At 32.7% G+C, this 101,879-nt stretch overlaps 13 protein-coding genes across 24 annotated transcripts; 6 read left to right on the top strand and 7 right to left on the bottom strand.

Moving 5' to 3' along the window:
* Nucleotides 1-214: 214 nt before the first annotated feature.
* On the bottom strand, nucleotides 215-5,452 carry LOC100786491 (pre-mRNA-splicing factor SF2-like). 8 transcript variants are annotated; one of them, XM_041014521.1, is made up of 14 exons: nucleotides 5,300-5,451; nucleotides 4,358-4,429; nucleotides 4,103-4,214; nucleotides 3,537-3,602; nucleotides 3,360-3,434; nucleotides 3,159-3,282; nucleotides 2,731-2,777; nucleotides 2,598-2,655; nucleotides 1,785-1,834; nucleotides 1,646-1,702; nucleotides 1,279-1,370; nucleotides 1,128-1,196; nucleotides 962-1,016; nucleotides 215-558 (listed from the first exon to the last, which is right to left on the bottom strand). In XM_041014521.1, exons 3-14 carry the CDS (start codon nucleotides 4,187-4,189, stop codon nucleotides 538-540), a joined length of 801 nt encoding a protein of 266 aa, XP_040870455.1. In that variant the 5' UTR covers nucleotides 4,190-4,214; nucleotides 4,358-4,429; nucleotides 5,300-5,451; the 3' UTR covers nucleotides 215-537. The 8 variants fall into 8 exon arrangements, with proteins under 8 accessions (XP_040870455.1, XP_006577812.1, XP_040870454.1 ...); XM_006577749.4 differs by having other exon boundaries at nucleotides 1,128-1,199; nucleotides 4,358-4,622; nucleotides 5,300-5,450; XM_041014520.1 differs by having other exon boundaries at nucleotides 4,358-4,622; nucleotides 5,300-5,450.
* A 1,054-nt stretch (nucleotides 5,453-6,506) lies between these two features.
* Nucleotides 6,507-15,414, bottom strand: LOC100802047 (protein EMBRYO SAC DEVELOPMENT ARREST 30). Of its 2 annotated transcripts, none has more exons than XM_003522482.5 (11): nucleotides 15,107-15,414; nucleotides 13,889-14,126; nucleotides 13,707-13,791; nucleotides 11,149-11,219; nucleotides 10,951-11,039; nucleotides 10,604-10,847; nucleotides 9,794-9,906; nucleotides 9,408-9,498; nucleotides 9,051-9,179; nucleotides 7,462-8,015; nucleotides 6,507-7,163 (listed from the first exon to the last, which is right to left on the bottom strand). In XM_003522482.5, exons 2-11 carry the CDS (start codon nucleotides 14,054-14,056, stop codon nucleotides 6,716-6,718), a joined length of 1,992 nt encoding a protein of 663 aa, XP_003522530.1. In that variant the 5' UTR covers nucleotides 14,057-14,126; nucleotides 15,107-15,414; the 3' UTR covers nucleotides 6,507-6,715. The 2 variants fall into 2 exon arrangements, with proteins under 2 accessions (XP_003522530.1, XP_006578873.1); XM_006578810.4 differs by having other exon boundaries at nucleotides 13,889-14,085.
* Nucleotides 15,415-19,500: 4,086 nt separating this feature from the next.
* LOC100785976 (60S acidic ribosomal protein P1) lies at nucleotides 19,501-21,449 on the bottom strand. The gene is made up of 3 exons (XM_003523272.5): nucleotides 20,829-21,449; nucleotides 20,517-20,726; nucleotides 19,501-19,667 (listed from the first exon to the last, which is right to left on the bottom strand). The coding sequence occupies exons 1-3, from the start codon at nucleotides 20,895-20,897 to the stop codon at nucleotides 19,614-19,616; spliced, it is 333 nt and encodes a 110-aa protein (XP_003523320.1). The 5' UTR covers nucleotides 20,898-21,449; the 3' UTR covers nucleotides 19,501-19,613.
* Nucleotides 21,450-27,655: 6,206 nt separating this feature from the next.
* On the top strand, nucleotides 27,656-28,129 carry LOC113001461 (uncharacterized). Its single transcript, XM_026128299.2, has one exon. It carries the CDS (start codon nucleotides 27,718-27,720, stop codon nucleotides 27,961-27,963), a length of 246 nt encoding a protein of 81 aa, XP_025984084.1. The 5' UTR covers nucleotides 27,656-27,717; the 3' UTR covers nucleotides 27,964-28,129.
* Nucleotides 28,130-30,355: 2,226 nt separating this feature from the next.
* Nucleotides 30,356-30,917, top strand: LOC113001460 (uncharacterized). The gene has a single exon (XM_026128298.2). It carries the CDS (start codon nucleotides 30,484-30,486, stop codon nucleotides 30,709-30,711), a length of 228 nt encoding a protein of 75 aa, XP_025984083.1. The 5' UTR covers nucleotides 30,356-30,483; the 3' UTR covers nucleotides 30,712-30,917.
* A 3,783-nt stretch (nucleotides 30,918-34,700) lies between these two features.
* On the bottom strand, nucleotides 34,701-37,548 carry LOC100785446 (uncharacterized). The gene is made up of 6 exons (XM_003523271.4): nucleotides 36,642-37,548; nucleotides 36,219-36,381; nucleotides 35,951-36,127; nucleotides 35,780-35,863; nucleotides 35,583-35,664; nucleotides 34,701-35,441 (listed from the first exon to the last, which is right to left on the bottom strand). The coding sequence occupies exons 1-6, from the start codon at nucleotides 37,025-37,027 to the stop codon at nucleotides 35,005-35,007; spliced, it is 1,329 nt and encodes a 442-aa protein (XP_003523319.1). The 5' UTR covers nucleotides 37,028-37,548; the 3' UTR covers nucleotides 34,701-35,004.
* Nucleotides 37,549-44,611: 7,063 nt separating this feature from the next.
* Nucleotides 44,612-48,467, top strand: LOC102663205 (uncharacterized). Of its 3 annotated transcripts, none has more exons than XR_005891210.1 (3): nucleotides 44,615-45,394; nucleotides 47,770-47,974; nucleotides 48,078-48,467. XR_005891210.1 is itself a non-coding variant. In XM_006578809.4 (3 exons), the coding sequence occupies exons 1-2, from the start codon at nucleotides 44,754-44,756 to the stop codon at nucleotides 47,825-47,827; spliced, it is 699 nt and encodes a 232-aa protein (XP_006578872.1). In that variant the 5' UTR covers nucleotides 44,620-44,753; the 3' UTR covers nucleotides 47,828-47,846; nucleotides 48,078-48,467. The 3 variants fall into 3 exon arrangements, 2 of the variants coding, with proteins under 2 accessions (XP_040870963.1, XP_006578872.1); XM_006578809.4 differs by having other exon boundaries at nucleotides 44,620-45,394; nucleotides 47,770-47,846; XM_041015029.1 differs by lacking the exon at nucleotides 48,078-48,467 and having other exon boundaries at nucleotides 44,612-45,402; nucleotides 47,770-47,848.
* A 2,149-nt stretch (nucleotides 48,468-50,616) lies between these two features.
* LOC100799904 (transcription termination factor MTERF8, chloroplastic) lies at nucleotides 50,617-53,825 on the top strand. Its single transcript, XM_003522478.4, has 2 exons — nucleotides 50,617-50,949; nucleotides 51,035-53,825. Exons 1-2 carry the CDS (start codon nucleotides 50,640-50,642, stop codon nucleotides 52,294-52,296), a joined length of 1,572 nt encoding a protein of 523 aa, XP_003522526.2. The 5' UTR covers nucleotides 50,617-50,639; the 3' UTR covers nucleotides 52,297-53,825.
* Nucleotides 53,826-54,563: 738 nt separating this feature from the next.
* On the bottom strand, nucleotides 54,564-56,565 carry LOC100784915 (30S ribosomal protein 1, chloroplastic-like). The gene is given in 5 exon segments (NM_001255024.2): nucleotides 54,564-55,045; nucleotides 55,154-55,262; nucleotides 55,687-55,935; nucleotides 56,051-56,197; nucleotides 56,308-56,565. Coding segments are annotated over 5 exon segments (876 nt in total). The 5' UTR covers nucleotides 56,548-56,565; the 3' UTR covers nucleotides 54,564-54,914.
* A 4,394-nt stretch (nucleotides 56,566-60,959) lies between these two features.
* Nucleotides 60,960-65,779, top strand: LOC100784383 (two-component response regulator-like APRR9). 2 transcript variants are annotated; one of them, XM_003523269.4, is made up of 9 exons: nucleotides 60,960-61,339; nucleotides 62,330-62,491; nucleotides 62,592-62,722; nucleotides 62,841-62,996; nucleotides 63,584-63,755; nucleotides 63,948-64,040; nucleotides 64,149-64,284; nucleotides 64,619-65,381; nucleotides 65,469-65,779. In XM_003523269.4, exons 1-9 carry the CDS (start codon nucleotides 61,117-61,119, stop codon nucleotides 65,598-65,600), a joined length of 1,968 nt encoding a protein of 655 aa, XP_003523317.1. In that variant the 5' UTR covers nucleotides 60,960-61,116; the 3' UTR covers nucleotides 65,601-65,779. The 2 variants fall into 2 exon arrangements, with proteins under 2 accessions (XP_003523317.1, XP_006578870.1); XM_006578807.4 differs by having other exon boundaries at nucleotides 60,962-61,339; nucleotides 63,948-64,284.
* Nucleotides 65,780-69,842: 4,063 nt separating this feature from the next.
* LOC100783857 (NDR1/HIN1-like protein 26) lies at nucleotides 69,843-70,797 on the top strand. The gene has a single exon (XM_003523268.5). The coding sequence runs from the start codon at nucleotides 69,916-69,918 to the stop codon at nucleotides 70,546-70,548; it is 633 nt and encodes a 210-aa protein (XP_003523316.1). The 5' UTR covers nucleotides 69,843-69,915; the 3' UTR covers nucleotides 70,549-70,797.
* A 4,995-nt stretch (nucleotides 70,798-75,792) lies between these two features.
* Nucleotides 75,793-77,052, bottom strand: LOC100783319 (uncharacterized). Its single transcript, XM_003523267.5, has one exon. It carries the CDS (start codon nucleotides 76,906-76,908, stop codon nucleotides 76,030-76,032), a length of 879 nt encoding a protein of 292 aa, XP_003523315.1. The 5' UTR covers nucleotides 76,909-77,052; the 3' UTR covers nucleotides 75,793-76,029.
* A 3,773-nt stretch (nucleotides 77,053-80,825) lies between these two features.
* Nucleotides 80,826-83,159, bottom strand: LOC100782785 (protein TRANSPARENT TESTA GLABRA 1). The gene has a single exon (XM_003523266.5). It carries the CDS (start codon nucleotides 82,218-82,220, stop codon nucleotides 81,213-81,215), a length of 1,008 nt encoding a protein of 335 aa, XP_003523314.1. The 5' UTR covers nucleotides 82,221-83,159; the 3' UTR covers nucleotides 80,826-81,212.
* Between the last annotated feature and the right edge of the window lie 18,720 nt (nucleotides 83,160-101,879).

Here is a 101,879-nt window from a genome sequence, read left to right as displayed (position 1 = left end):
TTTTGGAAGTGCAGAAAAAAAAAAAATCCCCAAGAAGTGCATATATTAAGCCCGTGCCAAATGGTTAAGAGCTCAACTGCTAAGACACAATGACAATTTGACAATTCAAATTCATTACTCAAGCACACAAAAGGTCCATCACAATTCACAACCCCTTTACACTACCACATAAAACAGTATTATGCTCCATGGAAAAAGCTCCATCAACATTTACTTTTATCCACCCCCCTGTCTGGTGGGGAAACCTGAATATTTTGATTGCGATATATGTAGATTTTTTTTTTATAAATCTGTTTAAAACCATTCAAATTGGATTCACAGTTTGCGAGGACTAAAGATATTCTTGTGTTTGCTAAGGTACAAAGGGCAAGGCCAATGTCCAACATTTTAATTTAAAAGAAATAAGACAATCACCAAACAGCCTAGGCACATCAATAATTTTCCCTTAAAACAATTTAGTCCAACTCCAATATAATTCCGATACTGCCCACCAGAATGGAACAATATCACCAGAGAACCACCAGCTTTGTCAGAAATTCAACCACTACCTGACAGGACCTGCAAAAAAGTTCATGCTTCAAATTAAGATCGATTACGCAATTTATAACAAACACAAATAAATAGGATGAACTAAAACTTATTTACTACTCCATCCTGGTCACAGAACACTGAATTTATCACCCCAGAAGATCCCTCATCATTTAAACTTCAAAGTCTGCCTTTTAATTTAAAGTGTTTTTCATAACATTCAAAAATTTAAGTTATTCTAACATTTTGAAATTTAGCTCTGAACAAAAGAGAAACATGGTGTAAAAAATTGTGAATCACATTTTATAAAACTAGTTGAACCCTCATACACACTGATTTATTGGCAGTGCTTTCAAAATCAAGTCACATTCCAACTTCACTACAAGAATCTTATCATGATTCTAAATCATGTTAATTTAAATGTTTTAAATACCTGATGAGGAGATCCAGATCCAGATCGTGATCGTGATCGGGATCGTGATCTTGGCCTGCATAATTCAATGAGCAATTCAGGTGCAATATAAAAGGTATTATAAACTGATTTATTCAACATAGCATCTTTCGTATCGTCAAAAAAAAAAATAGTATGTTTTGTATACCTAGAAGATTTGATTGGTGATGCTGATTGAGATCTAGATCGTGACCTAGACACAGAACGCTCCAGAGATCTACTGCAGAATGTAACAGGCTTTCCGTAAGTTAAAGTAATTAAAACCTATATGACAATGAACAATAACAAAGCAGCAGCACCTTCTAACTCTTTTTGGACTTCTGCTCCTGCTGGGGCTCCTGCTGGGGCTCCTGCTGCGGCTCCTAGAACGACTACTCTCATACTTCCTCACCTGTACAAACACCAGTCAAAATTTTTGTCCCCTACTTTTTGTTCAAGGGTAACTCTAGAACAATCCAGCACTCATGTTTTTAAAGTATGGGATACAAGATCATAATGGGGGGGAGGGGGTAAAGGAAAAGAAAGAAGGGTGCAAGACCTATCACTATGTAATAGTTGTTTGAAGCTTTGAAAGATCTAAAACATTGAGGAATTACTTAGGATACAACAGTAGAATCTTAATGGGGTTAAAAAATTATAAACGCCAGTGGAAAGATGAGAAATTACCCGAATATAAGCTCTCGCCCAGGGATTTCTAAACTCAGTGTCATCCAATTTCCGAATCTGCAAAAGTGTATGTTATAAAACAGATAAAAGAGGAGTCTGGCGGCTTTCTTGGTATCATTCAACAAAATGAAGAACTTACGGCATACTTCATGTCATCATAATTAGTGTAATCAACAATGCCAAAAGTCCCTAAATAGAGAACAAATAGTATGAGTGATATACATGAAAACTACATTTATTATGAAAATATGCCAGAATAAGTATACATTCTGTAGAATAGAAAGTTAGAACTAACCATCTGATGACGCAAGAGGCACTGACACGTCATTATTTCCAGAATACAGTTTTTCTACCTTTATAATAATTATATCAATATAAATAAATACACTCAATTATGTAGATTATTATTCACCTAAGTAGAGTTCATGGATAAATTTTTCGCTGAAATGGCATAGGTGGCTTTGTGCATTGAAACCTTAATAGATCACATTACCTAGGATGTTTGATGCCCATTACTGCACTGATGCATGGATTATTACAAAAGGATATTATGTCATGTGTTTAGCACCCTCAACTGCAAACCCTTAATTCTAAAAATTGTAATTTTCCAACTTAACACACTCCAACCTATACAAGTTAAATTATGCAAGGTAATTTGAAATTATACCGCCACATGTTTGATCATTCTCATTAAGATTCTATAAAATGCATAAAATTCATTCACAACAAGGCCAGCAATTAGGAAGACAGACAGACACCGCAAACAAGATAGAATCAGTCTCAGCTTGAGTAGAATAGATAGAATGCTGAGGGTTCAACTCTCATGTCCTCATATTAGACCCTAGTTTCTTTCTGTTTCAGATGTGCCAAAAAACATGAATCCTCATAACCTTATACCAATGTACACACAGTAAGTTATGGTAAGCAAGCACAAACCAAAATGAAGGTGTACCTTCACTATCACGGGAAACCTCAGCAAAACACACGTCCCCAGCTTTTCGCATATGATCCTGAAACCAAATATTCATAACATATAGAGGTGGTAACAATTTTAGTAAAGTGTATAAGTATGAACACTTTGATACCTTCAAATCTTGCCAAGATGCAGAAGATGGGAGTCCACGAACAATAACTGTAGATGAAAATAAAAACTAAGCTTTATGGTGTGTGCAAACTATGAAACAAAATACCTTCATCAACTATGGTAGATTCAATAAAACAGCTAAAAAAATATTAATTACGAATTATGAACCATATTAAAGCAAAGAGAATACATGCAAAACAAGTTTTTCAAAATGGAAAATCGAGTCAAACATTCTAAGGAAAAAGACTGAAAATGTTGGCATCACTTGTGCATCCAAAAAATTAAACTCTTTAAAAGTTAAAAAATACACATACATTATATAATTAAAGCAAAGCTAAATGGATGTTCAGTCTGAAGGGAAAAAATATGGTGTTTTAACCCTCTGTCCTTTTCTATATCAAATAAAAAAGATTTTCCTAATGGACCCACCTCGAAATTCAGAATGGCGTGAGATGCCAAAACGACCCCCGCCTGCTCCACCATTACCACCTCCTCCTCCATATCCACGTCGATCACTTGATGATGGCCCTCTACCACCATGAGCAAGCTCCACCTACAACAAGAACAGATGAGACATACCATTCAAAAGTATTTATACATTGCAAGTCAAAAGTTGGAACAGCTCCTTACTCTTAACCGACAACCATCAAAGTTGTATCCATCTCGACCCCGAATTGCATCTTCGGCATCTCGAGCATTATCAAACTAGCAAGCCAACAAACAACAAATTATCAAATTGCAAAAGAAAAGATAACAACACATACAGAATTGTCCATAAGAAGTACTAAAGAGAGTAAGGATAAATACCTCAACAAAGCAATAACATGGAGGGCGGGGAGGAACCTTCAATTCAATATCCATTATACGGCCATACTGTAGTGAGGATATAATTGCAACACAACTACATCAGTCCACAACTACCAACCCCACACATCAGACAAAAGAACTATATTGGAAAGAAAGAAACATCATGTGATTGCTACAGAATTAAGGATCCAAGTGTAGGAGACTTGGTAAATTGAAACCTATTCAAAGGTAAACAGGGTCCATAACAAGAAAATTCACAAGCATGCAGGTTGAAAAGTCCTAGCTCACAAGTCATAAGAATAGTATTAGATACTATTTACTCATCAATTGATATATTCTTTGAATTGATTATCAATTTTAAAAGAAAGAAGGGGTCACAAAAAAATGGTTCTAGTAAGGAAATTCACATTGCATAATTTACAAAAGCAGAGGTAGATTCCACATTACAGATAATAGGTTAAATTTAAATATAGAGAATTTTGGGAGGCCAAACCAACAGAACATGCACAAAATATAATGCACTGGATGCATCACAATATACCGTACAAGAAAATTACAAATCCAACCTTGTAGAATAGATCTTCAATTTCTGACTCTCTTATATCAGAGGGCAGGTTGCCGACATAAATTGTGCGAGAAAAGCGACCGCTCATGTTTGATAGGAGTTATACAGTTTGTCTACAAACAAAATTGGAAGCTTGTCAGTAAAGAAGATTTCTCTCACTTTTTTAAGCCATGCCTAAATCTAAAATGTCTAATTATCATCATCATTACTCTAATGATTACACAAAAATAAATAAAACCAAAACTATGAAGCAAACCAAGAGAGCAATCCTTGAGGTGAGCCGTGCTCCACAAGCTCCATTGCTCATTTGCTCCAAGATGCTCCAAAGCTATAACAATATTGAAATTAAATTTGATCTCCTCATCCATTCCAGTATATTAGCAGGCATACATCTTCTGAGAGTGAGCAAGAATCTCCAATAATTTTAAAAAAATAACCATAACTCCACCCCGATTCTCCCATTCCCTCTCTATATCCCTATGTTTGATTGCAAAGCTCATATTTGTCCAAGCGCTTGTCATCTATCATAAAGAAAGCATTGATGTCATGAGATCAAATTAAGATCGACATATACTTAAACCTTACTCAGCTCTCTTTTAACAGCATTGAAAAATCATCCCTGGCAAAAATTCGCAACATGACCCCTTATTGTATTGGTACACCCTAGTTAAATCAACTTAATTGTCCTGGATATGTAGTGGAACTACATTTCTCTACCCTCCCTATCCGAAACAGACGTGTATGTACACGAACCATTTATACGTACGAACTCTTTGTTTGAATTACTATAAAACCCTAAAATTCACAAGCTACAACTGAATACCCGGTAACCAGGTTCTTCAACCTCTTATAAAGATTTCCCCAGTGAATTACAACCTTAACAATCAAATCAGATAATTTGAAATAAGCCTTTCAATAACAACTCGGATAAACAACTACAAAACAAAAAAGGGAGAAAACATAGGAAAAATAAAATTCGAGATTAAAACGTAATTTATATATTGTGCAGAGTCTTCAGAATATGGAAACAACAATAAATGGCGAGGGAACATGGAGAAATTAAAAATTCCAATCTCATCGATGGAATTTAGGTCAAATTCCTAAAAACCCTAATTGTAAATGGGGTCACTCAAATCGAATAGAGACATGCGACAAATGCAAATTCAGAGAGAAAGGAAAAATTCGATGAATGTCATACCAGAAACAGAGAAGGAACAGCTTAAGGACCCAATCGACGCTTCTCGAAGCCGAAGCTGAAACTGAAGCAGGGAAACACGACCCTTCCGAAATCGCGAGAACAGAGAACAAAGAGCGTAAGTTGTAGGGTTGAGTAGCGAATTTATGGACCCAAAATGGGTTTGGACCTCCAGAACAATAGTACTGGCCCATTTCTCCTGTTAAGGTAACGGTAACTCTTGATTAAAATTTTGTAACTCATTTACAATTTTATTCTTGAAAAGTAAAATTTTATAAATTTAATTAACATTTAATTACTCATTTACTCCATATAATTTTCATATAATTTTCAAAATTATCTTTTTTAGTCCTTATAGTTAATAAATAAATTTTTTAATCCTAAAATTTATATTTTAATTCTTAAAAATTCAGGCTTAGAGTTAAAAAAAATTTAATGACAAGGATCTCTTAAAGATTAAGATCTTAGGGACTAAAAAATTAACTTATAACTATAGAAATTAAAAGGAATAAATTTAAAAACTGTAGGAACTAAACTAAAAAAAAATTAAATTATATCCAAAAGAATTAAATTATATTCATTTTCTTAAATTAGAAAATTAGGCATAATATTTTGCAATTTATAGACGGAATAACTTAATTAAATCAATTTTAAAAATTCAAAAAAGAAATTGAACTATTTAAAAATTAAAGGACCATGTCAAATTTCAAAAATAACTTAGAATACAAAACTAGTAATTTAGCCAAAATATATATGTAAAAAAAAAAAAAACCTCAGTTTTATTGTCAACATTTTTGTAGGAAATTTAATATTTTCTTGAACTATTTCTTTGTTTCCTTCTCAAGTAACAAGTAATCACCACAAGCTTTGTATCCATTGAACGTCGCTTTCTACTCATTGCCTGCTCAGTGCTCGGTAAATGTCCAAACCAACAACACACCAAGAGTTTGTTGAAGTGCAAGGAATGTCCCAGGTCTGCTGTTGAAGGGCAAAGAATGTCCCAGGTCAGCAGACCGCGACAATTTGTATCCACATAACTTAAAAATGGAGATATGTAGATATGTAGTTTTGTACAAAACAAACAATTGGCCTACAACCATGCATAAACTCTAGACACAATCTTCTTCGAAATTCCATCTGTTGTGCTCCAATTTACCCGACGGCTGATATTTTTTCTTTCTTTTTTTGTATGTGTATGTTACAACAAAAATTCCGCTGGAAGTGGTAAGTATAAAGTGAAAAAGAAAAATGTTCTCTTTGTCCTTGAAAAAATAACCCAAATTTAATGAAAGAATAGATTTGAATACCCATATAAGCTCAGCAAAGATAGGACTGTGTCACGTTTTTATAACCTATGCCTCTCAAAAGTTATGGAAAACTTGGATGATGTATAACTGTAGACTATATATGCACATCCCCTTAGTCATTTGGATCCATTTCCTCATCTTGATCCCAGAGTGGAGTCTGATTGGTTTTGCTACCATTTTTTTCAGATTCAGATTCATCAACAAAATCATTACTTTCATAGTCTGCCAGCCCTTCATCTTCGGATTTGCTACCTTCTTTCTCCAATGAACCTTCGTCATTAGCATGTTGCATCCATTTGGGGCATATATCTTCGCCTCCATATAGAACCTGGCCATTCTCACCTCGGAAACGATTGGTGGCCTTGGTTGAAGCAATTCTACAGGAGCATTCGGGAAGTGGATGTGAAAGGAACATTGCAGGTTTTGACAAAAGAGATTGCCTTATGAGGCCTTCTTCAGCCAAACTTCTGTTAAGATGTTCCTGTACTAAAACCGTCCAATTATGTTTAGGATGGTACAGATTTTCACGAGTCATGTTGAAAAGTTCCGCAACAACTTTCCTGTGAAAGACCAGATACAGTAGTGTTATAATAAAATGTGAAATTTTGGGAAATATAACTTCAAATTTCAAAATAGAAATTTCAACTACTGATTAAAAACACCCATACCCACGTCATTTTCAGACGAGTAGCATGCTAAGAAGTTTGAAATACGCATACAATTCAGGTAAAGGATTACAACGCCCAAAATGCAAATGTGAAAAGGAGGGCATCTCATGCAAACATTTAATTATTTGCCTCAAGGCAAGGAACAAAGAGTGGAAATCTACAAAAATTTAATGCAGGAAGTGTTTTTTACCTGTCCGGCCGGTATGTTCTAAAAGAAGCCGTCTCATACAGTCGATGCCCCATGACAAGGCTTGAAAAATCTGGCCATCCACTACCATCATTGTTAAATCCAGGAAAGAAGGCATCTGCTTCCAATGAAACAATGTAATCAAGCGCATCCCAAAGTAACCTGTGTGCTTTCATCCTCAGATCCATAGGGGAAGGATCAGGTTCTGTAGGGGTCTCAGTGATCCAAGCATACCAACCTTCTTTTTCATGCTGGTAAATTGGTCTACCTGGAGGTGGGGGAAGGGGCCGAGGCCGAGGACCAGCCTTCTTCCATTCTTCTTTGAGTTCATTCTCACTTTTTGCAGGAGGTGGTCGAAAACTATTTACAGGAAGAGGTGTTTCAGGTCCAACCAAGTCAGAAAACTCTTTCTCACTGCACAAGGAAGTGCGATCCATAGTATTGATGAACATGGATCGCAAAGGAATTAAAGCACGTTGACCACCAAATAATTCAGAGCCAGCCAGATAAATGATTGTTTTGGCAGGATAACCCATTACTCGAAGGAGAATGCCAACCTACAAAAGTTAAAACAAAAAATCAAACCTCTGCATAGTACCATTTTGAAATTCCAAAAGACAATCCATATTTATCCATAAAACTGGAAACAATGTTTCCAAAATTCTTGTACTACATAGCAATTGTAAAATTGGTTGCCCTCGGCAGAGGCTGAGATCCCACATAACAGCCAGGAGCCATTGACATCTTGAACGGTTGCTCTACAGCTAAATATAACTCAATCATATATAACTAGATTCTGTAATTGTGTAAAATATAATGGTCTATTCTTAATGTATTCATCATTCGTTATTAAAAAAAAACAATATTAAACAGGCTTTTGTTATTTAAATTAGGGAAAATAGCATACAAATATTCTAAACTTTGTCTTTTACAAATAGACACCTCAAACTTTCACCTTGTACCGGTTAATCTTTAAACTCTTACTAGTGTTATAAACTTATAATAGACCCTTCAGTTAACTTGGGATTAAGTTATTATAGGTAAACAAATATAACCAACAGTAAATAGAAGGGTTTATTATAACAATATTAGGAGCTTGAGGATCAATTAAAACAAAATAGATTTATGTACTTTTTAAAGACTGATCCACGACTTCCTCTTAAATGTATGTGATAACCGTAATGAAATGGACTCCACTCTCCCATTACTGCTGATATCTACTTTAAACAAATTGAATATCCTGTTTTTTGGAACTGTTCAAATGATGCTCATCTTTTACAATTGAAGCCAAATATTATATTATGAAATTAGTCCCAACCCAACAGTTTCAGGGGGAAAAATATATATTTTGAATATAACTAACAAACTAATAATTAACATTTGCCAATAAAAAAATCACTCTATACATATGCTAACACATGGCATCCATCCAGGATCAGTATAAAATGTAATCTAGATTACTTTGATTACTGTCCCCAAATGCAAAAGTCCATTTATAATAAAACTCTTAGAAGTAACAGAAATTATAATTTACAATAGCATCAAAACCACTTCATTACTACCAGGAAACCCTATAGTAAAATTTAGCATACCTCTTCAGGCATGATCGGACATAGACCTTTTTCTCTTCGCAAGTGTGAATCCACATTCAGTTCATCCTTAAGAACTCCTTCCTTTATCATACGAGATCTCCGATGTTGAATGAGTTCAGTGTGTACATCCTAACAAAACAAAACCTTTACAAAATAACCCAAGAAAGAAAAGATAAAATGAAGGAGGGGGAGAGAAAAGCTGAACATGGATGACCCAATTCATATATTACCAATTTCTGATGTACCCAATAATACTTAAAGAATTTAGAAGAAATGAACTTTATATACACTGTAGAAGTAGAATAATATGCTCCAATAACTCTAGGCAATGATACATAAGGGAAATACAGAGCAAACCTGAAAAAGTTCTGCACAACCATTGTATGCCAAGGTTTCTCTCAATAAGCCAGGATGGAATGCCAAGAATGGTTGGCCTAATGCTCTTAACCTTATAAAGAAAGCAGAAATCACTTATACATCAACTCCAGAAAACATTAGTGAGTTGTGACTTATGGGTAGAACATGACCACCATACAGAAAATCCATGTAAAACTGTACAGGCAAGTTAAACCCTATAATTTCTAAGAAACCACATTATCATCTTATTTTGGAAAACAGGAACATGCAGAATCACACATTTTAAAGGTCCACCAAAGTTGGCAGCGCCAAGAAAAACAAGGGAGTAATCTACATGGAAACAAAGCAAATGCAGATCAATTTGTTCAACCCAAAGGTATACATACTTGTGAACCATCCGACGACCAAGCATTTGAATTTCTGGACGAAATTGCAGGGCATGGAAAGCAACCCTGCATCTTAGCCTCTGAATCTCAGCCATGCTAGGTGGGAGTATTGACTGCAGACATGTATATTATTCTCAAGTTTAACTCTAGCAACTTGGTCAAAAATACACATGCTCAAACAAAAAGTGAAAGAACGGAAATACTGGTGTCTAAGAAGCTGAAAGCATCGCATACTAAAGAAGCAATGCCCTTGGGACAGCAAATACACAACTCAAAGAAGCATTTAAACAGAGGGATAAGCCATGGAAAGGTTAAGGTGATGGTAAAATGCTGAAGGAATTACAATCCTTTTAAAATAATAATTTCAAAGTGGAACAAGAAAAAAGAAAATTGACTAACAAGCGACATACAAAGTCCAAAATATATAATGAATTACCAGGAACCTAAATATTAAGCATGAAGCACTCGATAAAAATTGAAGTCCTTCACTTCTTATGTGGCATTTGTTAACTTGTTCAGACTTTCCTGGTTTGTTTGAGGATGAAGTTAAGCTGATAAAGTATATGCATGGAAGTCCAAAGTCCATGACAGGTAAAGTAACAAGCACACACAAAAAAAGGCTACCACAAAGCTTTGAAGTTCTAAAAACAAAGTACTTTTGATAACATTCAAAAATGACATAACTCACGAACTTTCATCTATATAGAGTATAGATAATATTTTGGTATCTGAAAATAACTGATGACAGATGTCTCAATGGCATCTACAAGGTTGCAACAATTGACAATTTAATTAATAATACTGAAATACCTGCAGAGCTCCACCATTGGCAATAATTAATCCGATAACCTTTGATTTCTTTAGCTTTGGTAAAATTTCTTTAATGTAAAAGTTTAGAGAAGCTGAACTTGTGGGCTTAAATGTAGGAAATTCATTTCTTCTTCTCCTTTCCATCAAACTTTCTGGCAGGCTCTTTGCAATGATTACATCATTTTTTAGAAATGCTATGAACTGCTCCTCGTTATAAAGATAGGAAAAACTCTTGAACTTTGAGCTGAATAAAATTTCAAAAACAAATAAAATTGTACATAGGCATCACAGCAAGAAAATATTAATAGTGTAATAAAAAATGGCAGCAGAAACCTTGCAGTACATACCTAATTCCTTTTGAGCGAGTACTTTCTTGAATTTCAGGAATGACAAGAGTAGCATTTAAAAGTCTAGAAATAGCAACAAGATCGGGGATCTATAAAAACAAGAATACTGTTGTCAAATTACAAACAATGATGGAAAATCATTTTTCACCCCCTCCCCAAAAAAAAAAAAAAAACTTATACACATTTGGTGGATCATACCGATGATCTTATCTTTGAAAACCCACCAAAAACTTTTGCATATAAGAAACCATTGCTCTGCTGCTTTGGAACTGCAAAGAAAAGAAACACAAACTTGATGTAGAAGATGGACAGGGTGAAAACAACATGTATGAAAAATGAAGAAATGTATTATTTCTGTTAAAATTTTGTCAAAATATCAAAATCACCAATTTAGTATTAGCTCATGCTCAATTATGTACATTATAGTCAACTCCAGGCTATGTCACAAATCTTTACTTCTCTACTGAATGGCAGTGAAATTTGTCAAAGAGAACTTTTTTATTGTCACCACTGGAGAATTTCCAACTAGTTTGTGGTGAAACTTTGTCAGATTGAGATTCTTACACTGACAAGATTTGTTTTGTGGCCTTGTGAGGTATAAGTTATACTAAGCCTTAGACATTGAAAAACCACATTTTGGACAGGAAGGTGAAGAAAACAAACCTTTTTGTCAAAAAAGTAGATTGATAAAACTAAAAAACTTAAATATATGATACGGAATGAAATTTAACATGAAACTCAAGCATAAAAAAATAAAGTGAAGGGAGTAAATGGACTTCAAAAGAGAAAGCAGTTAATTGATCAAAGTTAAATATGTCAATAAATGACTTACAAGGAGGGTGGTAAGGAATTTAGGGGGTGTTTGGTTTGGTTGTTTTCTGTTTTCATTTTCACTGGAAATAGAAAATGGTGATGGAAATGTGTTTGGTTGGATTTCTGTTTTCATTTTCAATGAAAATATTTTCCTAAACGAACCAAAAACTGAAAACAATAAAATCTCGTTTTCAGTTGAAACTAGGAACCTCATTTTGGGTAAAATGAAAACGCGGTGGCAAGGAATGTAATTTTAAGCAAATCTAAAAATACATTTCCTTTTGAAAACGCATTTTCAGTGTTTTTATTTCTTGAAAGCAGAAAACAAGAAGTCAAACCAAACATGTTTTCAGAATTCCAATCTTTTGAAAATGAAAACAGTTTTCAGAAAATGAAAACAGGAAATGAAAACAGAAAATGAAAATGCAAACCAAACACACCCTAATATTCTTTGAAATGAAAAAAAAAAAAAAAACTAAATGGTAAGAAATAGTAAATGTGCTAAAGAGTGAAGTGTTAGAAATAAAATGGACTGAGAAATTAAAAAGTGCCAAAATGATAAAGATGCCATAAATGTAAAGGAATTTAAATTGCATTGATGAAAACGTAAATTTAAAGGAAATGTAAAATGCAAGACAAGCTAACTCCTTGAAATCCTAGAGAGTATGAATCTGAGGGAGTGTTCCACAAAATGCCAGCCCCAAGTTGATCATCCTAAGTGCCATTTATAGACACAATAAATAACTACTTCGAGTCTTAACAATTATTTACAAATTTGAATTCATAATACAAAAATTTAAATAACTGGATTTTAGCAGGTATTAAATGAAGGACCATGATCTGCTGAAACCTTCTCTAGATTGAATTCTTTGGGTGCTGTGACCCACTACTTAAGATTTGATCTGGTAACCATCACCCAACTGTAACATCCTTGACACCTATCACTTTGATAGTCTTCTTGTTGGCACTACTCCACCAAAACCGCCATTCTACTTTCTTATCAATGGAAATATCAATCATCGATGGAGCCAACATTATCTGATTCTATTGGCTAGATCAATTTGCTCATGTACTTGCTACAATAACTACATCAAAATTACCCTTTTACACTGACATTTTCGGATTTTCCTCTATGATCGTCGGCTTATCAAATAATTGTATTAGCATTATACTTCACCATTGGCAGCAAATCTCCAATTGATAGATTTAGTTTGCAAAGTCACCCATGTACTTTCTCTTGTTGGAAAAATTGTCAAGAATTGACAAGCCCACCAAATATTGGCTCCATCGATTAGAAACCACACAAAGTATGGCTGTTAAATTATCCAATCAATCTCAAGTACTTGGTTGATCATTTACTGTCCACAGCAAATCTTCAATCGACAAATTATTGTTGATGACAAATCTTCAATCAACAAATTTATCTGACATAATTGGCAACTGAATTATTGTTGGCCTACTTTCACTTGTTGATCATGTTGGCTCATTCTATCAGAGCATCTGATAGTGAGTGACATTATGTCCAAAGACTACCTCTTCAAATTATGCATTCCCAACAAAAGTCTTTGTCGGAATTTAATTTTACTCCCAACACCAGTTCAATAACGCTCAAATGGAAAACGTTTCAAACTAGATTATAATCAAAATCTTTAAAGATCTTTTAATGTATGAAAGTAATATTTTTGAAAAAAGTAATTGCTTGTAATATCACATGGAGCAGAGATTCCCATAATCTATAATCTGTTTACTAGATAATACCTACGCAACCGATATATGAAAGTGGGAAAAAAAAAGTCATAATGATGTAAAATATTTACACATCAACAAAGTTTAAGTCATATGGTCATATCCACTTAGGACTTAACTACAAATCTAAATTGCACATTTCCATTCTTCTCATATCTACCACATAATAAGTTAAGAAATTTGAGCAAAATTGTTACCAGAATAATTGCTTCTAGTGTTGGCATTAGGCTGCAATGTTTCCAAAGACTCAATGGAACCCCATAGCTTCTTATTCTTTATAACCTGTAGGATTTCAAGCAAATAAAATCAAAATAACTTGGTGAAACACAAAACACATGACCACACACAAGCAGCAAATACATAAATATTAAAAACTAACCTGTCTACCCAACACAGATCCAAATTCTTCAGGAAGACTAGGTAGTGCTTTATACTGCACTATGTTAACAGTCCACAACTTTGTCAAAGATAGATGAATGATGATAGATGCCAGAGATAAAGTGACTACAGAAAGAACAACCCATTTTATCTTTGTTAAGAATGGCATCTTGGCTCAGTGAGTCTACATCACCAATCCTGCACCAGCCAACTTTGAACTAAATAGTTGCGACATCAATCTACAAGAAAGTGTACAAACAAATTGGTTCATCAAAGAAGTATGCAGCACAGTGCTCATAGAGTCATAGTTGACAAGTACAACAACCAAGAAGAATGCCTTCCATCCGTGTACACTGTACCTCAACTCAATCACCAATCTCCATACAAACTTTATTTAGGCCTGTTTGAATAAACTTCCTCATACACACTTTAAAGATAAGAGAGTAAGAGGGTAAAATAAATTGAATTTCTCCCATAAACTAAAATTAATTTATATATTAACTTACATAGAAGTTCTCTCATTTTACTTCTCCAAAAACCAAAATGCATAAGTTGATTACTTGACTATTTTACTTTGGGAGAGAAGCTCAACACATTTTGCCTTCTTATTTTCTTATCGTATAATTGTATCCTTGGAGATATAAGGTTGGTTGGATGGTTAAGAAAAAAGGGAAGGAAATGTAGCGGGTTCAATCCCTCCAACTAACAAACTAACAATTACCATCTACCGAAAAAAAAATGTATAATTGTATCCTTAAATAACAAACTTTTCATTGCAATAATCCTAATCCGACCGACATTAGGATCAATACCAGGAATTACTCATGTGGCGGCATCACATGCAAAAATTTTAACTGTGCAGCAAATAATAGCAATAAGGTAGTAACTTTTAACAGTTAACAACTTTTTTTTCCAAAAATAAAATAAAATTACGATGTTACTGAAAAGAAAGATGGTTAAACTAGTCAGATCATAACAAATGCACAACATCCAAGGCGAACGGCCATGGATTCCTCCAATGTAATCACCGACGACACAAAATGAGAACCGAAGCAGCATTTCCGAGGGCAGAGACAAGCATGCAAACGCAGTAAGTGCAGGAAAACAACAAATAAAGGCGTAAAAAAATGGATACAGAAATTTAATGTTGGATCAGAAGGTCAGCACATGCATTTGGCATCGAGCAATGGGATAATTGAATAGGGATTCGAAAGCGAACCTGCAATTCCGAATAAGAGAATTTGGAAGCGAGCGAAAGCACCCACACAGCCAGCAAGTAGTAGCGTGGCGTTGGGCGTCTCAGCTCAATCGATTCCGCGATTTGGTGGCGGCGAGATTCGGATTTCACAATTTCAGGCACAGTGAGGAAGGGGATAGCTTGTTGTTTGGGGTAAGGAAAAGGCCGAAAGGGTGGTTTGGATTTTGTTTGGGTAGCTGCTCTGGTGGGTGTGAATGCGGATCCAAAATCACTCACTATCACATGGATCTTTATTCATTCACCCATACTCTTCCCTCATCTTAAGTGCTAACTTGAACACTAATATTTAATTTCTATCTAAGCGCGTCAAAGGGGAAATAATAATAATAATAATAATAAAAAAAAGCACCATCCTTCTAATCTTCCATAAGATGTTTGGAAACAGATTATTATTAAACTAAAATATTTTTTATTTAAATAGGATTGTGTCTTAGACAGAGAAAAAAAATCTCCCACAAATTTTTTGATTATAAATTGCTTTAATATAAGGTTAAGTAATGTAATTAAACACGTTACTAATGATATATATATTTTTGTATAAAACTAATTATATTTTTTTATGAATACAAACTTTTTACATTTTAATTAAAAAAAATATAAAGAGAGAAGCGGTTAGTGAACTTTTTTACCATTCAATTTTTAATGTCATTTCATATATTTTAATGAATTAATAAAGAAAAACTATATGCATTTTATAGTATAATATTTCTTTACATGATCATCCGATCTAAATAACAATATATGATAAACTTTTTCACTTTGATATTAGTATTTATTATCTTAAAATGCAGTCCAAAAGTAATATATAATGGTTGACAGTGTTAATTTTTATACTTCTAAGTATTTATTAGATGTGAATTTACATGATCTAGTATTTAAGTGCATGTGTTGGTTTACGTTTAGGTAATAGTGACACACGTTACAAGACTCATCGAATGGAGAATGTAGAAGACATTTCAGTGATGTGTTTGCGAAATTCGATTTTGGAGACTTCTATCGGATATTCAAACATATTGTAAGTTTCTTAGTGTGTATGTTCGACATTAGAGCATGATTTATGAGAGAAGAAGCTTTGGCGTTGAATGACAACTTCTAAATTATTTAAAATGATTGGATTTGAGGACTAAATTTTCAAATAATTCAATCATGTTCTCTGGATTTTAAAATGCTCCAGGTCATCTACTAAATCATCGTCGCTTTCATCTCTTACTCTCAAAATTTTGCCGCCGTTGGAGCACCGGATCCACTGTCCCATTCAAAGAAGCTGAATCCAGAACCCGCCGTCATCAATAAAAAGAGGCAACTACGCCTCTCGAAGATGATGATGACGTAGAGGACTTCGATGACAACAGCAAAATCGTGGAGCTTAACGATGTGAAAATCCTTGCAGAGGCACATGCACTTCTGCAAGCTCTGCGGGAAAGACTTCGCCATCTGCATCATGGAGTTTGATTTTTTTAGTCTAAATCACAATGTATTTTCAGCACAAATAATATTATTTAAGTCAGATAAATTTATTGTGGATAATAAAGTTTTTCTTTCAAATATTCTAAAATAAAGAATCGATTTTTCAGAGTCCAATTAAATGTTTTGTTCACGACAGTGTTCCCCTAACGGCGCGTACCATTGCGCCGTGATCTCCGCCGTGCTCCTCCTCCACTCCTGCCACTCCCGCTTCCACCTCCCCCGCCCCTTCCTCAATTATTTCAGAGTCCAATTTAAAAAATGGTAATAATTGGTCTAAATTTTTCGCAAGTGATCAAAATAAAATAAAAAATAAAAAAGCTATTGTAAAGTTAAGTTAGCTTTCTTAGTTGGCGTTTATTTGTAATTTCCGATTAAATTTTAAGTTGCTGAGTGATCTATATCAATTCCAGTCAACTTTGTTAAAATAATAATGAATTGATGAGTTTGATGAATAATTCTAAAATAAAGGAATCAATATCATGATAATGAATCTAGAAACTTGATAAATTCAACAATACAACGCTTAAATCCAGGAGTCAAGTTCCATATCATTAATCATATTATACTGGCAACAAAATTCCAAAAAGAAAGTAGCTGAGCTGGTTCCCTTTTGTTTATTGTATATGAAAACACAATAGTTAAATTAAACAAAAGGTCAAATTTGGTTTGTAAAGCTATAGATGGCATAAGATCTTTTAAGATTAAAGGTATGGTATCTAAATGTGCATTTATCACATATGTACTCGATTCTATATCTAGTCATGTAGGGTTGATCATCATTTCCTTTTCCGTGGATATTTCGCGGGGTTTGAACATTTACAGGTGTGTTTAAAACTGGATTAGTAATGAACTACATGAGACAATTAATTGAATGTTTTTTTTAAATGACATTAATTCAATGTTTAATGATTCAATAGTAATATAATTCATGTATAATAATCACTTAATGTGTGTTTGAAATTGCTTATTTAAACCAAGCATCCATTTTAAAAAGTGCAAAGAACATTGTCTCTCCGAGGATCTATTGATTTTCTATCCCCTGCTAACCATTTCCTATGCTCCTTGAGGAAGTCCCTTCCTGGAAAAAGACTCAAACATATCCAATTCCTTTCAAAAACTATAGGACCCATATACCGATTTAGAAATGTAGCTATTTGCCATTTGCATACACTGGAATAGCTTTAATAACTACCTTGATCAGCACCTCTTTCCACATTTTATTTAGCAATTTCCCCTTCTACCCCTCCATCTTCAAGAATTTTCTCCTAAATCCATGATACAGCAGAACATTTAGATCTTCAAATAAGTAATAATTGGGGCTTCCTTTATTGGACTTAACCCAAACAACAAGCCAGCAGTTGAAATCAGCATGTGGAATAACCAAAGGGTTAATGCTTTTCCCTATACTATGAGCATTGGAAGCTATGCATGACAAAACGTGCTAATTTGTGCTTGCCCGGCCCATTTTGATCCATCCCACCACCAGTCTACCAAAAATGGGGACGGATTGGCCTCCTAAGACTTGGTAGGTTAAACATGTTAGTCCACTTGGAAAAGATGGCCTGACGGGTTAACCAGCTGATCCATCCTTAAAAGAAAAAAAAAATCTTAAAAAATAATTGATAATACAAAATATTTAAAATAAACTGGTCTTAGAATTTTAAATCACACAAAATACAATAATCTTCAATAATAACTAATAATAAAAAATTTATCAAATAACTAAATCACAACACAAAGTCATAAACTCTAAAACTAATCTTAAAATCCTAAACAATACAAAGTAATTAAACATTAATCAAACTAGAAGACTTTTTCTACTTTTTTTAATGGTCTCATTATTAATATAATTATTTATGCAACCAATCAACATTAGAGGGTCTACCCAACAGACAAGACCAGCCACGACAGATAAGTGGGTTAAGTGGATTAAGATCTTCACCTCAACCTACTAAATTGATAGCAAACTAGAGGGTCTACCTGCCTATCCCGTACGGATGGATAATATGTAATGACCCATAAGATTTTTAAAAAAATTTTAAAAAATATATTTTACAAATTAATTTAAAATTAATGATCCATACAGTAATTTAAGATTTGCCAATTGATGAGCCTTTTCCGAATTAACAGCTTTTCCTTTTAAGAATTAACAGCTTTTCGGAAAGGCAATATTGGAATTCCCCATCTTGTCATTCTTGTGCCACCACAAAGCAATTGCCCCCGTTTTATCATCCCTTTCGGAAGCCATTTTTCTTTACGGAGTAAGAAACTCATGATACAAGTTACTGGGCCCATTCCTCGTCAAAGTATGAAATCCCACTCCTACATTATAACAACCTGGTGAGCTAAACTATTTTCTCCTTCTCAAAGGATGAAAGACTTTCATGAGCATTAATAATATATCTTGATTCTAATACTGCCACAAAGGAACAATGACTAGGGATAATCAACTCGTTTATAGCTCTTGGTCTCGATCCCTACAAATCACCGGATTTCAGAAAACCAAATTGCCATCGCTGATTGGTTTTAGTCAAACCTCGATAACAATCATAATTATACAAAAAATGACCAGCGGGTATCACGAGCCAAAATCACGCCCTAGTTAAACTGAATTTCTACTAAACAAAATCGTCAAACGGGCCAACATCGGACCCGGGGCAAAAATTTAAGCTAGTATTCGGTTTGAAAAGATTAAAATGAAAGATGAAAATTGCACCTTCTCCCATTAACCTGTGGTAAATACTAAATAAAAATGTCATTGGCGTAATCTTTTAAACACGGATTCTTGTAGAGACATTACATCCCTATATTTTGTGACAAGTAGAATATGAAAATAAACAGGTAAATAAGAATTTAGTTGCCACAAATATATTAAAAAACCACCAAAATTCAACAATTATGATAGTAGATTGGCTAAGAATCCCTTCAATAAAAATTATATAGAACAAAACAAGATTTCAATTCAAAGACTCAAAATCTGGCTACAACTATATAAAAAGATCTAATCAAACAAGCCGAAACCCATGTCATCGTCACTTTCTTCCTTCACTTCTTCCTGTAAACACACATTGAAAGGAACAAAATACATAAACAGAAGCCTTGCATAAATAACAAATAGAAAAGAGGAACACAACACTAGAACCAAAAAAAGGTATAAAATGTCTGCGTAGTGCATGCTGCTAACACAAAGATAATTCAATCCTAGTCATTCTTACTATACAAACGGTAGAAAAACAATAGTTGAAGTCCACACAGCATCAAGTTACTTCAAATGTGCCTACTGTTTTTGACCATTCATTATTCAAAAGTCTCAATGAAAAAAACACATCCTATTAACTCAATATCAAATTAACTCTCATTCGCAATTATGGACAAAATCACAAGCATTTTTTCCCTATCACCTTGAGACATAAAACCCTACTTGCTAACTCGGGTACATATTTATTTACAAGTAAAAAATACCAAATTACAATCATGAAGAAATTCAATTTACTGCAATTGGGGCTACCTCAAACCCAGTCACAAAAATCAACAAGCTGACTATGACCCAACAATACACGATGCCTTTTTTAGGTTTTAATATATAATGATAATGCAGAAAACAATTATTTGAGCCCAATTGCATGCACGTCGATTAGTTTCAAGCTTGAATATATAATTTTTAAGATGCAACTATTTTTCTCCTAAACAATGGGAGGATCGAGGTATTCTCTTAAAGAAGCTGACTATGTCCGTGTGGTTGATTCTTATGATTATATCCATACATTTTACATCACATTCACACGTCAATAAAGTCTTGAAACATTTTCATCATTATTAGGTTCACCAAGACACCACAAAAAATTAATCATTCGCAAACATCAAACGGAAAACAGAACATCCGTAAACGGCATCAGAAAAATACCTTCTTTTCCTCGGCGGCGGGTGCGGCTGCAGCAGCGGCACCACCACCACCGCCGGCGGGAGCGGCAACTGCAACGGCGGCCCCACCACCGCCGGCGTTCAAAATGAGGTCTTCGATGTTCTTATTCTGGGCGAGCTTGGCGAAGAGGCTGGGCCAGTAAGACTCGGCGGAGACATTAGAAGCCTTCAACAGAGCGTTGATCTTCTCAGCCTGAAAAAACAAAAAAACAAAAAAAGGAACACAGAAATTGAGATCTACGATCGATTGATAAAGAATGAAAAATAAAGGGTTAGATTGAGAAAGTGGACTAACGGTGACTGGGATTTCCTCGTCGTGGAGAATTAAAGTGGCTAAGATGCAACCTTGGACACCGGAATCCATTGTAGCCCACGCAGAGATTACACGAGTAGAAGCTGATGCTGCTGCGTGCGTCGTAGAAGAGAGACCAGTCTAGGGTTTTCCTAAGGAGGACGACAAATATATAGTGTGTTTTGACGCTACTTAGGGTTTCTTCAATTTGGGTACCTTTTACATGATTTGGATTGGGTATTTTCTTCTTCTTGGAAAATTCTAAATACACTCCCTGCTTTGCTTTCTACACTCCTCTTCTTCCTTTTGATTTACCTTTATTCCAAGATTTCCCTTTATTTTCTTAACTCCTTATCTTATCAATCATCGCACACTCCTCTTTTCACACCAGTCATGCATACTCCCTCGCATACCTGTAAAAAAATTTCGTTTCTTTTTGCTCATCATACTTTTCCTTGGAATATCTCTTCTCGTTGGAACACAACCATGAAGAACTAGGTGCTCTCAACACATTTCTATTTCTTTCTTTCTTTTTACGATAGCATAACACAAATACATTTCTATTTCAGACTTTAGGTTTTTGAAAATAAAATTCACTTCTTTTGGTTCAGGAAATAAACTTCTGGTAGTTTAAAATTTTCGAACGCATATTTCACCTACGCATTTAATTCAAAAAATTAAAGGGGATTTCTTTTACTGTAAAACGAAAATTCAAGCATGGCAATAGAACCCAATCAATATGATTTTCAATAAATAACCTACGTTTTTCTTTAACACTCAGGTAAGAATAGTTAGTAACCAAATTACTCACACACGCTCACTAAGTAAGAAGATAAATGAGAGGAAACATAAATTGTAGTTTTTTATTGATTACTCAAGCATACATATTCACTTTTAAGAACATACAATACTCATACACAAGCGTCCTTTTATAACATAATAGACGTATATATTTAACTAACAAACTAATTACAACAAACGTTATTTGATTAGACGATACATAGTAAATACATAGTGAATAACACTCACTATACAAGTCCATGTCTTAGATTGGACGACTTAAGTCTTAGATTGGACAACACTCCTCTTGCCCCCACCAGATTAACTAACAACACTTCTCCTTAATTTGAATGACCTGAAGAGATAACTCCCAACATATCTCTTAGATCTTTGATCTTTTCTCCATTCAAGGCCTTAGTAAAAATTTATGCAACTTGCAGTTATGTCTTGCAGTACTCTAGTATCAGTTCAACTTTTGAAGTGTCACTCTCTTTAGGAAATAGAATTCTATAGTGAGTTCCTTTCACATGGCGCATTATTCTCTTGGTTACTAGTAAGTAAGGCACTCTTACTGTCTCTTTGAATCTACTTATTAATCCAACACTAAATCCTAAATCAGGTCTGGTGCTACATAAATATCTGAGTGATCCAATGATATGCCTGAAGTAGGTAGGATTTATAAGTTCCTCAGTCCCTTCCTTCTCAAGTACCAATCCAATTTCAGTTGGTGTGAGAATTGAATTACAATCGAACATGTTGAATTTCTTCAACAAGTCAATTGCATACTTGGCTTGGTGCATCATAGTACCATTCTCTATTGTTTTGAATTCAATCCCAAGAAGTACTAGGACAAGAGCCCTAGATCACTCATTTCAAACTCCTTCATCATTTTCTTCTTGAACCCTCCAATCTCCCTTTTATATCTTCCAAACACTAGTAAGCCATCTACATAGAGACACCCTATTAGCAAATTTGTACAATGACCACTTTCAAGACCTTTAGATACACTTCATGCTCAGATGTGCATTTAACAAAGTCTATTTGTCTTAGAAAGTTGTATGTTCTTTTGTTCCAAGCACATCCAACTTGCTTAAGGCCATACCAAATTTTCCGTAATCTAAGAACCTTTTCTTCTTGATCCAAAATCTTAAAACCTGGTGGTTGAACCACATAGACCTCCTTGTCTAGTGGTCTATTCAAGAAGACAGACTTCACATCTAATTAGTGTGTAGATAGCCTTTTATATTTTCTATAGCTATGATCAATCTTATTATTTCTATCTGTGAATGTATGAATACATGATTTTGATGATGTCAAAGAAGAATCAAACAAGGTTGCTTCAAAGGATAAGCATTGTTTCATGATTAATACAAGGTTGCTTCAACAAACAAAGCCTTGCTTCAAGATTAACTCAAGATCAAGCCTTGCCTCAAAACAAAGTGTTTCCAAGACATCTAAGGCTCTAGTAATCCATTACCAGGCAGTGTAATCAATTACCAGAAGACAAGTTTGAAAAATAGTTATTAAAAAAAGTTTTGAATTTAAATTTTGAACCTGTAATTGATTACCATATGTTTGTAATCGATTACCAGCAACGGAACTCTTGAAATTCAAATTCAAAAGTCATGACCCTTCAAAATATAACTGTGTAATCGATTACAAATTTCTGTAATCGATTACCAGAGAAAAATTTCAGAAAAAGTTTTTTCAAAAGACGCATCCCTTCAAACCATTTTGAAAATGCATGAAGGGCCTATATATATGTGTGTCTAATTTCAAAAAGCAACAAAGAGATATTCCAAGAAGACTTCATTGTCAAATGCTCTCTCAATAACTCTTGGGCAAACACTTGTAAATCTATTGAGAATTCATCTAGAAACTTCAAATTGTATTATCCACTCTAAATGAGAGAAATCTTTTTGTTCTTCTTAGAAAATCAATTGTAATCAAGAGACTGGTTGTCTCTTGAATTGTGAGTTTCCTGAACACAAGGGAAAGAGATTCCTTAGGTGTTCAGAAGTTGTAAAAAGAATTTTTACAAAGATAGTGGAAAATCTCAAGTGGGTTGCTTGAGGACTGGACGTAGGCACGAGAAGTGGTTGAACCATTATAAACCGAGTTTGCATTTCTCTCTTCCCGTATCTTATTTATTTTACTGCAATCGATTTTGTCTTGCATGTTTAAAGAATATTATTAAATTGATTGCTGCTTCTTCTTCTGTATTATGATCCTATCATTTAGAAGGGGGTTAAAAGTTTGTTAATGGGAAATTAATTCACCCCCCTATTAAGTTTATTGAGGCCACTTGTCCAACAAGTGGTATTAGAGCGGGATTCTTGTCTAAAGTTTAAAAACTTCAATAATAGATATGGCCTCATCTAACTTTCCATTTCCTGAGGAAAATTTTATTAATAGGTGATAACTTATTAGAGCGGGATTCTTGCACTCGAAGCATTCCTCACATACTTCACTTGGCACTTGAATGTGTGATAACCTATGCATCATATTATCCCTATTTAATAGGTTTAGATCCCTGAAAGTGAGATGCCTAAACCTATAGTGCCAAAGCCACTCACTTTTGCTCACTATTGTGGCTAGACATTTATGTTTTATAACATCAATTCCTACCTTAAGGGTTTTATTCTTGGACAAATAAGCCATTAGGACTAGTCCTTTCTTGCTATCATACACTTTTAGCACATTATCCTTCATTTTCATCACAAATCCTTTCTCTAGCAATTGACAAAGGCTTAGAAGATTACTCTTCATTCCTAGCATAAATAGCACATTAGAAATGAAAGATTGTTTACCATCATTTCTTTTGATCAACACTTTACCAACTTCTTCTACCTTTAGTGTGTTGTCATCAACAAATCTAACTTTGTTCTTTGTTGATTCATCAAGACTTATAAACCAGTCTCTTCTGACTGTCATGTGAGTGGAACAACCAGTGTCCAAGTACCAAGATGAAAAGGTATCAATCTTAGTACTTGTGGTGACCATCAACAACACCGGATCAAAATCTGACCAATCATCATAAGCAAGATTTGCTTCATCATTTAATTTTCTCTTTCCTTATTTGTCACTTCTACATTCATCTGCAAAATGCCCCTACTCACTACAGTTATAGCATTGAATCTTCCTCATATCGAACTTCTTTTTTTCATTTTTATTTCAAGATTGGGCACCATTTCCTTTATTTGAAGATTCACCTTAATCATGCCCAGTATGACACTAATATTTACCATTTGATGATTCATTACTTCTTCCCTCTTTCTACTTGCCTTTACCATTCTTGTTCTAGCCACTTACACCTTTATTTTTAAAATTGTGTTGAGATTACAAAGCTTGTTCTTGATCCTTTTCACCATTTTCTCCTCTCATTTATTTGTTGCTCGTGTGCTTCAAGAGAGTTTTGTAACTCTTCTACCTTCTTTGAATCAAGATCCTTCGATTCCTCGGTTTCTACAGCAACATGATCAAATCGAGGAGTCAAGGTTCTCAACACCTTGTCAATAATATGTTGATTAAACAACTCGTCTTTGCATGCCTTCATGGCGCTGACAAACATTAGAACTCAGTTGAAATAGTCAACAATAGACTCTTGATCAAACAGACAATAATTCATATTGCTTTTGAAGCGTTTGTAGCTTCACCTTCTTTGTCTTGTCAGCCCCTCCATACACTTTATTCAAAATATCCTAAACTTGTTTTGTTGTTGTAGCTTTGGAAAATTTTCCAAAGATTGCATCATCAACACATTGATGAATCACGAGGCATGCTTTAGAATAAAGCTTTTTGAATTCTTTATACTTTATCTTTTGTTCCTCTGTTGCATTTCTTCCTAATTCTTAAAACCCAATCTTGACGAATTCTTCCACCTCTTGGAAGCCAAAGATCGCATTATTTTTCACAAACCAGTTGTCAAAGTTCTTTCCATCAAACACTAGTAAATTTCTTGAGAAAACACCAGTTGAACCCATCATGATTCACTGCTTGGATTCTGTAGAATTTCACACCAAGGAAATGCGCAAGACACAAATTAACACACACTGGACAAGATTTATCACATAACAAAAAGCCTTACACTTTAGTGGTTAATACACACACACACACACGGGTCCATGATCGAACTTGCTCGAGATACCAATTTTTTGGGAACAAAACTACTCATACACACTAGTAAGACAAAAGATAGATGAAAGAAAACATAAATTTTAGTTTTCTTATTGAATATTCAAGTACACACATATTCACTTTTTAAGAATATACAATACTTGTACACAAGTTCCCTTTTATACACCACACATATATCTAACTAACTGATCATACAACAAACACTAATTGATTAGATGACATAATGCATGACACTCACTGTACATATACAGGCCTTAGTCTAAACAACCCACATTGGATGACTCAAGTCTTACATTGGACGACACTCCTCTTGCATCCACCAAATTAACTAACAACAAGAATCCCCAAAGTGCATCTCAAACTTAATCATTCAGTAAAAAACACAATAAGAATTGTCATCACTGAGGATCTTGAGTACTCTCCCCTTTTCTTGTCGTGCATGAAAGTTCTTACCCTTTTGTCCCTTTTCCACAAAGAATAGTTCCTTGTTGTAATTCCCTTATCATATGGTCCCTTTGCTTCTCCCTCCTCAACATGTCAAACTTCTCCACCCACCTGTTGTGTAGATGAACATGTTCTTCTTCCTAACAAATTCTTGGTTTATAACCTCTTTGGTTCCAAGTTGCCATCAAAGCTTTGGGTCTTTACTTTCAAATGCATGCTTTGTTGGTAAGTTAGAATTCTCTATGTTTATAAACCAATCTTATGTGCCAAGATTTTACTCAAACTTTTCATTACAAATATTATCTATATTTATGTATTCATCAATCTGTGTTTCATATTTGAGATTTGGATATGAGAAAATGAATCCAGAAAAGAGAATATATTTGTTAAAGTTATGAGGATTCAAAGTGGAGTATCAATTTCTTTGATAGATCGATATTGATAATTTTGAGTTTTTATTGTTTCTTGAAAAAATAAAGATATTACTATAAAAAAATTAGAGATATAAAAAAAGTTTTAATAAATAAAATTAGAGTTTAATACTTTAATGGCTATGTCAACTAATAAAAAATTATTGCTAATGTAAATTTTAAAATAATTATTGTAAAAATTAATTAACTTAGAGTTTAATGGTCATGTATTGATATTAAAAAATTGTTTTACACAATCAACCAATCACAAAGCATAATATGTATGACTTTTAAGTATTTTTTTATTTATAAAAGTTAACAAAATTATTATACACATCAATTTTTGATTAAATTATAATATAAAATACCTTTACGTTGTTAATGCATGTAAAAAATATTTAATTATATTTATTATATAGATAATATTCTAAATACATGTATTACTTATAAAATATTATTTACAATACCACAATTGATGTCACCAAAATAAATTAATTATAATTATAATTATTTGATGCTTATTTTATATCAATTATATTATAAGTTGCATTCAATAGAATAGTCACATTCTTTATTGAGAAATGTAAAAGACGCTTGAATATAAAATTTTAATAAACGAATTTACAGTTCAAAAAATAAAAATAGCAAGGTTAAAATTGATAAATCATATTAAACTAAACCACATAAATTCATCTAAGTTTGTTTTATTATACAATTAATCGAAGTCTGTTAGATGATCAATAACCAATATGCCTACAAATATCCTATAACAAGTTTACAACAACAACTTTTTTATTTATTAATGTGCTATAATAGTAATGTATAAAGATGACATAGTAGTTGATGGTCAAGCGTGTATGGAGATTGGAGAAGAGTCAACAAAGTTGTAGAAAATTCAATTGAATCAAAGTTGGCTTAGATTACGATTTACGAGTCAAAAGAGCGTGATGGGTTGAACGTGTAAACAATTCAACTGTGTGTGAATGCAGAGAAAGTTCTAGCAAAGTCCATGACCGTTTCTTTCCATTTCTAATTAAATATAAATACTCATCTTAGTGATTGTATCGTTGCAAACACAACAACCTGAACACAATAACAGACAACTCAACCACAACGACGCCATGATGTCTATCTTCAGCCACTTGGAGATCGCGCAAGCCCAGAATTGGAGGTTTTCCTTGGGCACGGGGCCCGTAAAAGGAGTTAATTCAAAGCCCAAAATGGAAGCCACTTCTTCCTCCGCCGCCAGAAAAGATCCGAATCCATCATCAACCGCTGGATCCAAACAAAACCCGCCCCGTTTGAGGCCCAGGTTTGCGCCGGAGTTGGATGGGTTACACTGCTTTGAATCCATCGTACCCTGTTAGCTCCAATTTCAATTCACGACTCATAAAAATCATAGGCAATTCAATTCAATTTATTTTTACTGAATAGTTTAATCAGTAGTTGAGAAAGCTATGTACTGTACGGACGCCAGAGATCAAATTGTGCTTCCCAATAACTTGAAAATTAATTGCAAGTTAAAATTTGAAATGGTATTCTTTTTATTGCTAATTATGATGATTGTAGTTCTACTTATACACTAGCAAGCAATCTTTTTTTTTTTTTTTTTTAATTCGTGAAACAAAAATGTGAAAGAGGATGAAAACTGGATAGAAAGCAAAAATGTTGAAGTCTGCAGGATAGAAATTAAAAAGCAGGAGCTAAATGACTGGTGCGATTTTAATCAATTACTTTTATGCATATTTTTAAAATAATATTTAAATTTATGATAATATTAATTAAAATTAATTAATTTAACTATATATATATATATATATATATATATATATATATATATATTAATATATTAGTATTGATGAATTAGGTTATTATTTCTTATGCATTGAACCAAATGTAATATTATTTAAACATTCTTACTTGTACAACAGAAATAAATAAATTCAGCACTTGCAAATCCTAACATGAGAAGCATGTATATGGCGTGATCTACATGGAGCAAAACTAGTGCATATGTCTTCTTATTCTAAACGATTTGTTCTATTCAAGGAAAAACTTGTATTAACAATATTACATATCTATTTATATCCAAGTCACTTATATCAAACAATATAACAAAAATTACCGAAGTAATCACTCTATCAAGTATTGCTAACGACTTATCTCTAAACACATAAAGTTAATATTCTGAATTACTCTACAACAATGACTTCATTTTGTCCATCTGTCATCCTTCTATCTTTATGTTATGCAAAGTTGGAATAGTATGCAACAATGGGTAACTTCACTAACTTGTAGTATAGATCAATAAAAAATGTAATGTTATTTAAATATTCCTATTTCTACAACAAAAATAAATAAATTCAACACTCGCAAATCCTAACATGAGAAGCATGTATGGCGTGATCTACATGGAACAGAATTATTACATATGTCTTCTTATTCTAAAGGATTTGTTCTATTCAAGGAAAAACTTGTATTCACAGTATTACACATATGTATTTATATACAGGTCACTTACATCAAATAACATAACAAAAATTACTGAATTAATCACTCTAATAAGTATTGTTAACAATAAGAAAATTTGAAATTAAAATTTCCCAGTTGAGAATAGGGTTTTTGAATTTCCTCGATTTGAATTTTTATAAATTAATTTTATCAAATGAGTTGATCAGATAATTTAATAATTTTCTTGAATTGTATAATTGTAAAATTTATTTTAATTTAAAAAAATATGAGTTTGACTCTTATTATCAATGTCAAGATTTTATTGATAAAAAAATTATAAGTATTTCTTTAAATATTTTTTAACTTTTGATCTGTTTGAAACTCAACTCATCTAAACTTTTTATGATAAAAAAAAATAAAATTAACCATAGTCAAGTTAAAAACATTTTATTGGTGTAGATCCTTAATTCCACACACTCATGCGTTTGTTCCATTAAAGTAAAGGTCATAATTAAAAGTACGTTATTCTTACTATAAGATGTCAATTGACAAAAGTATTTATAGAATGCACACAATTTACATTAAAATTGTTTTACAGGTCCATTTAATTTTAGGAGAGGAGCCCATGTATTTACTTTGCGGTTGTGTTAACAAAAATTCAGATGATATAACATGGGATAATGTAATTTCTTAACGACAAAAAAAGGTTAATTACAACAGAACTATAGAATGAAGGATGTGTTGTTCTGTTAAATATTCCCAATTCCCATGATCCTTTCATTTGAAGTTTACTTTTCACAACGTTCAAGATATTGCAAACTTAGTGGCTTTTTATCCATTTCCCTCTTTATACACTAGTGTTTGCTTCTTTTCAGAACTAAGGCATCTTCGAAAAATGCTTCATTATAAAATTTTGATAGATAAATTTACGATTAAAAAAGAAGAAGAAGAGAATTAATAAATCATAAATTTATCTAAGGCTTTTACTGTTTTACATGATAATCCTATTATAGTAACAGTTTTATTAATGTGTTATAAAAGTAATATATAAAGATGACATAGTTGGTGGTCAAGCATGTATGAAGAAGAGTCAACTAGAAAATTGTGGAAAATTCAATTGGAATCAAAGTTGGGTAACCATAACACGAGTCAAACGAAGGTGAAGAAAAAGGGTTGAACGAGTAAATGATTGAACTAGGCGTCAGTGCAAAGAAACTTCTAGCAACCCAACCACCGGATAAGAAGAAAGAAACTGGTGAAAAATCCAAAACAAGTTTCTCACGACTCTTCCTTTGCACAGATTCTGATTCGTCTAATCCTATATAAATACTCATCATCATCGTTATTGTATCGTCGCAGACACAACAACCTAAGCAGAAGAATAGCAGACAAATCAACAACCACTGCCTTCATCAGTTTTTACAAATCCTCACAACATGTTCATGTCTCTCTTCAGCCACTTCGAGATCGCACAGGCCCAGAAGTGGAGGTTTTCTTTGTCCCCCGTAAAAGGTACGAATTCCAAGCCCAACGCGGAAGCCACCTCTTCCTCCGCAGAGTCCAAAACCGCCGGAAAAGATAAGAATCCATCACAACCCGGTGGGCCCAGGTTTGCGCCGGAGTTGGATGGACTACACTGCTTCGAATCCATCGTACCCTGTTAGATGAGATGGATTCCTTACACCTCCAATCTAAATTCGTTTATAATAATCACATCATATCAAAGATCATAGGTTATTCAATTCAATTTATTTTTACTGTATAGTTTAATCAATTTGTTGGGGAAGCCATGTACTATACCCGAGAGATCAATTTGTGTTTCCCTGTAACTCGAAATTTGAAATAGTAATATTCTTCTTATTGCTGATTACCTTAATTGCAGTTCTTTATACTAGCAAAGTAGCCAGCAGTCTCGATCTATCACCGGGTTTAAAAGATCGTTTGGCTTAAGGTAAAAATCAATATTTAAAATTAACTACATATACTATGAAGGTCATAGCAACGGTACAGCAACCAATTATACAAACAAATTAAAGGGTTTCATTAAGCTGGCTTCAACTAAGATCAATTATTCCCCGTTCTCATGACTTAACGAGAACACTAACAAATTTTCCCTGGCCATCATGAATCATGATATTCCACACATCATTGCGCCATGGACGTACCCAGGGGTATGGTGCGTCGGTTGTTAAGGTGCAGGTGCGGACAAGCAAAGGTAGTTGAGAGAGCAGTAGTAAAAACTTAGAAACCAGAAAAAAGTAACAATGATTAAGGGGGTGATGGGTAGGAGAAAAATTTTGGTTTTTTCATAAATTATAAGTTAGAAAACTTAGTTTTTCATGTTTGTTATTTACTTTAAAAAAATAATATTTTTGAGAAAGAAAGTTTTTTGAAAATATTTTTTTAATTAATTTCTTATGAAAAATTTCTTGTAAGAGAGATGAAAATCTTTTTTTTTTAAGTTTAATTTTTTTATTACAATAAAAATATCATGTTATTTTTTATTAAAGTATATAATATGATAAATAATTAAAAATATGTGTAATTTTTTTATTCATAAAAAACTTATTAAGAGATTTTTAATGGTTCGAAGCTTCAACTTTCAAACAAATTTTATTCAATCCCAAAAAACATAATTATGATATATCATGATTCTTAGAAATCATGATCTTTGGACATAAAAAGCTTTTTTCCTACCAAATTTTTCCTAGAAGGATGAATATGAAATAAATGTTATCATTAACTCTTTTACAAATACATCAATTTGTTCAAGTAATATTTTAAGGTAATAAGATCAAAAGTCGAGTTCAGGCCTTTGACTATACTCATAATTTATGTATGTTCAATTTTTAGCAATTAATGAAACAAAATAGGAAGCATGTGAAGATTTTCTTTCAGTACCACGCTTGTAGTGCATGTTATTTCATTGCTGCCAAAATTGTGTCTTCCTGTTTTCCCATTACCGACCTTAGCCTGATTCAAATGGATAGCATTGATTTTAATGATCTTCACTCCACTCTCCTTCGAAATGCTAAAAACCGACCATAACTTCAACTTGAACAGGTGGATCTTCTCTCGTATATGATATAATTGTTCAAAAATACTAGATTAGAGTCAACAAAGGAAGGAAAAACATTTTTGTGTAAAAATGTTGGTCTGTGGGACGGTGGAGGATACAAAAGAGCAGGAGCTAGTGATTTGTGCGGTTCTCATACACCAATGACGTGGCCTTTCAGCAGAGCTTGCTGCAATGACTTCTTAATCCTTTAATCAAACTCTTGTTTTTATGTTGCGCAGGGTTGTTGGAATATGCAACTATGGGCCACTTATATTCGCCACAGACCATATACATTTCCTACGGAGGTTGATAAAATTAGCACGATGAAATGAAGAATAAGAAAAATAGAAATTACATTGTCTCCATGCTGAGAAAAAGGGTGTTTGAATCACCTAAATTTTGACTTTTATAGAGTGATTTAATTTGTTTTATAAAATGGGTTGGATAAATAATTTGACAATTTACTTGTATTATTGTGTAATCATGCAATCTATTTTGAGTTTTGAGAATTACCTAGCACGTATATATTTATTGAAATCGGAGTTAATAGATAAGAGTGCTAAGTTATAGCATCGGGTCAGCTAGTCGGTGGTGGTCTAAAGTATACAATGAATGATCAACACGCAGGTGTTCTTTCTCACCAAAATCTCACATTGAATAGGAACAGAGGTAAGATGGTTTATAACCATTCTTCTCCCTTAACTTGAAGTATTTTTTAAAGGACAAAACCATAAAAGACTCACAAGAACTAAACCAGACAACACCTCAAATGCAGTGAACCTAACAATATAACGGATTTTAGCGGATCATTGACCCCGGATGAAGGACCTAGGCCACACATGGAGTTCTTAGGCCTTTTTAACCCCTTAGCTTCAACTACGGGCTATTGTTTTATTCGTCAAGAACAGTTTATATATACTTTTCTCCTTTAACTTAGCAAAATATCTTTTAAAAGACAAAATTATGAAGACCTACAAGAACTAAAAGGTCAATATCTATGTAGTGAGTCTAACAATGTTACCCAAGCATAACAGTAGTTTATTAAAAGAGAGTAGATTTTTTCCACACGCTGATGCTGTTCCATTAAAGTAAAAGTCTTAATTAAAAGTACATGTATTTTCCTATCAGATATTAACTGATAAAATTATTTCAGAAAGTGCAAAATTTACATTAAATCTTAAATTTTTAAACTTCTTTTTACAGATCCAGTCAATTTTAGTAGAGGCAATGGATTTACTTTGCGGTTGGGTGACTAAAACACAGATGAAATAACAAGGGATAATGTAGTTTCTTAACGACTGGGAAAAAAAAAAGTTTATTACAACAGAAATACAGAATAAAAGAAGTCTTGTTGTGTTAAATATTCTCATGATCCTGTCATTTGAAGTTTACTTTTCACAAAGTTCAAGACACTGCAAACCTTACTGGCTTTTTATCCATTTCCCCTCTTTATAGGCCAGTGTTTGCTTCTCTTCATCACCAAGGTATCTTCTCTGCCTCATTGGGCCACCCTTGCCTTATATCATGCTGAAAAAAGCTAGTTGTTCAATCCAAGAATTAATCTTTCAAGGGGAACAATGGCCATGGGAAGGTTTTTTGCAGCTGTGCCTGCCGTTACTGCTGTTGTCGGATTTTATTTCAAAGACAGAAACTATATCAAGGTAAGAAAGATTGCATGTATTGTTTTATATCAAATATTAGGGCATCTCAAGGTAAGAAAGGCTATGTATTGTTTCATGTAGCTAAAGTTCAAGATGTCTTGTTTATAGGAAATCAAACAAGGGTCATCAGTATCCAATCTAAAAATGCTAGCAGAAGTGAAAGAACGAGCGAAGACCCTTCAAAAGCCAAAATTGGCACCACAGCTTGATGGTTTATATTGTTTCGAAACCTTGGTGATGAATTGAATTTTCTGGGGCACTATGTATCTTGTGCTGAACTGAACAAATGGTAGATTATATATATTTGTTATTTATGTTATATTTGCTTCCTATCACCTCGCATTATTATTTTTTTCATTTTACTTCAAATCATATCAATTCTTCTTCACAAGGCCAAAGTTTTGACTAACAGTGTAACCGGTGAAACATGCGTAATATCTTGACATGTCACGTGTAAAAACATAATGAAAAAGAAAACGAGGAACATAAAATTAATATGCGATAAAAGCATCCCTTAGTTTATTTTATTTTCTTCTCTTATTGTTAAAATTTTCTTAAAGTTTTAAAACTGAGGCAGTTTTTGTGTATCATTTATTGAAAACTTCAAATAACAAATCCCACCTTGTCAATTTGTAGTTGGATTTTTTTCAAATCTTAAATTAGCATAAACAGACATTAAACACACCGAAAATATGATGGGCCAGGCGAAAACATTATCCAACTAGTATCTCGGTGCTTTAGAAGATGGATGACGCCTGACAGAACCAAATACTCATTAGCTCCAAGCATTGCATATAGAATCCAAAAATCGAAACCGGTTTAAAAATTAATAGACTATTGCCGTTACAATAAGTGGGGTATTGATAATTCATAAACCCATAAAGCAATTACATAAGAGGAGTAGCTGAAAAATGTAGAAAAAAGGAAGAATAAGTAACTAAAATACTATTTGTTGTATTTCCTTTTTAATTGCTACTTAGTTTATACAACCATGCACAGCTTGAAATTCCATAGTCTTGACCAACAACTACTATGGTCCAAGAAAAAAAAATCGTCATCTACTACCTCCAGCAACCCGGGGTTTTCTCATTTCCCTTGGTTTATTGTTGAATTATAACTTATTTGGTCCACAATAGAGCCTCTAAATTTTCAGGTAATAATAACGTGACTACAAGGGTAATGTGGATCGTCCAAAAGAATGGCATCCAAGACAATGCTGTTTCCACCTCTATTTTTAACTATCTTTTACCTATATTAGCAAATCTTCTAGCAACACCAAATAGAAGATACTTTGTCACCAGTCCCCTATCAAGACTACAAGCAAGAGCAACAGCACCACCAATGACTAGCATCTTTGGTATGTTCATGCCCTGTGGTTTCTCAGAAGCAACCAAACTTTCATTCTCTGCTGAGTTATCATCACCACCAATGGATTGCAAGTACTCAGGACTTATTTTTGTGTTGACTTGGGCCATAAAGGCTGAATGAGAGAGTGCAGCACCAGAAGCTCTTGCTTCTTGATACGCTCGCAAACCAGGTTCAATCTTCTGAACAGTTCCCCACATCCCTTTCCTTACTCCAAGCTTTGCAATTTCCCATGGAATGCCCATTTCTTCATGATGGAAGAGCAAGACTTCACAGGCAGTTAACTGGCCATTACCTCTATTTGATTCCACTGTTAAAAAAATCCATCATATCAGTCATATATCTAGTAGTGAAGAACATCTAGTTTAAATAGTGGGTTTGACAAGTCCAAGCAACTGATCTAATGAACAAGTTACATGGATAATTCAATAACAAGGGTATCAAAATTCACCTGCTCTAATGCACCAACTAGAGTAGTACACATCAACACGTCTAGGTTTATCTTTTTTAGGGATTAAAGGACAATCTACTCCCTGAAAGAACAAATAAAACAAAAAGAAGGTAAGAACAACACAGTGGAAAAATAACCATTATCAATCAACATCTTTAAATATTCCAGAAGAAAAAAAGTGAACTTTATTCTCATACCTTAGTCACACAATAGTAATGCCTTCCAGATTCCCAGATTCTCCGACCAATTATGTATTCTCTATCTTTACAGAAAAAGGGAAACTGTTCCACAGATAATTAGCATCCATTAGCACACTGAACCAAGACAAAAATTCAACAAACTTAAATCAAGTTAAAAATGTTATTCACCTTCCGTATCCACTGCACTTTCATGGTACCAGTAGTGGGACACTCTTCAATGATTGAGGAGGATGCAAGCATGTCATCCCATCTCGGTCGGAACTCATCATCCCAAAACAAGTCCCTCACCATCTCAGGGGTAGCATCTTCAAAAATAGTGCTGCTTCGATATTGGGGAGGACCATCCTAACAAATCAACAAGAAAAAAATTAATAAACCCAAAAGATGTTATCAAGGAATAAAACTTTACAATATAGCAAATAATCAAATATCATACCTTTGGTTCTCTACGCCATGCTTTGTAACTCATGGTGGGGGTAGAACGATCCATCATCTGAATCCAAGGGAGACCTCCATCTTTCTCCTCCACAAGCTGCCATAGATGATGTAAATCCGCCATTGTCACAGCCTCAGAAGTTTCCTCGCAGGATTTGGGTGAACTGCATGGTAAAACAAAGTGATAATTAAAACAGCATGCTTATACCACATTCTAATTTGTCAATCACAAAAAAGTAGCTTGCAGCTGCAAGAACATGTTACAAATTGATAGCAACATGTCCGAATTCATTTTTTCACCATCCTATTTTCCCAATTTTATTGTAAGAAGAATAAAAAGAAATAGATGGATTTAAAGACCCTATAAACAACTATTTATGTTATATAATCCGAATAACAGAAAAATGGATAATTGCGAAAATACCTGACGGAACTTGCAAATTTCACGGGTGAGGATGATGAGGAAGCCTTTTTATCCACCCCTTTTTTGAGGAGCAAAGATTCAGGGTTTGGAGGTAGCATTTTAATGGAATTCAGGCAAGGAGAGGAAGAACAACTCTTCATAGGAGACACTGGAAACTTAGAAGGCGAAGAAGCCGAGGAGGGTGAGGCAAAATCTAAGGATTTGGCGAGGGTAGTCGCCAATTTTTTTTCCCCCAACCTCGCCCATTTCGGTTTCCACAACCATCCAACGATGACACCAAAGAAAAATGTTACCCACAGGGGACTAAAAAGCATTCCAATAACTGTGCACAGACCCAATATTGCAGGGTTCTCCAACATATCGTAGAAAGACTGTGACAAAACCATAACACCAAGAAGAAGAAAAAAACTAGGAGAGAATGAAAAATGAATAATAATAATAATAATAATAATAATAAGAAGAAGAAGAAGAAGAAGAAGAAGAAGAAAGGAACCCCCAGAATCTGTTCAGCTCCCCGAAAAGTTAAGGGGGGGAGAAGGAGCTGCAGAATATTATTTGAGGCGAACAAAAATCAGGGAGAGGGCAGAAAAAGAAGACAAATTTGGCGAAAAATCAGAGGGAGAGAAGGACAAAAACGATAAGGGGGGTGTGGATTGAGACACGAAGGGTGGGGAAGGAGGAGCGTTGGTTTGGTGCTAAACGACGGCGTCGCGTGATGTGGGCCAATGGCGGTGTTTGGTGTATGGAAAGGGATAAGTGTGTTTTGGAAGAGGCAATGTGCGTGAAGGGGAATGAGTAGCACCACATAAAAAAAGAATGGTGGCCAAGGAAGGAGTGATGCGTGTGAAATGGCACTGTGTCGTTGAAATGGATCGAAAATCAACTCTAACGTTGTTTGTCAATTTGACTGACAAAATACACTATATATATAGAAATGGAGGCAATTCAAATGTGCCAGGGTTTGCTTTTTTTAAGGCTACCGAGTCTTGACTAGGCCTTGTTTTTCACGTTGGGGAAACTCATTTTTCTTACATTTCTAATTATCTATTGCTTCTTCACATGGGAGGAACTCATCATCATTTCTGCATATATGGTTTTTTTGTTTGATCTTCACTTTTAGAGTTTTACCCATTACCACTAATAAAGAAAAATAAATTAATTATATTTTTAGTCTTTAAATTTTTATCCAAAACTTTTATTTAATCCATTTTGCTTCTTAAACTATTTTTTATTTTTATTTTGACCTTTGTCGTCAATTCTTAAGTAATGACAACAATTAATTTATGGTGATTATTTCTAATGATTTTAAATCACTAGAAATTGTTTGATAAAATTATTTAAAATGTAATTAACCATTTTCTTTGGCCAAATTATACATATGCTTGTGGTGGTAGCAAATGTTTGTCCCAGTATTAGCTAGCCATTTCATGTTACGTAGTTTAAAGGAGTACACATAGTACCAATCACAATTAAAAAAAAAAAAAAAAAAGAAAACCAAGCACAACTGGTCGGTGCCGCAAATCGAGCTTATATGTGTAAAAATATTTGGTAAAGGGTCACAAACGAAGAAGTCTAAGAGTGAAAATGTGTGAGAGGTGCACTTTATTTTATTTTTAAATGTAAGCGTAGTGAGAGAAAAAAAAACATATTCAAGAATTGTTGTAATATTGAGGGATCATTATATTTGTTTTCATAATTTAAAATTTTAATATATTTTTTAAAAAAACTAAAAAATAAATTATTCATTAACAATATAAAGAATCATTATTATAAATCTGTTAGACTTTTATAACAATTATTTTAAAAATCATATCAATAATAATTTTAATTTATTGATCGATTTAAAGTATAAACATGTTTATACTGATAATGCATCATCACTAAAATCTTTTAAAAAACTAATTTTAGCATATATATATATATAAGAAAATATTATTCCATTAAATTTTTTCATGTAATTTAGTTGATTATGATTTCATATATTAGAAAATTAATATTTACTTGGGAATCTATATTTTATTGAATTTTACTTAGAATATTGTATTTAATTATAACTTTTAATTAGAATCATTTATAAATTTTATTATATTAAGGTTATTCAACTTTATATTGAATAATTATATAATAATAAAATTTTATTTTCTTCAGAATATATGTTACTTTAGTTTAGTTAGTGATTTTAAATTTAAATTTTGAATATACAATTATGTTAAATATTCAAGCAAAGAATTTTATAACATAAAAATTTTGTTTGACATATAATCACTTTCTATGATGCATGAAGTTTTGTATATAAAGAAAATTTTCATATTATTTTACTTCTAACTTATCACATCTTGAATTTAATTTTAAAAAAATCATATGAATAAAAATAAATGTGTGTTCAAACACATGCACTTTCGGATATCAGGCTGAACAAATGGCAAAGAGAACCTTGTCCGGTTCTTCTTTATTTTCTGTTTTTCAGGACCCCTGAATTTATTTCCTCTCTGCTGCATGTTGATTCAGCTTTTTTGGTTGTTTCATAGTTCTGTTTTTTTTTTTGGCTGTTTCCCCTTTAATTTGGTCCAGAAAAAATAAAATAAAGCTGTTGATTTAAATATTTTGTTTTTATAATTTCTCCTTAGTTTTATAAGTGTTATTTCTTTAATTACTGATAATGAAATTATCTACTAATATATTTAATTTTTTTATTTAAACATAAAAACATTCTTATAATGCATAAGAAACTCCTTAATTTGCTAAAAACTATAGGCATGTTTGGCTAGATTTTCAAAAAGTACTTTTAGGTATTAAACATACTTTTGGAGAACAAATTTAATTTTCTGACATGTTTAATTACCTCTCAAAAATACACTTGCACATTAATTTTTTTTTCTTAAAAACAAAATTTAAATTGCCTTTACAAACTCAGTTTTCAAATTTAAATTTAACCTAAAATTAAATTTACAAATTTTAATTCAAAATAGGAACTATATCTTTCTCTTTCTAACATGATCATATCAACAAGACAACAACATTGAACAGACTCAAATCGATTAAAATATCTTAACTGTTTGTAAAAAAAAAAATATTATCTCATTCAATAAATGAATAATGATAGGGCTTTTAAAGATAGTTTCATTAACCATTACTCTAATTTTGATAATTAATAATTAGAAATAAAAATCAATTAACAATATAATACTTTTACTAATATATTTATACCGTAATTTTTAACAAAAAAAAGATTTTGTTTATTAATTCTTTAACCACTACCGTCAATAATTAACAAAGCAATTATATAAAAATAACTAAATAGAATTAAAGAAATAAAGAAAGCCTAGGAAAGGTAAATAAAACGGAAAGGAAAATAGAATGTTATGAATTTGTAAAAGTAGTATTTAGGAGAATTCGCGTTACTACAACGTCCAATTAATGTTTAATTAGTTCCCTGGTCAATACAGATATCTGTTGTACGTAGTTGTATGAAATTGGAGAGTCAAGTCTAATTTATGCTTTCTAAATAGGAGGCATGGTAAAACTATATGAGCAAGATAAAGTATAACTAAAAGTTTCATGAATTTAAAGTTTGAACGAGACCAAAGTGGAATGTTGACCCAGGTGAATTGATCCTTAAGAATGATATTAATGCATTGATGCTTGGGATTTGAATGTGAGAAATTTTAACAATTTTTTTAATATTAAGTAAATTTTATGTAAATTAATTTAATTAAACAAATAATTAATCAAATTATTTAATAACACACAAATATATAATTTAAACCTAATACTAATGTTCTACAATAATAAATCAAATAATATGTTAGCATCGTTCTTAATTATTTGACTACATATTTAGTCAACGTACTTAACTCGTGCTAATGCAATAATAAATTGGGTATAGCTTGGGCTTCCCAGTGAAAAAGTCATCAGAGACGGTTTTGAAGTACTAGTAATGCCTTTTTTTTTCCTGAATGGGAACACGCATTTAGACCAACAGGACACTAAATAAAGACTTGGGTTTCATAATGAGAAGGGAGAAAAATGTATCCACCACTCACAATGCTCCACATTATAGTGAATAGAGATTGATCAAGGGATCATATATTATCTGCAGCAACTAATAGATGTGGAAGCTGACACTAGTGCAAAGTGCAAAGTGCAAAAACATAGAGAATATTAGCAACAGCGGTTGTGTTTTCCATTATCGCCAAATATATATTGATTACTATTATTATCATTTTAAAGCATATTAAGAGTCCCATGCAATAGCTAGTGGTGTTTAATCTGTAACATCGAGTTATCGTAACAAACTGTTGCTAAATCTTTAAAATTCAGCGGAATCTTTACAAATAGCATGTTTGTGTCAGATTTCATAAGATCTCAATTTGTTGTTGAAGAGAGAAGCTAACGAATTTTTTGCATTAGTAGCTGAGGACGTTATTGCTTATTATCCTCATTATCCCTAAGAACATGAATTTCATCCTTGATATAGTTGCATTTAGATAAAGTTATATGGTAGTCCTCTTGTACACTTAATAGTCAGTACAGTTTTTACATTTATAGCGAAATTGACTATTTTTTTTAATTGTGGGCCATTGGGCCAACTAATCATCTTTCCTATTCCTAGATTAATTCGAAAAAACACACATGTATCGCCAACTAATCATCATTCATTAGTAGATATCATTAGTAAAATTAGTAGATATTAATATCATGATTAATTAAAAAAAAAAGTATAATACTGTTGGAGCAATTCGCTTTCTTCCTATAAAAAAGATAGGAAGAAACAATTTTGCAAATTAATTAAAAGTAACAAACGACGAAAGCAATGTCCACCATAACAGGGATACAAACAAAATGGTTTGCCAAATTGACAGGGACTGGACGCTGAAGGTGGCCTTTGCATTTTCTACATTCTTTTCACTAGGAACGAATCCATAAACCTTATAAAAAAATGGATTGGAAATTGTTCAAATGTGTAAATTTTAATAAAAAATAATTTTTAAAAAGATTTACAATTTTCACACATAATATTAAAACTAATTTTTATATTAAATGATGATAATTTTAATTATTATCATGATAACAGTAAACATAACTAGTTTTACATAATTTTACAGTAATTATTATTTTAATCTGCAATAAAATAATAAATACAATTAATTTTACATAATTTTATACTAATTAAAATTAATCATTATTATTATAATAATAATATATAAAATTAATTTTATTTTATATATATATATACACACGAAAAGTTTCAAAGGGGGACTCGATCCCCTTAGGGGTGTTTGGTTGTAAGGAGGGAAGAGAAAAAAAAAAAAAGATAAACAGAAAATGATAAAATTCAATTTAAACGCACAATTCAGATGAGATTAAAAAGAAGAACGGTTGTACAAACTAAAATTCACAGTCTCAAAATATACTTGTTAATTGGAACAATAAATTAATTAATACTGAATATACTAATTGCATTCTGTTAGTTCAATTACACGACTTTTAATCAATATAAAAAGTTTTACTTTCTTAAAATATATCGAGCATACAGACACAACTCATTCTTTCTTTTTGTAGTATAAGAGGTTGATAAAATCAAGACGGAACGCGCACTAGTGTTACTAACGAGTTATACAAGTCATTACTGTATCACTAAAAAAAATATAAGTTAATATTGACACATGTAACTCGTTGATAATTATCGACACTGCATATACTAATCATAAAAAAATAGATCTGGTGGACGTACTGGATAAACTGTATGATCTTATCGCTATCAATTCTCACTATTTTCCTTCTCTTGCTGCATGCGTTGTTTGCAATTTGTTTTAGGATCATTTTAATATATATGGATAAGAGATGTAACTAACTGAGAAATAATAGTTGGAAGGAAGGGAAAATTTGACAGCAATTCTAACAAAAGTTTTTTTCGATTGTTGGCAGCTAATTTTTTTGCATAACTATTATCGACAGGTATTAAGTCAGCACTTTTGGGCGAAATATAACCGGATAATTTAATTTATCCGGCATTAATCTATCCTATAATTACCTTAGTAGAAAAGTTTATTTTTTCTGAAATAATTTGACAGTAATTTATCTAAAATTAGGAATCTTCTATGTTTCTTAACAAGTAATATGCCAATACTTAATTTAATATTTGCAATTGCAAGTTGTAACATGGACGATTAAAGATTTAGCTATTGTTAAGAGTTTAGTAGTATATAGTAAGATATCTATAAACAAACATTTAATACAAAGGTAACAAGACTGGACTAGCAAAGTTCTAATAAAGGCCATAACCGAGCTCAGCTTATGAAACATGCTCGTGTTAGTCTAAATTTCTAATAATGAGATTGTAGAAAACTACAAGGTTTAATTTAGGTAATCAAGTACAACCAGTATCATAAGCTGAGTGTTGGGTTTGAAATCCTATAACTAAAAGCTGTAAAGACATTAAATAGAAAATTTGTCAATTGAATATTTTTAATCATTTAAAATTTATAACACATGCACTAGTATTTTCATTCACTATCTTTTTTTTCTTTTTTTAAGTGTCATTTTTTTTCTTCAAAAATGTTCTTTTATTTATTGTTTTAACTTTTAAGATAATACTCATTATTATTTTATTAATCAATTTTTAGTTATTTTAAAATTATTCTAAATTAAAAGAAAGAAATGAAAAATAATAAATAACATAGGTGAAGAAAGTATAATAAAATGAGAGTCTCATTCTCTAAAATAAATACTCAAATATATAATAGAAGAAAAAATGTCATTGTAAATTGCATTTTTATTTTATTTTTGTATCACAACTTTAAATGACACTCAACAAAACCGAGGTTGCATTTTAAAAAGTGTTGATTACATTTAAAGTATTGGTTAATAAATAAAATGTTTAATATTTAGATAAATATTAATTATTTTTTTTAAAGCATGTTTTGAAAATTGGACCCGAGTGTTACTTAAAATTTGGTGAAAGGTACAGTGTTTAGTGCAATTTTTATTTTTTTTGCATATTTTGAAATTTTAAAGTGTATAAGTATTTTATTTTTAATTTGTAGAATTATAATGTTAATAAAGGTATACTATTGCACTATGATATATATATATATATATATATATATATATATATATATATATATATATATTATTGTTGTTATTTATTTTATTTTTATTAATTTGATTAAGATTCGACTGAAGTTAAATTATTAAATATTCAATCAATGCATTGACTAGTTGAAAAATCATCCAAATTTAAAAACATTTCTTGTATTAAAAAAATACTCTATTTGTTTAATTTTATATCACATTTAAGGTTTTAGTATAAATATTGAAAAATGTAATTAATATTTTAAATTTCATAAGTATTGTCTAACTTTCTAATAATTAATTAGATTTTTTTTCTCTCTTACTACTCAACAACAACTACTCCCGTTAAGAATATTCATCAAAAATATTGAGTGGTTGATTGATTTTGTAAAATCGAAAACTATTTTAAAACAAATTATTTTCTCTAAAATGTCATATAAAAGTGAAATGGATGAAATGTTAGTAATATGCTCATTTTGCTTGCACTTGCAGCATAAGTAATTTCTTTTATTTTTATCGTTAAAAATAAAAAATAAATATCATAAATTTATAACAATCCACCCACTTTACTTAATCATATGAACTAATCATTCATCAAGTATTTTTATGGATTAATCAGCAACACTAATAATAAATACCAAGAGTTAAAATCTAGTAAATATTTTCATAAGAAATAATTACCGACACTATTTTTCCATAATTTCCAATAAATGCTTTTACAAATTCCTCCATTTTATTAATCAATCATCACATCAACACTTGAATAAATAGCCTACTTGTTTAACAGTTTTTATTTATGATGCTTTGTAGTTTGTAAAAAAACTAAAAAAAAGGAAAAAGAAACTGAAAGTAACGATCCTCATCAGCGGTTTTAGAGGGGCGTGGTTCACAACGTATCCACACTGCTGAGGTTTTGAATTTTAAAACTCAGTGTCACTTTGTCGTCCACGTGGCAGTCACCGACGCGCATTCTTCCTTTCCCCTTTGTTTCTCTCTTACTCCTTGCAGTGCCCGTCCATTTTCTCTAGAACCTTCCCCATGCTCTGCTCGGCCCAGACCGGAAAATCCGGTCTGAACTGGCTCGACCGCCTCCGGTCCAACAAGGGCATCCCCACCGGCGACGAACCCAACCTCGATTCCTTCCTCCTCACGGCCCATCCGCAATCCCCTCAGGCCCGCCCCAATGACCCGCCCCGGAACCCTCCTTCCGAGGCCCGCGACGAGCCCATGCCCATGAGCACCATCCTCGCTGAGCTCTTCTGCATGGGCGCCACCCTCTCCAAAACCAACAAAAAATGCCCCCGGAAACAGACAAACCCTAAAATCTTCCTCGCTTCCTCCGCCACCACCACCACCACAAACTCCAAACCCTCCGTCCCCGCCGCCTTGCCTGCCGCTCCCAGCGGCGACCCGGCGGTGCCGGAAGTGGAAGAGGAGGCCGCCGCGGACCGCGGTGAGGACGAGGAAGAGGGGAACGAATTGAAGGGGTTCACGAAGAGCGAAGTGACGGTGATCGACACGAGTAGCCCTGGGTGGAAGGTGGACAAGTTCGTGTTCAGGAAGAACAACGTTTGGAAAGTCAGAGAGAAGAAAACCAAGAACAAGTTTCTCGCCAAGAGGAAAAGTAACTCCACTCTCGCGCCTCGTGACGTTCATGTCAATGCAATTGAGAACTCCAAGTAAGACCGTACGTAGCTTTTGTTTCTGCATATACAATGCTCCAATCATTCGATACATTTGTTTCAGTTTGAACTTCGAAATCAAAGTTTTCCAGTCATTCCATGGCGTCTGTGTTTAATTATTGAACTGTCTTAGTGACTCTTATCACAGCTAATACCTTCGTCACTTGCTTTTGTTTTTCATGTTTTTGTATTCCGTGTTGCTTTTATGGGATGTGTTGTGTTGTTTGCATCGTTATCGCATGTTTGGAAAATGGTGATGCCTTTATATTTTATGCTGGTTTCGGCGTATTGCTCTATTCCAGTTTAAGATTTATGTTGGTGGGGGTTTGGAGTGGCAATGTCAGTAGTGTTCTTTTAACTGTTTATGATGGTTTTGCCATCTCACGCACGGAAGGTTTAGCTTGGATTTGACAGTGATTCGATGAAGAATAAAATTGCAACTTCTAGTGCAATGTGGATAAGTGATTAGTTTTCTTCCTCTCTTTTTTAATGATTGCATGGGATCTATCTCACTATTTCGTATCTCTTTCTACTGGAGCTTGTGTACTACTTTTATTTTTGGCTTCTTTAATCATTAAATTTCCTGTTCTGGCTTTTGTTCGTAATGCTTGATAAGCTTTGTTTGCTTTCTCCTTTCTGTATGATAAAGATAAATCCTTCAAAATGTCCACACTACAGTTTATATATATATATATGATAGAAATATTGGTGTTTTTAAGAACTAATAAAGAATTATAATACTTTTCTCGTTACATATTCGTAGTTAATTCCTTCCCCATGTTTATATGTGTTGTATAATCTTTGATTAAGAGTGCTTTGTGTGTTGAGTTTAACTTTAATGCTATCAAGTTATTGAAGTCTAATATTTTCCATGTTAATATGATTAGTTTACACAAGTTTGAATATCATAAATTTTAGTTTAATTTTCTCGTGACATATGCTTGTGGCGCTGACATGGACAAATTGTTTTCACTTTGGTAAAAAAAAAATATACGTAATTATGTGCTCACAATTCATAAACACAGTGGTATATGTTTCAAGAACTTTCAGCGAATAGAAGCATACAGTATTGAATAAAAGTTTTATTACCTATTGAGTCCAAGTGGTCCTTTTAGGGAACCTTTTTCAGCATTTCATACCATTTTCCGTCCTGTTGCTTAATTAATAGAGCAAGAAATTATAAAGAAAAATATATCTAAACTATAAATGGGCAAATCGTTGCCTTACATTGCCGGAGGTTAATGTGATGCTCATGCCCTCCTATTTTTTTTTATTTATCGAGATTGGCTTGTAGATCTGTTAGTATTACTTGTATGATGATGATTCCTTCAACTACATACACCACTGTTGTTGGTTGACAACTCCACTTGACATCCAGAAGTAAAATGAGAGGATAGCATCATATGATGATTAGTTTTTCTGATCGGAGACTCTGTTATGCACAAGCTTCTTACTGTGTTTTTTAAGATAAAGGATAAAGCTCTCTGAAAAGCTCAGTTTCTATTTTTGTTTTATTTTTAGCTGTCCATAATTAATTTGAGTATTACTACTTGCACATGCGTCCTACTATTTCCCTATAAGCCTGTATATATTTAACTAGCCCTTCTTAAACTTTCCCCAAATGGCTTAAGTTATTCATACACAGCCATTGTGAGACAATTAATCATCCTTCATAATTTTATCCTGAATTGTTCTTTCTGTCATTAAAAGAAATGGCTCCATTAAATTCCAATCAATAATATTATCTTTATATTTTTTAAGTAAGTTTTAACACAGACTTTGCAATTCAGCACAAATTTTCCATGTGTTTCAATAAATGAAGTCTGTTGTACTTCAATGTGCATACCCTTGCATGATTAGATATATATAAATTCTGTTATTGGTGGCCAGCCAGTTTGTTTTATATTACCATTTATGCCTCACTCTAAATTTCCCAAGATATCTCTATGTTGTCTTGTTCTAGAATTGAGAGCAAGCTAGTTTTCTGTCAACACCTATTTTGTGCTGTTTGGGAACTACCTTGATGATAGACATCGTGGAATTAACACAAGTTTGTCGTTGGTATTATTTAATTTGGTTTCTACATAAGTAACACTGGCTGATAACATAAATATAATACGAAGAAAGTTTATATGCTGGTATGTATTATGCCGAAAAAAGTTATGTTTCATCAGGTTGTGAAGCAAGTGATTGTACGCAATGCTTTTCTCCTTTGAAATAAGTGGCAATAAGTCAATCAGTATAAAAAACTGTTCTTTTTTTAGGGCCATTGCATGGAGATTATATCCACATTTTGTGGATGTGGCTTGCTTCAAGTACATATAATTTTGCAGTCCTAAGAATTTTTATATTTCTTGTGGTGTCATGTTCAGGGACAATGTAATCAACATGAGAGGAGAGAAGCCTGTAAAGACACAAAAGGTGATCTAAAGCCTTATACCAAAAGGAGGCAAGTATACTTACTGCAAACTGCTTATGGTCACTGATTTTTTCTTTTGATGCTTTAATCAAGCCATTTTGGTAGGAAGTATGTGAAAAACATGGAAAGGAAGGAGATCAATGTAACTAGACTATAAGGTAGTTTGGATAGGTTGATCTTTTTCCTTTCACGTCTCTTCAAATACTACATTGACTAGAAATATGCCATAACACCTTGCGGGTCTCTCTCTTTTTTTTTCAGGTTTTCCAAAAAATCCAGAAAGGAAAATACATCTGCCATTTTAATAACAGACACCTCTTTGTAAAAGAGCACAGGAAAAAAAAGAAAGTTTTAACAAACCAAGAGTCAGAAAATAATTCAAGTCTTTACAGGTCATTTAACTTGAAATTTTAAGTTAGCTACAAGTTAATGCAGGTTTCGCCTTTGTGCAATTTGATGGTGGCACTACTGGTCTTCCATTGGCATTTATCAATTAAAAACTACGTCCTCTTGGAAAGAGATTGGTTTTGGAGTTCTAAACATGCGCATTGTAGTGTCAAAACATTTGCCTTTGTAAATTTCGGTTCCATTTTTCCTAAATTGAAACATTTTTTTCTTCAATATATTTGCAGCCGTGAGTTGCTTTTCTTTCCTTTGTTAATTATTAGGATATTTTGCTTCATGTTAGATAGAGACTCATATTTGGGAATAATTCTTTTTAAAAGTGAATGACTAATAATAAGAGGATGGCCTTGTGAAAGAAAAAGTCAATAAAAATTGTAATTGAGCTTACCATTATTTATGTCGGTTCTAAAATTCAAGGGGCTACATTTGTTAAAATGTTTACGTTTATGCTATAATGTTAGCAGCTATAGTAGAACATAGGTTAATTAATCTTTAGGTTCCTATGTTGTTTTAGATTATTTTTGTTTGATATTTTATATTATAGAAGTTTGTAACTAGCTACTTGGAGTTTCAAAGAATCCTAACATTTGAAGTATTCCTAGAAATTTTAATAGTCTTTTTAACATTTGAGATCTATTTGGAAAGTTTTGAAACTATGAAGATTAAGTTGCAAAAAAACAAACAAACTATAAAGTTACATTTTCTTTTGTTTTAGACTTTGATAGAATTTATTTTCATAAAATTGGTTGGTGTTCCCAAGGTTAGATGATGATGGAGCGAGGGTAGTCGTTATTGTGGCGGGGTAATATAGAAGTGGTGATTGTTTAAAGAGATTCTGGCACCCAAGTAAGAAACTAGTAAAATAACGATAAGTATGTAGAAACTAATAGAACAACCATAAGTTGATATGGATGGAATAAAACGCACTTGAGACTGGGTAGTAACTTAACTAGTTCAAGGCCGGGGTGCGTAGCCGAAGATAGGTTACTCCCACAATTCGGAGACTGGGTAGTAGCTAGACCAATGCCGATATAGTTGACAATGGTCCGTATACAAAATAAAATATTACAAAAATGTGTTAAAATTATCTTTATTAAAAAAAATTACATTGAGATATGTTTTTCCTTGTGTCTAAAATTGATTATGATGATGAACAAAATAAACCTTTGGTTGTAAGTATTTTTTTGGGTATTTATGAAGGAGTTTTGATGTGGTGGGGGTGGGGATGGGGGGATGTGTTTATTTTTCTTCTTTTTAAATTGTTAAGTTCTAAATAGTACAAAAATAAATGAAAGATTATTAGAAGCTTGCATAGTAACCTTTCATATAGTTCTTTTCATTTACTTGGATTCATATTATTTTATGGATTTCCTTTGGGTTGATTATCTTGTGTTAAGAAAGATAAAAATAGAGCAAGGATTAAACCTTGTAGGCTGTAGCAATGACACAAAAGTACAGTGTTAGTTTTTTTATTTGCAATAAATAAATTAGTATTAATCAATAATTAAAATGTTATTTGATACTATTAATTGACGTAGCGTTTACGAATTTTGTTGTTATATATCGGTTATGAAATATGAGAAGAGTTTTGTATTAAGAGTGACATTGTGATGGATTGAGTTGATCATTGTTAGGAGCGTTGAGAGGTCCCTAACTAATGTTTGAGAGTTATAATTTATATCTATGCATGATTTAGACTTTCTACAATTGCTTAAAATTTTCATCATTTGGTCCCTCTTTTTTCCAAAAATCCAACATTTTAAAAATGCAATGTGTTAAATCTTAGGCTTGAACTTGTGATTGCATCACTGTGGACAAGTAATGAAGCACCTACATTACGAAACACATTTGGTAAAATACAACAAAAGTATTATATGTAAAGTTTTGAAAGGAGTAAGAGTACAAACACATAGGTGTATAATTGGATTAACTTCAGTCAATTTTAGAATGTTTAAAAATTCAAACCAGTTAAGTGATACTAGGTTTTGGGCAGTCCAATCAATCCAACCATATGTTTATTGGGTGGTGACACATTAATTAAATAAAAAAAAATCTAAAATATTAATCTTATTGCTATATTTTTTTATTTGTGTATTTGATCACCTTAATTGTTCATTTCTTTCGATATATCATCTTTTATCTTCTTCTCTAAATTGAAATTTAACTGTTCCTTTTAAAAAAATTCAATAATTAAAAATAATTTTATATCATAATTTAAATTATTTATTACAAATATAAATATACTTTACATATAAACAATATTTATTTATAGGAAATTTAATTGTTAAATAATTTATATATTATAAATATTTATTACATAAAAACAAAAAATTATTCTATGATGCAATTGTTAAAATGCTAATTTTTAATTATTATCATTTTTCAGTCTCCCAGGGATAATTCAAATTTTGGTTGGTGATGCGTTGGGGACTAGCAAATGAGTTTATCCTTGTCTCATTCATTCCGGTTGGCATATTTTCAGCAGCAGCAAACATGGTGTTGGCACTTGCTTTGTCCGCAAACCGTTCATGTTTGTGTTCTTCTACCACCTTTCATCCACACCCACTATTAAATCCTTCACCCTCCCTCCATTTTTCACCTTCAACCTTCCATCCTCAACCCCTATGCTCCCTCATCAAACAACACATCATACCACAACCGTCGCACAAGGCCTCCATTCACCGCCGCCGCTGCAGTAACTCCCTCGCCACTGCCGACGCCCAATTCGGTAGGTAACTGACTAACTCACTTCTCAGAGTCAATTTCTCAAACACCTACAAGACTCACTCACTCACGCTTCGTTTTTATTTTAGCATCAATCATTGCTCTGTTTCAAGATATTGGAATCGGCTTTGAAGAGACCCAAGTCCTCTTGTGCAACAACCATGACCTAGCCTCTGTGCCAATTGACTCATTGCACGTTCGCTTTCTCTCTCTGCGCTCTCTTGGCTTCGACCCTCTCACTCTCTGCAAATTAGTCACAAAGCGCCCAACCATATTAACAGCCAACGAAATTGACCCTTTGTTAACCTTTCTGAGAGACAATTTGCAAGGAAAACTCGAGAAACAGCAACTCAATCGCCTCTTATCTTCTACGGAGCAAGAATTCTTGGAGAGTTTTCCTCAGAAGGTTCAATTCCTAGTTGACCGAGGAATCCCCGTTGACCAGGTTGTGCACGTGCTAAACAAAGTGAATTTGTCAAAGGTCTTGTGTCGCAGGTCGCTTGAAGAAATCGACAGAACCATATCTTTCTTAGAACCTTTTGGTGGCATTGCTTTGATTCTGAAACGTCCTCAAATTTTGAACCATGATTTGGATACTCAAATTGTTCCTAGAGTCAAATTTCTGATGGAGCTTAGTGATGGAGATGAAGATAGTGTTGGGAAAGTGCTGCTTAGGTTTCCCATATTCTTGAATTACAGTGTGGCACATGTGGAGGAACACGTAGGGTTTCTGAGTTCTTTTGCCGAGTTTGATTACAAACAGATATTTAGGATAATACAAGTTTACCCGGCTATTGTTACTACTAGCAGAGAGAGGAAACTGCGTCCTAGAATACAGTTTCTCAAGGAATGTGGGTTGGATTCTGATGAGATCTTCAAGTTCTTGATTAAAGGGCCCACGTTTCTGAGCATTTCATTCAATGAGAACATCGCTTATAAGCTGGTGTTGCTGGTGAAGATTGGCTATAGGTATAGGTCAAAGGACTTGGCAATGGCGATTAGGTCTGCTACTAGGACAAACTGTGGGAACATGCAGAAGGTCATTAGTTTGTTCTTGAATTATGGGTTTTCGTGTGAAGACATTGTTGCTATGAGCAAGAAGCAGCCACAGATACTGCAGTATAATCACACCTCTTTGGAGAAGAAGATGGAGTACTTGATAGAGGAGATGGGGCGGGACATTGAGGAGTTGCTGCTTTTTCCTGCATTTCTTGGGTACAAGCTTGATGATAGGATTAAGCATAGGTTTGAAGTCAAGAAGCTTGTTAGAGGCAGGGGAATGTCTATCAATAAGCTTTTAACTGTTTCTGAGGAGACATTTGCTGGCAAACGAAAAAAGGTCATGCCGTAGCCGATCTTGAGTTAGATAAAGGTGAATATGTCAATTTTTTTCCTGTTTTTAGCCTCAGTTTCGATGCCCCTTGTTGTTTCATTCCTTGTGTCTCAAAGGCTTTCCCAAGAAACATTAGGGGAAAGAGTCATACTAGTAGTTCCTCAGCTCTTCCTATTATTCTGGCGTTGAAAAGGGGGGAAAATGTTGAAGTGAGACCGCTACAATCAAATATGAAAACAGGTAATTGTGTTTGTGGCCATTAAGGCAATAGTGTTCTGGAAGTAACATTTTTCTATAGCAAACTTATTTTTCACTGGCAACTGCTGTGGATATACAAACCGTTAATTGATTTTCTTGAAGCATAAAAGAAATTAGTTTTGCCGTATCGGGATGAAGCAATGCTGTTTCCTGCAGAAGTAACCATTAAATCAGAGTTTGTGCTTTGTAGTGTGATATTTGTTTATGTAAGACGCCTTGGATTACATATTTCTAAGAGAATGTCATTGTCATCAGATTTTGTGCCAGTTATATTATTTATACAACAATTTTCTATTACATTAATTTTTTCTCTCTATTTCTTTCTATAACATTGATCATTTCATCAATCTGTAATATCTTTTTGTTGTACAACATTTTCTGTAAAAAAAAAATTATAATACAATTTCTCAATTTTTATTATTGTGCGTATATAATTTTGTGGCTAGCTTGTTTTTTTACTCCTAATATTTCGAGTATATTTAACGATGATGTTCGATAAAGTTGCTTAACATTACACTCTTACTATACTACATCAGTTCTCTTTACTTTTAATAACTTACGCATTTCTTCTCTCTTGACAGTGCGACTCTAACGAATTTATCAATTACGTAACAAATCGTTCCACATTTTTATATCTCATTCATCTTCTTTTTATAAAATCTTAGACCTTTTTTTTTTTTATTATTATAAGCAGCAGTTTCTTATCTAAGATATATTAGAGAGAGAAAAAGCCAACTCAAACTACTCTGTCAGTGCAAACCTGTATGCAATCGTTTCATTTCTGCAAAAAGTTAGGGAAAGGGCGGCATACATGCTCTTACTAACCGAAAAGTTCTAGTATATCTTGGGTTCTGCCTCACTGGGGAAGAAAGGAGTGAAATATTTGAAATCACTTCTACAAGGAAATCCATAATATGTATTCTCTGTATTAACATTTCTGACTACGATAATTTCATCTTTCTGTAAATAATGTAGTATAATCATCCTACTTTTCTAGACAAAAAGATGAAACACTTGACAGAATAGATAGTCCTTACATAAGGATCACTGGCTTTTCCTGCACTTGATTACAGGATCAATGGTTTGGCCACTGACCTGGATCATGCACCCCAAAAGAAAAAAAAAAGGTATATGGTAAAAAACATCTCAACAAACTTGGATCCTTCCTTTGGCAACTAGGACCAGGTTCACAAGAATGACCTTTCAAAGATGCATTTATTAAGTGTACATGGTTCTTGTTGGTGTACCGAGAACTGACGGAACCTTAGGTGATCAAGTGCAAGTGGTTTGTTGCTAAGTTTTCGAACGTGAGCTTGGTTGGTTACTTCTCTTTTCCCTCACCGTTGGTCTCTTGTGCAAGCATGGTCAAGGTGACATTGTACTGAAAAGGGGTTGAGTTGGGTTTTTATGGCTACGCAGGAGTTATTGTTACTGAACCGATATTACCTGCAAATATTATTGAGCAGGGACTCATGGTTGTATCGGTGGAAGGAGTTCAGTATTTGATCTTGACTTGCATTCTCAATGAACTATATGAACGATAATAACAGACGGTAATGTTGGTTTACAACAGCTTACAGAGGATTTATCAAGGTGGTTTAGGTACAGGAACAGCTACATTCCTCCGTAAACGTTCATCATATATTCATATTATTCACGAATGACGCTCATTTATTCATGCCATTCACTGCAACTGAGCGTTGGATGCTTCAATGAAATTAGTAATACTGGGGTCACGTAATCTTCGTATCATGGCATTTTTGCAACTTTCAGGCTTTCATCAAAGTTTATTAGCCAAATATATAATTTATATATTCACTAATTTCCTATGATCCAGCACTACTTTATGGTATCTCACCAATTGACACGATTCCAATGGATCCAACCAAGCCAAAAAATTGGAATGCAGATACCATACTGCATCCCCTCTAGTAGGCAAAATCACTTGCCTTTCTCTTGGTGGCCAACATTTACCTAATCAACTCTACACAACACGCAAAAAAATTGCTAGACAAACAATTAAATAAGGGTCAGAAGAGAAAAATGATTTACTTTTCATGGTGTAATCTGGATAAGCAATAGACAAGAAAGCAGAACAAAACCAGTGATGAAAAATAGTGTGTGGAATTGTTAGAGAAAAGGCGTATTCTGGACATTATATGCAAATGCTGTGCATGGGAAATGGTGCATCTCTTTCATTTATAGTGACTAGTCATCCAAGCGTACATCATACTTTAAAACTTGGTTTGCACTTTAAAATGTCAGAGACGCCATTGAAATTGTGTATGCACTTCTGGCTCCAAGAAACCGCCATTAGTATCCGCTAATCATGTACAAGCTCTTATGTTCTTACAAAAAGAGTTTATTGTGGGAGCCTATCATTCTTTCAGGGAGGATTCTATAGCTGGTTCAAGCACTACAGGCTCCAATTTCTCTGCTTCGCCATCTCCCTTTGGTACAATGAGTCCATATCCTCCTTCTTTTCTTTTGTACACAATATTAATTTCCCCTGAAGCAGAGGAAAAACATTTCAATTCCCAGGATATCAAAAGATAAATTACTCATAGTTTGGCAGGGGGACAAAACCAAACAAAAGATATATACACTAATTGCTCACCAGTTTCTTCATTTCGAAAACCATAGAAGTCATGATCAACATTTTCAAGCTGCTCAATTGCTTCAGCCACAGTCAATGGTGGCATGTCAAAGTACTTTGTGCGAACAACCTGGTTAAAACAGCTCACAATTTGGGTAGGAGCAGTGTAAGGAAAGAGAAAGAAAAGCACTGTCTCATTATAAGCAATAATGTATCTACCAACAACAGATAGCACAGGAGTTTTTCAATATGCGTGTAAAACCTTATCCCACAGCAAACACCCATCAAATTTTCTATTTTGTTCATGTAGAACAACTTTCATTTCTATACAGAAAAACCTTATCCCACTAGGTAGGGTCGGCTACATGGATCACGCTAAGTCATTCAGCACAGTTAACAATGAATACAAATGTTGACAGGTATACAAGTATGAACCGAATTCAAGATGTGCACAATCAGAAATCAAAGCAAGCATAATAAAGGAAATTGGCATGACATGAAGAAGAGATAAAATGAAACCAAACAAGACCAACTGTTAAGTACCAACTACCAACCTCGTCAATTGATTCTTCCTCCTCCTGTGGGGATAATATTTCATCCTCTTCGACAGGTAATTGCTCCACGGGCTCCCTAACCTTCAGCCTATTGAACCCCTTCATGTGGCGACCATGATCTGACACCTTCTCCTTTATTTTCCTCAACTTCCTCTGAATGATCGATGACACCAAATCTATACTTCCATAGGTGCTTTCAGCATCCTCCTCAGCCCGCACCACACCATGCCTTTTCGTGAACAAAGTCACCTAATGCAAATCCAAATCAAAGAATTGAACCCACTAGGCATGTATGTGTGTAATGCTGCAATTAATCCCACCCCAGATTACCAAAATTGGAACTTTAAAATGAAAATAGACTCACCTCACATCTACGAGTTCTGGGTCCTCGCCCAAATTCACCTCCTCCTCGAATAGAAAGCCTCACATCAACCTCTCTCACTAGGTGACTGTGCTTCTGAACCGCTTTCCCCACTTTGTCTTCCACATGCTGCTTCACTGCATCAGTGAGCTAAACACCGCGAAAGATAACAGATTAGGCCAGGTTCAAAATTGTTGCTTTTAAGAGAGGAAAAAAAAGTGGGGGTAGCATGTGCGGGTAAAACCAAAACCCAAGCATACCTCGAGATTTTTACCCTGAATGATCAATTTGACGGAAGAGAGAGGACCGTCCCATGACATGTGAGCGGAGAGTGAACGGGGAGGGATGCTTGCGGAAGTGGCAGCATATTTGAGGGTTACGGTGTGGCCCAAGAAAGTTGTGGAGAGTGTCTTGAAGAAGTGGGGATAAGATGAGGAGGGTGAGGAGGGATGATAACAAGAGGGGCGAAGGGTGGAGTTGAAGTTAAAGAGAGTGGCCATTGAAAAGAAAGTGGAGATGGAAGATTTTTCCTTTGGGTGTATGGGAAGAAGGTGAAGGAAGGAGATGATGTGTTGGAGGTAGTGTAGTGTTGTGAGAGAGTGACAGCAATGGATATGGGGCGTCTCTTTCTTCTTGTCGGATGACGATGAATATTCAAGTGTCACACGTGGCCAATTTTATCTATAACAGAACAATTTCTTTTATAAATTTGGGATATGTAAGTTTTTTTTTTTTTAATGTCATGGGTATTTTCAGCCAATTAGATTAATTCTGCTGCTTCTAATACAGGATGAATTTTTGCACACAACGGGATCAAATAAAGGATGGATTTTCCATTAGATAGGACGTCCCCATGTGAGAGTTGGGTGTCTACGTAATCACTGTATCAATCCGTGAAATTTGGGATATTTAAGTTTTGATGAGGATGACTAACAATACATTAGAAAATATACTCCTTGAGTATATACTTTATTATTGATTGAAAAACTAGAAAATCATGATATGATAGAGTTTAAATGAGCTGTGAGGCTCACAATTTTTGGTAATGTCCAATAAATTTTAATAAATAAGAAGAAGTGTATTATAAGCAACAACAGAGAATATGTTATTAGTATTTTTATTTAAGTTTTTTTAAGGGAAATATTACTAGTATAATAGATTGTATAACTAAGAGCGTGATTGATAAATAAGAAAGGAAGAGTAATTAAGGAGTTGGAAAGATGAGGAAATAGATGAAAAATTAATAGAAAATTGACTTGTTTGGAAAAATGACATTTGGGTAGTGGAGAAATAAAAAAAAAATGTGAATCTCACATTTTATTTTCACAGTGGAATGGTTAGAAAAAAATAATAGAAATATATTATCATCTAATACATTTTTTTTAATATGTTTGTTTGGTTAAAATTTAATAAAAATTATAATTTTTTAGATCTCATATCTTATTTAAAGAATCTCTTTCATGATTTTGTTCAATAAACTTTAAACGATGAAGATTTGAAGCTAGGTTCCCTTTAATCCTAGACAATTAAATATTTGAATTATGATGATTTTTTTTTAACATTAGTTCTCTATTTTTTTATATTTTTAATTATTTTTCTTTTTTTTTAGGTTTGCCAACCTAATTAGCCCATGATCTAAATTGTGTTTGCAGGCCTAGAAAAATGAAACCCATTTGAATTATGGGCTCAATAGAAGCGTTAGATGGGTTTCATGGGGGACATGCTAGGTGCACCCAGCAACATTGCTGGTGCACCCAGCAATTAGGTGAATGGGCAAAATTGCCCTTACGTTAAAAAAAATAATTTTTTCTTCCGGAAGAAAGTTCTTCCGGAAAGTTTTCAGAAGAAGGTTCTTCCGGTAGAACAATTTATTCTTCCGGAAGAAGGTTCTTCCGGATGAACAATTTGTTCTACCGAAAGAACCTTCTTCCGGTAGCTTCTCCAGAAGAAGGTTCTTCTGATAGAATAAATTATTCTACCGGAAGAACCTTCTTCCGAAAGAAGGAATTATTTTTTTAATACAAGGGTAATTTTGCCCATTCACCTAATTGCTGGGTGCACCAGCAATGTTGCTGGGTGCACCTAGCATGTCCCGTTTCATGGGTATGGGCTCAAATGGGTGAACTTATTAATATACCTAACTCTGGACACTTATATTCTACACCTCCTTGATTGCATCCTGCACCTTTCATTTTTTTAAAAACCCCAACCTACCTTTACCTTTTCTATGTTTTTCTTTTTCTTCCCCTTCTTCCACGCAAACCCTTCCATTCCTTCTTCTCTTCTTCCTACAGTGCACCAGTTTTCCACCACCAGAGGTTCCAACTGAAGTCTTCTTCCATCTACACCAGAGGTTTCAGCCCTCTCCTTCTCCAACTCTCCATGCAAGTACATTTCTGTGCAAAAATCTTGTACCTCCCTTTTTTTTTTTTTTCTGGAATGACCATTTCGGAAAAAGGTTTTCTAGAACACCTATGCCAAGAGTAACTCCTTTCTGGAAAGCTTGTTTCGAAATATCTTTTATTCCGGATAGGCCTTTTTGGAAGCCAAATATTCGTTCTGGAAAGCCTGCTTGAGAGTGCAGGTGCTCCTTCTGGAGTGGGCTTTCTGTAAGCCCACTAAAACTTTCCAGAGCACCCCTTCTAGAATATCATTGTTAACATTTTGCTTTCCAAAAAAAATGCTGATTTAGAACACCTTTTCTGGAAGTGTATTTTTTTCTTATGGAATAGTCATTCTGGAAACATTTTTTGTTAATAGAAGGTCATTTTGGAAGCATTTTTGCTTATAAAAAAACCATTCTAGAAGCAACTTTTGCTTATGGAAAGATCATTCTGAAAGCATTTTTTACTTATGGAAATTTCATTAAGGATATTATTATATTTTTAATGAATAATGAGAGATACAAGATACAAATAGGGAGGTGCAGGATTCAAGTCCCAAACTCTCCTAGCATTTTAACCTGCACGCCGAATTCATTCAGCCCGTGAGTTATGCTGTTTGAGATGAAAAGCCTCATATCGAATTGGGCTCCATATTTAAAAGCCTTAGCCCACACGGGTAACGGGCTAAATGGGCCACTACGGGCCGTAGCACAGGCACCTTGTTCTAACTCATGCAATCTCTTAGTCAAATATCATTATGAAAAGCTCCTTAAAAAAAAAAAAAGAATTTGGTATGCTGGGTCCGAAAGCGTCGCGTCATTGGATTGTGTTGTGTTGCTTTCATTGTAGCTTGCAATAAAAAAGTTGAGACCAAGTTCATCGCCCTTAATTTGCACATGCTCACATGCACGTGCCTTTCCACCTGTTTACCTAAATACGGATCAGAAGAACTAACCATTCTTTTCTTCCCTTGTCGTATTAAATCGGGCACTAGTCACTAGCGCACTACACCCCTAAAAGTAATTTACATTATCACCATAATATAGAGGAAATACTCATTTATAACTGTACTTCGTGACAGTGCCACTTAATATGGAATTTTTAATCTCTTGAGCTTGCTTTGTCTCTTTTCCGGAGGTAAATCCTACAGTATGAATTTGATGTTTTGTTGTTCAAATTGAATTTAGCTAGCATTAATTTTATGAATCATTTTCATTTTTTGCTCTAGAAAAGAAAATATCTTCTGTCCTCCAGTATTCGTTATGCAACAACTAGGCCCATTAATGTACATAGATATTTTATAGATACAGAAGCACGAACAGTTTCTCCATCGAATAAAATTTTAAGCCAATCGCAATTGGTTAGTGATAAAACTGTACATAATTTATACGAGAGTGGTTGTGAATTTAAACATTCGTGTTACTAACAAAGTGACACTCACATAGATGAAATAGCCAAATACACATGACTTTGTTCTCTAGCATAGTAAGATTTCTAATTTGAGTTATTTAGGCTTTCAAGCTCCATGTATGCAAAATCAACACTAACTAATAACAAGCACTCACTAATCAATTCAGCCCATGTTTGCCACCAAAAAAGGCAGTTCCTAATCAATACTAAATAAATATTGCTCACGTGTTTAAATACTTATCTCGATGATATATAAAAAATTAACACAGATAAATTAGTTTTTAGAAAGGTAAAGTAGCATTTTCAAGGAAAACAAAATTTTACTACAAAATGAAAGAAGGCTTATCATTTAGAACTTATTAGGAAAGGAATAATATACTACTGGGGAAAAGAATAAATAAAAAGAAATGGAAATATTTCCTTGTTTAAACTACTAAGTTTAGTCCATATAAATATGGATGAATTTAGGAGTGTATAAATACACAAAAGAATCCTAGTGGAGCAAGAGATAATGATGATAGTAGGCTTCTAGAGTTGGGAATATAGAATAGGAGTAATTAAAGTAGTTAATGATTGGATAAGAAGAAGGCGCTGTATTGTAAGGAAAAAAAGTGTCCCTGGGTTGATTTGAAGGTGATCCCACCCCAGCGCTGAAACAAAGTCAAACAGCGTGGGCGCGTTTGACAACTTCAAAGCCACAAAACCAGACTCTCCCTTGGGACAGAGCCACGTGATACATGGGCAACCTCAAAAATATCTATGGGAGTGGCTTTAAACCTTAATATCTTTCTGCCGGCGGGGCCCACACCCTCCCACATGAAATTGGGATATTTTATTAGATTTTGGATTTGGATGGGAAGCCAAACTAATACGAACCAAAGAAAAAATATATAAAAGTGGGTGAAAAAATATCCACCACCAGAACCAATGGCTTTTTGGCTTTGGATCTTTGGTCGAAAATCAGATCTGATTGCTGACGTGGATCATGTGCGCCAGCATGTCCTAGTGTCTAGATATTTTCTGAAACCAGGATATTTTCGGTAGCCGTTGGATCCGAGGGCTTTTAACGTTGGTGTCTCATCCCACGCCGTTCGATCAGTCCGATGTTAAACTTAACGGTGTCTCTCTGTCCACCCTTGCTTCCATATATCGCCTTTTTCTTTCTTGCTTTTTTATTTTTTACCCTCCAAACTTCGATGCGAGATATTGTGTGCTTGCTTAGAGAGGTTTTGGTTCCGCAGAAGATTCTGAATTCTGATGCTCTAGTGCGATTCCATGGGAGAGGTGGTCATCATGAGTGGAGAGAAGAAGTCAGTTAGAGTGGAGGGGGTGGAGAAGGAAGATAGTGGTGGAAGTGGGAGCAAGGCTGGTGAATTTAAGGGGTTGATGAGGTGGGAGAAGTTCTTGCCCAAGATGGTTTTGAGGGTGCTGTTGGTTGAAGCAGATGATTCCACAAGACAAATTATTGCCGCGCTTCTCAGAAAATGCAGCTACAAAGGTAATACCACCTTCTTTTATTGCTTCTTTCCTTTAATTTCATTAGGATGGTTTTGTTTTAGTTCTTTGTTCCTTCTATTTTGTGAATTCTGGCTTGTGTTTGTTTTACTTTTTTTTTTTTGGTATTCTTTCCACTCGACCTGGATATGGGAACTTGCTTGCTTCTTTTATGGTCAAGGTTATATAATTTTCATTTTTTATTTTAAACTTGTACTTGTTTGTTTGCACTATGTTAGTCTCTCTGCCCAATTTCCTATTTTGTGGTTTGCTACTAAGTTGTTTACTTTAATATAAAGCATGTGTAGGTTAGGTCCGATTGTTCTGCTTTTTCCTCTGTCACTCTTCTGATTTTGAAGGATGAAACTGTGAATTTGATTGATTGTAAGCATTAACTTCTTTTCTGGGGTCTGTATCATTAAGGGTATTCACCAGACTCAATGAAAAAGGGGGGGTAAAAGCAGGAACTGAAGAAGCTATCAGTAAATCCAAGATTTCTGAGTCCCAATTTGAGAAAGGACTGACATATATGATCTTTGATATTATAAAGGGTGCCAGTAGTCTAAAAGCTTATAAGGATTTAATATTGAAAAGAAAAAAAATTAGGGAAAGAAGTGAAAAATTGTGTGCACAAAACATGGCCCTTTTGTTTATTTTATATAGTTTTAGTAAATTTTCTTTTTTAAAGAAATTATCTATTTTCTTACAGGTTATGTGATGGGGATCTGGGTTCAATGAAAGTCTAAGGATCTAATGGCTCCTTTCCACTTGCTTTAAGAGTCTTGGCAGTCTGGAAACTACAGGCTTACATGATAGTGATACAATTATTTTCTTACATGATATGATTATTTTCAGTTGTCTATTTGCCATAAAGAATTTCTATTATTGACCTTTGTTCTTGTATGAAACTTTTAATGTGAGAAAATGAAGTACTTGAAACTAATTTACACAATATTAGAACTTCAAAATAACTTTGCTCATCTGCTTTGAGCAGTGGTTGCTGTTCCTGATGGCTTGAAGGCATGGGAATTACTCAAGGGAAGACCGCACAATGTTGATCTAATTCTGACAGAAGTGGATTTGCCATCCATATCTGGCTATGCACTTCTCACATTAATTATGGAGCACGAGATTTGCAAAAACATCCCTGTTATAAGTATGATACCAAAGATAAATGTTTTAGCTGCTATGAAATTTTCCAGCTTTGTTAATAATACCACAAGTAACTGATCTGCATTCTTTTTAATGCTTTTCAGTGATGTCTTCCCAAGATTCAATTAGCACAGTATACAAATGCATGTTGAGAGGTGCTGCTGATTATCTTGTTAAGCCTATTAGAAAAAATGAACTGAGGAACTTGTGGCAACATGTTTGGAGAAGACAATCAGTAGGACTTCCATCCATTCATTTTTCAGTTATTTTTTCTTTTTTCTACTTAAATACTCAGTTATTAATATATTGTTGACAACTGATTGAATTTTAATTTATTATTTATTTTCTGTCAGTCAACCACTGGTATTAATGGCCTCCAAGATGAGAGTGTTGCACAACAGAAGGTTGAAGCCACTGCAGAAAATAATGCTGCTAGTAATCGTTCAAGTGGTGATGCTGCTTGCATTCAGAGAAATATAGAACTAATTGAGAAGGGAAGTGATGCACAGGTTAGTGTTCCAGACCTATAAGTTATTATTTATTTTTATACTATTGCAGTTATTTGAACACATTTGTGGCAAAGGACAAAGAACAACACAATCAAGTACATTGGGTATATCACCTGACTAGCAGGGGCTGTAGAGCTTCCATGGAATCATCTAATTATCATCCTATTTCCTTTTGTTGGTTAATTCATTGTAAATGAGAATGTTTCTTCTAAGATGCTTGGATAATATGACACTACATTCATAATAGTCTCCAATGTTGACTCTTTTGCATGCTAATCTCTGTTAAGCTCGGAAATTCTATCATATCAATGTCTGAAATTGTCCACCAGTTATTTCCTATGTAATTTTTCTTTTTAACTGCTTTGGAGTTTGGAATATTACCAAAGTACCAAACCTTGTCACCTTTTGGAATGGCAGCAGTCCTCCAAAAATCTACATTTAGTCAATATACATCAAATGCATAACGTTTGCCAATAGATATCTATGTATCTTTATAAACCTCTTATAGTTAAAAGAAATTTGCTTTCAGTTTGGGTTGTCTATATGAAGTTTTCATGTAGAGACTAAATGATTGCTTTCTGTTGCAGAGCTCTTGTACCAAGCCTGACTGTGAAGCTGAGAGTGACCCTGTCGGTAACATGCAGGAATTTTCTCTGCTGAAATGTGGGGAAGCATATCCAAGTGGAACAGAGACACAACAGGTTGAAACAAGCTTTCGCTTAGGCCAGACATTAATGATGCATGACTGTCATGCTGGAGGTAAGTTTCTGCTTTTTTACTTATACAGTTACTTGATAGGGAAGAATATCTAAAATTTAACCAAACTTGTCTTTTTTTATACAGTTACTTTGATAAGGAAGAATATCTAAAATTTAACCAAACTTGTCTTTTTTTATACAGTTACTTGATAAGGAGGAATATCTAAAATTTAACCAAACTTTTTATTTTTAGGATTAAATGTGAGTATCCGCAAAAATGGTGAGGCAAGCACGACTAATGACAAGGATACTGATACAGAGCATTTTGGGAATGCTAGCATCAGTGGTGAGGCTCATGACAATCCCTATGTTCAAATTAACTCTTCCAAGGAAGCTATGGACTTGATTGGAGCATTTCATACTCATCCAAACTGTTCCCTGAAAAATTCCACAGTTAATTGCACAGGCAACTTTGACCATTCTCCTCAATTGGATCTTTCTTTGAGAAGATCTTGTCCCGGAAGCTTTGAGAATAAACTCACTGAAGAAAGGCACACCCTGATGCATTCTAATGCTTCAGCTTTCAAGCGGTAACTGCTAAAAACCCTTGTTATTCTTATTTTAAATTTTTTTGAAGTTGCTTCTAGTTCCCATTATCTGGTAGAAATCAGTTGGTTGCTTGTATTTGTCTGCACATCTTCCTTATTTAATTAATTTACTACAAAGGAATTCAAGGGATGCAATGCCTTAAACAAACTAACTAGTGTGGAAATATTCTCAGAACTATGTAAACATTTTCATTTTTGATTGCTAAATTTTACATAGTTTGATTTGTTTCCTTTTTAGGATGGGGAAGAAGCAGTAACTGCCTTGCTGAATTTCTATATTTCTATATGCTTATCATTGAAATGGATTTTCATGCAGGTATACTACCAGGCAATTGCAAATATCAATGCCTGCAGTGTTAATTAACTTCTCTGATCAACAAAGAGAACAGATAACAAATTGTGAGAAAAACATCTCACACATCGCTACTGGCAGCAACTCAGATAGTTCAACACCTATGCAAAGATGTATTGTGTCTCCAACTACAGTCCAATCAAAAGAATCTGAACTTGCAACCTCACACCCCCCGCAAGGACATTCTCTCCCAATTCCAGTAAAGGGTGTAAGGTTCAATGATCTATGCACAGCCTATGGTTCTGTACTTCCTTCAGTGTTTCATACACAGTCAGGTCCACCAGCAATGCCAAGTCCAAATTCAGTTGTGCTCCTTGAACCAAACTTTCAAGTAAATGCATTTTATCAGTCAAATATGAAAGAGAGTAGTTCAGAGCAGCTTTATGAATCTCGTGGTCCAAATGGAAACACCACCCAAAACCACATTGTGTACACACAGGAGCACAAATCAGAACATGCAGAAGATCGAGGACATATCTCTCCTACAACTGATCAAAGTGTGTCAAGTAGTTTCTGCAATGGAAATGCAAGCCATCTTAACAGCATTGGTTATGGAAGCAACTGTGGAAGTAGCAGCAATGTTGATCAAGTTAACACTGTTTGGGCAGCTTCAGAGGGAAAGCATGAAGACCTCACAAATAATGCAAACTCTCATCGATCTATCCAAAGAGAAGCAGCTCTAAACAAATTTCGCTTGAAAAGGAAAGAGAGATGCTATGAGAAGAAGGTTCGCCACTATCAGTATAACTTTATATTATACAATGACTATCATTGTTTCAAAAGATGCTAACTTTTTTCTTATACTTCTTAACAGGTTCGATACGAGAGCAGAAAAAAACTAGCAGAGCAGCGTCCCAGAGTTAAAGGACAATTTGTTCGTCAAGTGCATCCTGATCCTCTTGTTGCAGAAAAAGATGGCAAAGAATATGATCATTCAGATTTCTGACTCACTGGAGAGGAGAGCATGAATTCCTTAGAGTATATAGTTGCTTCAAAATTTTGTTTTCCTGAATCCTTAAATACCAGAAGCACTTAATCTGTATATGCTTTCTAAAACCGTTTTTCTTATTTGCCCTTACTGTAGATCGTGATATATAATATACCTGATGTATTATATCATTGTAATTTTACAGTCTTATAGGGATCTTCGTGCATCATTATTTATTTATTTATTTATTTATAAGGAGTTGTTTACTTACAACTTACAAGTTACAAGGACCGACTGATTTATCTTGTAAGAGTTTTTACATAGTACCATAGCATTATGATTTTTTATAATAACTGCCACTACCAGTTAACTTTTATATTTTATTCAAAATTTGCACCTTTATTTTAAAAAAAAATCGATTTACCTAAGGTGGTTGCAGGTTTAGCCATCAAACTTTTCTTAAAGAAGGCATTTGAAAGAGTTTCGAAAGTGATTCCCGTCCCACCACCACTACCCATATTCCTTCCCCACAAAAGGAGAATTGAAAAAATGAAAAAAGGAGTAAGATTGATTTCCATTGGAAGCTGCATGATATCAGGACGCCATCTACCTTTTTATGGCTTTGCTATGTTATTTCGAAGTTTGTGGCCAACTTTTTAATGTAATTCAAAATGATTATTTATCCATATTATAAAAACACTTTTTAATGTTATTGAGAGTTAATTTGGACCACTATTAATAATTTTTAATTTTTTATTAGACCTAAAATGAAATTCTAAGCTTTCTTATTACTAGTTTTGAAACTTTGTTTAAATTTTTTTATTTTACTTTTCGAAGTCACCAAATTGATAATAGAGGCTTGAAATTGGCTGTATTGAGAATCATTGAGAAAGAAAAGTATCACTGCACAATTCGTTTAGATTAAAATGGATTTAAGTATAAAATATATTTATCAGAAAAAGAAATTGTAACTTCTAAAAATTGATGGAGTGTAATTTAACCATATATTATTTTAAAAATAGACCTTTTCAAGAAAAAATAATATTTAAACAAAAAATATGTTTCAAGAATTTTAAAAAAAATTGGATGTTATTTTTTTAAAATAAAAAAAGCTTAATAATACTCTTTTTTCCCCAAGTTAGAAAAGGTAGGTTTGTGATTTTCTTTAAAAAAATGTCATGAAAATTTTAATCATATATTATTTGAAAATATTTTTTTCAAGATTTATCCAAACACACTCTTTCTATGGATACAAAGAAGTAAAACAAAAGGCAGAGCTTAAAAACAATTCCTTTTCACATGCTATTATCGGAGTTCGGATCCTTGTCACCTGAATTTTTGAATTGCGTAGTTGAATCGTACTTGCGTTCAAGAATTGCAGGTAGCAATAAAGCATTTCCATTCTCTATTAAGTTTGTGGATAAAATTTGAGAAGAAATGTATGTAACAGAAACAGAATACATACTTCAGAAATGGACAAAAGCTAGTAGCCAAATCCAATATACTCCATCAGGGGACCCTTTGGCATTCTGGAAATAATAATGCCAAAGGTTGTCTAAATTTTAAACAACTCAGTCCCCCACCATCCCCTTTCCTTGCTTGTACTTCCCAACAACCAAATTCGAAGATGAATAGATGATTCACTTTATTTAGTGCTTTAGCAACACCTACAGTTAGCCTATTTGATTGGTTTCTCAGGTTCGTTTCATTGCTAGAGATTTGCACCTAATACACAGTTGTTCCAAGAACCAACATAATCACTAAGCTATGTTAGTATAATAAGGAGTAAGTATTGAGGTCTCAAGTTTAAGTTTTGAATAAAAAGAAAAGTTATGGGAGAATTTTGTCCTATAAGTGAATTCATCCAAATTAATTCAAATTAGAGTCAAAATCCAAAATAATTTCTAATACAGAAAATGAAAGGAAAAGAGAAGAAAAAACCCAACATAATATAGAGGTGCGGAAGTTGTATTTTATCTCCCAATAAAACCAAGCAAAACATTGGCTGTCCCTTAAATAATCTGAACATAATGGGAGTCGTTATGGTCCATGAGCAAAGACATAACCAAAAGAAATTGAGAAACAGCTGAGAAGAGGAGAAACAACTAGGCCATGGGGCCATCAATTTCTATTGATTGAAGGGATCAATACTCAATAATAACTGAAAAAGAAACTTTTAATGTCAAACGTCTCTGCGGTAGTATCTAAACTCCTAGCTAGAAGGGTCCTAAATGGGCAAATGACAGAAAATTAATGCAATCAAATGGTCCACCATCACCATGTATTGATATGAATGATGGAACTTCACTTGGCAATCCTTTACTTAATTATATATTTGGTTAATCAACGACTTAAAAGTTTATCAAGACTATATCAATCAAACAAATGAAACGATGAAAACTCAGGCTGGGCCATTAACTAGAAAATCATCACAGCCACAAGTCTCACTAATCTTCTGAATAATATACATCAGACTATGCGGCTATGATGATATAGTTTCCAATGGGCACAAGCAAGAGAACATGCCACTAGGCAATTTGTACCATATCTCTAATCATGAACAAAGGCTATTTGGGCTATATCCTCTACGGCTCTTTTAAAAAAAGCATTGCTTTTGCCTTTCTTTTCTAATCACCCATTATTGCTAAAGAGTTAACCCGTATCACCGTATCCTCTTCCTACAATCATCGTGGCAGTATCATATAGTATATTGTATATACTATATACTATATAGTATCATTTAAATTTGCAATTCCCAAAATATCGTTATCTAAGCTACCACAGGGCAATAGGGCATCCATTATATGTGACACTGGAGACGTGAGGACCTGGGGCCCACTGAATTATGATGTACCCTCTTGTGTGCCACGTGTCTCACTTCTGTGATTACAGCTGGTAATCACCACCAGTGACGTGCAGTTCATGCGGCTTATTGGCTTCGTCTTTACCATGCTACTATTGTTGCTTGTTCCTTAGTCTTGTAACTACAAAACTTTTTATTGTCTAAAAGAAAGCAAGAAATACAAAAAACAACCTCAAGATAAGATGTTTACTCGGAAGTTTTGATTGGTAATGTTGCCTAGAGAAGTAGAACACTTTTAATTCAGTGCTAATTCAAGTTAACACCATTTTATTGAATACTTGAAGGTTATTAAATATCAAAGTTCATATGAATTATAAGGTAGGTTGAAACTTCAATTCAGCTTGCACTTTTTTTTTTTTTTGGCTTAAATTGCTTAAACAAAGTTTTTGTCTGAAATAGATCTTTTGAGAAAAGTAAGCTACTGCGGACCCAATTACGCCAAAAAGAACAGGTTGCATCGGGGACAGTTATTGCCACAAATTTGGTTCTTAGCGTTCAATCATCACATTACACAAAAGTGTGAAAACGACCAAAGCAGTTTAAGGCCTTAAAAAAGGAAGTATAGAAGTACTGTGGAAACAACCGTAAATACCTATTACATTAACACAACTAGGTTACATTATAGGCTTTCTACAGTAAATGTGTGAACTTTATGCTGCTATTAAACCTTTGAACTATGAGCGTAGAACGTGCACATTTTGTTTTCCGGGGAAAAGGCTAAAGCTTGCGTTGTACCACTGAAACTTCGCTCCTCAATTCCTTGCAAAAAAGATTTTGATTAAAAATCATGTGGTATGGAAAAGTGACGGAGAATGGTGCAGTGTCGTTCAGCTGCACCAAATTACACGTTCAAAATAAGTCATTCATTTGTGTCCCAAAGTGCATACATATTCAAGGAGCGTTTAATTATATGGGTTTTTTTTTATTACATGCATGTTATATTTTTCACTAATTATATATTGGAAAAAGTAAAATAAAAAGTATATGTTAGAATATGCGTTTTTCACTTTTTGTATAGTTATACTAAAAGAAGAGTAAATAGCAATATGCTATACGAATTGATGTATAGAAAATTATATTTACTAACATTATTGTTCTTTTAAAAAGAAAGTGAACAAGTGTATGATTCCCTACAATATAGAAGCCTAAAGTTATGTTATTTTTCAGCAAAAAGTTATCAGTTAAACTTAATTTACCCATACTAATAAGCGCGTGTGCGTCTGTGCCATGCCAGAATTTCCCTACAATATCTTAAAAACACTTTTTAGAATTTGCATATTTATTATTGTAAACTAATGACCACAAGGGGAAGCTTAATTAGTGCTACCAGTCAAAAGCATGCTACAGGCATAATAATTGTTACTTTCTGCTCTCTTTATAAACCAACCCGACCCCCTCTTCCTTAACGTTGTAAACATCCCTTCTTTCAACTTTCAACTCTCTCTGTCTCTTTCCCTCTTTCTCTCACAAATGTCTAAAATCACAATAACCTCTCCAAAACACTGTGCTGGCAAAGAAGGACTTAGAATCAAGAAGAACTACAAGAAGATCTACTTCACTTTCTCAGCATTTTTCACCACAATCCTACTACTAATACTTCTTATATGGCTCATCCTCCACCCTGCAAAGCCTCAATTCTCCCTCAAAGAAGTTGACATCTACCAACTAAACCTCTCAGGCCCAAACCTCAACTCCTCCATCCAACTCACCCTCCTCTCCAAAAACCCAAACCAGAAAGTTGGCATTTACTACGACGAGATTCAATTCTATGCAACCTACAAGGGCCAACAAATTACCGGTGATACCCCTGTGCCACCCTTCTATCAAGGCCAAGAAGAGAGTAATCTCATAACAGCATCTTTGGTCGGAAATGCTTTACCCGTGGCTCCATCTCTTGGTTATGAACTTGGTCGTGATCAAATTGTTGGAAGACTAGTTTTGAATCTCAAAGCCAATGGAAAGCTTCGTTGGAAAGTGGGAACGTGGGTCTCTGGACGTTACAGATTCAATGTTAATTGTGTTGCCATCAATGCCTTTGGACCCTCTATTCCTGCAGGTCCTCTCACTTCAAAGCAAGGGGCTCAGTGTTCTACCACACTTTAAACTCACCATGATCTTCTTGCTAATTAACAACTTCAACATATAAATGATATATATAATCTACTATTCATATATCACGGCGAGTTCTATTCAAGTTTTCTTGTTTGTAGATTTTGTTGGTTGGCTTTGTATTGAAGCGTATTTTGCAGCCACTATAAGTGATTTGTAAATAATAATATATATGTGAATGATAGGACAAAAAGTTACACTTTGAGAGGGAAAATGAAAAGAGGATGCATATTAGATGGTTAATACATAATCTATAATCTTATCTCTTTGCTTTTAGTTTCATCTCTTTCTCTTAATTTTTTTTCTCTCCCACTATCTATTGAAATTTGTTTTGCTCTACACGTGATGGTAGAAATTAGAAATGAAAAAGAGTTGATTGTTGGATTTCATGGCATCTCTCTTGCGGCTTTTGGGAGTGGATGCATGAGTAGATATTGGGGTCACCTTTGTTTCTTTGGTTATTTTGTGGAGTCGAAGGAAAAAAAAAAACTTTGATCCAAGAATCTATAGACAAGATTCGGAGAAGAGAGAGTGAAAGAAAAGGGAGGAAATTGGTAGCTTTCTTTGTAGAATCTGCAGATTTTACTTGTCAATTCCTTGCCTTTAAGAATCATTGTATGGTATACTTTAATCACACTTTTGGCAACCATGAATCAGCTTACATTTTTCTTCTGTCTTTTTTTAGCAATACCAAAGAGATGATACTGGCCATGCATGTCTCAAACGAATATACCAGGGGATGCTAAATCTGGGATTGATAGTTAAACACTTTTTCTCTTTTGATTTTCAGCATTTTGTCACGCCTTGATTACCAAGAGCTACTCTTTCATCTATGCGACGTCGACTATGCCTGCATTTTCGGAATTCGTAGTTACATGCATATTCTGAAACTGCCAGTTGAAAATTTTGTACTTAACCATTGTCCCATGAATACTGATTATATATATTCATATAACTAAGTCAAAAGGTTTGGGTGGTTGTTGTTGGGTACTTTATAAGTATTTATTTAAATAAAGACTCCACGTTGATTAAATTAGGAGTTTTGAAAATCAAAAACTTCATTAGTGAAGAATCTTGACTTGTTCTATTAAATTTACTTAGTGAAATTATCTCCGGTAACAAGGCATTACTCCCTTTTATTGTAAAGGTACTCTTCTTGCAGGAATTCAGTTCTTCTCACTTGCTTCTAATTTTTGTTTTCTTCTTTCGCTTCATCTCTGAAATTAAGTTAACAAATATTATATTTCTGCAGTTTTTGTTATTTGTGTTCATCTTTAAAAAGTTTTGTATTTTGAGAAATTTTTACAATCTAAAAATTGGTATTATGAAGGGAATCAATCTTTGAAAAATGCACCATTACACTTCTAGTATTTGGAATATGTGTTGTTATTGACAGCTAATGACTTACCGAACAGATGCATGAAGGGTAAACCTACAAAAGTTAAAGCAGCTAGTTTGGTAATGAGTTTTAAATCAGATCGTTTCTCTTAAGTCTCATCATATCACTCTTCTAATATAAAACTATAGTGGCTCAAATATTGTAAAGTCAAATAGCTTTTTCAGGATTATAAAAGCCAAAAATCTCTACCTACCGGTCCCTACAATTGGAACTGATATTAACGTGAAAATGGCAGGGTAAACAAAGAAACTTGACAATAGCAAGCACTTCCACCCACCATCCCAAATTCCCAAGTCCCAAAAGATGTATGCACGTACATAAAGCTATTTAAAAGTTCTCAAATTTAATTGGTCTAATCAAGGTGACACAAAATACAGATGCCAGTCTTCAAAATGAGGAAGCCCTCTTCCACATTGAGTGAAAATGTAGAAAGTAGTAATAATTCAAACAAGCATTATGGCAAATACTTGTCCCACTTAGGATCTTTGTTAAACAAAGTCAGTCAACACGGAAACCTACCTCAACAGAAATTCTTTATAAAAAGTAACTTTAAATTCGTCTACCTTGAGAAATTATAATGTCTTCAAGTAACATCACCTAGACCATGCATGTGGCACAAGCTATTCCATTGTTTATTTTGAGAGGAAAGAAAATATAATTAAGTAGAAACAAATTGAATTTTTAATTAAAAAAATGAGAAGAGAGAAAATTTTAACTTTTTATTTTTTATAAAAACTTCTTCTCTTTTTTCATTTTATTTTTCCTTCAATAAGACAATTTTTTTATAACTAGTCATGTTTTGTCTTCTTTATTTTATTTTTCTTTCCATCTAAATAGACCATCAGTGCATCATTTTCTAACATTACCTCTTCCTTGCATGCAAATTAATCTCTATTTAAATAACAACTAAGTATGAGAAGCGGTTTTTTAAAGAAATCAAAGTGAAAAAAACAATGTCACACAGTCCAGCAACAATACATGGCAAAGCTGCTGAACAGTTTAATATATATATATTGATTACACGAAAATTGGAGTTTAAATTGAAAGTAATGCGAAACAAATATTACACTTTGCGAAACACTGATCTGTTAAGCAAGAATAATTAAGCATATAGTCCTCGACTCTTGTTTGTGAGTGGACATATGTAATGTTTGGTCGATCAAAGGTGTAAATTTTTAATTATATATAAGGATTAAATGAACATTAATATAATGCCCGCTTGATTTAACGAGAGGAGTTGGATAAAATTAATTTTGAAAAATCTTGAGAAAATTATACAACTAGAACATATGTTTTTTTTAGAAAGTATGGAAATTGTTTTTTCTAACGATAAAACAAAATACTGTATCATAACTTAGGTTTAAATGTTGATTATAAATGAGACTAAAGTTCTATCAAACTAGACCTAAAAAAAGGTGTACCTTGTCGTTGAGGCAAGAGGTGACCCAATAATTGCTTGTTGATTTCTTTGTTAAGGACAAGCAATTTCGAAGTGCTGCTGGAGCTAATTAGTTTGATACTTCACGTTTGAAAAATCGACGTGCAACGCCTTTTATTTATGGACATGAAAGTCGCTTCCAAATGTTAGGCAAGACGTTGGTTAGTGAATAACCCTGAAAATTCAACTTCGTTTGCTTGAATACCGAGTACTTTTTACGGCATCCATCAAAATTTGTCAAAAAGTTGTGTACATATTATTAGTCTATTACATATGTACAGTTTGCTTCTACCATCTCCAACTCCAAATCCCTACCCATCCATTATTAGTATATACGCAAATGAGTAGGGTACTCATCAATCAGAACTTCGGAAGTTGACCCTTTTTTTTATCTGTGAATTTCGGAAGCAGACTTAGTGGTTAAGCATAGGGCATCACCTCCTAAAAGAACCGTTATATCTAGAAACGACGCTAGTCTTAATTTATGATGCAAAAAAAGGGAAGAAAAAAACTGGGACCTCATGATGCTGAAGGAATTTTGAACAGTTTAAACACACTTTATTAGCGAAGTTAAGGAATAATAGGTAATTTGATTCATGTTATGACACAATTTTGATAATATATATACATAATTGAGTGGTTTTGGACGTTTGATATATATATACTCTCCTCACATTTTTTCTTTTTTTTCATTGAGAAGACTTGGAAATCAAATTCCTTCTACTTGAACCAATATGGGTTATTAACTGAGTTTTCTTTTCCTTTACTAAACTTTTATGCCCACGGTATTTTTGTCTTTATTAATCAATTACGTATTCCCAACTGCAAGCACCTTATTACAGAATTAGGGTGCAGATGATTCACAACTATATGATTATACCCAGCCTCCATAATACACCTTATCTGTTCCCAAAGGTGTGGGCTAATTCCAAAATCCTATTAGCTGTGTGTATGTCCCAAATTGAATCCCATATGTGGGTTGGGTAATTTTGATAGAAAATGTGCTGGACCCATTACTAATTTGGCCCGAGCCCATCGTAGGCTCAGCTTACACGTTGGTCTTGAACAAAGTGTTGTTAGACACTACTCACAAGAGGATATTATATCGAGTCCAGCATATGGAGTTACTTGTCTAGTTTTAATTATCTTTCAAAAAAAAAAATTGACTAGTTTTAATTCAAGATGTTAGATATTAGCGGGGTTGATTCATGTGTGTGCTATGGGGGATGATCAAGCAATAATAGATTCTGCTTATGTCTTCTACAAAATTAATACACAAGCGCATCTATTTCAATATAATAGTTGTATGTTGTATCTTCTTCAGTTCTTTGGCTTGAACGTCTGTGAACCTGTTATTAAATGTGACTAGAAGTGATAGAGGATTAGAGGTCTGCTACGAACAACTTTTATAGCAGGCATTAACCTTTTAACTATGTAATGATTATATTTAGTTTACGATAATTAAGAGTTTGTAACCTTTTGTTTAAGGTAATTAAGAGCATATATAATTATAACGAAAGAATAGTATGAGATATTAAGGTTATAATATAAAACATCACATGATAAAGTGAAATGAGAAGTCACACCTCAACAGAAATACTAACTTGACAAAATTATAATGCAATGAACATTTGACGTTTCAGTTTTAATAGACTAAAAATAAATTTCAAACTGAATGATCAGTAACTTGGTAGTTCTGAGATGCTGACAGTATAAATGTAGATGCATAGGGAGAGGAATCTACTCTTTGATAATAATAGTGTGCAAAGGCCGCATTCACTCTAACATGGCAACTGGCCAAATGTGTTGGAATAGGGATAGGTCATCCTCACCAAATTCTTCGAAATTTGTAACCGTGATTGACTCGGACAAATAGAAGAGTTATATTCGTTATTTCATATAATAAGAGCCACATTTTGGTGGGTAAAGAGAGAATGACATGCTTCATCCTTGTTAAAAACGCCCTTAGCTTTTATAAATTCATTCACGATATGATGTTGTGGCCGAAGAGAATTTCCGTCCCATACACTTCTTTTTCAGTGAAGATTCCAGCCAATAAAGAATAAAACGCATTGAAATCCTCTGATGGAAAAAGAAGACAGAGAAGCATCACAAATACCAACACACCCTCAAAGCATTAGTAACAGAACTTATCCGACTACCACTGCTATTTTAAAACTCTTGTCAAATTGGATAATTGGCATTCAAGAAAGAAACTCCAATTTAGGGCTTCACTTCATTATACACCCAACCACCAAGTCAAAATTTGCCAATACATATATGTTAGGAAATATAGACACCCTAAATCGGATTGGGAAGCCAAGTTGTCCAGTATCACAACTCAGAAGCAAAAGCCAGAATGCAAAACAGTGAAGTAAAAGAGAATCACGAAATGCCATAGTTACAACAAATTCTATACTAGCGTGCTTTATTGACATCAAGTACAAGAAGTAGCAGCTTCACTCTAATAATTGCCCCCACCTTATTACCTCAAATATATAATACAAGTAAAAAAAAAAAAAAAACTGTTGGTAATGGTATCAATATTTCATCCATAATAAAAACTTCCAACATAACCCAGGAAAAAAATGTCAGCTTAAACTCACTATAAAAAAAAATAAAACAAGTTTGATATGAATCAAGTGTGCATGGAATCAGCACTAACCCAAGTCCAATGATGCTTCTTAACAGAAACAGCTTCATCCGCAACAATTTTGTCTTGAAAAACCCCTCCATACTCATCGACCTCGTAGGTGGAAAAATCCCCCTCGGGCAAACCCTCCACGGTGGCACTGAGCGTGTGCAAAACGTAGCAACCGGGCAAACCCGGGTACGAACCCGAATCCCGCTCCTCAACCCTCATCTCATACGAATTGGGATCAATGGTAACAATGTCATCGATTTCAAAATTCGCAGCTCTGAATCCGCCGCCAATAGCGGACCCGAGCTCCTCCATAATCCCTCTGACGGCGGCGGATTCGGGGTCCTCGTTGGGCTTCATCTTCTCCGACAGGGGCCTCCCGCGCTTCCTGACGTTGCCGTCCGACAACTCCTGGTGCGATTCTACAAGGATCTTGCCGTGTTTTCCGGTGACGCGAACGAGGACGACGTGGACGGTTCGTACCGGAGGGGTGGAGTCAGCGAGGGAGGTTTCCCCCTGGGAGAGCTCGAGCCAGAGGTTGTGCACGTTCTTGGTGCCCGGCTTCACGCCCCACGAGGCGAACGACTCGGAAGGGAGCCGCGGCTTCAGCCACTCCGAGAGCGACTGCGGGGACGCGAAGCTGTGGCGGCGCGGAGGGAGGAGGGTGTTGTTGAGATTGTTGTTTTTCGAGGATTTCGACGTTGTTGTGTTTGTGAGGGACATGGCGGGGATTTTGAGGAAGCGACGCGGGAAGGGGCAGCGGGTGGAGCCGCCGATGTGGGGCTTCGAGGACGAGACTAGGAAGCAGACGGAGAGGGCCGTGAGGAGTAGATCCGGCAGGGAGGGGAGGGTCGTCTGCGGCGGCGGCGGGAACATCTCAACCGGCGGAGCGATGATGATGCAGCGTGTAAGGGGTGCGTGTGTTGATGGAAAGGTCCATGCTTGGAAAAACAAATACGAGGTCGGGGATGGGTTTGTAAATTGTGTTTTGGGATTAGATATTCATATTCTACTCTCCTCTGCTGCGCTTTTATATTCTTTTTCTTTTTACCCCTCCTCTCCGCTTTGGCCTTTCTTCATAACTAATACGTGGCTTCATTCACTCTGTCTCATCTCTGTGGTTCTCAATTCCTGTGGTCCCACTTTTTGCTTTACTTGGACTGGACTGCATCTTTCAGAGGCCCAATAATATTGTGGCCTTTTGCATTTGCTCTCTTTTTTTGTTATTTTTTCTTAAACTTCTCACCTCATTCTTTATTATTAGACCAAATTACACTCATATTTTTTATGTTTTTTTTTAAAATTACACTCAACATTTCTTTTTTTTTACATCCTAAAAAAGTTCCTTAATTATTTAGCTTACATTACACTCATACTCTCTCTCTCCTAAACATCGTCTAATAATTTAACAGAAAGTAGACACATATTGATCACATGACTTTCAATAAAAATTTATGTTTAAAATACTTTCATATTCTTCATTTTAACTCCATAAAAGACATGACATCATTTGCAACCTAAAAGTATTTTAACACTCTTTCTTCTTTTTCTTTTTTCTCTAATATTGGACGTAAACTCAGCTTTTTATTGGACATGAACTTACCTTGTTGGTACGCATGTGTTAATATTCTTCCTTCTTCTTCTTCTTCTTCTTTAGTTCATTTTTTTTTGTGCGTGTTGAGTCGTTTGGTTGTTGCGTTTTTGTTAGACGTGTTCTCAACAATGCCTATTGATTGAATATAGTCTTTTGCTTCAAATTCAAGTGTTTTGTTCTTGTATTTTTGTTTTTAACTTCTTTCTTTGAAATATTTATTTTTTATGACTATGTGTTTGATATAATGTCTCAATCAAAAGTTATATCTTCTTCAAGTGTTAACAACAATAAAATAAAAGTCAAATATTAAGGAAAAATCATTATTGTCTTAAGAAAGATCCATTCACAATGTCAATTATTAATTTGTTATTGAGTATTTAACAAAAATATTAGAATAATTTCGTCTGCTCACATATTTTAATTGACGCTAGTTAACGATGTTAAAAAAAAGGGATAAAAGTAATGTAAAAAAATGAAAGAATATCATGTGTCATTTGAGAAAAATACAAAAGATGCGAGTGTAATTTACTCTTATTATTATGGTAGGCATGAGTCAAACACTTCTTAGTTAAAAAAAATAGTTATTATATATAGTGGGAGAAAGTGTATCTTTGAAAGAAAAGTATAAAGTGATTAGCTTTACTTTGTTTATCATCATTTTTTTTCTATAATGTTTACTCGTTATGTAGTTTGTTTGTCATATACTTTGTATATCACTTAAATGAAGGCACCACAAAATAGTTAAAAAAAATATTGACACGGAGGATAATAATAAACGTCATCCTTTTCGAGTTAATTTTCTTGTCTTTTTCAGTTTGAATCCATAGTATAATCTAAGTCAAGTCAATTGATTTCATTATTTAATATTAGCTCACTTAAATGACTTGGATGAAGAAAGGAAAGAAAATACAATAGCTTAGTTTATAGTAGTCGACTCACATCGTGTAATAAATAATAGCTAAATATATCCCTCTTGGCATGTCATGATTTCTTTTTGCTTCTGTTGATTAGGCAAGCTATTTATGCTAAACAGTAATATAAGTATCGTTCAGTTTTGTATTTTTCCTTTAATGGAAGACTATACTTGCTTCATATACATTCTTCTTGTTTTATCGCTTTCTCCAAAGCTTTGATGCTATCAAAGCTCTTTATATCTTCTACACAAAAATGGCAAGGAATTTGCATTCGTTGAATTCGAATCAACGGCTAGGTTATAGTACAAGTGGAGCATCCCACCAGTTTGTATTATGTGCATCGAACAAGAATCCTACTGCAATTGTGGTTTCACCACCATTGAGTGGAGAACCTATCATACATGGGGTAACATTGATGAAGCAAGCGTTGATTTCAAAGAATAAATATAGATTCATTGTTGACACGATTCAAGTACCAAATGTGGGGGATCCAAGCAATCAAGCATGAGAGAGAAGCATCAGTCTCATCCATTCCTGGATCCTTGATACGTTATTACCTTCTATGGCTCAAAGTGTTGTTTATATAAAGATAAAAAAAAAATGCTTTTCATGTCTGGAATGATTTGAAAGAAATATTTTCTCAAGGAGATCTCTTTCGAATTGCTGAGTTACAAGAATAATTACATGGTTTAAGCCAGGAGCATTAACTATTTCAGAGTAATTTTCTGAAATGAAGAGAATGTGGGAGGAATTGGAACTCTTAAAGTCAATGTCTCATTGTACATGTCCAGCAATTTATGCATGTATGAGAAATGCTAAGATTCATTGCCAACAAGACTATATTATTCGTTTTCTAATATTGAATAGGGCTCTTTTAATGATATTCTAACGGGAAAAACAGATTCAACTTGAACTAGTATCTAATTCGTAACCACTTCTTAATGTATTCAAGAACAAGAAACTGACGGGTAGAGGCAGAGGTGGAGGATCTAACTATAAATATTAACAGGAAATAGAAATATACATAGTCTCAAGCAGCACTTCTTAAAATAGGAAAATATCTCCGTAAAAGGAAACACTATTCTTTAGACATAGAAGGGAAGGTTGTATCAAGCAAAGCACTTAAAAACATCCAAACAAATACTAGGACTAGGACATCTGCAGAGAAGAAACATGAATAAAGATCAAGTAGGGCGTTCACAAATGTTTATAAGTTTGCTTCTAAATAAAATGACAAAGCACTAACTAAGCCAATATACATGAGTACAAAACTTCAAATTAATTGGAGTTATCAGTTTCCCTATTAGCGATCCTATCACTTATAAGTAGCAGAAACATATGCTGAAACAGACATGAAATGTTGTTCCAAAGCATATTCACCAACGCACACAATAAGTCCAGTGTACAGTTACTTCAAAATGACAAGTACATTCATCAAACAGTTTTAGGCATTGGGAGAACATGACAAAAAATAGTCATCAGAATTACATATTATTTACACCATTAATGTCAAAGTTGCTGAATGAAAAACAAACTCCTTTACACAGCGTTAACATTAATATTGCAAGCCAATTTGAAGGGAGTGCTAAACTGCAGGTATAAAGCTCTACTTAAAACCACTAAGAATTGACTTTAAAGCCTTCATGACAAAAAGTTTAAGATATGTGACTAACTCATGCAAACCAAAAGATTTTACAGGTGTGATCAAAACATCAATGTTGAAGACTAGGGCAAGTGGCTTAAACACTAACATAAAAGATCAAACAGGACAGGAAGAAGAGAGCATATATGGTGGGAAGTAAGATACAAAACACATAATTGTAAATTTTTATATAGGTAAGTGATGCTTAAAGAAGCACCAATTCAGGAGCGTGACAGTGTACAAAGAAGGGGAATTTGTCATTGAAACAGCTCCAGAAAAATGCCTGAGTTAAAATAAACACCAAAATCACCAGCAATACCAAACAGTCCTGAACAAGTGGCATATTCTTAATGAGATGATGAGTTTTCGGCCGAGTTTGAAAGCTAGCATACAATTGCCAAAGTCAATCTTCAATTAACACTTAGTTCAAAAATATGGTGAGCTTATAGTGGTCTAGGAATATTGTATTCTCAGAGTTCAGAATTGAGATTGATACTAACCATAAAGACTATGGTTGGACAAATAAATGCTTAGCAAGGAAGCTCTAAGCTATAACAAACAAAGGCATTAGTCATGGAGCTAAGCGTGAAAGCATATGGTCAAAAGTCAAAAATACAGATCCATACATATCAGAGGTAGGGAGTTTAATAACAATCAAATGCTAATACATACACTGAACATTTTACAACTATCATCTGGACATGTGATTTTTCATGTTTACTAAGAAACTAATAGTTATGGCTTCCACATCAACAGACATGGAATCTTAAATCCTGAACAGGACATACATGTATCTAAAAGCTATCCTCAACAGACAAATTGATCATCAATTTCGCTACAAGTAAAACATGAGGAGGGCAAACTATTTTACAGTCAACAACTACAATAGTATTATATATAGTACTAACTCACTCACTCTTATACACAAGCCACGAGAACTAAGAAGTTGCAGCATCCGCGAAAGGAGTCCTATCTATCCCACAATCAAGTTTGAGTAACTAGAATTGTGTTTATTCTCCCTCGACTCACCTCAAACCTTCAAAAGCTGCATCTTGTTGGCAAAAGCAATGGCAATCCATTCGGGCTGCACGGCAGACCACTGCAGCTGGTTAATTTCACAGCCAGCAGAATACATACACACGGGATCAATCCCAGTGGGAGAAGCCAGAGTGGGCAAATCCCAAATAAGAGCCTGAGTATCATCCCCAGCAGAACAAATATGCGTGGAACTATGAGGAGCCCAAGCAATAGCGTTCACACTCCCACGGTGCCTCTCTAACTCCGCAACAGGGGTAGTGGGAGACCTAATATCCAAAATCACAACTTTATTACTGTCCATTAAAATAGTAGCCATGTACCTCAGGTCCTGTTTGTTCCAAGCCAAACGGAGCAGAGGGGTGTCAGGGTGGGGGCTCTCGTAGATGATGGTGGAGTGCTCCTTGTCGCGTAGGTCGAAGATTCTAACGGAGCCGTCGGCGGAGACGGAGGCGAAGACTCTGGCCTCTCCCCATGCGATGTCGTAGACCTCTTTGTCGTGCGCGATGAGTTGGGTTTCGACGAGGGTGCGTTCGATGTCCCAGATGGTGCAGGTGGTGTCGATGCTGGAGGTGGCGATGCGGTTGGGGTCGATATCGTTCCAGTCGAAGGAGGTTAAGGGGGCGCAGAACTCGCTGGTCTTGCTGTTGTTGAAAAGGGAGACGGCCTCCACGGAGTTGTCGCGGACCTCCCAGAGGCGGAGGTAGTCGCCGGAGGTGGCGAGGAGGTCGGAGGAGGAGGAGGGGGGTTTGCGGGGGTGGAACATGAGTTTGGTGGGAGGGTAAGGGTGGTCAAAGGAGAGAGAAGGGTTGGGGGTGAGGGAGAGGGTGTCGGGGTGGAAGGAGAGGATGTCAACGCGGTTGGTGTATTCTTCAATGAAGCTGCCGAGGGCCAGGCGGTGGGGGTGGGAAGGGGAGAACGACATGCCGTAGATTGGGTAGGGGGATTCGTAGCTCACGGAGTTTTCGGATCGGAGGTGGGATTCTTGGGTCGAATTCTCCATTTTTGTTCGTTCTGGATGGAGAAGATGATCACTGGAAGTGTTGTGGCATGCCAGAATTCACGAGGGTATATATATATATTACAATATTGAATGTCCATATTACCCTTAAATTAGAATGTCGATATTGCCCATAGTAATTTTGGGGTGAAGGATCATTGAATTTTGTGGTCATGTTCCAGTCTTCTTCACCTGGGCCACCTTCGTCGCCGTCGATATCAATAACGCAACCTACTACCTTGCCACCGTCAACCACTGCTTCTACCGTCGATATCAACTACTGTTTGAACTGAAATCACCTGTCTCAAACTGCTGTTATTATGCCACATCAATTAAAATTTCACATGTCAGCATCATTGCATTTTAAATTCGTTAGTCGCTACCTTCGTCCCAACATACCTTTCTTCTTCTTGTTCCCTTATTCCTCGACGACCCAATCGACCCTCTCATTGTTTCCAGCCCCCGCATCTCCACCTCCTCTTCCCTCTCCCACTCACTTTCCATCGAACCCGCTTTCTCACGAATCAATTTCCGCTTCTCCGATACTCACCAATTTTTTTAATCTCAACTCGCTCGCGGAGTTCGGATCCTTCTGCGGTGCAGTGAGTCCGATCTGTGCATCCTCACCCCTCAACACCTTTATGGTGATTTTGGTGTTGCTAAACGTCATCGACCATCATGTGCCATAGGGAAAGCATTTCTGCAACTTTTCGCATTTAAGGTCGACAAACACGAGTTGCTGCTTTGCTTAAAATTCTATTGCCCCATATCCTTCGATTTGGCGAAATTACCCATGAGTGAGAGATAAATCAATTGGCACAAAAAATAGAAGGAGGAGTCAGTGGATAAGTCGGAAGGAAGTAAAAAGAGAATTTTTCTTTCTGGAAAAATGAGAGAGGGAGGTGTAGTGGGTGAAGTGGTTATGGTACTTTAGAGAATGGGAAGAAGAAGAGTCACAGGCATCACCATGTTTTTTAAAAAAAAAAAAATTACTGATGTCCGGAAATTATATATACGTTTTGTTGTTTTTGTAAAACTTACACATTTTTCCTTTCATATTTAAGAAAATTATACATTTTTTTTAACTTATAAAAATTCTCTAAATCTGGCTTAAATATTTTCATAATAATAAGTTGTCATATGTATTAATGATTTTGATTTAAATAGGTTAAAATATATTTTTTGTCCTCATAAATATAAGATTAAATTATTCATTTATTTTTTATCGTTTTATGATTTTTACTTCTTTTGTTCATTTAGTTTATATTTTAATTTTCAGTTTAAAAGTGTTCTTTTTATTTCATATAATTTTATGATTCTTACTTTTTTAGTTCCTATAATTTAAAAATTATAGGAACTAAAAGAGAATTAAAATCTAAAATATATAGACTAAAAATAACACTTTAAACCTATAGCGACTAAAAAAGAATTAAGATGTAAACGATAGATACTAATAAGACTACTCTCAAATTATAAGGACTAAAAAGGTAAGAACCATGAAATTATAAGGATCAAATGAGTAATTTAACCTAAATATAAAAATGTTAAGTTTGAATACATTCGAACTTACTTTTATGTTGTTGTAGTGAGTGTTAGGTTTTTTAATTTCTTTACATTGCTTTTTTAACCTTTTTTTAATTAAAATTGTCAACACACATGCTTATTATTGTCAAATGTTTAGACGACATTTAGGAAATTTTTGTGTAGGTTTTAAAAACTCAAAAGGGAGTCCTGCATAATTTTCTTAAATTTGAGGAAAGACATGTAATTTTCTCAAACCTCAAAAGAGATGTGTGTATGTTTTTTATAAGGAGGAAAGACATGTGTAATTTTCTTAAATCTCAAGCGATGTATGTGTAATTTATTCTACTTTTTTACTCTATCGACATTAAAATTTTAAATTGTTGACATGTGAAATATTAATTTATGTGTCATAATAATAATCGAGGGACAAGAAAAGGGATAGGACTTTGGGATAGCTGAGTTGAGTCCTTCCTCCAACCCATAAGACACTTTTTTCAAGGAAAAAACTTTGATAGCCAATCAAACATTTAAGTGGATAATATCTTAGATATATGAGATCCCTATGAATTTGAGGTAAATCATTTTTGTCACCTAGGATACAAGAGACACCAACTAGTACACACCATCTTTGATAGGTATTTAGCATCAGTCAAGCCGATTCTAATAAAGAAAAGTCGGGGTAAAACATTTTTTCTATTTATTTATACATATACGCAAACTGAAAATGAAAACTACTTAGAACTTGTTTCATTTAAGAAAATGTTGTTTTTCTTTCTCTATTAAATATAAAAATATCACTATTTTTTATTTAAAGATTTAATATAAAAAATAAAAAATAGTGAAAAACAATAGTAAAAAATAAGAACAATCAAACCAAACATTAGTGTTTTGAATAAAAATAATGATATGAAATCTAGTCATTAAACAAGTATTTAACGTTAACTTTGTCGACAATAATTGAGTGAAAACGTTAAAAGAGATTTAGTCAAACAAATATTTATCATATGTTTTTCTTTTTTAGAGTCGGCTTTGCCAGTGCTAAATACCGAATAGAGATGGGGATTATCAGGATGGCGCCTCCTATGGGCTGCACACAGAGTAGCACCTACTATATTGAAAAAAATATTTGAAAAGAAGAAGTGAATCAAAGTGGTGTCTTCTATCATATGATAAGCGAAAAATACAGCGCGTTACTATAAGTTACATCTCATGAATCCTAATTGGCTAAAATACCCTTGTCGTTAAATAGTTTTCTAATACACCTATACTGGTAAATAGTTTTGCAAGATTACCCGTATTAGTAAAAAGTCCATTTTATAGACTACAAATATTCGAATGTTTAGAACAATTGATGAAAGGTAGTCATATTAGTCTTTGACTCTTTGATGACATAGCAAGTCAATAGACTATCAATATTATTATTATATCATTTATTAACGTTATTGTTTCATCATAAATTAATAGTTACTTGATATTAGAGATTAAAAAAATGAATAAATAACCTATTTGGTTCCAAAAAATATACCTGGCATGGTGTCAATTTTATCCTGGAAAATTTATTTAAATCACCAATTTAGTCCACAAATATATAAATACTCTAATAAGTTAATTTTGTCGTTGACCTCTTGTCGTTCTAGTTAACGTTAATGCCCACATAACACTTAACTACCTGGCAAATCTGTGTACAGGAGTTATTCACGTCATAACACAATGTTTTCGCTAAAATGTTACAACGAAAGATGATTTTTATCATTGCTTTTAACGTTAACTTGGCAATAGCTCATTGAGTAGAATATCTAAAGCTTTGTTTTCTTCTTCTTCTTCTCCAATTCAAAGCTTCTTTGTTGCTGCAGTTGCCTGATTCGTGTTGAATGAATGACGGGTTGGACTCAACGAAGAGTACAAATCCGAAGAAAATGAAAGATAAATGTTAGTCTGCTTCTCCTTTTGGATACAATGGAGGTCCTTGCTTCATGTTTAAATTAATTATCTGATTATTAATTTGTCGTGGCATACATTAATATTTGTTAATAATAATAATAAAACAAAGAAATATTAAAATAACAATTACATCTTAGGAATAACAAAACATATGCTGAATCAAATAAAACAAATATAAATAAAACTGTTTATTACTGTTATTAGTTTGAGGGAAAAAATAATATGTTTTTCTAAATTTGTAGTCATTGCTCCTGATCTTGTTTGACATTTACTTTTAGAAAATATATTGCTTAAATATTTAATATATCTTCATTATATTTCCTAATCGTATTTTCGTTTTTCCTAAAAAAAAGTTACATTATTTTACCACTATTTTTTGGGCCAAATGCACTAATGCATCTTGGTTGAAGAAAATAAACGAGCCTCAAAACACTACGGGCCTAAACAAATATCTACACCGTTTAGACTAAACCCAAGTAAAGCCCAATCTAACTAAAGAAGAAAAAGTTTAGGGACATGCTAGGTGCACCCAGCAACATTGCTGGTGCACCCAGCAATTAGGTGAATGGGCAAAATTGCCCTTGTATTAAAAAAATAATTCCTTCTTTCGGAAGAAGGTTCTTCCGGTAGAATAATTTATTCTATCAGAAGAACCTTCTTCTGGAGAAGTTACCGGAAGAAAGCTACCGGAAGAAGATTCTTTCGGTAGAACAAATTGTTCATCCGGAAGAACCTTCTTCCGGAAAGTTTTCGAAAGAAGGTTCTTCCGGTAGAACAATTTATTCTTCCGAAAGAATAAATTGTTCTACCGGAAGAACCTTCTTCTGAAAGAAAAAATTATTTTTTTTAACGCAAGGGCAATTTTGCCCATTCACCTAATTGCTGGGTGCACTAGCAATGTTGCTGGGTGCACCTAGCATGTCCCAAAAGTTTACCCTAAACTGGAGGATTACTGGATTATAAGCAAATAACCTCATTGATTCTAGTTTTTATTTCTGAAGTGGACTTGGTTGTTGTGAGTCAAAGGAACCTTTGATAAGCAATACTATCTTTTATGCTGTAAAAACTCAACAAAGAAGGGTAAAACTTCATGCACTCCCACCATTGTTTCCTGCACTTCCCAATGGATTTTCTATAATGCAATGGGAAGTACAAGAAGCACAACCATAAAAGAATACTATGAGTCCAATAAAATAATCATTCAAGCCCAACATCGTATTTAGTGCATTTGGGAAATGTCACCTTCTTCATATCACTCTATTAAATCAAATCAATTGATTTAGTGCATTTTGAATTAAAGTTTACAAATTGAATTTGTGAAAGTATCTGAAGTCTTGTTTCTTCAAAATTAAGTTTGTAAGGCAAAATTTTATTCCCAAACATACTTTTGAGCGGAGAATCAAACATAACTCAAAACTAATTTTACTCTCAAACATATTTTTGGACCCTTATACCTTAAATTAAAAAATACCCTAACACGGGTGTCTTAGTTGATGGACAACCCTTTCGATTAATACTGCTGCCTTTCAATTAATACGGTGGTTGATCAATTATATCGGCTAACTTCAATGGTTTGACTAAAGGAAAGTTCTTCTACCACGACCCATTTAGTCAACCCCATTTTTTGGTGTCAATACATACTAAGTAATATTGTTCATAATGAAATAAAAAAATAAGGAATTTAAATAAGTTTTTCAACCATAATTAGCTAAGGAGTCAAGTCTGTTAATCTTGTACCAATAAAATAAAATAGAGACTTTAGAAAATAAAAAATATTGATAGATTAAACTTTTCAATATATATAATAACCCAATTAAGATGCAACATAATTAATTTTTATCAACCAAATTAGTAACTCGGGTTGATATTTGGCTTACAAAAACCAAGTTTGATGATTGATTCATAAACCGCAGATTGAGTAGGTTTCATCCTTTTCAAATTAAATTAAGAACAAAACTTTAGACACAATTGTAGATACAATTTTTTTTTAGCATACAGTTGCTCTACACACAGATGCCAGTCTGTTTTCCCTACCTTTCATTTTATTTTCATAGTTAATAATTAGCAGCGATTAAACGAAATCACTTTTTTTGGCACTACTTTCTCATGGATAATTGTAACCGAAGATTTAACACAAAGTATGTCAAGAGGTGGTTGTACGTGAATGATGCTTGTAGATACTGCATTAATTTTTTAGTGGTATCTTCTCATATGCCAATAATCTGTGCTGGTATAGGCCAAGAAGCTATTCCATGGTTTTAGGCAGTTTTTTTCCCCTTTATTTGTATTTCTCTGTAGCACATCTTGTGTATTTAATGATATCTTTGATTGCTGATAAAAAAAATAAAAAATAAAAACTTATGGTTCTAGACCAATGTTGAACTACTAGATAAGATGCCTATTTCAGAACAATGTAAAAAGACTTTGACTTGACTTGACTGTCCTTCCTCTAACTTTACTGTCATGTGATAATGAGATAGCGTGTGTATATATAACCAAGATTAAAAAAGTATATGGCAAGACATTCTGGAGTGCATGAAAACAAGTTACTGTACAGGTTCTCCCATAATAAGACCGGTTTTTGTAAACTGAAAGCATGAAAATATATTAAGAAGAAATAAAAAGAGGGTGATGCGGGATTTGAAGTGTAAGTGAAAGTCCAACCTCTGCATAAGCAATTGGTACTAGTTAGTATGGATAACTTATGTAAATAAGCTAAAGACATCTTATGGACTATTTATATGAAAATAAGTATTTCTAGTACAAGATAAGTAAAAATAAGTTATGAGTAATGATAAATTTTTATATTATATTCTCTTATTATCTTTTACGATAAATATTGAATGAAAAGTAAAAATATTTATTATTATAACTATAAAACAACACATTTAAAATTTACCATAAAAATAATATAGGAAGATTTGTAGGAGAATATAACAAGAGAGTTAAGAATTATTCTAAAATAAATCATAAATGAGTGTCTGATGTATTATTAGTCCTTTCGAAATTGCTGGTAGCTAAACTCGGGGGAAAAGATGCTGTTTTGGTGCGTGATATTTATTTTGCATAGTTAATGTCTATGGAGGTCACCAAGTGGACTTGGTCGTACGCTAACATTAGTCATAGCAACGTCATGTGTTGACGTAAATTCGATGACATACGAGAAATTTCATGTCAGACTATTCATAAATGTCTCCAAGTAACAGCAGTACTGGTCCGTGTTAATTTTAAATAACATTTTTTATTTCTAAATAAATAGAGCAGAATGAATTTAATTAACATATGCTGTAAAAAATTATATTGTTTAGTTATAAATCATTATATATATTTTTTTTAAAAATTGTAACAATTGCTTCGAGAGTTATCTATAAAATACTAATTAATTAATAATTTAATTTTTTACATTAATAGTATATCAAATTTAAATTTTAACAAGACACTAAAAGGAATTTCTTTTAACAAACACTTGAAGTAATGTATGATTAGAAATTGTATTTATAAATTATAATACATATTTGTATAACTTTTTATAAATTTTTTTGAGGGAATATAACTTTTTATAATGAAAAAAATGACATGAAAACGAGATTAATGTTTGAGATGAGATAGTCGATATAGAAAACAAGATATTAAGAATAATTTTTATTTTTTTGCTAAATTAATCTTTAACTATAAATTTTATATTAAAATCTGCGTTTAGATGACTAAACTTACATGCAAAGTGATGCCTCGAGCTCCAATCCTACAATTAAAATAAGCACTTTTGCAGTTTTATGTCTGCAATTAATCATATCCACATTTTTTTGGGGAAGACACTTTCGGCGGTGCCGTATATGGTAGTTCAATTATAGACTTGAACTGATCTATTAATTAATTAACTATTGGACAATTGAGATTTGTAATCTACAATTAGTCAAAACTGCTTACAACTCATTAATCAATTTGGCTCACATGTGGTAATATATATATTAGGTTTAATAATTATTTTGATATTTGATTTTTTTTAGTTAAATTTATTTTTTTATTTGAAAATTTGAATTTGATATTTTAATTTATTTATTAGGTTTAATTTGACCTTTATTTTTAATATTTGCTACACATTTCATAGTAATAATATATATTTGAATGGATCGGATAACTGACAGGTTAAATCTTAAACCAGTACGACAGCCTGTATATTTAGATCTAGTTGTCAGGTCTCTAACTCTACAATCATGTCTGGGAGCAAAATGTTTTATGGTAAGGAGCCCTCTTGGTAAGTTGTTATATGATTGCCCTTAATTGTTGAACACTTTTTCAATGACCTTTTGTTTTATCTTTCTCGTTTTTTGTAGGAGCTGAGCTAGGGTACCCGTAGTACATTTTATATGAGCAATCAATAATGACATTGTGATTGATGCATTTGCTTGAATCAAAGGTATGACACTTACACAGATTATGGTTGAGCAAAGTTAGTGATGATCTTATGCAACATTGTTGATGCGAATGTATAGGATCCTTCCAACTTCCTGGATCTCCCATATATAGATGACTCTTATTGATAAAAGTTGCTTTAATTCTCCATATACAATACCAACATAGTCTTCTTTGTCATCATCATGTTGGAGCAATAAAAAAGTCAATTTTTTTATGTTTAAAATTTGTTTATGGGAGATATAAGATGAATTGAATAATTAAAAAAGAAAAAAAAAGACTGAAAAAAATACAGTTTCGATTTCATCTATTGTTATAAAAGGATGAATATATTTTAATAAATTTTTGGTGTGAATATTTTTTATGATTATTATAATATTTTCCCATTTTTTACTATGGATATTAAAAAAGGACTTAAATGTATTTTGGTCTCTGAAAATATAATTAATTTTGGTTCTGATTTTTAAAAATTATTAGTTTTAACTCTCTTAAATTCACATATACATTTAAGGTTTTCTTAATAACTATTTAGTGATAATACGACATGTATTTAAATATGTTAACAACTATTCTAAGATAATACTATATAATGTAATGTGTTTTGTGTAGTGATATATCAATAGAAAATGTTTTTAAAAATTGTTGGCCAAACTAATACAAAAAATTAAAGGATGAAAACTAAAATTTATTACATTTTCAGGACCAGCATCAAACATTTATTGATACCATAGAATATTAATAAAAAGTGAATTGTCATTTTTTTAGTTAAATAAATTTAAAAGTTAAAACTTATATAATTCATTTATTTTTAATTTCTCTTCCACTCATCTAAAGAAAGAAAAAAACCCAGTTATTTTAATTCATTCAATCATATTTTTCTGATTTCTTTATTTAGACAAAGTAGGTAATTAAGAATTTTAATGAGTATTTAAATCTCCATATATTGACGGATCTAATTGGCCTAGCTTATTTTCAGCTAAAGAAAGAGCTTAAAAAATACTATAAGTGTAGAAGTTGTTTGTTAAGTTTTTATTAAGCTTAAAAGCTCCTTCAAATCTAAAATTGTTAGGTTAAAAAAATTAGAAGCTTTAGATTTTTTTAAAAAACTAATAATCATGTACAGTGAAAATCATATTTATAAAATAAAAAATATTGTGGAAAAATAATTTTATCTATATAAAATTGTTCTAAGGATAATAATTTTTCTTAAATGCATTTATTTAAAACTTTTAATTTTTAAAAATGTCAAAAACTAATTTAATTAATAAAAATTCATCTTAATGATGATTCGAAAATCGCTTATTATATACCATTAATCGAATAGATTTAAATATCAATTACAAAGTATAAAATGTTTAAAACTTCTACTTATTTTTAATAATATTTTTGTAAAGAAACATATGTAGACATAATAGAATAATGTCAAATTAAAAAGTGATGTTAAGGAAAAAAAGTCAATGACACTTTATCTTACAAGCGTTAACCTCTTGTTGCAACAACAACACGATTACTCAGAATAAAAAAAACAACACGATGACCAATAAGCTTTTGGTTCGATGGCCAATTGTTTCATAAATACCTCCAGAATATAGCAATAGGTTGTGCCGTTGTGGTTTTCAAAGAAAAAAAAAATAACAGTTTGAATGTCTACGTTTTTTTTGTTGTTGTGAGGAGATGAATATCTACAGGTTTAGAACTTAAATGAATGGCTTAAAAAAACTGCAAAATCTACTAAAAATGCTCCTCAAGATAGATTTTATATATGTTCCTTAATTTTTATTTTTCTTTTTACTAAATAAGCTACTTATTATTTTAAAATTTTATTTCAAGAATTGTTTAGCCCAAATTTCTTATTTTAAGGAGAAAAAAAGTTATAAGAAAATAAGCCAAACCAAATATACTTTTATTTACTCCGCAAATTCCCACTTGTAAACTTGATGGAGGAAGCTGCAAATTTCATACAAAACAAGTTTTGGGAAAGGATTTTTTGGAGTGCAGGAGAGAGAAGAAGACATAAAAAAAAATAAGAAAGGATATTTTATGAAAAATAATAATATTTTAATAAATTATTTAAACATACAACATATTTATTGCTACTTTTAATTTGCGTGTAAGACTTTAAAAATAAAAATTTAGGATAAATATTCAAATACTTTTGTAAAAATGTGAGGCTTGATAAATTGGTTTTAAAAAAATAAAAAATTTAAATTTAGTTTCTATGAAAAAATAACATAAATTAGTTATATAAATAATTTAATGATAAGTTGATTTTTAAACTTTGCAACATAATATTAAATTGTTTTCTAAAAATATAATTTATTATTAAATTGGTCCTAAAATATAATTTATTATTAAATTGGTCCTTAAATATTATAATTTAATAATAAAATTATCTTACAAATTTAACTGTAGAATTAATTTATCGTATTTTTTATATATTTAGAGACTAAATTTATATTTTTTTTATTTTTTAAAACCAATTTATTATCATATCATACTTTCTTTCGAGAATAAATTTCACTATTTTTTTATAATTAATTAAATCAAAATTGAAAAATAAAACTGTTGTTTTTTCCTCTCCCGCCACGCAAAATGCAATAAAAAAAAGGAATTGAATGCGATAATAATCATTACAATATTACTGAAACATATAATAAATAATCAAGTTTTAAAATTAAATACTTTTTCTAGTATATTTTTAAGGGTGTGTTTGATTCGCTAAAAAAATAAGAGATTGGACAATAAAAAAATATTTGTCGAACGTTTGATTTAAAAAATGACTAAGTGACAATATAAAATAAAGAATGATAGACTGAACAAATATAAAAAAACTTGTAACTCATTAAATCACAATACAACTTTTTGTCTCATGGCTAACAAAAGTAAAAATATAATATTATACTTATTTTCATACTTTTCATTATCCCACATTTTTTTTTCTTTTTCTATATGTACCTCCTTCTCTAAATCTCTTTATCCAAATGTCGTGCTTTGGGCGCTGCCTGCTGACAAGAGTTGTATGGACTATTGTTATTCCCTTTTTACTCATTATTTTTTTCTTTTCATTGTTAATTTATTAAAATGTTTTCATCGTCATCTTCCTTCTTCTCGCTATGTTTTTTTTTTCTTTTGGCCAATGTGAATTCATTGACAAATGCACTAATTCGTCCAAGTAGTATTTTAAACGGTAAGACTGAGTATCATTTTCGCAGGAATTTTATTTGTACTCAAGACAGTGTATACCTAATTTGTGTGCAATTAATGAATGAATTTAAGGAATGTGAATTGAGTCATTTTGTTTGTAATTTAGATATTTATGTGATTTTAGACTAAGACCGAGCAAAGAAAACAAATACTGGAAATGACAAAGAAATGTGAATGCAGAAGTTGATTATATTGGGGGCTTCCTACCGAGACTTCTCTTTACGTAAGATCATTAATTTTTCTCTATTTAATTGTACTCTAGTTATCACCTACATTTATTAAATTACTTTAACCGTGATTCCTCACATGAGAGAGTCTAATTCCCGTAGTTCCTTTTTCAAACCCTCAAGAACTAAACTAGTTGAACTGCATGATTAATAGAGATGTATAAATCGACTAAACTACCTCACACTATCCCTAGTAATGAAGCATTTTAGATGTTCTTCTAAGTTCTAAGGATTAACCACATTTTACAATGCTTAAACCTTAACATAACATATAAATAGATGATCAAACCAAATACATGGAAATAAACACAGAAAGAGACAATGAAACTAGTAATAATATTAAATAGATAGTGAGAGTCTTTACATCAAGAAAGTTTGGTGGGAAGCTCCCCAACAATGGGTTGTTTAACCCTTCATGGTCATGAAGGGCTTAACTATACAAAAAGGGTGTAAAATATGAAGGGACAAGGAATGAAGATGAATCAGTGGAAGAGGATTGACTCCTAATGGTTGTCTTTTTCTTCTAGCTCAAGCTCTAGGGCTCTATTACGTCTGAATACAAACCTCCTTTTCTTTTCTCTGTTTTTCACTTAAAAACCATCATGAGCTGAGATTTTGCGATTTCGCGCCGAGAGCGTCAGCGCACTAAGCGCGAGTAAGTGATTGGACGTTAAGCGCCCCTTCGCATGACTTCAGATTCTCCAAGCTGCTTCTTTGTGCTAAGCGGAAACCTTCCCGCTAAGCGACAATAGCTCGCTAAGTGAATCTTCAGGCTTCAACTTCTATTCCTATCCCTTGTGTGTATTTCTACAAAATAAAAACCACCAAAACAGTATGAATTAGCAGTTTAAGGCACCTACTGCACAAAGACTAAGAGGATGCCAAAATTTTAATGATTCACACAAAAAAAGAAGCAATAAAATGAAAGAATATTGTTAATTCTTATATGTTTTAATTACATAATCTACTTATGCACATCAGTTATCCGTCAACTCTGGGGTGACGCCATCGTCATGACCTTATGGCGGCCTCGCACCGCAAAGCCCTGGGCTCGGTGGCGTTAGGGGTCACGCCTCCTCCGTGGAGATGCCTTTCGTTTATTGAATCATCAAGGTGCTGCTAATGCACTTAGGGTTTATAATAAAATTTGCATTATTTTGTCCAGGACATAAGCACATCAAATAAGATACAACATAAAATTACTTGTACCATGCATTGACCATCAAACAATGTATAGTACAAAAAATTGTCTTGTGACTCTGTTACCTATCTAGTGTTATTCTATCTATCTTGTCTTTCAAATCACACACACCCTAAAATTAACTTATGATCTATTTGGTTGGAAGGAAGAAAAATGAGAAAAATAATATTATTTTTAAATATAAATTAGAAAAATAAAGAAAAAATTTAATTTTTGTAGCAACAAAACAATTTTTTCTTTCATTTTTCATTCAATCAAATAGAAAAAATATTTCATTAGTCCGTTTTTTTTTTCTATCCTTCCACTCTCTCTCTTTTCATTTTCTTTGCTAGGTATCTTCTTTTAAGAGATCTCAATTTGAGATCTTAACCACCTTTTTGGTGGATCTCACATCCCGGTCACATGCCACCCACCCCACCCCCACTCTCCACTCCGCGACAAACCCCACCCTCACCTCCATTCGCTGCGAACCCCACCCTCTACTACACGACAAACCCTCATATGATAAAGGTTTGTCTATTTTTCAACTCAATTTAATTAAATATAATTGGGTTGGATTTGGTTGAATTTTTTTTATTTTGTGAACCCAATTTAACTAATATAATTTTAATTGGATTGGATTGATCTATTCATATGATAAAGTATAAATATGTACACTAAATATTATTCATAAACAATACATTATCTTAAAATGAACAAAAAAAGATACACTCCCCAAAAAAAATTATTATTTTAAAATAAATAGTGTATTATCTTAAAAATGTTGTGTACTTAATTCACTGTTCGGATTCCAAATTTTAAACTCACCTTCCAATTTAATTTTAATTGAATTTATTAAATTAAAATTAATCAAACCCACAAAATTTAAGTGAGTTGAATTGAATTCAACAAATTTGCATGTTGCATGGGATACCCTTATAACCCTAATACATATAATTTTGGCATGCATTATTGTCCTTTTGAGATTTTAGATTCCCTTTCTTTACTCCAATGACCCAAGTCTTTCGTCGAGCATTTGTCATTTAGGGTGGTGCAAATGATAAAAGTGGAATCGACTTAAGCCACACATGTGAAGTCATTTCATGCGATAGGGAAGATCACGGTTGGAATGAAATTAAGATGGACTACTTTTTTTTATAAACCGAAAATTTTATTAAAAGTAAATTTAAATGACATTTTCTTAAAGTAATAAAAATAATTTGTTAAAATCATTATAATTCCTTCAAAAAATATTTTTAATTCTTGAGATGTAAAATTAGTTATTTTTTATAGAATGTAAAATTATTTATTAAATTACAGTAATAAATCTTGTTTAGCATTTTTTGGATAATAACAAATCAATTTTTTTTTTGAAAAATTATTATTTTTGGGTCATGTTTTATTAAATTTGAAAATTTTATTGTAGACATTTCAAAGTAATCTTTTTCCAATAAATGTATTATGTTTATTTACACAATATGAATGTAATATTGTTAAAGAATAATTGTAATTCTTACTGCATATTTAATTTATTCAATTCTGATATAAATTTTTGGTAACTAAAAGAAAAGTTAAGCAGTTTTTTTTTTTAAAATATCGCGATTAGAAACGAAGAGGAAAATTATAGCATTAGTTAAGAAAAATACTGAAGTAACAGATGAGATCTTATGAGTGAAAAAAAAAGGGATCAAAATAAAATAAATGATTTCAAAAATATATATTTATTTATGTTTAATAAATTAATATTTTTTTTAATTTTCTATTAACTTTTAATTTATACCTTAAAATCAGTAATTATAATATTTATTTAAGAGTCTGAAGAAATGAATTTTATCCTTGATGTTTTTTTTTTTGGATTAGGAATAAAATAAAAAAATAAGCAGGAAAGAAATAAATGTTATAGAAATATAAGAGAAATAAAATGAATTTTTTTTGAATGGATAAAAATTGAAAACGAGAAAATAAATGTGCTTGTTTAAATGGGAAAAAAGTGTTTTTTGATTGAATAAAAATTGAAAACGATAAAATAAATGACTTTTTCTTTTCTTGTTTAAATGAACAGAGAAAAAGGGGACAAAAATATATAAATCATACGAAAAATATTTTATACCAATTCAAAAAACGTAACCTTAATCTATTGTTTTTTAAAGATAAATTTTTTTATTGCATCTCCTGAAGACCAAGTCTTGTGTGAGGTGGGAAAGTCACATGATTGATCAGCTATGACTCAGTCAATCTTCTAACCCAACTATACGCCACTGCAAGTGGATTTACACTCTGTTTGATTTTGAGAGCTCAAACTCACTTTAAACTTTTAATATATTCATGCTTCCACACGTTTTTTAGGGTCATAGTTTATAAGTTATTATCTTTCTTTTCTTCTCTATTTTATTCTTATTATTTTATTAAATTCAAACGTCCTTTATCTAATTTTATGTTTTTTTCTTTGTTTTAAAATAATATTAATAAAGTATTTAAATGTAAAAAAATGAAAACATTTTTAGATTACCATACTATAGGAAGGTTAACATTTCCAATATAACAAATCCAAAATTAAATAATCATATATAATAAAATTATTAATTCTTATAATAATTATTTAAAAGTTATAATTAAAGTAATTTCTAGTTAACAACGTAGATATTATATTAAAATTAATTATTTTAAAATTTGATATTTTTAACTTTGTTTGTAAAAAATAATTCAGAAAAATAATCGTGAAATCATATATCATTGTTACAATATTCGAAACATATTTTGAAGTTTATAGGAGGAGTAAAAAAAAATTCTTTCTAGTAAAAAATAGACTTTCTTATAATGTGTAAAATTGTATTTTCCATAAGATTTTTTATATTTTTTTGTAAATTCCACAAAAAATAATTTTTTTTCCTTTCAATTCCAAAAAACACTAGTTAACAAAATGCAAAAAGTAATCAATATCGATTGAAATACTTGATGACATGTAGGCAACCGTACCGAAAAATATGGGTTTCTCATTATACACTCATAATTTTTTAAGTTTTATTCTTGTTCCATTTTTTGTTGCAAAAATATCATTGTTATTTTATAATGGTTTTACCTGTTTTAAGTAAAATTTTATTCAATAAAGAATATCTATAATCTATAATCTATAATCAGTATAAAATGTATATATTTTAGAAGACTAATGAAATTATTATTATTCTTTTGAACGTATTCTTAATATTGGTAAATGACAAATTAGATTATCAAGATGATAATAATTTGAGGTTTGATATACAATTTAATATTTTAAAAGTAAAAAAATAGCATTTCATTTTTTTTTATAGCTGATGCTATTTTATAACTTGCTTAATTCTAATGTTATTTTAAATGGAAAATAAATAGTAAAGGGACTCTAGTGAGTTTTTCTTCTTTTTTTTTTACTGTGGGACTATGGTGAGTTAGTGAGTTTTTTTTTTTTTTTTTGTTACAATAGTGGGTTAGTGACTAACAGTTTGCTTAATAGAAAAAAAAATAGGCGAGAGATCCGATGAATAAAAGTGAGGAAAAAAAAAAAGAAATATCTGAGGAAGTTTAAGAAAAATAAGAAGAAATTGAAAAGAGAGAGAAAAAAAAAAGATAATCGAATACCATTCACGCTTATTTACTATATAGCAAAAAGTTATTATTAACCTAAAATATATTCCGAGTGATTATACGTTTTCAGTTTTAAATTTTAAAAACAAAGACATGTTTTAGTAAATGGATCTCAATTAAATTCTAGTTAAGTTTAAAAATGTTTTTAAACTCATTTTTAAAACTCACAAAAGAGTTTTAAGTTGTATTTTATTCTATTTTTGTTTTAAAACTATTTTGCAAGATAAATTTTGAAAAGTCTTTTTAAAAATAATACAAAAATTAAACTAATTTTGATTTTAAATATACCATTTAATTCCCTTCATTTCATTCAAAAAACATACATATTACAATTGTGGTTGTCTTTTCTACTTTTACCACCACTACTAATATTATCATTAATTTACCCATATGAATATCAATTCTTACTCATTGTTATCATTTTCCGTCATTATTGTTCATTTATTGTCACTTCTACCATCTTCCACTCTCCCATTATCACCAAACAAGCCCACATGACAAAGATATTAGATTTTGAATATTAAAAATTTACAAAACAAAAGTTACATTTGTTATTTAGAAATATTATTTATTAAAAAAAGTAGAAGTGAATTTTCAAAAATTTTAGTATTTTTATTTAAGGTTTTGACTAAATCAATTTTTTTGACTATTAATAAGTGGCAACAAATAACTTGTAAAAAGCCTAAAATTATATCTATATTTTCAACTAAATATTGCTTTTATGATTATAATCAGACAATATATTTGTTTTCAAGAAAGCCCTAAAAAGTAACAAACTTTTTATAATGTTTTTTAATAAAAAAAACTGACCTAATTTTACCATGCATCATAATTCATGGATAAATTCCGTGCAAAACCATTGTTTTAAAATTTTAAAAGTTTGAAGGCGATTACGTCAATGGTCTCTGGAACTATTAACTGCCTAATGACTGTGACAAATTTATCAAAAAAAAAAAAATTACACTGAGAGGTGAGTTTTTCTGTTAATTGTTTTATTCTAATATATATATATATATATATATATATATATATATATATATATATATATATATATTAAACTCTTTTATTAATCACAAATTAAGTTTAATGATATGTTTAATTATTATTTTGATTTTCTAATTTAATTTTTAGGTTTCTAATTTTGAATTTAAAACTAAAGAAACACATAGAGTAACAGCCACAGAAATTAACTGCGTTGTTCAGAAAACTTTCATGGTTTGTTGTCCGACACGGCTGCCCAAACCGTATTGTTTGAACATAGTCTGTGCTCCTAAGTTAATCTACGTAGCATGGTGTGTTGTCATGCTCTTTAAATTTATATATATAAATTTAAGAATATAAAATAGTTTCCGATAAAATAAGTAAAATCAGTCAGCTTTTTAAGATTCGAATTTCACTTGTCATTAAAATGAGTTTTAGAATAGTTTGTTTCGGATACGATTAAAAATTTAAATTAAATATATTTATTTCTCATCAAATAATACATTTGCAAGATAAATTGGTCCCTAATTGATTTACAATTATTGTCAAACCGAAATTATACCATGAATATTAATATGTAATCGATCTTAATTTTTATTGTCACCTAATATGTAATTAAGTGTAATTGGTAATTTAGTTATGTAATAAAATTAATTATAGTAATCATCCTGCCGTTACTATAATTACTTGAATTGATATATTATCTTAATAATATTTATTTATTAAATTAATCTAATAATTAATTAAATTAATAAAAAATTAACAATATCTAATATGCAAAATACAGTATAATTATTATAATCATTTTAATTATAAATTAGTGTAATTCAAAATATAAAAAAAAAAAAAAATTACTAGATTCATGAAATTCTGTCTAGACTATATCATTTATAATTTCACTGCCTTAGTTATTTTTTGTGCAATTATATGACAACTATCGTAAAGGTAAAATCTTGATCATTTATTCATATTGTTTCAAGTCTCTTTTTCTCTTTATCTAATATATATACTACAAGATACAACTGTTTTTTTTTCATTTATGGATAAATTTTAATTTGTAATTCAATTAAAAATATATATAAAAACAAGATAAAGTATAACTAAAATATACACTCCAAATATTCAAGTTTATGCCATATAATTTATCATGTTTATCAAAATATTCATGGCTTATATATTGTTTGTAATTGATCATTTTTATAGCTTTATTTGTTTAGCTCATAAAAATACAGAATTATACTGATTATCATGAATATATACTTTGACTAAATGAATCAATTATGAATTATATGGATTTTAGTTTTATATATTATGGTAATCAATTTGATTAATCTAATGGAATATTCTTTTAAATACAATAATCATTATAGCGTTCCTAAAAATTCTTTTTAGTATTTAATCAAAAGTACATTCCATTTTCATTTTTAAATATAGGTTTCTCATCTTTTTTTTTTCTCCAATGCATTGCACGATGATTATTATTTATATTTTCATTATCAATATTTTTATGAATACATGATTAATTTATGGGATTGATAGAATTTATGGAAGCTGATGGGCGTGTTTCTTAGCTATTTTTTACGTACATAAATCTTTCAAAATAAAGTAGGCAATTATTTGATGATTTATTTATATTATCTAATTATTTAATTTTTGTGAAGACATTTAATTATTTAACATATGAAAAGATGTTAATTTTTAATAAATTTTAATTTAATTAGAATGAAACATGTTATCTTTTTTATTTATTTATGGATTTTAATTTGCATTAAGTATAAAATTTATTTCAAAATAATAAAAATAACTCTCAGCCACACAATTTATTCGTGAATCACATCGTATCTAATTAAGAAAATGAATGTGATATCTAATTATTTTATGTATGCATTCTTATATTTATATTGTTTCGTTCTTTCATTTAATTTAATTTTCAATATTTTTCACAATCATAAAGTAATTAACTCCATAAAAAAGATTTTAATGAAATAATAGGCGACTTCATTTAAATTGTACTCACATCTAATTATTTTATGTATGCATTCTTATTTTTATATTTTTTATTCAATTTTATTTTTAATATTTTTCCACAATCATAAACTAATTAACTATATGAGACAATGACCAGAGAGTACTACTATGACCCACCTCACCATATTTTCATTCCTAATAACATTTTATTTTGGTCAATATAAAATCATATTTTTATAAAATATTTGCATTTAAGATTTTTCATATCTACTATCTATTTGTATACAGGTATATTTTAAAACTATATATCACTACAATATTAACATGAAAATAAAAATTATCATTCTAATTTTTTTTTTTAAAATATCATCGTACTTCATTTTACTAATATTGTTAAAACTTATAATCCTTTTATACAACAAGTCTTAAAATAATACATTTTAAAAACTGACATATTAATAAAAGATATATTACCTTTTAAAAAATTAATATCACATATTAATTAAATTAATAATAATATTAATTTCTCCTGTATTACACGGGTTTATATACTAGTTTCTATAAATATATCTAATGTAAGAATATGTTTTTTTTTTTAATTTCTAT

Source organism: Glycine max, chromosome 4 (assembly GCF_000004515.6).
Source record: "Glycine max cultivar Williams 82 chromosome 4, Glycine_max_v4.0, whole genome shotgun sequence".
Classification (NCBI taxonomy): Eukaryota; Viridiplantae; Streptophyta; class Magnoliopsida; order Fabales; family Fabaceae; genus Glycine; species Glycine max.
Note: the sequence above shows the minus strand (reverse complement) of the source record. Positions and strands in the feature narration are given on the sequence as shown.

Excerpts from the sequence above, each read along its gene's own strand:
- LOC100786491 (XM_006577749.4), bottom strand. The coding sequence starts at position 4,189 with ATGAGCGGTCGCTTTTCTCGCACAATTTATGTCGGCAACCTGCCCTCT. Across the intron at positions 3,283-3,359 it reads TTGATGGTTGTCGGTTAAGA|GTGGAGCTTGCTCATGGTGG; the intron begins GTAAGGAGCTGT and ends TTCTTGTTGTAG. Across the intron at positions 2,656-2,730 it reads CATCTTGGCAAGATTTGAAG|GATCATATGCGAAAAGCTGG; the intron begins GTATCAAAGTGT and ends ATTTGGTTTCAG.
- LOC100802047 (XM_003522482.5), bottom strand. The coding sequence starts at position 14,056 with ATGCCATTCTTAACAAAGATAAAATGGGTTGTTCTTTCTGTAGTCACT. Across the intron at positions 11,220-13,706 it reads CACTAGAAGCAATTATTCTG|TTCCAAAGCAGCAGAGCAAT; the intron begins GTAACAATTTTG and ends TTTTCTTTGCAG. Across the intron at positions 9,907-10,603 it reads CCAATGGTGGAGCTCTGCAG|TCAATACTCCCACCTAGCAT; the intron begins GTATTTCAGTAT and ends ACATGTCTGCAG.
- LOC100785976 (XM_003523272.5), bottom strand. The coding sequence starts at position 20,897 with ATGGATTCCGGTGTCCAAGGTTGCATCTTAGCCACTTTAATTCTCCAC. Across the intron at positions 20,727-20,828 it reads ACGAGGAAATCCCAGTCACC|GCTGAGAAGATCAACGCTCT; the intron begins GTTAGTCCACTT and ends TTGTTTTTTCAG. Across the intron at positions 19,668-20,516 it reads CCGCCGCCGAGGAAAAGAAG|GAAGAAGTGAAGGAAGAAAG; the intron begins GTATTTTTCTGA and ends GTGTGTTTACAG.
- LOC113001461 (XM_026128299.2), top strand. The coding sequence starts at position 27,718 with ATGATGTCTATCTTCAGCCACTTGGAGATCGCGCAAGCCCAGAATTGG.
- LOC113001460 (XM_026128298.2), top strand. The coding sequence starts at position 30,484 with ATGTTCATGTCTCTCTTCAGCCACTTCGAGATCGCACAGGCCCAGAAG.
- LOC100785446 (XM_003523271.4), bottom strand. The coding sequence starts at position 37,027 with ATGGTTTTGTCACAGTCTTTCTACGATATGTTGGAGAACCCTGCAATA. Across the intron at positions 36,382-36,641 it reads AAATTTGCAAGTTCCGTCAG|TTCACCCAAATCCTGCGAGG; the intron begins GTATTTTCGCAA and ends TTTACCATGCAG. Across the intron at positions 35,864-35,950 it reads AAGTGCAGTGGATACGGAAG|TTTCCCTTTTTCTGTAAAGA; the intron begins GTGAATAACATT and ends TCTGTGGAACAG.
- LOC102663205 (XM_006578809.4), top strand. The coding sequence starts at position 44,754 with ATGCTCTGCTCGGCCCAGACCGGAAAATCCGGTCTGAACTGGCTCGAC. Across the intron at positions 45,395-47,769 it reads AATGCAATTGAGAACTCCAA|GGACAATGTAATCAACATGA; the intron begins GTAAGACCGTAC and ends TGTCATGTTCAG.
- LOC100799904 (XM_003522478.4), top strand. The coding sequence starts at position 50,640 with ATGCGTTGGGGACTAGCAAATGAGTTTATCCTTGTCTCATTCATTCCG. Across the intron at positions 50,950-51,034 it reads CACTGCCGACGCCCAATTCG|CATCAATCATTGCTCTGTTT; the intron begins GTAGGTAACTGA and ends TTTTTATTTTAG.
- LOC100784383 (XM_006578807.4), top strand. The coding sequence starts at position 61,117 with ATGGGAGAGGTGGTCATCATGAGTGGAGAGAAGAAGTCAGTTAGAGTG. Across the intron at positions 61,340-62,329 it reads CAGAAAATGCAGCTACAAAG|TGGTTGCTGTTCCTGATGGC; the intron begins GTAATACCACCT and ends TGCTTTGAGCAG. Across the intron at positions 62,997-63,583 it reads AGAAGGGAAGTGATGCACAG|AGCTCTTGTACCAAGCCTGA; the intron begins GTTAGTGTTCCA and ends TTTCTGTTGCAG.
- LOC100783857 (XM_003523268.5), top strand. The coding sequence starts at position 69,916 with ATGTCTAAAATCACAATAACCTCTCCAAAACACTGTGCTGGCAAAGAA.
- LOC100783319 (XM_003523267.5), bottom strand. The coding sequence starts at position 76,908 with ATGTTCCCGCCGCCGCCGCAGACGACCCTCCCCTCCCTGCCGGATCTA.
- LOC100782785 (XM_003523266.5), bottom strand. The coding sequence starts at position 82,220 with ATGGAGAATTCGACCCAAGAATCCCACCTCCGATCCGAAAACTCCGTG.